Source organism: Mustela lutreola, chromosome 4, assembly GCF_030435805.1.
Source record: "Mustela lutreola isolate mMusLut2 chromosome 4, mMusLut2.pri, whole genome shotgun sequence".
Lineage (NCBI taxonomy): Eukaryota > Metazoa > Chordata > Mammalia > Carnivora > Mustelidae > Mustela > Mustela lutreola.
Window position 1 is genome coordinate 16,092,929 of NC_081293.1, and position 144,179 is coordinate 16,237,107.

At 41.9% G+C, this 144,179-nt stretch overlaps 2 protein-coding genes and 1 long non-coding RNA gene across 8 annotated transcripts; 2 read left to right on the forward strand and 1 right to left on the reverse strand.

Moving 5' to 3' along the window:
- The first annotated feature begins 2,148 nt into the window (after positions 1 to 2,148).
- CCDC186 (coiled-coil domain containing 186) lies at positions 2,149 to 55,240 on the forward strand. The gene is made up of 16 exons (XM_059173121.1): positions 2,149 to 2,378; positions 13,484 to 14,170; positions 18,096 to 18,222; positions 22,624 to 22,752; positions 28,313 to 28,525; positions 29,552 to 29,671; positions 38,148 to 38,252; positions 38,700 to 38,798; positions 38,967 to 39,053; positions 40,106 to 40,248; positions 43,194 to 43,449; positions 44,310 to 44,499; positions 45,888 to 45,968; positions 47,649 to 47,859; positions 50,172 to 50,391; positions 51,011 to 55,240. The coding sequence occupies exons 2-16, from the start codon at positions 13,518 to 13,520 to the stop codon at positions 51,092 to 51,094; spliced, it is 2,718 nt and encodes a 905-aa protein (XP_059029104.1). The 5' UTR covers positions 2,149 to 2,378; positions 13,484 to 13,517; the 3' UTR covers positions 51,095 to 55,240.
- A 6,554-nt stretch (positions 55,241 to 61,794) lies between these two features.
- LOC131830668 (uncharacterized) lies at positions 61,795 to 73,361 on the forward strand. Of its 6 annotated transcripts, none has more exons than XR_009353266.1 (6): positions 61,795 to 62,084; positions 66,238 to 66,335; positions 67,347 to 68,275; positions 68,703 to 68,832; positions 72,142 to 72,419; positions 72,577 to 73,361. It is a non-coding gene; the product is annotated as an uncharacterized LOC131830668 (long non-coding RNA). The 6 variants fall into 6 exon arrangements; XR_009353267.1 differs by having other exon boundaries at positions 67,347 to 68,044; positions 68,146 to 68,275; positions 72,142 to 73,361; XR_009353265.1 differs by having other exon boundaries at positions 61,796 to 62,084; positions 72,142 to 72,827; positions 72,928 to 73,361.
- A 41,827-nt stretch (positions 73,362 to 115,188) lies between these two features.
- On the reverse strand, positions 115,189 to 118,271 carry ADRB1 (adrenoceptor beta 1). Its single transcript, XM_059173126.1, has one exon. The coding sequence runs from the start codon at positions 118,069 to 118,071 to the stop codon at positions 116,524 to 116,526; it is 1,548 nt and encodes a 515-aa protein (XP_059029109.1). The 5' UTR covers positions 118,072 to 118,271; the 3' UTR covers positions 115,189 to 116,523.
- Positions 118,272 to 144,179: the final 25,908 nt, after the last annotated feature.

Consider the following 144,179-nt stretch of genomic DNA (forward strand, 5'->3'; position numbering starts at 1 on the left):
AATTGATCTCACAGTTTCAAGTGTTGTCGGCCCCATCCATTCACTGGCTTTTTGTCTAATGATTCTAGACTTGCTGATTGTTACCCAGATCCCTTATTTCATTAGGGCTTGCAAAATGCTGATATCTATTTTCTGCATTTATTTATTATCGTTAAAGAACGTTCCCACATTTACTATTTGATTGAAAGTTAGTTTGTAACAGGAAAGTTAGGATGCTTGACTCTTGTGTCAGTTTTCAGACTGTGATGATTCTTTGGCATCTTCAAAGGTGACCAGTGATGTTTTAAAAAAATCAGCACACATTAATTTTAAATAGTAGAGGAGTCGCAAATGTTATATTTTTTAATGCTAAATTGTCCTTTGACCAGTAGGCACACTTTTGAATTGGCTCCTGAGTTTTTGACACAACTCCTACGATTTTTCTTCTTTGCTTTCTGATACATGTATCTTAGACTTCCTTGTACCTTTCCTGTTCCAGACTTAGAATCAGTCCTTGATTTCCTAGGGGAGCTCTTAAGTGATATTTTGTGGGAAATTATATTTAGAAATGATGGAGAATAAGGGTATGTATTGTGCTGATTGTTAATCCAGGCCTTTTCAGTGGACAGACTTTTAATGAAAACAAACAAACGAACAAACCATGAGCTCATACTGATATTTCTAAGTTCAAATTTAGGATTGCAGAATTTTTACTTAATTCCTTTTTGTATTTGTATTTCCTTTCTCCAACAATGAAAATCTTCGTATCCAGAAATAAATTACTTATATGCTTTGAAACTAGTATATATTTCAGAAATAACACTATGAAGGTTATTACTAACCATATGAGCTATGAAAAAGGCTTAGATTTTTCTCCGCTGGAAAAATATATCTCACTAGGAACGTTTGGTCGATTGTTTTTTTTTTTTTTAAAGATTTTATTTATTTATTTGACAGAGAGAGATGACAAGTAGGCAGAGAGGCAGGCAGAGAGAGAGAGAGGAGGAAGCAGGCTCCCCGCTGAGCAGAGAGCCCGACGCGGGACTCGATCCCAGGACCCCGAGATCATGACCTGAGCCGAAGGCAGCGGCCTAAATCACTGAGCCACCCAGGCGCCCTGGTCGATTGTTTTAAAGTCGATTTATTTCTTCGCTATCAGAAACACTTTAACTGCAAAGTGTGTTTCACTGCAGTATTTTCATTTACGGATGGAGGTGCCATTTCCTGTTGAAAAGGAAAGAGGAACAAAGTGACACAATGTTGAATTTTTTTAGCGGTTTGTCCCCCTAGCAGTTAGTATCAAAGAAGCTTTAACAGAACAGGAACAAGCTTTGCTGTGCAAACTCTCACGCTGACAACTTGTCAGAATTAGGTACTTTCACTCATGAGTTGTGAGTGGGAAGTCCTAAACCAAAGAACATCAATGGACGGCGTAGATTTGCAAACTGTTCCCCTTACTTATCTGGATCGGATTAGGCGACTTGTATTCAACACACTTTCTCCTCTAATACACTTTTTGTTGCTAATTACTGAGCAGCTCCTGCATGTCAACCCCCACAGTGCGGTCTGGGACAACCAGCCGGGAGAGGACACTTCCTGCGCTCGAGGCGCTCACAGACTGGTGCCAGGGACGAACGCACGAAGAGTTCATTATTAAACAATGGCAGTGGGTGCCAGGCTGAAGATGCGAACGCGGCGTTATGGAAAACCCCAGAATCTCTCCCAGGGACGTATTGTCAGACGCACAGGTAGGCTCCTCCTGCTACCTGCGTCTACGTCAGGTGCAAGGTTTGCGCGTCAGAGCTGAGAAGTCACAATTTGGAATTCTTTTATTGCTTTATGCCCCTGACTAATATGAGATGGGTCAAAGGGTAAGGTGGGCTTGTATCCAATGAGAGCGTCCTACAGAAAGAACACGCTTGGGGTGGGAATGGCGTGAGAGGCTGGACAGGACCAGCAGGATGGCTGGCTAGCCGAGTCAGTCCGGGCGTGGGTGCCCAGCGAGTCTGAGCGAGGGGCTGGGCGCTGTGTGGGCAGGAGGCGGTGCGGCCCCGGCCCCGCCCACTGCAGACAGGTTACACCCGCCCCGACGTGCGTCGCGTCACACCGCCTGCCCCTCGCTGACTGGCTCCTCCAGGGAGCCCCGCCCCCTCAGCTGTAGTGGGGCCGGCTACGGCGTCGCCGCCATCTTTGTTGATGTGTCAGCTCCGCGGGGGATTGGGGAAGCCAAGGAGGAGGGAGCGCGGTGTCGGCCCTGTCCCTGGTCGCTGTTTCCACCCCCGCCCACCCCCCGCCCACCCCCGACCTGGTCTGCCGGACCCAGCTATGGAGAAATTAGGCCCTGAGCCTGAGCTTCAGCGGCCTCGTTAGGGGTGCGGCCTGAGGCTCGGAGAAGTGGGGTGAGTGCTCGACGGGCGTCCGGAGCCGACTGCAGTCGCTGTGGCGGCGCTGAGGGACTGCCCACCTCCCCCGCGGTGCTGCGGGTCCCGGGTCGGCTCTCCGCCTGGCTTTTCTCCCGGGCAGGGGAGGCTGGCGAGCGCTGGGGGGACAGACTTAGGAACCCCTCTCTCTCCCTCCCTTGTTCCCTGGGTCCCGGGCCGGCTGGCGAGGCGGCGGCCGAGAGGTCGGCGGGGGTCGGGGGCCGCGCCTCGGGAGCGGTGCTTGGAGAGCTGCCTAATTTGGGCCGATGGCCTGGTCTCCCAGCGCGAGCTGCGGTTAAACCCCACCTGCTCGGCTGTTTCTCCGACTCAATCGCCTATGTCTCTTTCCGTTTTCAAGTTGACTGTGTGTGTGTTTTATGTTTACGGTTGTGCTGACTTTTTGCCGTCTTACGAACTCTTCCGTTACTGGGATTTTAATGTGATTTTAAGTAACTTGAAGGCGTTTGTTTGGGATTTTGGTTATGAGAGATACTGTTACTGGTTTTTATGTTGCCTTTCTTCCAAGGACATCGGGCATTGATAAACCTTGGCGGGCAAGGATATTTCAAATTTGTGCAGACTTGTAACATGGGAAAGCCTCTTGTGCCTGTCCTCCAGCCGCAAGCGGGGGGGGGGGGGGGGTAGCGCAGGTGTAATTGATGCTTAGATGTTAGCAGTTGAACCACTGTAGCTAATAGTCCCATCTTGGTTTTGTTTAAAGAGGTCTGGATTTGGAGTCGGAGCGTCTGGATTAGAATGTGTTTCACTTGATAGTTTTGTTACCTGTGGGGATTAGTATAGTAAAAATAATGATGTGCAGGCATTTGGCAGTTTTCTCCGTGTGTGTTTGTGATGTTCCTTGATGCCTGGTGGTTTTACTTCTCCCTAAATGATAGGCTGGAAGTTTTGTTTTTTTTTTTTTTTTTTTTTTTTTAGGAAAAGTGTGCAGTAAATCAGTGGAACAGTATTTCAAAAGGTGTACCGGTAGGCTTTAAAAAAAAAAAAAGATTGCTCAGATATGCTAATTGAGGGTGTAGTTTTCCTAACTACAAACTACACCTTCAGATTCGCGGAGTTAATCTTGTGTGGAAGATTAAGGTTCAAGAGACATTGAGGGCGAAACTGAACTGTCTCCTTGTGAATAAAGTCTCTTCTCTGTACAGATACTTTTCAGCTTTTATTCATCATTACAAAAATAGAAAAGTGATGATTGGCCTCATTCCTTTTTTCATTTTTGGTCTTTTCATTTGATTTAAAATTAGTAAAGGTGTTGAGTAATTCACAAATCTTAAAAAGAGTTAAAACTTTGCTTTGTAGTAGGCAAACATATATAAATACTCCATCTTCTTGGAAATGCCTGGCTTGTGTTTATGTTTTTTCCTGAAAATGCATGGATTGTGTTTATGTTGATGTTATTATTTTGAATCCTTGTCAAATTTAGGATGCCAGCATATAAACCTAGAGATTTCTTTAAACAGTGAAGGTTTCAGAGAGTGTCTCTCGTATTTCAGAGTCTCGTTGCTAACATGAAAGGAGTGGTATAACAGTAACTACTCTGACCTTTTAGTTCCTTCACCCGTAAATGCAAGAGTTGTCCTTTAGGGCTGTTCAATGACAGCGAAGCTGATGTCAGTTGCTTAGTATATTCAGTTTAAAAATGCCTGTTTGCAGCTACATGCTGACATCACTAAGTGCAGAATACTCAATACTGTTTGAAGCAGCCTCATTTAGAAATTTATAAAAATTGTCTTTCTCTTTGAAGAATGACTAGAAATCTGTACTTTCCAAATTTATCTAACAATTTCATATTAAAAGTAAGAATTTGTGACCTCAAATTCTGTGTTTTTTTTTTCCAATAAAATTCAGGGTTCTGTTTTTTGTTTTTTTAATCCCATATTTTTGGCTTTAAACAAAGCTAAGTGTCTGATTTATGCTCACGACATGATCCTCAGGGTTCTGAGATTGAGGCAGCCTGGGGCTCCCTACTCAGCCAGAAGTCTGCTTCCCCCTCTTCTCCCTCTGCCCCTCCCCCAGCTTGTGCTCATGCTCTCTCTCTCTCTCAAATAAAATCTTGAAACAAAGCTGATTCTTGAACTTCTCATAAACATTCACTGGGCTTGGGGTATTGTAAATCTTATATTTAGTATTTCAGGGCAACAGTGGGAGTATAGATCATTTAAATTTACAAATAACCCTCTATTAGTTTTTCAGACTTCTTTTTTTTTTTTTTTAAGATTTTATTTATTTATTTGACAGAGTTTACAAGTAAGCAGAGAGGCAGGCAGAGAGAGAGAGAGAGAGAGGAGGAGGAGGAAGCAGGCTCCCTGCTGAGCAGAGAGCCCGATGCAGAGCTGGATCCCAGGATCCTGGATCATGACCTGAGCCGAAGGTAGAGGCTTTAACCCACTGAGCCACCCAGACGCCCCAGTTTTTCAGACTTCTTGAGAGTTATTATTTAGCTACTTAGATTATAAAAATCTACTTGGACCAAGTAAACAAGGAGAAATATTGGCATGAAGGGGCAATACACACAAAAGTCAAAATTAAACCCACCAAGGAAAGTATTGATTAGATTGTGAGTATATTTGTCTGTCAGTAAGACACATGAACTGATAGTCTGCTTTGGGGATGATTATGTAGTCAGTACTAATGAATAATGTTTTTAGTAAACTGTATCATATGAATATTAACTGAATGCAGGCCAAAGTTGGTTTCAAAATTTAAACATTAACCAGAACCCCTTGATAAAAGAAAGACTTAAAACTTACTTTTATAGGGGTGCCTGGGTGGCTCAGGGGGTTAAGCCTCTGCCTTTGGCTCGGGTCATGATCTCAGGGTCCTGGAATCGAGCCCCACATCAGGCTCTCTGCTTGGCGGGGAGCCTGCTTCTCCCTCTCTCTCTGCCTGCCTCTGCCTACTTTTGATCTCCCTCTCTCTGTCAAATAAATAAATAAGAAAAAGTCTTTAAAACTTACCATTAATTTTTTGTATTAGTCTCCCTTTTTGAAAAGGGAACTATAGGTTAGACTTTTTTAAAAAAAGTTTTTAATTTGGGAAAATAATAGCCAAAAATACTTTTCTTTTTTTTTCTTTTTTTTTTTTTTTAAAGATTTTATTTATTTATTTGACAGAGAGAAATTACAAGTACACTGAGAGGCAGGCAGAGAGAGAGAGAAGGAAGCAGGCTCCCTGCTGAGCAGAGAGCCCGATGTGGGACTCAATCCCAGGACCCTGAGATCATGACCCGAGCCGAAGGCAGCGGCCCAACCCACTGAGCCACCCAGGCGCCCCCAAAAATACTTTTTATATTTCCTGAGACTCATTAAAGTTTATATAGTGAGTGCTCTACAGATACATTCAAAATAAAATTTCTGTATTAATAACTTTTTGCTTTAAAACTTGTTAGAGTTCGGGCGCCTGGGTGGTTCAGTGGGTTAAAGCCTCTACCTTCCGCTCAGGTCATGATCCCAGGGTCCTGAGATGGAGCCCCACATCAGGCTCTCTGCTCTGTGGGGAGCCTGCTTCCTCCTCTCTCTGCCTGTCTCTCTGCCTACTTGTGATCTCTGTCTGTCAAATAAATAAATAAAATCTTAAAAACAAAATAAAATAAAAAACTTGTTAGAGTCATAAAATTACATTGTCTAAGAGGGGCGCCTGGCTGGCTCAGTGGGTTGAGCCACTGCCTTCGGCTCAGGTCACGATATCAAGGTTCTGGAATTGAGCCCCTCATGGGGCTCTCTGCTCATCGGGGAGCCTGGCGCCCCGCCCCCGCCTCTGCCTGCCTCTTTTCCTACTTGTGATCTATCGAATAAATAAATGAAATCTTTTTTAAAAATTGCATTGTCTAAAAGTAAACATAATATGGAAGATGACTTGATAATTTGATAGATGGAATGGCCATTTACCTCTTTTTCCTGCAATCCCGATGGATCATAATTTCTCTTTCTCCTGTTATCCTGTCATAGGATTTGGTACTATTTGAGGGGCACTCCTGCTGCATCTGTTGCCCTGAGGTTTTTTGTTTTTTTTGTTTTTTTTGGTTTCTTTTAGATCGATTGGTTGGTTGATTATTTATTTAGAAGGGAGAGCGAGTGTGAGCAAGCAAGCGAGCATAGGAATGCTCAGACTCCATTACTCCATTACATAGGAATGCTCAGACTCCATTACTGAGTGCGGAGCCCTATTCAGGGCTTGATCTCAGGACTGTGAGATTACAACCTGAGCTGAAACCGAGTGTCAGCCGTGTCAGCCGCTCAACCAGCTGCACAACCCAGGCACTCCCTGAGTTTATCTTTCTAACATCTTTTCTTGTAATGTAATGCACATAACTGTGAAATTTACTCTGCCCTGAGGCTTAGGTGCAAAGCTAAACAAACCCCCAAGGGGATGATTGACTTTGACTTCATACTCTTTAAACTGGTAGGATAAAGGCAAAAATTGACTGATACGTTTTACGTAAAGAAAATTCATTAAAGTTAAATTTTACCTACAAACTTAGAATATAAGTACCATAAAGAATATTTCTCCCTTTTGAAAGAACTTAGAGTTCTTTGAAATAGCTAGCTTAGTTTTTAGTCTTTTTTTTTTTTTTAGGTTTTAATCTGATTTGCATGAATTCACCTTCTTTGAACTTAAGTGTCTGGTATTTTCATCATGTGAAACAAGGTTTTCATGTTATTTACACAGGTTCCTTTTTGTTCTGTTAGTTTATTCCACTTAAAAACGTTATCCAGGAACGTGTTTGTATTTTAAAGGTGACATCCATCAAAAATTACTTATTGGAAAATAAAATTACTTATTGGGGTTTGTGGTCAGATTATGTTGGACTGTGGATGCATTTTTGATGTAATTTATTGCTTCTGATTTTAATTGCCATGTCACAGCCTTGTTAGGCTTGGCCATATAAATTATTCTTTTGTTCATGCTGCTTTTAAAGTATGTGGGGAATATGTGAAAAAGTGTTTAGAGTAATTGGCCTAAAAGGACAGGGAACCATTATAGTGAAGAACAGGAGTGCTCTCACAGACTCAACTTGTTTATCTTAGTGGACATGATTTTGAGAAATACACAGGTGGTGTTTGAGATTCATATGGTATAGTTTGTAATTTAAAAATTTGTTGTTGTAAATAATATTTAATGCTGCACTGAGCCAGATTTTTCTGTTGGATTTAAAACATTTATGTATATCTTACATAGCTTCTGAGGGAACTTTGACAGATGTTCATATTAAAATGCTGTAAACACAAAGAGTAAAAGATTTAAGAGAGAGCCTTTTTAAATTTTTTTTTTAAACATAGAGCTTTTAAATATATTGGTCCACTATACCCAAATGTAAACTCCCTAGCGGATGCATGTTTTCTTCACTGCCGTGTTCCCAACACATAGAATAGTGCCTGCACATGCTCAGTACATGTTTAGTGAATGAATTAATAGTTCCCAACACATAGAATAGTGCCTGCACATGCTCAGTACATGTTTGGTGAATGAATTAATAGTTCGGAAATGTATTTAAGGCTTGGTACTTTTGTATGAGGCGTGTTTGATAAGCTGTTGTCAAATATCTGTGGATTAGATTCATTCGTATTTGCAGTTTATCGAGTAAGCTTAAGCTTTTTATTTATACTGCTAATTACTGAGAAAACAAGTAACTGTACTAAGAGCTGTTAAAGACTGTTTTTATTTGTAAGGCTCTTAATATGGAAATAATTTTGTAGAAACGTGAGTTCTTGCATTAAGAAATGAAACAGGTGGATAATGGTTGGCCTTAAGGCAAGTAAAAAATGTTTCTTGACCAGTTGCCTACAGCTGATGAGCTCCAGTAAGAGCGAAACCAATTCTCACTTCACTGAAACAGTATGAAGTGTGAATTGGTCCTGTAGTACTGTGTCAGAAACAACTTTGGAAAAAAGTGCTTAAACTGAGAGGAGTTTTGTGACTGTTAGGTTTTAAATACAGTATTTTCTCCTAATGAGTAAGAGATGCTAAAAAGTCAGATAACCTGTGTTATTTTTTTTTTAACCTCAAAAAAGGAATAGATATTGTAATTTGTATAATCACTATATCTTTATACATGAGTGGGGATTTGATTTATACAAGCACTTCTTATTTAAAACAGTCTTATAAACAAATGTCTAGTTTTATATCCTTTCCCTTTAAACTACCCTGAGGTTATTGGGTCCTCAGGAATCTTGATGACAATTACCCCTGTCCCCCAAAGAAAAAACCTGGACAACAGCCAGACTGGCCCACATCTGTATGGACAACTGGAGTCCCACAAAAGGACTCAGCTGTTCCCTCCCTCCACAATTACCTGGTTAATTGAGGATATAATCAAGCTCATTGTGGTGCCCCTCCCCCCCACCAATCTTTTACAGTTGAGCTACTTAATCTTTGGTGATGGCTTTGTTGCATATATATATATGTCATATATACACGTAAATTTTCCTTAATCCCTCTACCTTTCCTTTTGTGTCCAATTAGTATTCATTTGAGCATCAGAAAGCTCAGTTTGCAAGCTCAGTGGTTACCAGGTGTCTTTTTATTTGAAGACTTTTTCAGAGGTCAGGGACTTTTAATGATCAACAGTATAGAAAGTACTTGTCTTTTGAAGTTAAATTTAGCTATCTTTAATTTACGGAAGGATAATATGTAAGACAGTCTAAGCTGAGGTAATCATAAACACAGGTTTATTTGTTTTTGTTTTTTTAATCTAAGTGAATATTCAGTGGAATGAGACAAACTTTTATTCTTCACATTACAAGTCTCAAATCATTGTATAAACCCAGTGGACCCCACCTCACTGAGAACTGAACAGCATTTAACATTTGCAAGAATGAATGCAAATGTAGTGGAGAATATATTTGTAAATATATATTTGAGAATATATTTATAAATAATGATTTATTATCATTATTGCTGGAGATTTAAGAGTCTTATTCAGAGTCAGTTCAGAGTCATGTTCCTCCTTGCTGATACAGAGATCATTTAAAAAACTGAAGACTGTTCAAAAGTGTTCCAAGGAAGGCTGTGACTGTGTGCTTAATGAGTGTAAATGCAGTATGTTTTCATTTACTGGGGGTATTTTTGTACTTAAATGAGAGAAAATTTGAAGGAAGATGAGGTGTTAAAATTGGACCTTTAAATATAATTAGACTCTGGATAGACAGAAGAGAAGGACATTCTAGATGGGAGCAAAGCCATGGAAATGTTAATGTGAAAATTGGAGGATTCTTGAGTAGACTGGTCAGGGACTGGTAGGTTATATTGAAGTCCTAGGTTTTAGGAATGTGTTGAGAGAGAAGATTGGGAAAGTAGTATGATTGGTTTACCCAGGTATTGCATCTCTGAGGTGTAAACAAAATGGTTTTAGTTTTTCTGTAGTAGGTCTCTCATCCTTTCCACTTCCTTCTGGAATATAGTCCCCTAATAGTATATTAATTTGATGTCTTATCTTTCTGCCACTTTTGATTACGAGAGAAAATTTATTCCAGAAATTAAGAAAGATTTCAATCATTAAAAAAAATAAAACAAAACTAAGCAACCAAAAACATTAATCACAAACTCCTTGTTCTACTTAAAGAAAGATTGAAGGTGTTAGTTCCCAGCTGCTTCGATTAATGAAGAGGTAACTTAGCTCAAAATATGTCCCTTCTTTTTTTCTCTAGCTAGCCCTTTTGGAGTTGGGGGAAGAAGACCAGCCAGGGGAAGTAGAATTCTTATTATAGGAACCTCTAAAGAGGCAAGAGATAGCCCTGGTCTCGTTCTCATTTGTCTGTTTGCATTTGGTGGTGGTCTCTGTGGAGGTATTGTGTGGCTTTTTTAGGAGCTTTTTTAGCTTTTTTAGGAGCTTTTTTAGGAGCTTTTTTAGCTGCCCCTTCTGCCATCGAGGGGCAGCCCACTTCATAGGGCAGCTCCTGTTCCCTGTTGGCAGAGCCATTGTAGTACACACTTCAACCCCTTCTCTGGATTGGGTGGCACTTGGGCTGGTTCTGTCTCAAGACACATGCCCATTTCATGGAGTAAAATTGAGAAACCAACATTTCAAGTGTTACAAGTATGAAGTGATTACACGTGGATTGGGTTGTAAGTCGGGGACAATGGCAGTAGAAAAGAGTTGTATAATTGGAGACATGAAATTGGTAAAAGACTATGAGGGCAAAGGAAAGAAAGGATTCATGACTAGGAAAAATGATACCATTGTGGTGCCTGGGTGGCTCAGTCAGTTAAGCGTCTGCCTTGGGCTCAGGTCATGATACTAGAGTCCTGGAATCAGCCCCACATTGGGTGCTCTGCTCACTGGGGAGCCTGCTGCTCCCTGTTTACCACTCTGCCTACTTGTGCTCTCTGTCAAGTAAATAAAATCTTAAAATAAAAATAAAAATAAAAATGATACTGTTGACAGAAATAGAAAGGATTAACTGGAATTGCTCAATTATGGGAGCTATAATTTTGATTTGGGATTTATGCCATTTTGAGTTTGAGGTTTTCGTGGAACATCCATTTGAAATGTCTTTATTCAGGTGAAGATTTTAATATGGACATAGAGTGAAAGCAAACAGGTAATTTGTTATTTGTAACTCAAGAATGTCAGACTGAAAGTAACTAATGTGGATATCAGCTAGGAGTTGTTGGTTCAAATTATCAAAGTGATTGAATTCTAGAAGGGAAAATAAAGTTGACAATTGAATTGTGGAAAATATGAATGCTGGATAAAAGGATAAGTCTTGACAAAGCATGACCTACGTTATCTAATGATAAAGTTTCTTCTTTATGCTGGAGAGTCATAATCCCTTTATATATTCTAATTTAAATAGATTCTTTGTTCTCTGTTTTGGTCAGCTGCTATAACATTGGTTATGATGTTTAAAACCATTCATTTTTAGATTTCTAAATAAAGATTTCAAATTCAGCAACACATTCACAAGTTATATCTTAAAGTGACTTACTTTATGAGGAACTATATAGAGTAATACCCCTATTTGAAAATTATTTTACTTTGTCCTAGATTTTGGAATACAGCATGCTTATGAGGCCTATTATTAACTTACTACATTAATTTGTATTGTCTATACCAAGCCTTTAATACTAGTGTGGGCTTTGTCTTGTATATAGGATTACATATGCGGCAAGATAATGGTAATTTCTGTTTTGTTGTTTAGAAATATGTTATACAGATAAGTAATTTGTATTATTAAGGCTAATGACTATACTAGTTGATGCCCCAAAGGAAGAGAGAGGAGGAGGAAGTCTATACTACCTTTCTTAGAATAACTCCTCCCCATTTTCTGCATTCCTAGAATAATGTTTCCCAAACACTAGTTTTATCCTATCACTTCTGTACTTTAATTCAATACTTGAGAATCTACTATGTGCTAGAAACTGTGGTATAATAAAGTATACAAATCTATCATGATTAATTGTCATAAAATTCACTTGTACATATCATTCTGAAGACCTGACAGTCTTCTCTTACCCTTTTTCACCACCCCTCGACTAGGACTTCATCACATACCAATGAAAACATGTATGTTTCTGTTGTTAAAAAATTTTATATTTGTTTTGTTTTCCAGAAGTACACCTTCCATCTGAAATTCTTTCTTTTCTAGTTTGTCAAAACTCTGATCTGCCCCCCCCCCTTTAAAAAGATTTTATTTATTTATTTGACAGAGAGATAGCACAAGTAGGCAGAATGGCAGGGAGAGGGAGAAGCAGGTTTTCCGCAGATCGGGGAGCCCAATGTGGGACTAGATCCCAGGACGTTGGGATCATGACCTGAGCTGAAGGTAGCCGCTTAATCAGCTGAGCCACCCAGGTGCCCTTGATCTGCCCCTTTATTAATCCAACCTTATAAGACACTGGTAACTCATCGACCTTATATGTGGTTTGTTGATATGATGAAAGAAGTTGACAATTTTTCATCAAGATTGCTGTAACATTTTATTTTTATTTCTTAGGATAATTTTTGAAGTTGACCAATTTTCAGAACATGGTTACTTCTACATAGTATATACTATATACTACTATACTATATATGTAGTAAGTACAGTGTATATAATACATATATATATACTACTATAGTATATATATATAAATATACACAACTATATAGTAGCCATCATAAACAGTCTAAAAATGTATTCTGGTTGTTGAATTAGTTTGTCAGTGTTTCCGGTATGTCCAGGGCAGTGCAAATTGGCTCCATTTGAGTTGCACTGAACATTGTTTATTCTTGATGAGAATGTTTGGAGATACCATGGTACTTCCTGGATTTTTGCCTGGATGAAAAACAAATTCCTGTCAGGGATCCAGACTTCTTTTAGCTCAGCTTTAGGTGCCCGGGCTATAGATAGTTTTATTATTATTTATTTTATTTATAGATAGTTTTATTATTTAGTTTACCTTCTTTTTTTTTTTTTTTTAAAGATTTTATTTATTTATTTGAGAGAGAGCATGAGAAGAGAGAGGTCAGCAGGAGAAGCAGACTCCCCACTGAGCAGGGAGCCCAATGTGGGACTTGATCCCAGGACCTGAACCGGAGGCAGTCGCTCAACCAACTGAGCCACCCAGGCGCCCCTTAGTTTACCTTCTTAGTAAATTTTTATCATCATTAATTTGTATTGTTTTATAATCTTACTCTTCTAGTGTTTCCACTACCGTCTTATTTCCCCAGTATTTTATTATAGATTCTTGAAATTGTCTTTTTCCCCCTCATGGAGCTGAAGGTATTCTAAACAATTCAGTTGAAGTCTAACAATTTAAACTGTAGATATTTCATACCCAACATCTTGTGGGGGTGATTAAGGAATGCCAAATTGTAGTTGAAGTGAAGTTGTATGAATGAATTAAAGGAGGGAAGAGTAGGACTTTTGCACCCTGCTGATTGTGGCACACTTGGATTGTCTGTCCTCTTCAGTTTTTGGGTCTCACCCACGCCCCCCAACAAAAGAAAGTCTTTTAAAAGAGTTACTAGTGGTAAAATTCATGGCCTTAGTTATTCTGCGTCATGGAGTTTGTGCTAATACATATAATGTCTTGGTTTAAAAAACTTTATTTTTAAAAATTTTGATGTTTTGACTTTGTTTTAGATGTAAAACGAAGATCAGGAGCAGATTTGAAGAAATGCAGAGAGAAGTGGTGTCAATCAGCATGTCAGAGACAGAGCACATAGCCTCCATTTCTTCTGATGAAAATCTTGGGAAAACATATGAATTAAAGGAAGACTCCTGCAACTCGTTTTCTGTTGGTGAAAGCAGCAGCTTAGAAAATGAGTCTAAACTGTCATCATTAAACTTTGATAAAACTTCTTGTCAGCCTAATGAACATAATCAAATTGAAGCGCAGGAAAATTGTACTCAGGATCATGGTGGAGATGAGGATTCTTGTGCTAAAATATGCCCAGAAAATTCTGAACAATTAGGTAATTTTCCTGGTGGAGATTTTACAAAGCAAATTTTAAAAACAAATGAAACAGAACAGACAGTAACACAAATACTGGCGGAATTAAGGTCACCTACATTTACAGAAGCAGCGAATCAAAAGACTTATTCAGAAAGTCTCTATGATACAGACTGCACCAAAAAACTTATTTCAAAAATAAAGAATGTTTCAGCATCAGAGGATTTGTTGGAAGAAATAGAATCTGAGCTCTTATCTACAAAGTTTGCAGAAGAACACCGAGTACCAAATGGAATGAATAAGGGAGAACACGCATTAGTTATGTTTGAAAAGTGTGTGCAAGAGAAGTATTTACAACAAGAGCACACCATAAAGAAGTAAGTTTTTAATTTTGGGGGGATTTTCTCCCCCTGCTGTGGTTAAAGATTGAATTCTTTAAGGGAAGGTATCATCTTGGCCATTTTTAATTCCACAACAGACATGCATGTTGTAGTTGATCAACAAATAATGCATTTAAATAATTGAGCAAATATCAGGTTTGTCTAGTTATTCAATATGTGCCTAAAGGAATAAATACTAATGTGAGTTCATTACAGATCTAGAAATATTTATAAAGACAACTCCAGTTTCTCAGTTTCAAAAGAATATAGAGCATAATGTCAAAACTATGGGAAATTCAAAAGAAAATAAGTCATGCGATTCAGAATTTCTTAAAATTCCCATTTTAAATTCATTGGTTTTTTTAAGAATGAAAATTTAGAGAAGAGTTGGTTGGTTATCAGTAATTAATATATTTTTAGACTTCCCTTGGATTTGGGGGTTAATTTCTGTTTCAACGATAGTTTAGTTTTATTTTATCTTTTCTTGATAGTATTATATCATCCTGTATTTTAGTCTGGATTTTTATATCTAAGTGTAACAAATGTTTAGTCTTTTTTTTTCTTTTTTTAAAGATTTTATTTATTTATTTGAAAGAGAGCGCATAAGCAGGGAGGGGAGGGAGAAACAGGTTTCCCACTGAGCAGGGAGTGGAGCAGATCTCAGACTCCGGGATCATGACCTGAGGCAAAGGCAGATGTTTAACTGAGCCCCCCAGACATCCCTAGGTAGTCTTTTATAACCTTTAAGAAAGGAAAGTAAAACATGCTACCCTTTATTAAAATACAGACTGATTCTCTTTTTTTTTTTTTTTGAATAATACTTAAGAGATTTGGAATGGGACGTACATATACAGAGAAAGTGGAGGAGGAAGTCTATATAGTACAGGAGGCTGACAGAAAAAAATATACCATAATCCAGCTATTACTAGATATGTAACTGGCTTTTTTTTTTTTTTTTTTTTGGAATAGTTCATTTATTTATTTGATAGAGAGGGAGAGCATGTTCACAAGCAGGGCAAGTGGCTGGCAGAGGGAGAAGCAGGCTTCCTGAAGAACAGGGAACCTGTAGGGCTTGATCCCAGGACCCTGGGATCATGACATGAGCTAAAGACAGATGCTTAACCAACTGAGCCACCTAAGTACCCCATGTAACTGGCTTTTAATCATCTCCTTGCTTCTAGTGTTTTCTCTTCTAGACTTTCTTACTTAGTTGATCAGTCTTCCCCAAACCATCTTTGGTTTATTCAGTGAACTGTAATCTCTCAAGCATTCAGAACCCCTCTTTTTTTCTAGTTTTTGTTTTTGATTGTGACAAAATACACATAAATTTTACCATCTTAACTATTTTTAAGTGTACAGTTCAGTAATGTTAGGTTAATTCATATTTTTGTGCAGCGAATCTGTGTAGCTTTTTCATCTTGCAAATCTGAAACTCCATACCGTTGGCTTAAATTTTCCTGAATGCATCTATTTCCAGATGTCTTTGTATACACATCCATTGTTCTATTTTCTAACATCAGTGTGTTGTCCAGGGTCCTAACCGGAATTCTTAATTAAGAGTGATTAGTTGTGCATTGGATGTAACAGTTTGATTACTTGTGAACTGCAGCCAGGATCCTTGTGCTACAGGTAGTTTTCTGCAACAACTTGAGTGTACACCAAATCAAATAATCTAAGTTAATCCACTGTGCCAAAGAGCTTGAATAAACTTGCATGTTACATTTTTCTCCTTCCCAAACATTTTCATGATTTGCTTCCTCGCTGTGGTCCTTTGCCCACCCTGACTACCTTATCTGAGTGCACCGCTCAAAGGGCACCTGCGTGGCTCAGTTGGGTGAGCATCTGACTCTCGGCTTTTGTTCCACTGGTGGTCTCAGGGTGGTGAGATCTACCTCATTGCCAGGCTCTGTGCCCAGTGGGGAGTCTGCTGGAGACTGGAGAGAATCTGGTGGGTAGCACCCACCCCTCTACTCCCCCCACCCTTCCACCCCAGACCATGTTCGTAATTGCTCTGTCTCAAATAAATTTAGTAAATCTTTAAAAAAATAAAATCAGGGATGCCTGGGTGGCTCAGTTGGTTAAGCGGCTGCCTTCAGCTCAGGTCATGATCCCAGCGTCCTGGGATCCAGTCTCACATCGGGCTCCTTGCTCAGCAGGGAGCCTGCTTCTCCCTCTGCCTCTGTCTGCCACTCTGTCTGCCTATGCTCACTCTCTCTGACAAATAAATAAATAAAATCTTGAAAAATAAAATAAAATCACTGCTCAAGTAACTCTCTGTCCTCTTGCCCTCCTTTAGTTTTTTTTTTTTAATAGGATGTGATCACTGTCTGATATTTTACTGTGTTTGTTTTTATTTTCTCCCTTTGAATATAAGCACCATGGGGGGGGGATGGTTTGCTGACCTACTTCACACAGAAGAGTATAGGAACATAGTACGTACCCAGTAAGCATTTGTCCAGTGAATGAATGATCCTCAAAGTAGGAGAAAGATGTAGGCTATGGAGCTAGACTTAGGTCCAAATCTCAGTTGAAGCACTTACTAACTCTGTGACCTGAAATAAGTAGCGGGCTTCAGGGTTTTTGTTTTTCTTTTTCTTTTTTTTTTTAATTCATAAAACAGTTAATTTCATAGGCTTATTTCATAAACCTGAATATTAAATAATGCACTTAAATTTAGTAGGGGTGCCTGGGGTTGCTCTTTTGGTTAAGCAACTGCCTTCGGCTCAGGTCATGATCCCAGATTCCCAGATTGAGTTGCGTCTGCTTCTCCCTCTGACCTCCCCTCTCATGCTCTCTCTCACTCTCTCTGTGTCTCTATCTCAAATTAATAAATAAAATATTTTTTAAAAAAGATAAACTTAGTTGGGGCGCCTGGGTGGCTAAGTGGGGTAGGCCTCTGCCTTCAGCCCAGGTCATAATCCCAGGGTCCTGGGATCAAGCCCCGCATGGGGCTCTCTGCTCAGCAGGGAGTCTGCTTCCTCCTCTCTCTCTGCCTGCCTCTCTGCCTACTTGTGAGCTCTATCTGTCAAATAAATAAATAAAATCTTTAAAAAAAAGATAAACAGTAAATATAATTGTGCAATAAGTGTTAACTAATAGCTATTGCTATTAATAATTCCAAAGTATTAGCTGTTAGCCTCTTTAGATGTCTTATTTATATTTTTCTAGGGGACACAAAATGAAATTTCTGCTCAAACTTTTATATTTTTTATGTTTTTTTTTTAATGTTATTTTGGTTTCTTTATTATTAGAATGTTAATTGAATATTCTTAAAATCTCCCATCCAAGTACTAACCAGGCCCGACCGACCCTGCTTAGCTTCCGAGATCAGACGAGATCGGGTGTGTTCAGGGTGGTATGGCCGTAGACAGAATATTCTTAAAGTCTAAAGCAAGGAAAAAAAAAATCTAAAGCAAGGTTTTTCACCCTTAGCACTGTTGGCATTGGAGCAGATCATTCTTTGGTGCTGGTGGGACTGTCTGTACTGTGCATTGTAAAATGTTTAACATCCCCAACCTCCACCCAAAAGAATCCAGTAGCAACCCCCCAGCCCTGTTGTGGCAACCAAAAATGTTCCCAGGCAAATGCCTGGAAGGGCTTTGCCTCAGACTGAGAACTACTGATCTGGAGGAGTTCAGATCCTGAAGGGATAAAGTACATAGCTGAGATACCCAAAGTGGTAAATTTAAGAGAGTGTGGTTTTCTTTATCTGATTATAATTCACTTGATTTGAAATACACAGCTTCATAGAGGAAGTTAATAGCCTGACTGCCAGAAAATGTTTTGTAAAGTATAATATATGATTACAAAAGGACTGCTTAGGAATGTTAATATATTAATCATAAGTATCTATAATCTGCAAACATATTTCACATCTCCATTTTTAATTATGCATTACTTATACTGCTCTTTTTATATTTAGGTTAATTAAAGAAAATAAGAAGCATCAGGAACTCATCTTAGACATTTGTTCAGAAAAAGACAATTTAAGAGAAGAACTGAAAAAAAGAACAGAAACAGAGAAGCAGCATATGAGCACAATTAAACAGGTAAAAAGACAAAAATCTTTAAATACTACACTTCAATTTCTAAAATAAATACATTCTTGAAAATTTGTATATAAATTGAAGTTCTGTAACCTAAATTGTATTTTAATTGCAGAGGATTGTTTGGTGTGTAAAGCATTCTTTTTTTATGAAATGGGAATCATAGCCTGATTTTTATTCTCTTATGAAAATTTGTATTTTTATAGGATACATGTGGTGTATTTTTCTATATATAATAGAAGTCTGAGGAAAAAGATTTGATTTGGCAGTCAGACTTCCGACCCCTTAAAGGAAGAAGAAGCAATATGTACCTTAAAGGTTATATCTAGCATTAGAATATTTATAAGCTTATAGTTTAAGGTGATTCCATTCTCAGTATTATTGTGAACTCTTTATTTTTCTGAGTTGCCTTTTTTTCCTTCTGTGGACAGGATTAGAAGCATTTTAATCTTAAGAAGACTTTTGTCTCACCCTTCACCAAAAACTAGGTAATGGGGAAAAAAACCAGTAAACAATTGATAATAAAAATTAAATCAAGTTTTAGTTGCTTATGTCTTGGTATACTTAACACACCATTGCATGGTTGGAAGGTGATTGTATTTGGAAATTTTACTTAATCCTGATTTTTATGTGCTTTAGACCTATACCACAATAAATCAAACTTAGAATTTTAAAATGTGAGGGAAGCTTAATAATGGACGGAAGCCACATTTTGGTAGGTGGGTCTCTGCTGATGACCAGAAACTTCAGAGCAAGTATATGGCAGAGAACCAGAGCTGTTCTTTTCATAAGGTTGTTAGTGGTTGTGCCTGTTCAAAGGAGAAAATAGGATTCTTCTTTCTTCTGCTAGCCAGTATAGCAGGATTTTTTTTCTTAATTTTATCTCTAGATCTCTACCTTTCAGTATGGCAACTACTAGATAGCCTTTGAGCCCTTGAAAGGTGGCTAGTCCAAATTAAGAAACACTGTAAGTATGAAATACGCACTTATTTTGAAGACTTAATATAAAAATATAATATAAAAAAAGTAAAATTATCAATTTTTCAAGTTGATTATGTGTCAAAAATAATATTTTGGATATATTAAGTTTAGTATTCATTCCATGTTTTGCTTCTTTTAAAATGTGTCTAGTAGAGGGGCGCCTGGGTGGCTCAGTGGGTTAAAGCCTCTGCCTTCGGCTCGGGTCGTGGTCCCAGGGTCCTGGGATCGAGCCCCATGTCGGGCTCTCTGCTCTGCAGGGAGCCTGCTTCCTCCCCTCTCTCTCTCTGCCTGCCTCTCTGCCTACTTGTGATTTCTCTCTCTGTCAAATAAATAAAAATCTTTAAAAAAAAAATGTGTCTAGTAGAAAATATAAATTACACATATGGCTTTTATCTTATTGGACAGTGTCATTCTAGGTAATCCTTTCACAAGGAAAATTAGTACCCATATTCTATAAGCTAACATTTAGGGTTTTTTTTTTTCCATTTGCTTTATTGAGATATAATTTAAATACCATGCAATTCACCCATTTCAAAGTTTACTGTTCAGTGGTTTTTAGTTGTACAACCTTTACTACCATCTTAGACCATTCTATCACTTCTGCCCCTGCAAAGAAACCCCATATCCATTAGTTATCAGTCCATAGGATTTTACGTATACAAGATCATGACATCTGCAAATAGGGAGTTTTACGTATCCCTTTCCAATCCAAGTGCCTTTTATTTCATTTCTTGCCTGATTGCCTGGTCTTGACCTTCCAGTAGGGTGTTGAGTAAAAGTGGCAAGAATGGATATCCTTCTCTCGTTCTTGATCTTAGGGGGAAAGCATTCAGCCTGTTATGATTAAGTTGTGGGTTTTTCACAGATGCTGTCAGTTGTGAAGAAGTACCTTTTTATTCCTACTCTGCTTTTATCATGAAGGAGTTGAATTTTATTAAATGCATTTTCTGAATTTATTGTAATGATTACGTTTGTTCTGTTGATATGGTGCATTATATTAAATGATTTCTGGATGTTAAGCCAGCCTTGCATTGCTAGGATAAATAGCTTTGGGTCATGGTGTATATTTCTATTTATATATTACAGGATTGTTTTGCTGGTACTGTAATTTCCATTGATCAAAAACTTGTCTGTATTCATAAGAGATATGGGTCTTATAGCTCTTTTTCTTGTGATTTCTTGGTTTTGATGTCACGGTAATATTGACCTCATAGAATGAGTTGGGGAGTGTTTCTTCTTTCTTGGGGAAGAGTTTGTGAAAAATCAATTTGGTATTAATTCAGGGCGCCTGGCTGCCTCAGTCTGAGGAGTGTGTGACTATTGATCTTGGGATCATGAGTTTGAGTCCTGTGTTAGGTATAGAGATTACTTAAAAATAAAGTCTTAAAAAAAGAATTGGTATTCTTTAAATGTGTGGTAGAATTTATCTGTGGCGTCTCCTGGGCTTGACTGTTTCTTGGTAGTTTTTTTGTTTTGTTTTGTTTTGTTTTACTAATTAAATCTCTCTCTCTCTTTTTTTAAGATTTTATTTATTTATTTGACAGACAGGGATCACAAGTAGGCAGAGAGAGGAAGGGAAGCAGGCTCCCTGCTGAGCAGAGCCCTACGTGGGGCTTGATCCCAGGACCCTGGGATCATGACCTGCGCAGAAGTCAGAGGCCCAACCAACTGAGCCACCCAGGCAACCCACTAATTAAATCTCTTTACTTAACAGGTCTGCTCAGATTTTCTGTCTCTTCTTGAGCCATTTCGGTAGTTTTGTCCTTCTAGGAATTGTCCTTTTATTTTATCCAGGTTAAATTGGCTGTAGTATTCATTTATACTGTTTTTATTTCTGTAAGGTCAGTATGTCCCTCTTTTATTTCCATTCTAGAAATTTGAGTCTTCCCCCACCCCCTTTTTTACCTAAAGTCTTGTCAATTTTGTCAGTCTTTTCAAAGAACCATTTTGTTGAATTTTCCATTTTTCTATTTTCTATTTAATTTTCATTCTAGTATTTATTATTTTTCCTTCCTCTTGCTGACTTTAGGTTTAGTTTGCTTTTCTTTTTCCAGTACCTTAAGAGGAAAGTTTGAGTTACTGATTTGAGAGCTTTCTTCTTTTTAATATAGGTGTTTTTAGCTATAAATTTCCCTCTAAGCACTGCTTTAGATACATCCCCTAAGTTTCAGTATGTTGTATCTTTCTATTTCTAATTTCTTCATATTTTCTAATTTTCCTTATGATTTCTCCCATTTATTGAAGTGTTGTTTGATTTTTACATATTTGTGAATTTCTCATATTTCTTGCTGCTTCTGATTCTAGTTTCATTTCATTGTGGTTAAAGAACATACATTATAAAGTTTCAGTCTTTTTTTTTTTTTGATTAACATATAATGTATTATTTGCCCCAGGGGTACAGGCCTATTAATCATCAGTCTTACACAGTTCACATCACTCACCATAGCACATACCCTCCCCAGAGTCCATAGATATCAATCTTTTGGGTTTATTGAGGTTTATTTTATGACCTAGCATATGTTTGGTCCTAGAGAATATTCCACGTGTACTTGATGAGCATGTGTATTCTCCCACTTGTTGGGTGTAATGTTGCACGTGTTAGGTCAGTTGTTTCATAGTTTTGCCTCAAGTTTCCTCTATTTGCTTGTCAATCTTCTGTCTAGTTCTGTTCATTATTGAAAGATTCCCAACTATGAATCACCTCCTTCATTTCTGTCACTTTTTGGTTCATGTATTTTAGTGCTGTATTATTAGGTACATATATACTTAGAATTATTATAAGTTAACCATTTAATCATTAAGAAATATTCCTCTCTCTGGTAACATTTTTTTTGTGGTTTATTTTGTATATTAGTAGAGCCACTCCTATTTTTTTATGGTGGTTACTTGCTTGCTGTATCTTTTTCCATCCTTTTTCTTTGATCTGTATCTTTGAAGCTAAGGCATGTCTTACAAATAGATGGTGTATTGTTGGATCTTGTTTTTTTTACTCTAGTCTGACAATCTCTGCCTTTGATATGGTTATTTAATACAATCTAATGTTGTTACTGACAGTACATTTATGTTTGCCTTTTTTTCTATGTCTCATGTCTGTTTTGCTCCTCTGTCCCTCCCTTACTGCTTTCTTTTGTATTAAGTAAATATGTAACATTTGAATTTCTTTCATATTTTCACTATATTTTTTTGAGTTATATCCGTAGTGATTGTTCTAGAGCTTACCATGTCCATCTTATCAGAATCTGCATCAGCTTTATACTGCCTTAGTTCTGATGAGATTCAGAAGCATTATACTACCATTTACTTTTGATTTCTGTTTGAGGTGTATGTTCTCTGTGTTCTCTTTCTTTGTTTATATTTATTTGAAGTATTGGTGGTCTGTTTGGTATAGCTATAAAAATAATATGGAAATAATTTTCTCTACAGTTAGAATCAAGAATAGAAGAACTTAGTAAAGAAGTTAAAATTTCCAAAGATAAACTAATAGCTCAAGACATCGCAGCTAAAAATGCAGTTCAGCAGTTGCATAAAGAGATGGCCCATCGGATGGAACAGGTATTTTTCAAATTATTACCATTATTAACTTTATATTCTGGTGATTTTTTTCTTGTTTAATATAAACTAATCTGTTAGACTGTTTTGGGTATCAGTGGTATAGAATAGGTAATTAATCTTTCTTAAAATGCTAAAGCAATACATAAATATGTGCTAATTACAAAAATATTTTTAATAAATTAAGGAAGCATTCAGAGGTGCTGGGTGGCTCAGTCAGTTAAGCATCTGCCTTCAGATCAGATCATGATCCCAGGGTCCTGGGATCCAGTCCCGCATCAGGCTCCCTGCTCAGCGGAGAGCCTGCTTTCTCCTCTCTCTCTGCTGTTCCCCCTGCTTGTGCACATTCTCTCTCTCTCTCTCTTTTCTGTGTCAAAATAAAATCTTCAAAAGATAAAAAAATAAGGAAGTATACAGAACAAAAAGTGAAAATCCTCCTTCATTTGTACTTCTCTCTTCCTACACCCAAATCCTTGCTATTCCATTCCTTGTTCCGGGGCCAATTATTGGTATTTTGTTTATGTATTTTAGTACATATACATGTATAAGTCCCACAAGCTTTTGTGTATGTATTCATATACTTACTCTCCTCCTACTTGATTGGAATCTTACTTTGCATCTTTTCGGGGTTTTTTTCCCTCTACTTAATACACCTTGATCATCTTTTTGAGTTGGTATATATGGATTTCAGAAGAGATCATTTTTTTAAAAATTAACATATAATGTATTATTAGGCCCCAGGGGTACAGGTCTGTGAATTGCCAGGTTTACACACTTCACAGCACTCACCATAGCACATACCGTCCCCAGTGTGCATAACCCCACCACCCTCTCTTATGGTTTGTCTCCCTCCTGATCCCATCTTGTTGCATTTATTCTTTTCCAACCCCCCATGTTGCATCTCCACGTCCCCATATCAGGGAGATCATATGATCATTGTCTTTCTCCAATTGACTTATTTCGCTAAGCATAATACCCTCTAGTTCCATCCACGTCATCGCAAATGGCAAGATTTTATTTCTTTTGATGGCTGCATCAGAAGAGATCATTTAAACACTGTTTTTGTTACTATTATTACCTGAGAGCCTCCTTTTTTCTTCCCCCCTAAGATTTTAAGACAGCGCCTCATGTGGAAGCAGGAGCTGGAGGGGGCAGGGGCAGTACAGAGGGAAGAATCAGACTCCCAGCTGAGCAGGGAGCCGGAGGCCAAGGCCCCAATCTCAGGATCCTGAGGTCATGCCTTGAGCCAAAGGCAGATGCTCAACGACAGAGCTTCCCCTGAACACCTCCTTAAGTGTGTAATCTTAGTCATCTTCATTTCCTAGCACCATGCCTGACAACTGTTCGTCTTTATGGTGAATTGAATCAGAAAGTATTAACTGACTGCTAACACTGTTAATGAGATGGATCCTGTCCTCTCTACCCTGAAGCTACTATCATAGGTAGCTTTCTTTCCTTTTTTTTTTTTTTTTTAAAGATTTTATTTATTTATTTGATGGAGAGATAGCACAAGAAGGCAGAGCAGCAGAGGGAAAAGGAGAAGCAGGCTCTCCCATGAGCAGGGAGCCTAATGTGGGACTCAATCCCAGGACCCTGGGATTATGACCTGACCTCAAGGCAGACATTTAACCGACTGAGCCACCCTGGTGCCCCATAAGTAGCTTTCTGGAAGGACTTTAGGAAACAGATGAACCTCAACCTTTATTTCAGTGATTCTTTTCAATATGATTATTTCAAACCTATGCTATTAGTTCTCAAACTTTTTGTACTAACTGAAGAGAAATAAGATGAGACCTTACGATGTCAGTAAACTCAAAAATAGCCGCTAACTAGAACCAATTGGTAAGCTTTTTAAACAGTATATTCTTTGAAGTTTGTTTTAGAATAAAAACAGAATAGTAGTTGGATATACACCGTAACAACTCAAAGAGTTAAAAAATGAGTCTTCTTCCAAACCTTTTCTTCCATTTTCCCCCTTCCCAGAGGTATCCATTGCTGCCACTTTCCTGTGTGTTCTTCCCCAAATGTTTGTTGCGTAGACAAGCATGTATGTATTCCCGGATTTACTCCTTCATTCCACTCCTTTTAAAAAAATGGCCTACATGTTGCATTCACCACTATGTAACTGTTGCTTCTATAATGATGAAGAATTTAGGTGAAGTTACTAATAGAGGCTAATATTTTGAGATTTAGCTATGTGCCAGGCCTTGTTTAAAAAACACTTTGCAATTTATTTCATCTTCACAATGATGCTAAGAGGTGGGTATTATTATGTAGATTTTCGAGATTATTTCATTTAAATATTTCTACATCTCCTTCCTTCTTTTTTACCCCTACCTTTTCCTCTCAACTTTTTGAGTTTTCAAGCCCATAAAAAGGTAAAGGAATAGCAAAATGAACACTAGTTTATCCTTCACGTAGAGTCACCAAACCTTATAAATTTTACTTAGAAATAGATTCCAAGTATGAGTGTGCATATTTACACACACACACACACACACACACACACACACAGTACATTCCCCAGTTTAATTTTCCAGCTTGAAGTTTTTCCATTTCTCAGACTAGATAGGTAGAATGAATTTGAACCTCAGACTTACAAGGGTATAAATTTATAAATTCTCAGGGAATTTATGGCATGTTCCCTTTATCTCCCCATGGCCTGGTATTGAGAAATGTCTGCAGGGCAATGAAGAGTTCAGGCGCGTAGCATTCCATTCTGGATTCCTGGTTCCTCTAGCTTCTTTGGCCCTGGGGAGTTTCTCATACTTTCTTGAGAGCTCAACTGTTTATTAAAAGGATGTTTGTGGGGCGCCTGGGTGGTTCAGTCAGTTGAGTGTCCTACTCTTGGTTTCATCTCACATTGTAGTCTCACGGATGTGAGATTGTGGGATGGAGCCTCCAGTGGGTTCCAGGCTCAGTGGGGAGTGCTTCTCTCCCTCTCCATCTGCCCCTCCCCCGCACGTGTGTGCATGGTCTCCCTGTCTCTCAAATAAATGAATCTTAAAAAAAACCAAAAGGATGTTTCTTATATTTCATCTAAAACTTTTGGTGTTTTGATGGGGATAGTTTATCTGCCATATTTCATTATTTTAATTTTAACCGGCTGTTGAATCCTGTTGATTATCTTATTATGCTTTCTTTATGTTCTTCCAAATCAATGGTATATGTCTTAAGCTGGTCAAATCCAAAGATTTACTGGCTCTTCTTCCTTTATCTGTATGGTAAATGGACTGACTTTCTGTGGAAGCTTAAGTAGTAGTTACTGTATCGTCAGTACTCCAGCAGTTCTGGGAGGCAGGTGCTGCCATTGTTTGAGTTGAAACCTAGAAACATGAACTTTTACTCCAGGTTATTCCTTTGCAGCTGATCCATGGATGACTGAGTAACAGGACATCCCTGCTATAGTCAAGAACCTTGTGATATTTTACTTTATCTGTCCCTTTTCTGGTTTTTCTGCCTCTCAATTTCAGTGATGCCTCCATCCTGCCCCCAGTTATCTTACTAAAACATACATTTAATAAAAGTTTCCATTTTATAAATCTTTTGGCTTCCCGTTGCCTATTGGATAAAATTTCAACTCATTAGCACAATAAGAGGAGCCCTTCTTCCTTTGAAGATTTAATCTGTACTAGTCTATTTCAAACTACTTCCTCCCCAGTCCCAACTAACAGGCCAAAATTAAATCCTACAGAATGTCTTGGTATCCTCTAGAAAGTCATGCTATTTTATACCTTTAGGCATTTTCGCATTTCTTTGTACATTTTATGTATATATGTTGTGCATGTAATGTGTAGATGTTTTGTTTATATGTTGTTAACACTGGGGAGTGAGCCCTTCTGGGACAGAAACCACAACTTACCTTATTTCTAAAAGCCAGTATGTTTCTGAGCATCAGCCTATGAATCCAGACTTCTTTTTAATTTGATGTTATAATTAATTACCTTTTCTAAAGATAGCTATTCAGTTATCTAAAAAACATAGCTAATTCTTTAAACCAGTTCCAGTACAGTTTTCTCAGTCCTTGCTCACAATTACATTGTGAAATCCTCAGGGATCTCTGACGTTCCTATTCCAGTGTTTCCCTTAATTTCTCTAGAAAATTAGTAAGCTATTTCAGTGGGGGGAAAATCCCAATTGTACAATTTAAAAAGGTACTTCTATGTATAGTATTCTGTGTTGACTGGATATGCTCATCAGCTTTATAGGAAACTTCCTGAGACATTATTTTCAGTTTTCATCAGAGCATGGGAGCTTTTCCTACATTCTCTTAACATTTTACCATCTTCAATTCAGTTATAGCATCAGTTGGCATTTATTACTAGATACCATTGAAAATCCCTAAAGTTTAAGGTTCTATCTTTTATAATGTAAATATGTGCTCCATCATATTTGCAAATTGTGAATTTAAATGTAGTTAAATGAAGGGTTTTCTGTAAAAGTTTCATTGCATAGAACTTCAGAATATGGAGTATCAGCTTATATTAAAACAGAATTTTAAGTGTATAGATGTCACATTTAGAAAACAGAATTTTAAGAGTATATAGATGTCACATTTAGTCCAATTAGATATTTTTTTATTAAGTGAAATACTTTTTATTTTTTCTTTTTTAGAGATTTTATTTATTTGAGCGAGAGAGCACATGAGGGAGGAAGAGACAGAGAGGAAGAAGCAGACCCCCTGCTGAGCAGGGAGCCCGCCTATGTGGGCTCAGTCCCAGAACCCTGAGATCATGAACCTACACTTAACCAGTGAGCCTCCCAGGCACCCCATTAAGTAAAATACTTTAGAAAGTTTTTCATATACATGAAGTCAAATGGTTAATTAGCATATAGTTACTTACTTTTTGCAAGGGAGCTAAGATTTTTTAGATTTTAGGAGTTGTCAGCCATACAGTCAGGGTCCTGACAGAAAACAGAAACTGCTGATTTGAAAATTTAATTAAAGGACTCTTTACAAAAGGTATAGATAAGGTATAGGGGGCCCAAAGGGAAAAATGCAGGGTCCTGTGGTGCTTGAGAAGCCATTGTTACTCTTTGAGCTAAAGGAATAAGGAGAGGGAACAGGTAGTGCTACTCAGAGTGGCTAATTGTATGGTAAAGGCACCTGACTTCATCAGTGGCCTTGAGCCAACCTGTTGTGATTTTGGAGGAGCCAGATCTCACTCTTGGTCTGTACTGGTGCCTTCTTTTTGACTGGCTGGAAGTTACAGGGGCAAGGAACCTTATTGATACAGTCCATGGTAGCCATCTTCCCAAAGCATAGTGTGGGATAGGAAGAGTAGAAAAGTAGATCTGGAGGAGTAAACAGAAAGTACCAACTATGTCAGCCAAAGTAAAAAAAAAAAGAAAAAAAAAAAAGTAAAAACAAGTATTAGTGATACTAATTTGTTCACTGTATCATTTTCCTGTGATTTTTAATCTTTCCTTTCATTAAAAAATTTCATGACACACGTCCTAGGAATGTTGTGCAAAAAACAGAAAATACATTGGTAATATTACAAAAAATATTTTTTATTTTGGTTTCTAAAAAATTTTTATTAATGCTGGATATTTTTCAAAGGCCAACAAAAAATGTGAAGAGGCACGCCAGGAAAAAGAAGCAATGGTAATGAAGTACGTAAGAGGGGAGAAGGAATCTTTAGATCTTCGAAAGGAAAAAGAGATACTTGAAAGAAAACTCAGAGATGCGAATAAAGAATCTGAGAAAAACACTAACAAAATTAAGCAGCTTTCTCAGGAGAAAGGACGGTTGCACCAGCTGTATGAGACAAAGGTATAAATTGTGGTGGTGTACTGAGTTGAAATTTATTCTTTTTGCTTTTCCTTATCATAACTATGTGGTTAAATTCACTATTACACATAAAGTTGTTTTTGTTAATTTACCTTCTGAGAACATGAATGCTTTAGGGTCTTATTATTTATATTATATTACATATTTATATTTTATGTTTGATATATTTGATATATTTTTATATTTTTAATATATATTTATATTATAATTTATATTATTTAGCATCTAATTTAGTATCTTGTTACATGTTTTGAAAAGGTTTTTGCTGGGAAAAATGAGATATCGATACATGTTGTTTATTAAATAACTTTTTCTTGATAGTTTTTAAAAACTTTCTTTTAATATCTATCTATTGAAGAAATGAGTTTCTGCTCCAAAAGAACATTTTATTTTGGTAAAATACATACATAGTAGGATCAAGATATGAAGAGTTTTTCAGTGAGAACCGTGTATTTTGATTGGAATCTTAATGTAACACTTATTTATCATAGAATAGAATTTTTTTTTTTTTTTTAAGGAAAAACATGTTCTCTTTAAATGCTTCCCAAAGAAATTTAATTACTGAGCATTCCAGAGTCCTTGCTCTTAACTAGCAGCCTCATGGCATGGTCTTATTTCTAGTCAATTATCATTTCTTGATAATGTTATTTTTTTTATTAATTAACTTTTAGTCCAGGAATGTTGTCATTGTTCTCAGGAATTCTAGAAAAATTTAATTTGTATTTCACCTTAATGCCAGCCAGTGAGAAGAATCATAAAGGTGTACTTGTTCTTGCAACATATCTAGTTGTTTGAAATAAATGTTAACCATCTTATGTCTATTGATTGGATTTAGGGTTTTGCTACTCTCCTATCATTTGAACTTTGAATTAGGTTTATGGTGGTCATAGTATGCTAACCCTCAAATGTAGTGTTATTAAACTGATTATTTTGAGGAGGTATAAAAGATAAACAAGTAATTGATTGATGGTTTAAATGAAAAAACATGACCTAGTGATATTGTTTTAGGAAAGTGAAGCTACTAGACTCACCAGAGAAATTGACAAATTAAAGGAAGATATCAACTCTCATGTCATTAAAGTAAAATGGGCACAAAACAAATTAAAAGCAGAAATGGATTCACACAAGGTAAGTATTGTAATGCAGTGGAAAAATTATCAGAACCAGTTTTAAGAGCAAATGCAGGGGCACCTGGGGGGCTCAGTCAGTTAAGTGATGGACTCTTGATTTCATCTCAGGCTGTGATCCTCAGGGTCAGGAGGTAGAACCCCATATCAGGCTTCATGCTCAGCTCGAAGTCTGCGTGAGACTCTCTCTCCCTCTCCCTCTGCCTGACCCCTGCGTGCGTGGACATGCACTTTCTCTCTAAAATGAATAAATCTTTTAAAAAGCAAATGCAGGGGCGCCTGGGTGGCTCAGTGGGTTGGGCCGCTGCCTTCGGCTCAGGTCATGGTCTCGGGGTCCTGGGATCGAGTCCCGCATCGGGCTCTCTGCTCGGCGGGGTGCTTGCTTCCTCCTCTCTCTCTCTCTGCCTGCCTGTCTGCCTACTTGTGGTCTCTCTCTGTCAAATAAATAAATAAAATCTTTAAAAAAAAATTAAAAAAAGCAAATGCAGTAAAGATAATAAGGCATAAAGCTTAATTTAGTGACTTCTATGGGATAGATTGGGCTTAAATGTTTGGTGATTGTGAAAAGATATTTCCTTGTGTGATTTACATCTTAAATTAGAATGTTATATTTTGTCATAAATTGTAAAAAAAAATACTAAATTTTATCATTCATTATTTACAATTCCAAAACTGACTTTGTTCTTTAAGCAATTCTTGGTATCTGTATTTTATATTACACATTGTCAGAAATTTGGGGGAAAGAGGAGAGTCTGTAGGTTGTCAAAATAGAAAGCAAACTCTGGAAATTTAAAAAATATCAGTGATGCTAAAAGAGTGTTTCCATATCTGTTTATTATAAATATAATTCTATTGGTATTATGCCTAATGAATATCATTAAAAAAAAGTAATGTAATGAAAAATGATCATAAAGGCTGGTACCTTGTGCCATTTTAAGCACTAACTGAACTTGTATAAGAATTAATAAAAATCTGAAGATGATAGAATGTGAAGGAAAAGAACAACTCTGAAATATTTAAGTAGAAGAGCAATGTTATAACAGCTCCCAAGTTTTCAAAAATAGGGCTAATGGTATTGTTTCAAATCATAATCATAGATTATCTCAGTAAATACTTTTTTTTAATGTTTCCTTCAACCTAATCTTTTTTTTTTTTTTTAAGATTTTTATTTATTTATTTGACAGAGAGAGATCACAAGTAAGCAGAACAGAAGTCAGAGAGAGGGGGAGAAGCAGGCTCTCCGCTGAGCAGGGAGCCCGATGTGGGGCTTGATCCCAGGACCCTGAGATCGTGACCCGAGCCAAAGGCAGAGGCTCAACCCACTGTACTACCCAAATGCCCCTCATTAAATACTTCTAAGTCAGCAGAATTGTTAATAACATTTGGACATTTTTGCATATAATATTATCAGATATTATCACAGAAAACTATAGGGAGAAATGTCTGTGTTGACAGTAATCAAAGAATAGAGAACAGTAGCTCTCCTCAAGTTCTGGACTGACTGCTGATCTCTACCAAATATTGGGGAAGGAATTGTCAGAAGGGAGTAAAGGCAAAAATCCTTGCAGTTCCCATAGGGCTATAAATCATTTAAAATTTTCCTTTACTTTCAGTTACACAATGAAGAACTAAAACTCCCAGTTCTGCAGTATGATAATAATTTCTAAACTACCTGATTTCCTTCAAGATCAGAACATAATACTGGGTCATATCTAATATCTGTGGCACTTTTCTCCTCATCATCTATAGCCCTAAGAGACAGGATCCTGAAACCTATTAGAATGCTAGCATTGGAGAGTGAAAGACTAAAATTTGGTCTTCTGTGACCATATGTATTAATAAATGGGTGATAATAGATATTTAATAACGACTTTCAGGTCAGATGAAACCAGATACTCTGTAAGTAGGTTAAGACAAATGTCTTAAGACTGACATACTAAAAAAAAAAAAAAAAGACTGACATACTAAGGTTACATTGTATGGATTGCTAGAAAGTGAAAATAGCAAGCATATTGCCCTAGTATGTGAAAATTAGAAATTTACCAGTTCTTTTTTTGTTTGCACGTTTACATTTTTTAAAAAGATTTCTTTTATTTTAGAGAAAGTGTGCATTCAGTGGGGAGGGGCAGAGAGAGAGGGAGAGAGAATCCTCAAGCAGACTCTCTTTCAAGTATTGAGCCCAAATTAGATCTTGATCCCAGGACCCTGAGTCCATGACCTGAGCTGAAATCAAGAGTTAGCTGCTGGGGCGCCTGGGTGGCTCAGTGGTTAAGCCGCTGCCTTCGGCTCAGGTCATGATCTCAGGGTCCTGGGATCAAGTCCCGCATCGGGCTCTCTGCTTAGCAGGGAGCCTGCTTCCCTCTCTCTCTCTCTGCCTGCCTCTCCGACTACTTGTGATCTCTCTCTGTCAAATAAATAAATAAAATCTTAAAAAAAAAAAAAAAAAAAGAGAGTTAGCTGCTTAACCAACTGAACCACCCAGGCATGCCTTTACCAATTCTTTTTAAAGGCATTTATTAACCAGCAAGTGTTTTATTGGGTTTTCTCCTGTGAACAGCACTGTATTAAATAGTATGGACACTCTAAAAGTCATAGAGGACAGAGTAATCGCTTTCAGAGAGTATCTGGAATGAGATCCTGGCTATCTGTTTTATGTATTTACCTAATAGATGTGAGAAGGAGTCTCTGGATCAAAGAATACAAGATTTAATGACTAAGCAGTGTTGGCTACCTGTTAAAATGTGGACAAGAGCCAAGACTCCTCTTCTTAAATTTTTCTCCAGGTATCCTCTAGTTTCTAGTCCCTACACACCCAGTCGTAGGTGTTTATACTGAGACTCTGGAGGCTACTGGATTTATTGTGATCATTAACGTCTGATCAGGCCTCCAGGTCTGATTACCAGAATTAAAGTCTTAGACTAAGTAGATTGGATAGCTCTGTCATTAGTAGAATCATCAGTTGGGTCAAACAATAGAAACAATTTCAATTATTCCCCTTCCTAAATTCCCTTGGAAGTTAAACTAAAATGTGTTTTTAACACCTAGCCCATAAAAATAAAGCCTTTCAGGGCACCTGGGTGGCTCAGTGGGTTAAAGCCTCTGCCTTCAGTTCAGGTCATGATCCCAGGGTCCTGGGATCGAGCCCCGGGTTGGGCTCTCTGGTCAGTGGGGAGCCTGCTTCCCCCTCTCTCTTTCTGTCTGCCTATCTGCCTACTTGTGATCTCTCTCTCTGTCAAATAAATAAATAAAATATTGAAAAAAAAAACCCCAAAACTTTCATTTTGAGTGTGGTAAAGAACTTCCCCCAGTGTGCCTCTATACTTGCTCACCTAGTGGTTGCTACCTATTTACCTACTTGGTCCCAGGATAAAATAATCTCACTGGATCATAGATAACAGCCAGAAAGAGATGTGGTAGTAAACAGTGGTTTGACTGAGCTGGGTGCTTGCCAGTCATTTCTGCTTCAGAGAAAGCTTGAGGAATAGAGTCTGGGATATTAAGACAGTATCCAGACCGGTAGGATGTAAGAGACTGTAATATGCTGTAGACCAAATGGGCAACTAGGGGTTGGTATATTTTATGATATATTCCTTCAACAAGGCACTTCTACTTATTATTTATGCTGTTCTCTGAAAGTTATCACGTTGTCAACAATAGCTTCATTCTTAAATGGTTAACTCATAAATCCCACTTATTAGAAGCTAGGGCTCCCTTTAACTATGCTATTATTTCACTTAGTAAAACTGTATTCTATGTTCAGTTCTATAACTCTCCCATGACTCGTGTTTGCATTATGGAATAGCAGGGTCTAGGTTTACCCTCCCACCTTAAAAAACCTAAAAAAAAAAAAAAAAAGAAGAAGAAGAAGAAAATAAATGAAGATTTTTAGGCTTGGGGCAACAAAGGCAGGACAGGGCAGTGATCTCTGAATGAAGGAAAGCAAGCAAGATGTAATGCTTGGAGAGTTTCCAGGTTGCAGCAAAAGAAGAGGAACCCAGACAGATCCCAGCAATCTCCAGGAATTGAGGAGACAGAGTCGGAAGTATAGAAAGTCGGGCAGAAGAGTACCACAGAAGGGGAAGATTTGGAGAGCTGCAGTATGTTCCCTTCAGTTCTTTATTTAGCTCACTACTTACTGATCAGTATATATGTGTGAGAAAGTTAGAGGTGGAAAAAAAACGATCAGAAAGGAGTAGGGACAACAGTCCCGTAGGGGGTCACAGAGGCCTGGTAGGAACTGTTCCTGTTTCCCCAGCCAAGAGAAAGCCCTCTTAAAATATGGGGCATCCAGTGACCCTCAGAAGGGTGTTGTTTCAGCAATGAGTACTAATTAGCCTGAGACTACAGTCTGTTATGGACCCATCTTGCAAAGCTTTGAAAGAAAGCCTCAAATCAGATTGTTTCAAATAATGATCTTATTTGCATAATAGCCCAAAGAGTAGCTGGAAGAAAGCCCAAAATACTCAGGTGCGTGCAGAAATCTCCAGGACCGACGAACATAAAATTCACAATGTCTGATATCCAATAAAAAATTACCAGACATGGAAAGAGACAGGAAAATATAGCCTATAATGAGAAGTAAAGAAAAATCAACTGATAGAAACAAAGCCAGAAATGACATAGATGAAAGAAGTCGGTAAAGATGTTAAAACAGGTATAAAAAATATACTCCAGGGGCACCTGGGTGGCTCAGTGGGTTGATCCTCTGCCTTCGGCTCAGGTCATGATCTCAGGGTCCTGGGATCGAGCCCCCGCATCGGGCTTTCTGCTCAGTGGGGAGCCTGCTTCCCCCCTCTCTCTGCCTGCTTCTCTGTCTACTTGTGATCCTCTCTCTGTCTGTCAAATAAATAAATAATAAATAAAATATTAAAAAAATATATATATACTCCAGATATTCAAGAAGATAGATAAAGGTATGACTTTGTTACAGAGAAACATTGAAGATTTTAAAAAGGCCTGATTGATACACTGAGTGAGATGAAAAACATATTAGAATTAACTGAAGATTAGATGCTGCAGAAGACAAGATTAGTGAACTTGAAAAACATGTAACTTTAAACATAGGAAAACATAGCATAGAAAACTGTGCTAGTGATTCCTAGATTTATAACTTCTACACAGAATTCCAGATTCTTACATTCAGGTGACTACTTGACATCTGGTGTCTGGGTGACTCACAGGCATCTTGAACGGAGCATGTGTAAAACAGAGTGGGTAATGTGCCTGCCCTCCATCGCTCCCACATCTCAATAAATGGTAGTTCATCCTTTTAGTTGCCTGGGCCAGAAACCTTAGGTTTATCCTTCAGTTCTCAGTCACCATATCTAGTCCCTTAGCAAATCTTCTTGCTCATTTCTTTTTTTTTCCTTTAAGATTTTTAAAAAATTTTATTTATTTGATAGATCACAAGTAGGCAGAGAGGCAGGCAGAGAGAGATGGAGAAGCAGGCTCCGTGCTGAGCAGAGAGCCTGATACAGGGCTCAATCCCAGGTTCCCTGAGACCATAACCTGAGCCGAAGGCTGAGGCTTAACCTACTGAGCCACCCAGGTGCCCTTTCTTGCTCATTTCGTTCAGGTCTTTACACATCTCTCACCTCTCAGTGACACTTGCGCTGGCTCTCTAAATTTGCGTACCTTCCCTCAAACCCTCTTGTGCCCTTACTTTGTTTTTACTCCTTAGCACTTGTCATTATCTAATGTAACATATTTTTACTTACGTGTTTTATGTATTATCTATGATCATTAGAATACCAGCTTTCTGAGAGTAGAGATTTTATCTGTCTTACAGTTAAATATTTCCTCAAAGCTTAGAACAGTGCCTTATATGGCAGGTGCTTAGTAAATAAATGAAACATAGTCCCTTAACCAAAACTTTTCTTTTATTCAATCATTTACTTATTAATTATTCTGCATTATAGGAATCTCTCAGTTGCTATTTTTTGAGTGAATGAAGTGAGTACCTACTGTGTGTCAAGCTGTTTTAATTATTGATGATACAGAAGTGGGGGGAAAAAACCCATATAAATTTGGAGCACCTGGGTGGCTCAGTCGTTAAGCAGCTGCCTTCAGCTCAGGTCATGATCTCAGGGTCCTATGATTGAGCACCACCTTGGGATCCCTGCTCAGCAGGGTGTCTGCTTCTCCCTCTCCCACTCCCCCTGCTCGTTTGGATGCACTGACTCACACATAAATACAATCTTAAGAGAAAATAAAAACCCACAAGTTCTGATTAAAGGATCAGCAATTGGAAGTACTTAATTGTATGATAGACTTTCCAAAAAATGACATAAAAGAAGTAGTGTGTGAATATGGATGCAATTTAGCTGGTTCAAAAGATGAAGAGAAACATTCCAAGTGGAGGAACATTAAGAAAAAAGGAAAAATGGGAGATGAGTATTGATGTTTAGGAAGACCAGCCTCCCTAGACCAAAGGCTTGTATTAGTGATTCTTTCATAGAGTCAGCAAATACCACATGAACAACGAGTATGTGGCAAGTGCTAAGCTAGATGCTGTCCAGAAGCTGTGTCCTCAGTGGGGGAAACATGTAAGCTGCAGAACAGAGTATCAATTATTCTGATCCAGGACTGCCCTGGACTCTGTCTGTGGAAGGCAGTATAGCAGCTTCTACCCTTTTCTGAAGGGCAGCTACTAGGAGGTGGTACCTAAACCCTCATTTCAAATCCACATGAGAGCCCAGGACCTGGGACTGGGGGGTGATCTGAAGAACTGTGGAAAAAGAGCTGCAGAGCAGGGCTTTATTTGGAAAATTGCCACAGGAATCAGAAAGCCAGTTGAGGCAGAAAAGACAACAATGGAAAGGGGAAAAACAGTAGTATGTGGTCTTGTAATAGAAACAGAGGAAGAATATCCAGCAAGTCAGGTGTGGTCAGAACTGCAGCAAGTAAGTCAAGAATAGAAAATGAGAGAGAGTAATTGAACTTGATGAGAAAGTAATCCCTAGAAAATCTTCAAATTTGATATTTTAGGGGAGTGTTGAAGAATAGAAACCAAATTGCAGCATGGATCTAGAAGACGGTTTTGAATAGGGTGCCTGGGTGGCTCCATTGTTAAGCATCTACCTTTGGCTCAGGTCATGATCCCAGGGTCCTGGGATTGAGCCCTGAGTGGTCAGCAAGAAGCCTGCCTCTCCCTCTCCCACTGCTTGTGTTCCCTCTCTATCCCCCCCCCCCAAAAAAAGACATCTTCGAATAGATACCATGGCTGTAAAGCAAAGAATTATATTTTATGTGTGAGCCGTTATCACTCACACATGGCTTTATGGAAGATCTATTAACAGTTTGTTCTTCTTGTCTTACCAGCTTAATTACTTCTAGTGATTTACTGAAAACTATCAAATTTAACTTAATGGCTATCGGTTAACTGCACAATCCACTTCGGTTTTTTGTCAGAAGCATTGTTATTTCTGGAATACAATCCAACCCTTCAGTAGCAGTGCCAGGACTACTCTGGTCGTTGTTCTTACCATCATCACATTACTGGGCTTAACCTTGTCACTGTCTATGACGGAGGAGGACAGACTGTTTTCCCTCTCCAGTGTAGGGAAGAACCCAGTTCTCCCTACTGTGTGTTTCTTCCCTGTGAATCTCGTTTACTTTTACAAGGAACACTTCATTTCTGACACTTCTGGTCACCAGTCGTGTGGAGGTTTTCCCCTACCACAAGGAATTCTCTGCAATACCGCCTGGCTGTCCTACAGTTTCACTTGACTCTGACACATCCACCTGGAGATAGCATTGGATCCCACAGATTAAGGCTCATTCGTACAAGAAGGTCCCCCCAGACCCCTGCCACGCACATACTTCAGATGCCAGCCACAAGGCCAGGCACCTGTAGCCAGCTATAGAACAGAAGTTCTAGCAACCCCCCTCTTTGGGTTTGAAGACTTACTTAAAGAACTCGGAAGCATTTATATTTATCATGTTATTAAAGGGTATGATAAAGGATACAGATGAACAACCAAATGAAGAGCTATGTATAGAGCAAGGTCTGGGAGGGTCCCAAGCGTAGGTTCTTCTGTCCCTGTGGAGTTGAGGGTACATCACGCTCTCAACGTGGTTGTACTTGGCAGCCTGGAAGCTCTCTGAACCCCATACTTTGGGATTTTATGGAGGGTTTATTATGAAGGAATGATCAATGATCAATCATCAACTCCTTCGGGAGCTGGATTCCAGACTGCTAATCATGAGTTGGTCTTTCTGGTGACCAGCCTGCATGCGGGAGCCTACCCACAGGCACCTCATTAGAACAAAAGACACTCTTGCCACCCAGGAAATCACAAGGTTTTCAAGAACCCTGTGTCAGGAACAGAGGTAAAAACCAGTACTGCAATAAGAGATGGTCTTAGTGTTCTTACAACTTAGGAAATGACAAGGGGTTTAGGAACTTTGTGTAAGGGACTGGGGTAGAGACCAATATGTATCTTTTCTTATCTCACACTATCTTTTTATCAATGCAGGAAACCAAAGATAAACTCAAAGAAACAACAACAAAGCTAACTCAAGCAAAGGAAGAAGCTGATCAGATAAGAAAAAATTGTCAGGATATGATAAAAACATATCAGGTATGCTTAACTTTTCAAATAGATTAGTAACAAAATTGCACCAAATGTCAGTACTCTTGCTTCATTAATGTTTTGTATCTGTAATATTTGAAGTGTGGAATGGATTTGCTAGGGCAGTTAAATAAATGGCAGGTTATTTCCTGTGGTAAAGTACTTGCAGCTTAACTAGAGATCTTATTAGAGAAGTTTTTAACCAAATAAAAACACTAGAATATATCAGCAGAATGAAGAATACAAGGAAATGTGTAACCTAAAACCCATTCTGTATTATGTTATATATCTTAGGTGCTATTCTTGTTCATGAAGAATTGACATATTTAAAATCTTTTGAGTACTAGTAATTTTTAAATACCTAAGATATACATTTCACAATTTGCGAACGCCTTCACTTTCCAAAGTATAAAACTTTAAAAATCCAGCCCCACATTTTCATTTCCTTGCCATTAGGAGTCAGAAGAAATTAAATCCAATGAGCTTGATGCCAAGCTTAGAGTCACAAAAGGAGAACTTGAAAAACAAATGCAAGAAAAATCTGACCAGCTAGAGGTGAGTGGCTTTGTTCTTTACATACCCTGAATTGGGCAATAAATACAGAGGGAGAGAAAGAATGAGTGGTGTCACCCACTTTGAAGGCCTTTTTGAAGGAATAGGCAATAAATTTTAGGTCTTGTTTAGTACATAATGACTTGTGGTTTCTTTTAAACCTTTTAAAAGATGCATCACGCCAAAATAAAAGAACTGGAAGATCTGAAGAGGACGTTTAAGGAGGGTATGGATGAACTACGAACACTGAGAACAAAGGTAAGGAAATCTCCAGTCTTGGTTTCAGAGGAAGGGTAAATATCTTTAATTTTAGATTCCTTCTGATTTTTTTAAGTGTTGGGGAAACACTTTCATTCTGAAAGAAAGAACTCAGAGAGTAGAATACCAATTTCCTAACAGTAAAATGGACTCTTTGTTGAAATGAAAATGTCTTTCACTTTGGTCCCTTTGAAGTATTTGCCAGACATTCCTGTTTTATAGCACATTTTCTGTTTTTTGTCACTTATCCTGGGCCCCTACTGCAAGGCAGTCTTCCGGCAAATTAATTGGTGAGGTAGTTGGACTTTAGAAATGTTATGTGACAGAAAATAATAGACTTTATATTTCTCCTGTATAGTCTTGTACAGTTTTAATTTCTAACAATCTAGTATAGTGTTCATTGTAAAAATAGCATTCCTTTTCATATGAATGTGAAATATTATTGTATATCATGTATTTCTTTAGAAATAGGCTTTTAAGTTTCCACCTTGAATTTACCATCATTTAATAATTTTCAGAGTGTCCTTCATGTGCCTTTCCATTTGTTCTCTGTGCCAGTTCTTTGAGGTAGATGGGGAAGGTATATCTTGTTTTCAGGTGAGGATATGGAGATTCAGCAAAAATAATGTGACACGCTGAAACTCCTGTGACTAAATCACAAGAAATCAGGGACTGTTAATCAGGACTGTTAACGTCCCATTACATTTTCTTCACATTAATTAATCCTGTTCCAGAATTTAGCTTAGTTGTTTTTTGTTTTGTTTTTTTAAGCAAGAGCCAGAACGAGTGCACAGGCATGGGAGTGGTGGGGGAGGGTAGAGGGAAAGAAAAGGAAAGAATCTCAAGCTGCTGCTCACACAGTATGGATCCCCATGTGAGGCGCAGTTTCACAACCCTGAGATCAGGACCAGAGCCAAAATCAAGAGTCTGATGCTTAACTTACCGAGCCACCCGGAGCCCCTAGCTTGGATTATTAATATATAATCACTAATGAAGTAATTAAGGAACAAGAAAATACTGTTGATAATCTACTTTGGTTATGATATTGATAGGTGAAATGTCTAGAAGATGAACGATTAAGAACAGAAGATGAGTTATCCAAATATAAGGAAATTATTAATCGCCAAAAAGCTGAAATTCAGAATTTATTGGACAAAGTGAAAATTGTGGATCAGATACAGGAGCAGCATCAAAGGTATAAACCAAGCAACTTGTGTTTTATGCTAATCAATAGGCTTTTTAATTCTATCTCAAGATTCTGTTATTAAATGTAATTATTACATTAAACAAGAATAATTTTATAATTTTACTAGCTAAAAAATTTAAAATCCCTTAAAAAAAATTTAAAATTCCTGTTTTCATTTGAACTTTTTGGGTTATCTTTGAAGTTCCTATTATTTATGGCTTCTAAAAATCAAAGTTTATATTCACTAAGTATTTGAAGTAGCGATTTATAAAACAATGGATTTTAGTTTCTTAATCCATTCTTTAATGTTCAAATTATGCTACTTACAGTACTTATTTCTAAAAAGATATATATGTATATGTGTATCTTTGTGTGTATCGTAGCGCTAGGTCAGGAGCTGACATTATTCCTTGGCTTCTTGTAGAGCCATTTAGCTAAACTCTACTCATGACATCACCTGGCAGAGCCTGGATTGAGCCTGAATCCAAATACCTTCTTTTTCATATCGTACCAAAGGCTGCTGCTCAATATTCCTAAAAATCCTCACCATATTCAGGTTGGTGCTGTGATACATCCATGGTTAGCAACCTCAACTGGAAGTGTTAAATGACCTCTAATCCTATCGTATTTTCTAGTCACAGCCTCTCCCCCACCTTGAAGCATCTATTCCAGACATTCCTTCATTGTTCACACTTCTGGTCTCCCTCTCCTCAGTATTTACTCTTGGCAGGAGGTTACCTCTTTTTTATTTCACAGGAGAAATGGGAGCTGCAGGTAATTGTTCATACAACCTCCTTCTGTCTGTTTTATGAACTTGCATCTGCAACCATTCTTCTTTCTCTTCTGTTGTTACAGAATAAATGTTCCCGTTCCCTGTGAACGGAACTGCTCTCTCTACTTCTGTGGATCCCAAGCTCTTTTGCCTTCTCGGGGGCTTCCTGGATTATTTCTTCTTTATCCTTTATCTTTTACTTCTCTCTACTTTTTGTTTTTCTACCTTTTGTTATTAGAAATGTCAAAACTGCTGTGATGTTTCCCCACTTTTTTCTGTCCTTCAGAGCCAAACATTGTTGTAAAATCTATACCCCTCCTCCATGCTTTCACTTCCTTTGTCTCTCTTTCCCCCTTCACTTCAGCCTAGCTTCTAACCAAGATCCCATTAAAAACTGCTAATGCCTCCTTAAATCTAGCAGATGCTTCTCGGACTAAGCCTTGCTTGAATATTCAGTATTAAAACCATTAAGCCCATTATCTTTCTTAACTTTGTCTGTTCCTTTGACTTCATATCATGCTTTCCTGGTGTTCCTCCCCACTTTCTGGCCACTCCTTTTCTCAGTCTCCTTGGCAGCCTTCTCTTTGTCATATACCTATTTTGTTACTATTTTGTCATACCCTGAGTGGTCCTAACTATTCCTGTAGTGTGCTACAGGATCTTCAAGTCATTATCTTCAGCCCTTTTGGCTCAGCCCCAGACATACAAGTGTCAAAAGCACTTCAGACTTTAATATGTTCCAAACTGATTCATCCGTCCCACCCATAAATACACTCCTCTGAGGTTCCCAAGGTGAGTGATGAGTGCAGCATCCACATGGTTTTCCAGCCCAGGAACCTGCGCATCCTCCTTGGTTCTCCTCTCCTTCCCCTCATACATCTAACCAGTCACAGAGTAGTATTGGTGCTAACTCTTCAGTATCTTTCAAGTTCATTTCTTTTTCACACCCCCACCGCTGCTGCCATTATCTGTTCATCTGGAAAACTACCACAGCTTCTAGGTTTTATTGAGGTTTTTTGTTTTGTTTTGTTTTTTGCTTCCCTTGTAATCCATTTCCTACACTGCAGTTAGCATAATCTTTTTTCTTAAGATTTTATTTATTTATTTGACAGAGATCACAAGTAGGCAGAGAGGCAGGCAGAGGGACGGGGGAAGCAGGCTCCCCGCTGAGCAGAGAGCCCGATGTGGGGCTCGATCCCAGGACCCTGGGATCATGACCTGAGCCAAAGACAGAGGCTTTAACCCACTGAGCCACCCAGACGCCCCAACATAATTTTTTTAAAAAGAAATCTTAAAACCTTTCAGTGCTTTCCCATTGCCTCAGGGACTGTCCAGTAAGTTCAGATGCCACGGCATGATTTTGAAAGAGCATCAGTGACCTTGCTTCTCCCTCTGTGCCTTCCCTTTTTGCACTCTTGGGTTTCAGCAATAGTTGTTTCCAAATGTGGATTGGTTGTCTTCTGTGAGCATGTGCTGTATTAAGTGCTGGGAATATAGTGCCATCCTAATCTTCATCAGCGTAGAACATGTATTTGTTAGTGCCAACAAGAAAGTCATTCTCGTTCTCTCCTAGATCTAGCACATCCTGTTTCTTCTACCTGGAACATATTTTGTTGTTCCACTCACTCCTACTTTTTCTTCAGATCAGGAAGTAACAAACTGTGGCCCATGAGCCAAATCCAGCCCACTGCCTTTTTTTGTAAATAATTTTTTTTTTGGAACACAGCTACTCTCATTCCTTCATGAATTATCTGTGGCTCCTTTCACACTGCAGCAGCAGGGTTTGAACGCTTGCCGCAAAGACGATATGCTGTAGAAACTTAAATTGTTTACTGTCTGGGCCTTTTACAGGAGAAGTTTGCTAGCCCCTACTTTATTTGTTTAAACATCACTTATACTAGGTTAGGCAACCCACTCTGTGCTTTCATCTTCAAAAATGTTTTATCACCTATGTAATTTCCTTACTTGACTAAAAGCTCTTTGAAAGCAGGGCCCATGTCAGTCCTACTTATCTCGCAGCTCTTAGTTTCTAGCGTGTATTATTAGGTAGTCCTACAAATCCAAATAAATTGGATGAATAAAACTATCTTTATAAAGTATTTTATTAGATGGAAATCCCAAGCCATTAATGTAATGTCTTTTAGTAGTTTATTTTTTCTTAAGTATAAACTTTGTTTTTTAGAGGTAAACAAGAAATTGAAAATTTGAAGGAAGAAGTGGAAAGTCTTAATTCTTTGATTAATGACCTACAAAAAGACATCGAAGGCAGTAGGAAAAGAGAATCTGAGTTGCTACTATTTACAGAAAAGCTCACTAGTAAGAATGCACAACTCCAATCTGAATCCAATTCTTTGCAGTCACAATTCGATAAGCTTTCCTATAGTGAAAGTCAGTTACAAAGTCAATGTGAACAAATGAAACAGACAAATACTAATTTGGTAAGTATACATTTACATTTAACTTCTAAAGCAACCTACAAGAAGCACAAATTAAATTTTCCTGTTAGCATTAACCAACTGGTAGTTAAGTTGAACTCTTTTTTTAATTTTTTTTAATTGGTCTGATTTTCTGGAAATTTCAAATGCTGTAAGAAGTGTCAGTTTTTCCTTCCAACTGGTTTAGAGTGTCCTTTTTCCCTCCTATTTATAGAATTTATAACCAAATACCTCCTTAAAATGCTTGAAAAAGTGTTTCACTTTTGAATATAAGAAAAACATGGTTTTTGTCTTTAGTAACTGGAATTACTACATATGTGTGTGTATAAAAAAAGATTTATTCATTTATTTTAGAGAGTATGCATGTAAGAGGGGAGGGGCAGAGGGAAAGAATCTCAAGCAGACTCCCGCTGAGTACAGAGTCTGACACAGAGCCCGATCTCCTGACCCCGAGATCGTGACCTGAGCCAAATCAAGAGTTGGACATTCAACTGATTGAGCCACATAGGCACCCCTGGAATTACTATATATTTTTTAAAGTATTTCAAATTTCTATATTTTTATAGTTTAAAACAGTTTAATATTTCTCAGTTATCAAAGTATCTTCAAGTTACTCATGAAAATAATTTGAGATGTTAGTCCAAAATAGAGACCTCTGACATAGACTGTTTTGCATGTATAAAGTGGCAGATGTGTTAATATGCCCGCTCCGTTCCTATATAAGGAATTTGAGGAGGGTGGGAAACAAAACCTGGTAAGGAGCAATTCTGAAAGAATCTACCATCCTATTTTCAGGTTCTGAACTAGGAGTGGTAATGGAAACAAACAGGTTTTAAAATTGGTGTTTTTTGTTTGATACTTAGGAAAGTAGATTGTCAAAAGAGGAAGAACTGCGAAAAGAGGAGGTCCAGACTCTGCAAGCAGAACTCACCTGTAGACAAACAGAGGTTAAAGCATTGAGTACCCAGGTCGAAGAACTAAAAGATGAATTAGTAACCCAAAGACGTAAACATGCCTCCAGTGTCAAAGATCTTACCAAACAACTCCAGCAAGGTATAATATTCTCGAATACTTAGACCGTAATGTTGCACCATTTAGTCATTAAGGATTTATAGAAAAAATATATTTTACACCAGGTTCTATCACACTGATTAGTGCTGTATGTTCTTAATGTATTAATGTTTATAAACCAAATCGTTAAACCTCTTAGAGTTCCATGAATAGTTTATAACATAATCTTCTTTAAAGGACATTTATTCACAAAATCCCAAAATGTGAAAGTTGGGAATATACTTGAGGGCAGTAGTGTCTAAACTTTTTTGATCCCATACTTCAATCTGTAAAAAGTATTTAAGCATTTGTTCTCAGATTTATATATATTTATTTATAAATCTTAAATGTATCTCTCTACCTTAAAAAACCATGAAAAATAGAATGTGATTAAAATAAATGTAATAAAAATAAATAAAAATTTTAAAAAACAGAATCTTTTCAAAGATCAGATGAAATGCAAGTGGAAGTGGAAGTTCAATACCTTCTCCCCATACATGCATCGAGTTGTTTTGTGCAGCACCTTGGGTACCTGCACCCACCTTATCGACCTCTACCTTGGAGATCGTTGAGCCCTAACCTACTTCATCTCAGAGGAAACTAAGACCCAGACAGATTATGAATGACCCAAACACAAGGATTAACAGCTGGGACTGGAACCCAGATTTCTTTCATTTAAAAATTTAAACTGTGCTGTGTGCTTGATACAAAGATGCCTAAGATACGTATTCTAACTTCCTAATCTCTACTATTCTCACTACTTTGTGTTAAAATAGGGTGAAATATAATATTAAGAGATTTAGTATTTACTTAATATGAATATATTCAGATGTTTGCCATAAGGGTTCAGTTTGTTTTTATAGCTATAATAGAAGGGAAATTGCAGGTATCATAGAGATCATTTAAATCCATCAGGACTCTGAACATTAGATTGCTGTGCCTAAGTGATGTCATCCTGGTGTTTCTGTGTATGTTGTATGTGACCTGTACATTTCTAAATATCATTTTATATGAGTGACAGCTACAACCTCCTGTCTAAAGTATGTATTCCACAAATTTCTCTTGTGTTTAAGCCATTTTTAACCCACTGAGCCACCCAGGCGCCCCAAAGATTTTATTTATTTGACAGAGAGAGATCACAAGTAGTCAGAGAGGCAGTCAGAGAGAGAGGAGGAAGCAGGCTCCCCGCTGAGCAGAGAGCCCGATGCGGGACTCAATCCCAGGACCCTGAGATCATGACCCAAGCCGAAAGCAGCAGCTTAACCCACTGAGCCACCCAGGCGACCCTCCTGTTTAAGCCATTTTTGCCTGAATGATTTTAGCAATTGAAATCAGAAATGGTGGGGCAAATGGTCATAATTATCACAATAATTTGTTTCTTTTTTCTGTAGCACGAAAGAAATTAGATCAGGTGGAGAATGGAAGCTATGATAAAGAAGTCAGCAGCATGGGGAGTCGTTCTAGTTCATCAGGTAAAAAACTTCTGGTTTCAGTTGTCATCTAGTGACTGATTGTAAAAAGTAGTAGCATTTTTTGTGTTAGGAAGTATTGATATGCTTTTTTTTTTCCATTTTGAGTTATAAAAAGTATTATTTCTAGTTAAATAAGTTCTCATCATTATCTGGGGTTTCATATTTGCCAACGGGTTCTAGATGATCTGTGTCCCTACCTCCTCTTATCTTACCCACTGCTTCTTTAAAATTCTTTCTGACAATTTCCTTTTCCATTTTTAAATTTAAATTTGTATCCATCCGTATAGAGAGATTTGTTATAATATGGTCTTTCTCTTTTTTTACTTTTGTATTTTTTTTTTTTAAGATTTTATTTATTTGATGGAGACAGTGGGGAAGGGAATACAAGCAGAGGGAGTGGGAGAGGGAGAAGCAGGCTCCCCACTGAGCAGGAAGCCCAATGTGGGTCTCCATCCCAGGACCGTGGGATCATGACCTGAGCCGACGCTTAATGACTGAGCCACCCAAGCACCCCTTTTGTATTACTTTTTAACACCTGAAAACTAATGAGATGATCAATATAGATCAAGATTTTTTTATATATACATGTATGTTTACATCTTTTGGCTTTTCCCATGGTAGATATGTCTGTGCTCAGAAGTGAAAATGAATGGAGTCCATAAAATTATGATTCATATCATTGTGGAAATGGTAATTAGCAAAATATTAGTGTATTTGTCATTTTGGAATGCCAGGAATCATGCCAAGCACTTTAAACATATTATTTACTCTACAGAATAGTCCTGTGAAGTGTTACAGTTTGCATTTTAGTGATGAGGAAACAAAGGTTCAGAGTGGTTCCATGACTTGCCCCAAATCCACAGTGACAGAGCTCTCAGACTCTGGAGTCCTTGCGTGCCATGACACTACACTTTCTCCCAGGAGTTGCACACTGGGGAGAAACATCAACTGTTAGAGTAGTGGGAAAATCGCATAGTAGAAAGAACATGGGTTGAAGCTCCACATAAGTGCGTAGAACCCAGGTCTGTCATTTATTAGTGTGTGACGTTGGATAGGGTATATCACTGTCTTAAATCTACAAAATGGAGTTGAAAAAAGACTTAATGCTTGTAGGATAAAGAGGATCAGAAATTCTTCTCAACTGATGTTGATGAAAGTAATAGTAGCTAACATTTACTGAGTGCTTATATGCACTGTTCTAAGCACTTCATATATAAGGATCCTAGGAGGTAAATAATAATATTCCCATTTTAAGATGAAGTGACCAAGGCACAGACAGTTAAATAAGTTGTCTGATGTCACATAGCTAGAAAGTAGAGGAGTGGGATTCGAGCCTAGGGAGACTAGTTTCAGAACTTAACCCGCTGGCTGTGTTCTGTCTTCTCTGTCCGTCTTTGGCTCTCAGTTTCACTTCAGACTTCTTGTTTTTACTTTTGCTTGAGTTTCTTCTTTCTTTCGCTGCTTCCTCATCCTGTTCCTGAGAGACATAATAGGCCCTTTTGGTACTTCTGTCATTCATTTATTCAGAAATAAGAACTCAGGCCAGGTATGACTTGTGTTCTGTGCCCGACTCTGTCAGATCGCGTATTTGTAGGTTATACTAGAAGAAATAGTATGTGACATTAGCAGATGACTCTAGACTGAGTACAATATCTAAACTGATTTTTTTTTTTTCTTCAGGGTCCCTCAATGCTCGAAGCAGTGCAGAAGATCGATCTCCAGAAAATACTGGGTCATCAGTAGCTGTGGATAACTTCCCAGAAGTGGACAAGGCCATGTTGATTGAGAGGATCGTTAGGCTGCAAAAAGCACATGCCCGGAAAAATGAAAAGATAGAATTTATGGAGGATCATATCAAACAGTTGGTGGAAGAAATTAGGAAAAAAACTAAGTATGTATTATTATAACACAATCTGTGTTTGAAATACCATTACTTATATAAATTTGCTATTTTCAAAATTAATCATATCAAGAGCCAGTCTTTCAAAAAATAATTCTAAATTTAGTCATTCAGTTCCTAGTCTATTATTGTTCACTTACTATGTTCTAGGTTTTGGGAATACAGAGATGAAAGAAAACACAGATCTTTAAGGTGATCTGTAGTTCAACAGATCTTAGTTTTGTGTTGTTTTTTTTTTTTTTTTTTAAAGATTTATTTATTTGACAGAGAGAGAGCGAGAGCACGTGGGTGCAAAGGAACATAACCATGGGGCATGGGAGAGGGAAAGGCAGGCTCCCTGCTGAGCAGGGAGCCTGATGTGGGAGTCAATCCCAGAACCCTGAGATCATGACCTGAGCTGAAGCCAGACGGTTAACCAACTAAGCCACCCAGGCGCTCCGATCTTTGGCTTTAATAAGAGCACAGGTTTAGCTTCTGATTTTCATGACTGTGGCTCTAAGAGAGATATGGGGTTGTGGATTATCTTTCCTTTCGGGTAGGACATAGTGGGTAATTTATTGGGCACCTGGCAAGTACAAGATACTGTGCCTGTGACTTAACAAAATTTCATTGATTTCTTAAAACTCAGGGACAAATAAATAAACTGGTGGTGTTCAGGTCAAGTCATTAAATGTTCAGAGTCGCCATTAATCCAGTAGGTGACAGACCAAGAGCTGGGGATTTGGACCCAACTGGGACCAGGTCAGTGTGACCTAAAATCAAAAGCTGGATTCTCAAGCTCCCAGTAGTTGGGCACCAGGAGCCTCAAGCTAATAACTGGCCTTTTGAACGGTGACCTTCTGGACCTGGGGCACCCTGGCCCCTGAGAGGGATGGTGCTGGTCTCCTGTGGGGTGGGCGGGATGCCTGGTCAGCACAGCCTGGAATCTGCTGTGCGGAGTGTCCTGTGCAGGTTTAATTTGCTCCACTGTTCTTTGTTCTGGTGCCATGCATGAAACCTTACTTCTTCTCAGTTACATTTATGAGATGCATTTTCATGCAGTTTTGTTTTCTGTTTTGTCCCCCTGCTAACTGGCCTCTGACATGGTTTTTTTGTTCATCTCACCTGCGGGTTCTCCATCCTGACCCTGTGGCCTGTAACCTTTCTTCCTCATCCCTCCAGTAGCTTGTTCTTCCCTCCTGAGAGCTGGGCTTTCTGGGCCTTGGGACTTCTTTCCTTACCTGGTAAAAAGAAAAAAACAAGCAAAACAAAATTGCTGTGCAAAATTCCTTTTACAAATACCGTATTCTTTTAAGAGGTATTTTTTATATATTGCAACTTTTTACCCATAATTTTTATTTTGAAATCATTTTAAGCTTAAAGAAAAGTTGGCCCATGACTTTTAAAAGAAAAAGAGGGGGTGCGTGGGTGGCTCAGTCAGTTAAGTGTCTGACTGGTGATTTCAGCTCAGGTCATGATCTCAGTGTCCTGAGATCGAGCCCTGTGCCGCCTCCCCCTCTCCTACATCTCCTGCTCGCACACACATGCGTGTGCATGTGCTCTGTCTCTAAAATAAATAAATCTTCTAGGAAAATGAATGAAGTTCTAAGTTTAGTAACAAGAAAGTAGAAAATATTAACAAATGGAATAAAGAAATAATAAATAAAGAAAAATTACTCAAAAATATTTTGATTAGGAGCGCCTGGGTAACTCAGTCGGTTGGGTGTCTGCTCTTGGCTGGGGGATGGTGGTCTTGGGATCTGCCCCGCTTCAGGCTCCATGCTCTGTGGGGAGCTTGCTTCTCCCTCTCCCTCTGCCTGCAGCTCCCCCTGGCTTGTGCTCTGTCAAATAAATAAAATCTTTAAAAAATTTTTTAAAAAATATTTTGATTAATAAGGAAAGAACTAGAAAATCAGTGTTTGTATATCTTTAATGTAAATACTATGTTGAACAAAAATGAGATTAAGACATCATCTGGGAGCACCTAGGTGGCTCAGTTAAGTGCCTGCCTTCACCTCAGGTCATGATCCCAGAGTCCTGAGATAGAGCCCCGAGTGGGGCTCCCTGCACACCAGCGAGTCTGCTTCTTCCTTTCCCTCTGCCCCTCCCCTCTGCTTATGGGCGTGCACTCTCTCAAATAAAATCTTAAAAAAAAAAACAAACCATGTGAATAAGAAAAATTATTTTCTAACATATTACTGTTATTAACCTAATAGATGCTTGTTTTATGCTAATCATCTTCATGCTTATGATTCGTTGACTCGTAAATTTTAACGTTTTTAATTCTGCAAGTATATAACTGACAGTGTCATTTTATTTTTCAGAATAATTCAGAGCTACATTTTACGGGAAGAATCAGGCACACTTTCTTCAGAGGCATCTGATTTTAACAAAGTCCATTTAAGTAGACGGGGTGGAATTATGGCATCCTTATATACATCCCATCCAGCAGATAGTGGATTAACCCTGGACCTCTCTTTGGAGATCAACAGAAAATTACAGGCTGTTCTGGAGGATATGTTACTAAAAAATATTACTCTGAAGGTATCTATATTTCTCATTCACTTACCAGCCAGTAGATAAGCATGGCATAATGGTGCCTTTCCTAGTGTGAGCCAGCCCGTAAATGGACTGGTTCTGTTACGCAAGGTAGCCTTTTTACCTGGAGATAAGATTTTTGTGTTTTTCTTTAGCTAGTAAGGAAAGGAAAAAGCAAAAAAGCAGCTTAGCTATTGGACAGTTATTTATTTTGCAGCGGGTGGCCTTTGATGTGTATAGTTAGTTATAATTGATTGCTGAGACTCTATTTTAAGATTAAGACATTCATTTTCTAATGTATTTTCCAGCTTGACTTCTTGCAGCTTTTACCCAACCCGACTATTCTATTTGTGCTATGTTTGGGCCTTGACGGTTAGAAATAAAGTTGTAAATCTAGTAACAAATCTGTGCACTAAAATTTGCCATAGCTTCGATAAAGAGATTCCAGAATGGGCAGGTCTTACTACTGAAAACTGCTGTGCACCCGGTTTATGCCACAGAACGTTGAAGACTAATCCTCACCCCTTCAGTGTCAAAATTTAAGCAAAAACAGTTCAAACTGAATCCATAGACTTACGATACTTAATAGTTCTGTTTCCTTTTCCTCTTTTTCTAATTGGTAAAGGAAAATCTGCAAACACTTGGAACAGAAATAGAACGTCTTATTAAACACCAGCGTGAACTAGAACAGAGGATGAAGAAAACCTAACACACAGCTCTTGGTCACTAAACAGACAAGCCACATAAGGAACAGGTGCCACTGCCCAGTATTGTTGGAAACTTTTCCCTGCTTTGTGTGTCAGCCAGTAAAAAATTGTTTTGCTTCATCTGTATAAAAAAAAGTATCCTTTTAATACGAATGCATTGCTGTGTATACTGTAAGAGAATAAGCTTTGATGGAATTTGTGTTTGTATAGGGACAGCCTGTCACTGAATCAGAACAGCTGAAATCGCTGATAGTCCTGCGAAGTGCTCAACAGGACTACAAGGGCTTTTGAAAACCCCTTCTCCATATTTCTTCCTTTGAAAATATATGATGTCAAAAATGATTCAGCTTTTTAAAATTATGCATGAAAGGACACACGTTAATTATTCAGCAGTAATGCTGTTTTTCCAACATGAATAAAACTTGAAGTGATTAAAATTTTGTTTTACATTCCAGGATAACATTTGGTTGTATTTTAGGGATGCCAGTGAGTCCTTAAATCTCTTAATTTTCATGGAAGCTAATAGAAGAGCCAGCTCTTGGTAGCTAGCAGTGATCAGACATTGTATGCCTCTGTCAGGTTTCTTTATCCGTGCTAGGTACATTTTTTTTCCGATTCAAACTGCTTGAATTAATGTTGAGGTTTTTTTTTTTTTTTTTTTTTTTTTTCAGTTACACAAAATATGATTTTAAATAACATGCTCACTTAGATTTGTGGACTTCAGTTGTATTTTAAAATGTGAAAGAGATTAGTCATTTGAATAGAAAGATGAATGATGAATTCTTTTGAAACTGAAATACTTTAGTTTTAGTGACATCAAGTATAAAGATAAATGTTTAAGATATTTATGAAGACCCAGTTCCTGAGAGAATCCAGCATATGGCTCTGTTAATCATTTCATTTGAATACCATTCTTTACCATTGATACAATTATATATTCCAATGGAGGGATCTTACAGTTCCCAAAGTGATATGTTTCAGTACATTTTGTTTAAATTATTTTGTTTAAAATATAAAATAATTATATCCCTGTAACCAAAGGAATTTTAGAGCCAAATTTGTGTATCCTTGTGGATTTTTACAATAATTACTTAAGATATGCACTTAAGTGTTGCCAGTCATAGTATCAGTATTTCTACATCATTGGATTTTGTTCCTTCCTCTTGTAATTTATCACTTACCATCATTTCTGAGTGTGGTTTTTCACATTTCATTACATTCAGATCATTTCTGTAATAGGATACCTTGGCTAATATGCAGATGTTGCCCCAATTGTCACTTTTGTTTTAGGTTTTTGCATCCTTTTTTCTCTCAAGAGAAGTAAGCTTTAGGATGATGGTTTAAAAACCTTTAAGGAATTGTATGGCTCATGGTGGCAATATCCCTTTAATGTGTTTTAACATTTTTTAAAATCATTGTTTAAAATGATCATTTACAAAATTTTTACTAAGGATTCAATGCAGCATCTTATCTTTTCTGTATATCGAGTTATGTCTTGCCATTCAAAACCAAAATCTTTTCAGAATGAAGGTCTAAGTCCAAAAACATCTTTTTAAAATAACTGTAAGAAGTGTTAGTCTTACCATAAGGTGTCTTGTTCTTTTTACCAACAATTTATCAAAGTAAGAGGGTAAGTGCAATAAAATTTGAATTACCTTCCCATTTTTCTAGACATACCACTGATATTCATAAAGACTACTTAGAGTAGCCAACATAACTAAATTTCTTAACTTCTGTGATAGAGGTTCATACACTACAATATTTGTTTTTTTCCTCCAAGACACAAAAATGTGTGAGTGGAGACCAAATAGGGATCAGATCTATAGTGTCCTATGTCTATACACTTTTCAAAAAATAAATACATTTTATTACATACAAAAGTGAAACATTCCAATATTAACATTTGTGCCACCACCGTTCATTTGGAGAAGTCAAATGGTGGCACTACTTTAGAGGAAAGCTATTATAAAAAATATTCTGACTTGCTGTTATTTTTCAAGCTGTGGAAATTTTTGAAGAAAATGTTTTTATTTTCCTTTTGTTCTTCAGTTTCTACCATATCTTTTTGTGTATGGATTAGAATTGAGCAAAGTAATGTGCAAAGATGTGCATATATCAGATCTTTATACCAGTTCACAAAAAGCTCCTAATGTAAGGATTTAGAGATCTTCTACTCTTAATATATTGAATATATGGAGAGAAGAGTGGGTGTCTGGAAGAGGAAAATGGTCTGGATAAACCTGAGATCTGGGGCAAATTTTATTTTATATGTTCATTGTTAGTTGTACAACTCAGAGGTTGTTTTGGTTAGCACTATTTTGGTTTCTGTGAGCAGGAAATTATTATTTGTGTGTGTACATCTCTATATGCTTTTCTAGGTTTTAATTTTGAAGTGAATTCTTACTGTGACTCCCTTTTTTCCCATACACTTCAAACTTTAGCCTGCTAAGTGTTAAGGAATGAAAATAGTGGGTTTGAGCAAAGAAATGGGTTTGAACTTTGGTGTTTTGCTTTCTTTATTCACTTTCTGTCGTCATCACCATTTAAAGTGATTTGTCTTGAATTAAGTTCTCTCAGGCTACCACCATGTAATTTATTCACTTAAAAAACACGTGTATTGAAAACCTGCTATTGTGAGGCAGCATCTGAGTACTGTGATTTTCTTGGTGAGCAAATCAGAGCAGTTGCTGTCCTCCTGGTGCTGTGGTCTAGTGACAGTGGTGGAGAGGCAGTAGGAGCAGCTCTTGGAGCCTCTGTAGCTCAAAGCCAGCTGCTGGGGGAAGAAGGCCAATCCACTTGTGCAGGTGATGGCCCAGAAATCTCACTGTGGCATGAACTCTGGGAAATGAATCCTTGCTCTGGGGTATGCTGAGAGCAGACCACTGTTTTCACGATGGTCTACACATTCCCTAACTGTCAGAGTTTGATGTTTAATTATTCTTTAAGAAAAAAGAAAAAAAATCCAAAGACTGTCAAAAGGTATTTGATTTTTGCCATTTTAGTAAACTGTTAATGCCTACTTGATGCTCACAGAGATTAATCATGTTTTGGTGTGTATTCCTAAACTTTGTTTTACCAGTATATTATTTTCTAAAGAGTTTTTTCATACAGAGTTAGACCAAGACTTACTGGTAGAAAGAAACCAAAACATTAAAAACCATTAATATGGTTTTTATGCTACTGTGGTGAAAATATTTTTTATCTATCATGTTGCTACTCAGTATGGTAAATTTGCCTTATGAATGTTGACTCTAGTAGGCTGTTTTTCAATATCCTTTTTTTAAAACAAAACAATCCTTTTTTGACACTAAGATTGTTAATTTTTAACACCAGTTGGTGGCACTAGAAACCTGAAATTTTTCAAGGCTCTGAACCAGAGAAAATAATTGAAAAAGTATCCAAACATGAAGAATTTTCAGGAAGATAAATGAAAAATATAATTGTATAATAAAGATGTATTTTCTGGGATGGAATCCTTTTTTAAAATGCATATGGCTGTCCATTTTGACTACAATGATGAAACTTGTTTATCTTCCAAAAGTCCATATACACACAGACACACACACATGTGTGCATGTGTGTTGTACAGATAATCTTTAATTTGATTACACTGTTCATTTTGTAAATATGTTTCTGTATAAAATGAAGCTTTTCAAGAGAATTCTATGTATATATTGTACTTATTAAATAGGTAATGCCTGTTTACCAAGTTGTATTTTAGTAGCATCTTTGATTATTTATTTACATACACCACTTGCTAAACAGACTGATTCTCCAGACTGTTGGCAAGGCTGCCTCAGATTGCTTGAATTTTCTTTTTTAAACCACAGTAGGAATTTTTGCTTTCCACGGTTATCTTTATTATACCAATTATTATTAGAAGTCCTTGAACAATAGTAAGCAGATTAAATTGAATGCCACATTCTATTTTAAATTTGTGTTTTAATTATTGGTAACAAAATTTGGCCTTTTACAAAAGGCAGATTTTCACATGCCTGTTTTCACATAGACATTTTCACATGCCCATGTGAAAATTTGCCATTGAACTTGATAAGCCAGTTATATATTCACGTGTTCCACAAACCTATGTACTCACTTGCCCAAATTATCTAGCCATAATAATAAAGATCTAATATGTTCAATAAAAAGGTATCGGAATGGCATTAATTTCATGAAGTTTAACATGTGTAGATATTTCACATCACGCTGTGTTGTTTTCCATTTCTCTCCCAGTTCGGGTACACTTAAATTATGCCACGTACCTTCATGACTTCACTACTGGGAAGAATCTCCTAAAATAGGAACCTTAGAATAAGGGTAGAAAAAATAGAATGGGGGAAGCTTCTGTGAGGTCCTCAAGAGTCTGCTTCCCGGTAGCCTACGGGTTTATCTGCAAGGAAAGGAGTACATGCAGGAAGAGAGTGAGTGAGGGAAAGAGATACTGGCTGTGGTGATTTTTTTTTTTTTTAATTTTTTTGTTTTGGTTTGTTGTTCTTAACTGGTCAGTAGGACCCTCAGGCATGAGATTAGAAAGACCATTCCACTGAATTTACATCCATATCTGTTTTTTTTTTTTTCTTTTTTTTTTTTTTTTTCTTAAAAACTCTGCTCAAATGAATGTAGAAGGAGTACATACTTCGTTAGGACCAGGAGCTTAAGAGGATGCCTGTGGCAGATGAGGGCCAATGTGGTTTTTAATGATTCTCTTTGAGAACAATGTGACCAGGCTTGATGTTCCTGCCTCTGTAGAGATGCAACATTCATTCCTACACTCTACGTAAGAGACTTGATTCTTGTTTTTTGTTTTTAAGCATGGATTTAAGAAGTACGCTATTTCTGAGGAATTTTCAGCCTTCTTTTCTTTTTTGATTGCCCAAAGGCTACGCTGTTTGCCAGATAGACTATCAGCCCCTACCCTAGCTGCACTTCCGGAAGAAGGATAGGATGTTATACTCCAGAGAGAACTCTCTGCCATTAACACATTGCAGAAATAGTTCAATTGTCCATTTAGGGTCCACTGAAATAAAAAACTTAAGTTACTGATAGTTGACTGCTAGTTGTATTAACTTGGGGAAGATATTAAATACAGGAGTGGTTTTCCACAGCATTTCACTATATGGTCTTTGTCTTTAATAATGGCCCGAGGGCAGAAGTAGTGTCTATGTTTTTAGCACCCTCTCAGTTTGCTTGTCCCAGGAAATACCAGTTAAACTTGCCACACGACCTGTTATTTCTTGGGCTGTTTTTATAAGCTCTAACATAGGTGAGACACCGGCTGCCCTTGCTGCAGGTTTGAGCTGTTCCGCCCTCGCCATGGGAGAAACACTCTCCGTGTCTGTTCTTCCACCAGAGCCCCCTCAGATCCCATCTGCCCCAAAACCAGGTCCCCAGGAGCCTGTGCCAGTGGAGGGTGCTGCTGGATTTTGTGTATTGTTACTGTGTGAATTTGGGACCAGGTTGGAGGGAGACCCTACGGGGGAAGCAGGCCAAAGGGACAGTTTCCAGTATCCTGATTGGGATTCAGAACTCACTTTGTCTTAGAAATCTTATTTTAGGGGCACATGGATGGCTCAGCTGGGAAAGCATCTGACTTGATTTTTGGCTCGGGTCGTGATCTTAGGGTTGTGAGATCAAACCCCATGGCGGGCTGTGCACTGGGCGTGGAGCCTGCTTGGGATTCTCTCTCCCTCTGTACGTACCTCCCCGCTCACACAGGCTTGCTCTCTCAAAATATAAATAAATAAATACCCGACTTTAAATAAAGAATACTTTGTTCAAAATTTATGAGTAAAAGGGGCTTTGAGTACTTGCCAGAAATGTTTACCTTCTTTCTTTACTTTTACATTTATGAGGTTCAGTGTCTTCTAAGCTCCAAGGCACCAACTTTCAAACACTGCTGAGGCAGAAGCCCCGCGGCCGGGCTCTGTGCTGGGAAGACGTTGCCTGTGCTACAGCTCCCGGCGCCTCCCTGAGAAACCAGGAGATCCAGTTTCACAGTGTTCGACCTCCTAGCCAGTACTGGGACCTCGTGCGCCCAAAGCCCAAGATGTCAAGTGCAAAAGCCAAAAAATGGATTTTATTTCATCATTTTATTTTTATAAGAGAGAGGGAGAAGCAGGGGGAGAGAGAAAAACTTTAGCAGACCCCCCGCTGGCCATGGAGTCTGACCTTCCACTGGATCCCGGGTCTCCTGGGATCATGACCCGAACCGGAGGCAGACGCTGAACCGACTGAGCCATCCAGGCGCCCCCAGAAGTCACTCTTGTTGAGGTTTTGTGGTGCTTTCAAAGCAGGCTAGCTAGCTCAAATACTCCCAAAGCAAGTGATCTGTGTTTTGATAGAACTCAGGCCGTTTGGCGACACTAAGACTAGGCCGTGATGCTCAGCAAGACACAGGCAAAGTCATTTCTTTTCATTCTTTCCTAGGTGTTCTGCCTGTCTTTGATTTAACTGCATGTTTTGTATGATGCAATTATATCTCTGCAGTTGGCTTCTGAGTTATGCCTCATTTTAAAATGTTTTCACGGTTGCCTTACAGTTTACGAAATATCTGTAAAATAGGAAATGCTTCGTATATTCATCAGTCCTTGTTGTGCAGGGACCGTGCTAATAATCTGGGATGGGCCCAGATTTGCTACTGATGAAGGGAACCCCTTTCCACTTTCTTCTGCCTTTCCATGTAGGCAATGAGCAGGAAAAACGGGCAGGCCTTTCAGAAGCACAGATTCTAGAGACAAAAGAGGGTTTCAAGATAGAACATCCAGTCCCAGACTGACCAGACTCTCAGGTTCCATGGACTAGTAAAATTTCCAAAACAAAATTCTGACCATGGTGGTTTTTATTTTTGCTAAGTGAGGATCAAAAATCATGAGCACTTATCAGCACAATATCATAAAAGATAAGACGTTTTATCAGTTTAAAAAAAGTGGTTGAAAAGTTCAAACTTTTAAAATAAATGAGTGTAGCTCTTTGAAACACACTGTCTTTGTTTTTCTCAGCTCGCTGTAGCCTGGGTGGCAAACCACCCACCCCATGCGGCCCCTCCTACAAAAATCAGGGAAAAGGCCCGACAGTAGAATGTGATTTACCCGAGGTCGCCTCCTTGCTGTTCCGGGCACTGCTGCCCTGATGGTGCCTCAGCCCCAGGGAATTGAATCCACACACCCCTCCTGCTCCAGGACATCTTTGGAACCAAATGCATTCAGGAAGTCTGAGGTGGAAGATGTGTGGATTATTTTTTATTATTATTTATTGCCTCTCGGATCAATGCATTCAATACCTGACCTGAGAGAATCCCTTTACCCTTTGTCCTTTTGACTGAACATAGTGACAGGCTTCCTCAGGAGAGAACGATGGAGGCACGTTACAGGAGAAAGAGTCTTCTGGAAGTTTCGGGCAGGGGCTGGGTTTCAGACTTGGGAGAACGCCCAGGGGAGATGGCCCCAGCCATCCCTCTGCAGTCTTGCAGCACTTGGTGATAACCTTTCCGTGGCCTTCTCCACCCCACATGGCTGCACACAGTCCCTTGTCCAGAGAGTCCCACAGCGTGGTCCGTGCCCGTGCCCACCACTGACCGCTGGCTGCGGAGATTACCGTAAATACGGCTGGTGCAGGACTGCAGACCAGCTCCTGGCGGGCCAAACCACTGAACATCTCTGCTAGCCGGTGGGCTGAACACAGCTTCCCCAACAAGGTCTCAACCCCTCCCAGGGTTGTGCTTCCTCAGTTACTCTCCCTCAGTCCCAGTGTACCGCCTAGAATTTTCTTTAATTGCTTTTATCACGGGTAATAATTCTTTGTCTTAAACTCTGGCCGAAACTACTGTGCTTCTCTCTCCTGACTGGACCCGGCCTGAAGGTAAGAGTGAAGTACAACTTAGAATCTCCTGAACAAGCCCAATGGCGAGAGGTTGACCTTTGATACTCAGAAACTTAATGTTTAACAGAGCAAAGATAGCACTTCTCCTTCTGTCATCTAACAATACATCCAGTACCATTATGTATGGGCAAAGCTCCATGGGAGTGTAAATACCATACTTGGAAGGAGGTGGCAATAGACCGGCATCTGAGACCGCACAGAGGCTGGTGCAAGAGGACCCGCTTCGTGCTGGAAAGGACGGCATCGTTCGAGAAGGGCCTTCATGGATAGGTCGCAGCATCTGGAAGGAAAGCTAGAGAATCTGGATGGAAGAAGGCACCAAGCCTTTCTGATCGGGGACACTAGGTGTCTCAGAGATGATAACAGAAAACGTGTAGAAGGAATAGCTCGTGGTTCTGTTATGCTAGAACTCGATCTGGACCATGTGCTTGGCACAGAAAGATGGAGTCTATTTTGCATTGCCAACCTTTATCATGCTAAACAGTTATCAAGCAATGGTAAGAATGGAATGGAAGGGACCTTAGGAAGGTCTGTGAATGGCCTTGAATGCCACACACAATAAACAGAACTGAGTTTGCCAGAAAAGTTGCTTCAGTGGAAGGCCACCGGTTGGGGTCCCATCCATATTAATATATTGACTAGTCATCATATTAACAACAACAGGAATCTCTTTTCTTGTGCTTTAGTAATGATACTTTCAGATACGTGCTTGTAGCCTAAGTACACAACTTGATAAATTGCTAGAAACCAAACACAGCTGTGTAGTCAACACCCAGTGTTTGCTTTGCCCTGATTGGATCAGGACTGATTCACCCCAAACCCCTCCTCATACCCCAGTGATTAGCCATCCTGGAAGAATGGCAGTCCTAACTTCTAATAGCATCGATTTCCTTTACCTCACTTTTCGGGACTTAACACAGAGGCACTGCGGTAGGAGGTATTGAGTCAACATCCTGTTTAAAGGATCATCAGAGTTGTTGGGTGTTGGTCTAAGTCATTTATTCTCTTTGCTGTATAGTATTTCATTGTGTGGGTTAGTCACAATGTATCCAGTCTAATATTGATGAGCTTTGGGGAAGTTTCCAGTCTGGGGCTCCTAGGAACAAAGCTGCAATGATAAGCTTGTATACGTCTATGGCAAAGCAAATGGATGTATATTTAGTGCACATATGCCGGGCACTAGAATAATTGAGTCACAAGATACACACATGGCTATTTTTAGTAGAAACTATCCAACTTTCCCAATGTGGTTGTACCATTTGTACACCCACTAGCTATGCACGAGTCCCACTTGCTCTACATTCTAGCAAACGTTTATTTTGCACAGGCTTAGTTTTTTAAAAAGATTTTATTTGAGGCAGAGCGAGTACGAGTTGGGGGAAGGGGAGACTCCATGCAGAGCAGGGAGCCTGACACAGGGGGCTGGATCCCAGGACCCTGAGATCATGACCTGAGCCGAAGGCAGACGATTAACCGACTGAGCTACCCAGGCACCCCTGCCAAGCACTTTTATAGGTGATTTATACATAGTAACTAATGTAGCCAATACTTCCTTTCTTTAGGGCCGAATAATCAGATCTTAGGAATTGAAATGAAGTTTGAAAAACAAGAGGTATATAGATCTCTGCGGGTATGTGGGAAGAAATGTGTAACATTTATTTCATAGGGTTTTTTTTTTTTTTCTGTTTGTTTTTAAAGATTTTATTTATTTGACAGAGATCACAAGTAGGCACAGAGGCAGGCAGAGGGGAGGGGGAAGCAGGCTCCCTGCTGAGCAGAGAGCCCGATGCAGGACTCGATCCCAGGACCCTGAGATCATGACCTGAGCCGAAGGCAGAGGCTTAACCTACTGAGCCACCCAGGAGCCCCTCATAGTTTTTTTTTTTTTAAGATTTTATTTATTTATTTGACAGAGCACAGCAAGAGCAGGATTAAAGTAAGTACCGTATGTGTTTATTAAATGAATACATGTGTGATCAGAGTGAGTGAGTAAACTCTGTGGCTCGAGTTCAGCGAACCCTCTTTGTATCAGGGGATCTTGATGCCATTTTTCATCTCTTTTCAAACAACCTCATATTTCCAACCTTATGTAATCGTGCCCACTGCACTTCAATTCATTCAACAAATATTTGTCAAGTGCACCCGGCACTGTTCTAGATACCGGGCACACCAACAGTGGACATTTTTAGTGAAGATTAAAACATGAGCATGAAGCAATACATTCAGGCTAAGGGTAGTTTCAAAACAAGTTGAGGAATTATTTCAAAATATTTTTACCCCAAAGAGAGGAATTGTTTTTTTCTTAGTTGGAAACCGGTTGTCACCTGATGTCAAACAGAGTGCTGGCTTGGGTGGCTTTCAGCTACGGAGACGGCATGCCAGGGAGCCGTGAGCTGTCCTGCTCTGTGTTTTCCGCAGCCTCAGTGGCACTGGAGTAGGGAGTGGAAAAAAGGAGGTTAGAATGTGAATAAGATAAGACACAAGACGACACTAAAGTGACTTGGGTCTAGACTGCGGGGACCTAGGGAACCGTGTAAGGCAACACAGGGCCCCGTTAGGAAATCCGGTCTCTGACAACCTGCCCCCAAGCATCCTCCCACCACACCGCTATTTTAATGACCACGAGGGAAAGGACCGGAGTCTGGGTAAACCTAGGAAGCATGGAAGCCCAATGGAAACGTGTTGCGAGAAATCTTGGTGCTTAGCAGGGGTGACGTCTCCAAGAAATGGCCTAGACTGGAGTCTGACCAAACTCGGCACATTGAGAAGACACGGATCAGGCAGATCAAACAAGCCGATCCCACGGGCGCCTTACAGAGCCCAGGGCTCCTACGCTACCCTAGAGATCAGAGCTTCGGAGGTATTGATCGTGGCCTTGAACAGGTCAATTTAGGTTTTGTTTTTGTTTTTGTTTTTGTTTTTGTTTTTGTTTTTAGAGAGAGAGCAGGTGTGAGAGAGGTTGGAGGGGACAGAGGGAGAAGGAGAGAGAGAATCCCAAGCAGGCTCCAGTGCCAGCTAGACACAGGACTGGATCTCACAACTTGGAGATCACCACCTGAGCTGAAATCAGGAGTCCGACACCCGTCGACTGAGCCACCCAGGTGCCCTGAACAGGTCAGTTTTAATAAAATCAATAAATATGACAACACTAGCAACCGAACACCCCCGACAATGGACGAGGAACAATTTCACACTTACCTATGTTTTCCGAGGGTTTACACCAGGGCAGAACCAAATGCTTCCCCTCCAACGTGCTAATTCTTGGCTGTATTCATGAGAGTAGCAGACACTACTCCTAAATCAGTTACTGTTTTAGATAACTTGTGTTTGTTAACTTATTTCATTCATGCAAAAAAACAAAACAAAATAACAACCAAAAAAAAAAAAACCTATTTTAGAGAGGAACAAGCTAAGTAAGTTTAAGCAACCGTCTTGAGGTCACCGAGCTAACCAGCGGCAGAGTCAGAATTTGCACCCAGGCCCCCTGCCGGAGTGCGTGCTCGCAGTCTGGACGCCACACTCCCCCCTCAACAAGATCCTCTGTCCCAGCACAGTGAGGAAACAGAAAAGAACACACCACCACCACTTGTCGAGCAAGTGAGTGAGTTATAAATTATTCAGTGTTCTCTTAGCTACTACTCGTCTAAGCAGTTGGAAGACCCAACTACACAATGCCAAGGAAAAAGTAACACAGGCCCATAAACAAGATCACAATAAATCTCTGTACTGGTCACATTTGCTCTGGGTAGTTCAGATCAAATTGTGCAGCCTAAGGTACAATTTACTCTATAGGTGACTGAAAAAGAAAACCACATCTAGATTATTATACAAAAATGGCATGTATTTCTTGCATGTATTAGAGTCTCTAGGAAAGCTTTCCACTCCTTGCCAGTTTCTTAGCTAGGAGGATATGGAAGTAGACGCTGGCTTCCACAAAGACAAAGACTTGTCCTGGTAGCGGACTGCCTTTTGATAATTGGCTACATTTTAACTGAAAGGAAGCAGAGTTTTATTACCACATTTATTTTTTTAGAAGATTTTATTTATTTATTTGACAGACAGAGATCACAAGCAGGCAGAGAGGCAGGCAGGCAGAGAGAGAGGAGGGAGGCAGGCTCCCTGGTGAGCAGAGAGCCTCATGTGGGGCTTGATCCCAGGACCCTGTGATCATGGCCTGAGCTGAAGGCAGAGGCTTTAATCCACTGAGCCACCTAGGCACCCCTTGCATCACATTTTAATACACAGTAGAAAACCACACTGTCTTAGGACTGCTTCAAGTTATATTTTTTAAGTTATATATTCTACTTATAAATATATTTTTATATTTGAAAATTTTTTGTTTCCTCCCTTGGCAGATATTCTGCTAAAAATCATGATGACACACAAAAGATTTTTGTGTTGACTGCTTTGGTTGATTGATTTGCCAGCACCCATTTTATAATAGCTCTCTGGGCTTTAATGTTCATTGGGTAGGACAGGAGTATGGTTTATCATTTCTAAATTTCATTCCATTTTGTAAAATAAAAATATTGCCCAGGTAGACCCAAGATTTCAAGGCCAAGTACAGTTGCTGACATATTAACATTTCATACTCTAACCTAATTAGTGGACATGGATCAATTATCTGTTGAAAGTGATGCATAGAAAGTACAAAAAATATTCAAGTAGAGAGATCTATAGATTAATCACATGAATGCACTAAATTACTGCCTGATACCTAATCATTAAAGAGGAAAATGGGGGAAAAATGAAAATCCTTTAAACAAACTCACGTGATGAAAGTACAAGTTTTTCTGGAGTGTGTTCCCCTTAATATTATTAATTTTGACCATTCTCATTACTTTCTCTAAATACAAATGAATTTCAGATGATTTAAGGAGCACCCTGAATGACAAGAACATCTAACAGAATTAGTGACACTTAACATCAAAACTTCAAGTGGCTTTAAAAAATTGAAAAGCACAAAACTGAATCATTTTGTTTATATCAAATCATTAAGAAACCACCCTCTGTGCACATGAAAATGTTTAAATTGAAGTATTATTTTTATGCTGTCACATTTTGCTTAAGGTTTAGAGTTTTGATGTTTGTTTTGTTTTGTTTTCTAGTTTCTAGTTACTAAAACCCATTCTTTGGGTTTTAGTAATCAGTGAAGTTAAGTTCCTAATTTGCTCGTTTACATACAAGGGGCTCAGTGTTTGTCTTCAGATCTGGGCTTGTTTTCAGGTCCTCACACCATTTCCCACTGACAAGTGTTTTGCCTGGAATGGTTCTGGGAAATCTTAAGCCAGAGCTGCTTTTCAGAAATGTGCAACAGGTCTTTCCATGTGTTGTTTATTTCCAGGCCACTGATTTTGTGCTAGGAAGTTCTTGACATCATGTGATATGCAATGCAAATAGGACAGCCATCTCCTGGAATAAAGCTGGCATTCTTCTGGTGCAAGAACTTGTATTTGTGGGGAGTGACACACTTGGACAAACTGACCAACATGAAAAATGAAAGAAGTTTTGCACCATCAAAAACTCAACAGCAGAGATCCGATATGAACTTGAAGGAAGCTGTGGTGAAATGAGTAGAGTGTACATTCTGGAATCAGACCTCCTGGGTTGGATCACTTGATCCAACTGCTTGATCTAATTGCCTCAGTTTCCTTATATGCAAAATGAAGATGACAGAGAGATTGTCATGAGATTCAAATGAGATAATGAGCACAGGGTGCTCCATGCACTGTCCCAGAGTGTGAGCACTGAACAAATGTTAGCTGTTGTAACATAGAGAATTCAGGACACCAGCATTGAATATGGCTCTTCCAAGCTTGGGAACTTTGCAAGGTCATAGGCTGTAGGCGAAAGGCTGCAATCATGCAAATGGCATGATGTAATTAAAGACTTGGCCTTATCCTTAGAAAAGAATTCCCAAAGTAGTACAAATCATAAAGGCATAGTCACAGAGTTCTTGTAGAACTCCTTGCGTCTATTTATAAAGATAACAAGAAGAGTGTGGGGTGTGTGTGTGTGTGTGTGTGTGTGTGTGTGTGTGTGTGTAGTCTTTGTGCTGTGGATCATGTTATCACGAAAGAACAAGCTGTTACCCGCTACAAGATATCAGGCACAGAATCCTTGCAAAGTGGTTTGGGTTCATCACCCAACACACCAGCACAGGCTCAGAGTCCATTCTCATTGATCTTCTCTCTGATGAGCCTCACGAGGTATTTTTTGAAATTGCTTAGGTAAAAATAAAGACAATCCATCAAAGCCTTGCAGATTGGTTCTCATAGAAGCTCCTAGAAAGTTCAGTGGGACTGAAGTGTATGCTCTATACGCCACTAGGTGGCAGAGGAATGTTCTGAAACCAGCTAATCTCAGAGGACTTGGGTGCATCCTGCTTTCCTTCTCATAGCTGGGTGGGTGGCCTGTCTGCAGGGTCCTGACAGGACCTTCCTGTAATGTGGACTTTTAGTCCTTGCCCTTCCACATACTCAGCCTCCAGAGAGTCTGTGACTTTGGACGGCAGGCCCTAGCCTCACCTAATAGATCAGGATTGTAATTCTACTGTTACCCAAATCCCTAAACCAAAAATATCAAAAACTTTCCAACTTTTGAAAACTTTATTTTCAAGTTCAGAAGAAATGGCAACATTTTTTTAGGCACGTTGCCGGACACTTGTTAACAAGGATGAGCCCAACACACTGGGATGCCATCTTTCCTCCTGACATTGGGCAGATCCACTTCTTATGCCCCCCCCCCAACTCTATTTCTATACAAATCTTAACTTTTTAACCTCAGAAATCATTCTTTTGGGATATTGAGCAATGTTTCTAGTGCTCCAAAATTTGGGAGGCTAGATTGAACTAAACTTGAGAGATTTAATCAGTTGGTCTTATTTTCATTTTTGAAAAGATAAGGTCCCGAGTCTGAGCTGGAATGCATTCTTTTCATTCCTGGGGTCTAGCTCTGCTGTACTCTATCTGGAGAGAGTTCAGGATGGGTTTGATCAAGCAGCCTGTATAAGCAGAAAGGAACAATCCTTCTGGAAAAAGAGCTGCTGTAGTGTCAGGTCACCACCACATGAAGCAGAAATCCAGCAAGTTCTGCCTTATGATGTGTAATTTTATTATATCCAATATAATTTGCTAATAGTAACAATACTTTCCCTCTATTATTTGTAACCATCTAATTAATTGTTCTCATTTATGGAGAGAAACCAAAGATAGCTAGTTGAGGCCCTTGGCTTAAGAATCATGTCTTCCCCCCTCTCTTTCCACAGGGCAGAGGTTGACTGGAGATTGGAGCATGTGGCCTGAAAAAGATTCATGTAAAGAGACATGATCAGGCCCTCACAGTCTCCAAGGACACGTTCTCGAGGTAACAGGGATTTGGGTTCAGAGGTGGCAGATAAGAATATGTTCTCCCACTGGACCCCCTTCCTCCCACCTCTGTCCAAAGACCTCAGTGTGTTTCAGATCTGTCCAAGGCCTTTGTCGACAAAGGCATGTTCTCTTACTGACCAGCCACTAGCCTCTGATGTTAGCTGAAATGCTGGCAAACCATTTTCTGTCCATCCAGCCCCATCTGCATGTGATTGCCTCAGTGGCCATTTGCTCCCTCTGTGAGTGGAGATTCCCAGCAAAGGATCTGTTTCTTGGCTTTGGGGAGAAAACCCAACTTTCTAATAAAGGACAAATTAAATTCAGGGGCTTCCAAATTAAGTCCATACACACTTTCTTCTTTATTATCATTGTTGTTATTATTATTATTATTATTTTAAATTTAAATTTAACTAGCCGACATGTCGAATACTCATTTCCTTCCTTAAAGAACCCTTCTGCCTTGGTAAGCCGGGGGCTGGGTCCTGGGTTCCTCCTGCTTCCCATAAGGCGTTCCTGAAAATGCAGCCCAGTCAAGGGCAGCACGGGCGGAGAGTGAAGACTGGAAAGCTAGAAGGTAGGGGAACAGCCATACCCTCCTTTCTGAGCCTCCCATCTCTGTGACCAGGTGTCCAGGCCCTGCTTTGAAAAGGTGCCGTGAAGTGGAGAGCGAGCTGGGAACAGCTCGCCCTAGGAGCCTACTTCATTCTGGTCCGGACGGCCGGCTGCAAGTCCTTGTTCCCTCCCAGGTTGTCACTCGAAGATTCCCCGCAGCTGGAACCACTGCCCTGCCTCCTTTCCTCTTCTAGAGCCCCAGCTCCCCCTGGCTGCACTGGGAGCCAGTGTCCACCTCTGGCTGGAGTCCCTTGCGGTTCCTTTCCTCCCTGGGGCGAAAGTCGTACTCATTTCAGTGCTTCCCGTGCTGGCTGGTTTCTTGCTTGTTAGTGGCGGAAATTTTCTCAAGGAGCCATTGCCATTTCATGTATATAATATTTGCTTTTGTGGCTAGGTGCATATCTGAAGCTTTGAGAATAATATTGGGGCTTACCCAGAAATTTGCAAGCTTGTTCTCAATGGTGACTGAAGAATAAGGTTTTTCCTTTTAAGGACTTAGTTGTGCTGCATTGGGAAGGGGTAAGCGTACCCTTCTGTGGGGGCTTTTTAGAAGATGGACACTCGCTCCCCACTCCAGGTCTCCATACCTCATTTCAGGGTGCTTGGGGACCCACAGACTTAAACTGGCTGCTGGAAGACAGAAAGAGCCCCCCACGTCACAGTTGGTACAGGCTGCTGACTTCACTTGGCATGAAGCTCAGAGGTTTGAGGTTAGTCTTTATGGGCACGATTGGAATCTTTGCCAATTGGGCATGTGTTGACAAAGACCCAGTAATCATCCTGGAAACTACCAAGATGATCCCAAAGAAGACACCAAGGCATACTTTTGATAAATCCAGCTAGCACGTGGCACGTACATTAGTGAACAGAAACCCACATTCTCAGAACACTCAGGTTTGGGTTCTAGAACTGCACAGGGTACAAAAATCATCATGGAGGCCCACCCGTAGCCAGAGTGGAGATGGAGAACCCAGAATGTGATTCCACCACTACCGACACCCCCCACCACGCCCCCGGCCGCCGCCGCCCCTGGCTGTGACCGCACACATGGATTATGTCACCGCCACTTCCAGCAGTTACTATTTTAACCAGGTAGTGCCTGAGCTCTGCCTGCTGGAAAGTCATGGAGCGACCTTCCTCCTGTCTCCCTCTCCCTCCAGCAGTGACATGACAGAGTCTAGCCCTTTCTGCAGGAGACGTGTTCTGCCCAGAATAGACCTTGGCTCCTGGGCCACCAGTTGCAAACCTGTCTTCATGATCGAGGGGCTCTTGTTCCCTCTGCTTTAAGAAGTGTCCCCGGAGGTCAGGCCCAGTGGGAACTCGGTGAGTGTCCCCTCCCGAGGCAGGGAGGAAAGGGGAAATGAGCTTGTCGAGCAAAACGTTGCTCCTACCCAGATTTCACTTCCGTTTCAGAATGCAAAGTGACAGAGGGTGCTCCAGGCTCTCAGAGGAGGGTAAGGGGGAGGCGGGGAGAGCATGAAGAAGTAAAAAGGTGGCCCCCTCCTTGAGCAGTGGGAGGGATGCCCTTCAGTTACCCTTGAAGGTGGTGATTCCTAGTCAAGGGTCTGTTTTAAATGGAATTTGGTCCACCTGAAGAAGTCGAGTTTTTCTCAGAATGTCATTCTTCGTGTGTGTCTCAAATAGGAAATGTGAATATTGGGTAAATCAAGGCAGATAAGGAGGGATGTTTTAGCTTTCCTCTGGGATGAGTAGAGAGTGGCTCTACAGGGGACCCTGAATCATTTTCCAGTGCTGCCTAGGATCAAAGGAACCTTTTGCTGTAAATACGAATGGAACCAAAAGGCACCTGAAATGAAGGGAACATTCTTTGTGTCTGTGTGCGTGCATAACCCCTCAGGCGATTCAACAGAGAAGAAATAGTAAGTAAATCAGAGCCCCATTACACATTAACAGCTCTGAAGCAGGGGCTTTTTCAAAACCCTTAAGTAAATCATTTTATTTGTTAAAGGATTTTCACATTGGGGCATGGGGACTAAAGTTCACTCTGCTTCTTGACTGGGTTTTCACCACCTTGAGCCTGTCTCCATCTGCTCGGGCTGCCATTAACAAAATGCTGCAGACTGGGTGGGCGGTAAAATGACAGAATTTATTTGCTCACAGTCTTGGATGCTAAAGTCCAAGATCAAGGTGCTGGTAAGTTAGTTTCTTTTGTGAGATCTCACTCCTTGCCTTGCAGATGGCCACCTTCTTGCTGGGCCCTCCCATTGCTGTCTCTGTGAGCACATGCCTGATGTCTTCCTTGCTCTCTGTGTCCTGATGTCCTCTACTTTTAAGGACACCGATCATATTGGTTTAGGGCCACCCTAACAACCCCCTTTTTATGTAATCATTTACTCCATTGGGTATGGGGTCAGTGTAATCCATTATCTACAGATCATGCAAAATAGCAAGTTGGCCTGATGAATTTTATAGGAAATTTCGTTAAGCAGGAGAAGACTCCCTAATTTGTCTTCCTATGTAGTTTCTGGGGAGCTTCGCTGAAAATATCTCTTGCCTTCAACAACTTCCCCATGACTCTTCCTTCCGCAATCACAGACGGCTGTTCGGGATCTGAAGGTTCAGAAGTAGGAGGTCATCCTGGGTTTGAGCCTGGGGCCACACAGGCTACACGGAGTCTGGAAAAAAAAAGCAGATTCTGTCAGTTTTAGAGGCTGAACATCTGATACAGTGAGGCAAACCTGAGTTCAATGAGAAGCCAGTTACACACACCATTTATCCACACCAGTTACACACATCAGTTACACACACACCACACACACATACACACCATGCACGCACACACACACACACGAGTGTACAGAGACCAGAAAAGTTTGTACCTGTCCTTGCATAAAGAAAGTAACATTGGGGGGCGCCTGGGTGGCTCAGTGGGTTAAGCCGCTGCCTTCGGCTCAGGTCATGATCTCAGGGTCCTGGGATCGAGTCCCGCATCGGGCTCTCTGCTCAGCAGGGAGCCTGCTTCCTCCTCTCTCTCTGCCTGCCTCTCTGCCTACTTGTGATCTCTCTCTGTCAAATAAATAAATAAAATCTTTAAAAAAAAAAAGAAAGTAACATTGGTATTTGTTACTGGTAGGGATTCCCAGCCTGTGCTGAAGAATGCCCTTTGTCCATAGAGGGTAAAATAATACTGTCACCACCCTTGATCGATCTCTCTCTCTCTCTCTCTCAAATTTTGAAACTTCAGAACTGAATGGGGAGCACAATACCCAAGTCTGCTATGTCAGCCATGGGAACCCCTTGTCTGTTGGCTTCAATGTCATGTGATGGGGTGTGGGCGAGATGGGAAATGGAACGACATCATCCTTGGGTGTCCGAGAGCTGAGTGGCAACACCTTGATTTCTTTCTGGTGCCTAGTCCCCATTCTGAAGTACCAGAGGTCCAGAAAGGAATAGGAAGTCAAGAGCTCAAGAGCACAGAACAAAACCTGGTGATAAACTGAGGCAGATACTGGCCTCTGGCACCAAGGCGGGAAGGAAAAACAAGAGAACCACAGGAAAGTACAGCTTGCTGCACGAAAAAAGCCAAATCCAAAGAATGGGAAAAAGAGGGACCTCCGGAATTTAATTTTTTACTTTGGACCAACAGAGTATCTTGTAGCCCAGAAACACTTTTCCTTTGGACTCCAACCTTGCTTTATGTCCAAAACGGGACTGGACATGGACATTATGAAGCCAAAAATATCAAACAACTCCAGATCCTTGGTTAAAAACATTAGCAGCGGGGCACCTGGGTGGCTCAGTGGGTTAAGCCGCTGCCTTTGGCTCAGGTCATGATTTCAGGGTCCTGGGATCGAGTCCCGCGTCGGGCTCTCTGCTCAGCGGGAAGCCTGCTTCCCTCTCTCTCTCTCTGCCTGCCTCTCTGACTACTTGTGATTTCTCTCTGTCAAATAAATAAAAATAAAAAAAAAATCTTAAAAAAAAAAAAAAAAAAAAAAAAAAACAAAAAAACATTAGCAGCAACACACGACAGAACTCACCTCCCCCATTCTTCACATTTCATTTTGAGAGGAAAACCACAGGCCGAACTTAGCAAATGGTTTTATAATGAACTCACAAACCTTCTTCATGTGCTTGCGAGTGGTTTCTGAGTCTCTGAGGCTCCGAAGTAATGTAAGATGGTCTTATTTAATATGCGTTGTGGAAGGAGGAAACAAAACCACATTTTTAGTCTCTTTTTGCTAAAGTCCCTTTCGTTTACTGTTTCTAGGTTCAAAGGAATCGTTTTCTGGTGATTTATCTATGTAAATTTGGGATGAAAGGAGTTAACATGTGTCAGTCGGGGTTCTTAATGGCAAGTAACAGAGGCCAAGTCTGGCCCCTTAGAGCAGAAAGAAATTTATCCAAGTGTGTTAGATCCTTCTAGAATCCCAGGAGGGCTAGACAATGAAGCCTGGAGGCTATGCAGTCAACAACAATCCCCAACATCAATCCTTGAGCTGTTCCTAGGGGTTGTTCTACTGCCTTCTCCCAGAGCAAAGGGATTGTTGCTTGTACCGTGACCCCTCTCAGACCAGACCAACTTCTGAATCATCTATGACCTGATTGCAGTGCCCACCACCCTAGGCAACATGCCCCCAAATTCTAACCAGCTCCTCTGGTTCTCAGGTTGTTCCTCCTTCTCCAGAGATTCCTATGCAAATCTTCCCCAGCCCCAGTCTTTTTTGGGAAACCCAACCTTGTCCAGTGGAAGGGGGCTCATGCTCTAGAACTATCTGCCCCAATGCACCCTCGTTGCTTTTGCTCAGGTTGGTGTTGTTCTGTCTGGAGTAGCACCTGGGTGGTCCAGACCCCATGATCTCTGAATCCTTGAGGCTGGACCCCTTTTTCCCAGTTCTGCCATGAGCATGGCAGGCACTCTGGATTCTGTGACTACCTGGCCCTTAGAGCGAGCTCATGCATAGCTCCAAAGGAGGGACAAGAAGCCTCACAGGGTAGTCTAGTGTAGACTCATATCGAGGGAGACAATTCTCATGTACATTTTAAGATTCTCTTCCGACACAGCGAGCCTTATTTCTATGCGGAGTGGTCCCACCTTGGAGTAGTCCAAGCTAGTAAAGAACCCATGGTGCTTCCTGTTGGCTAGTCCCACTGACATCCTGGGAAGCTCTCCTGGCTGACCATTTATGGAGAGGACTTATCCGTCTTTTTGTTCTCCATCTCCCTCTTAGGGGTGGAAGGCAGTACGGGACCTGGTGCCACTTCTTCCCATTAACATGTCATGCCATATACTGAACATCTAATGGAGCAGAATCACCAGCTTGAGAACGAACTATGTCTATTTTTCTCAGCTGTAAGCTCATCGGAAAGAGTGAGAGGTATTTTTTTTTTTTCCTTCTCCCAAAGAGGGACCAGGTTCTGTGTTCTGGATGTCTGGACTTCTGTCTCAGAGGAGCATTAGATGCCTTTGTTTTCAATCATCTAGGAGACAGGACTCAACCCAGCTAGGGTAAGGAGGGCTCCATGGGTTGAAGGGGAGGGGAAGAGAGTGGTCGGGGTGGAGCTCTAAGGCTGGTTGGAGGGAAGGAGGGGAGATCTTGAAATAGTGAAGACCCAACCCAGTCGGCAGGCACTATCTGATGAACGGTGACACTTTGGACCACCAGGGCTGGTCACCTGGAGGACAGAGAATGATCAGGTACTGCTGTGCGTGACTCTTACAGCCCAGGCAAGTGACCCCCCACTACTAAGCCTGGCATGCAAGGAGGGGTGCACAGGGCATTAACTGCCTGCCAGCACCTGGACCGGTTGGCCTAGACTCATGCAGCTAGCCAGGCTCACTTCCGATGGAACTGCAGCCCGGGGCAGATGGCTGGGGACCATACCCACACGTCCAGTTGATCCTGGAACAACACAGGTTTGAATTGCTCGGGCCCGTTGATTCGTTATACCAACTAAACCCCCAACTTTATTTGGATGTCTCCAGTTTTTCCACTAATGCCCTCTTTCTGTTCCAGGATCCAATCAAAGGGGCCACATAGCATTTAATCAGCCTCTCCAGTCTCCTCCAGTCTAGGACAGCGTTTCTGTCTTCCCTAGTTTTCCATGACCTTGACTGTCCTAAGGAGTAGTGGCCAACTATCCTGTAGAATGTCTCCCAAACTGAGTTTGTCAGATATTTTTCTCATGCTTGGACTGGGGTTGTGGGATCTGGGGAAAAAAATCCCACAAGGGTGAAGTGCTCTTCTCATCACATCCTGTCATCAGACGGTCCGTGACACCCACATGGCATCACTGATCATGTCAGCCTTCATCGCTCAGTGGACGTGATGTCTGCCAGCTTTCACTGCTGTCAAGTTACGAATCCCAGTTCCCTAGTCTCTTCTTCTAAAACCACCCAGCCCTTTTTTATTTGCAATAGAAAAATAAAGAAATAGGATGCTGCTTGCAACTGAGTGTCACGGAAGCGTTCTTGACTGTTATATTTATATTTGAGCAAGGGTTTTCTTGAAGCCCTCTGCCTCGACCAAAAGTAGCAACTCTAATGGTAGGAATTTCAGGCTCTGTGACAGTTGGGTGTGGGCGTGTGGGCCTGGGTGATAAATGCGAGCAGCGTTCTCCATCCTCCCGCTCAGGCGGGGCCCCGCGCCTCGGCCTATATATAGGACCAGAGCATAGAGTAGCCTGTTCATAAAATCTTGGTACAGATTTGAACACTCAACACACCCACGCACATTCAAGGGACTATCCTACCACTTATTTGCTAACACGGGGTAGAAGTGCAGATTCAGAAGGGGTGATGATTGTTTACCCAGGACAAATTAAGCATCTTTGGTGGAGAGCGTCACTGGAGAGGAATATGGCCCCCTTTCTATTTCCAGTTTGACTTGTTCCCAACGAGACAGTCACTCCATTTTGAGAGTAAGCCCCTCCCTCCATCCTTGAAATTGGAAGCTACGTGGAGATAGATATGAAAATAAGCATACAGCCCCCTCCCTCAGTGTTCATGCTCCCCGCACAGAGAGATGCTGTTGCAATTATTTGATCTTAAGGCTGCCTATTTCCGCTCCGGATATGACTTCAAGCATCTCTTCTTTTCTTAAATGCCTCCGATGACCCTAAAAGGTATGGACAGACTTTCAGGTTTAATGCTTTAGACGGAAAGTATATTCCTGGGGTTGGGGTTGGGATCAGGAGAAAGACTACGGATCATTCAGAACCTCCGGGATGACAAAGTGTTTGTTGGAACCTTGCAGAAGTTGTTTATTGGGCTTCTGACTCATACAGAAACAAGGAATTCAGCAACAGATTTGGAGCAATAAAGCATGGTAATGTTTGTTCACACTTCGTGCTGTCAGAATTAAGATTCAGTTCCATAAGCCCTCGACTTGGGTCCTTCACAGAAACCATCTCATAATATCCCTTCACGTGGGCTGTGTTACAGCAGTTCTGCGGGAGGTGAGAGCAAGGCATGGATTTGATGGAAGGCTTTTCAAGTGACTGGAGATTAGGAAGTGGCCTCGGGGGGGTTCTGAGTTCAGAAAGGCACTCTAGCGTCCGCTCAAGATCAAGGGTGAAGTGAGCCTCCCACATCCACCTCATTTTATTTTTTTTTTTATTTTTTATTTTATTTTTTATTTTTATTTTTTTTTAAAGATTTTATTTATTTATTTGACAGAGAGAAATCACAAGTAGATGGAGAGGCAGGCAGAGAGAGAGAGGGAAGCAGGCTCCCTGCTGAGCAGAGAGCCCGATGCGGGACTCGATCCCAGGACCCTGAGATCACGACCCGAGCCGAAGGCAGCAGCTTAACCCACTGAGCCACCCAGGCGCCCCTCCACCTCATTTTAAACCTTCTCTTTTATTCAGCCCTTTTGCTGGAAGTTGGACTGCAGGGCAGAGGATTAGGACAAGATTCTGCCTCTGCTCCTAAGAGGCTCACAGTTTGGAGGGGGTGACCACAGGGAAAGGAGGATGGGAGACAGAAGGATGAACAGTGGCCAGAGTTACCCAGGTGATAAGGTGGGGGGGGGGGGGAAGAGAAGGGCATTCTGGGCAAGGGGAGAGGCAGGGACACCGAAAAGCCCCAGAGGCAGGCTGGGAGAACTCCAGGTAGTGAAAACTAACCAGCCTCCATGGAAACAATGGGATTTTGCTTCTCTCTCTTTCTTTTTTTCTTTTCTTTTTTTTTTTTTTAAGATTATATTTATTTATTTGACACAGAGAGAAATCACAAGTAGGCAGAGAGGCAGGCAGAGAGAGGGGAGAAGCAGGCTCCCTTCTGAGCAGAGAGCCTGATGGTGGGACTCCATCCCAGGATTCTGAGATCATGACCTGAGCCAAAGTCAGAGGCTTAACCCACTGAGCCACCCAGGTGCCTGTATTTTGCTTCTCTTAAAACAAATGGCATAACACATTAAACTTCTTTTGAAATTAACATGCCAACAGAGGTAAGGAAATCTGGGGAAAAGATAACGGGAAGAGAAAGGAGCCTTAAATGTTAAAGGAGATCCGGAAGCTGCTTTCAAATGTTATGCTCTGGGTATAAGAATTGATAAATGGATAGACAGAACAGAACACTTAACCTTAAAGAGACCCCAGGACATTTCTGTATTTAATAGATCATAAGGAACTAATGGAGGAAGGTGTGAGTTATTCAAAAAGTGGTAGAGAAATTGGTTATTTGTAAGAGATTGAAGTTACAGCCTCATTGGAGATATTAAAATACATTACAGATGGATTAGCACAAAAGTAAAACATGAAGCCTTTTAAACGAAGAAGAAAATGTCACAATTGAACATTTTCTAAGTACCACATCAATGGAAGTAATTGTTCTGAAAAAGAATGAGATTTTTCCACAAAATAAAAGAAATTCTCCTGTATCTAAAGAAACACTAAATAATAAAAAGGCAAATGATAAACTGGCAAAAATATTTTGACACTAAGATAAAGGGTTAATAGTTTTCTTTTACAAGCAGACTTTATAAAATATTAAGAAAAAGTACACCAGAAAAACAGGCAAAGGACATGAACAGAAGTGCACACACCCAATAAAAGTTAACGAATGTTCAACCTTGGAGGTAACGAAAGAATGCACAATAGGGGCGCCTGGGTGGGGGCTTGGTGGGTTAAAGCCTCTGCCTTTGGCTCAGGTCATGATCTCAGGGTCCTGGATCAAGTCCCGTATCGGGCTCTCTGCTCAGCAGGAAGCCTGCTTCCCCTCTCTCTCTCTCTCTCTGCCTGCCTCTCTACCTATGATCTCTGTCTGTCAAATAAATAAATAAAATCTTTTTAAAAAATGCACAATAAAATGAAAAGACAGTAGGGTGCCTGGGTGGCTCAGTGGTTAAGCCTCTGCCTTTGGCTCAGGTCATGATCTCAGGGTCCTGGGATCGAGCCGCACATCGGGCTCATCAGCAGGAAGCCTGCTTCCCTCTCCTCCTCTGCCTGCCTCTCTGCCTACTTGTGATCTCAATCTCTCTCTCTGTGTGTCAAATAAATAAATAAATAAATAAATATTTTAAAAAAAGATGAAAAGATAGCATATCTTCACCTTTCCAAGTGGAAAAACATTTCAAAAGAAGGGACTCTGGCAATATGTACTGTGAGCCGCGAAAATGTGCTCATTACCTTTGACCCCATATTCTACCTTTAGAGATCTACCTGAAGGCTAGAATTTTGAAAATAACAACTACCCCTCCCTTTTTAAAGATTTATTCATTTATTTTAGGAAGAGAGAGAGCAGGAGGGAGGAGCAGAGGGAGAGAATCTCAAGCAGACTCCCATGTGGGGCTCGATCCCAAGACCCCGAGATCATGACCCAAGCCAAAATCAAGAGTGGGAAGCTCAGTTGGCTGAGCTACCCAGGTGCCCCCAACAACCCTGTTTTTAAAAGCAAACTCCCCTTCCATGAATGTATGTAGGACCTAAACCTACACGTTACAGCTCTTCTCTTTCACATCATTTTATAATATTGTAAAGAGAAAGGGCTTGTAGTCAGATTATTGAGTCCCTCGGAGAGAAACAACAGGGAAGTTACTTAACTTTTCTGAACTTCAGTTTCTTAATCTTTAAAATGGGATTTTGAAGTTAGAGCAATTCTTGTAGTTGAGGGAGGACACCTACGAATCACTAACTACCATTATGCATTTAGGATTCTGGTAGAGAATGGGAATCTGGCAGAGGAGGAGAAAGGGAAGGAATTTGAAGGAAATCCTAAGGATCTTAGTATATGATGGAGAAAAGTGGGCACCGTGAAGCACAAAGTAGTCCAAGTGCTCACATGGGAAATGGAAGCCTCTAGGAGCTAAGTATTGATCAGCCTAGGCAAATAAATAAATAAATAAATAAATATTTGACCATCCAAGCTTTTGGGACACATCTATAGTGAAGGAAGCACCTAAACTTTTGCTCCGCCTTTGCCTGAAATATCTGACATGCCAGTGAGCAATGCCCACCTTCCTGTGTGAGACACATAGCACTTGTGTCAACCTAAAGGCTCGTGGTATCTCTGCCTACTGGAGGAAACTCAAAATGGGCATAGAGACTTGGCTGGCAGGACAACGCCCAGGTGGGGTGATGTTAGCCTCTCCCAGATTCCCACTGAAGAAACACGAACCGCCTGCCTTAGAGCTGGAAACTACGGAGGACTGGCGGCCATGTGCCAGGAACACGGAGGAAATTCTGTCATCTATAGCTCAGACTCCAGCAGATTAAAGAAGGGATGATTCCGTGTGGGGCTGACTGTGTAAGGCAGACCGTGGGCAAACTCCCTGCCCCGGAGAACCCAGTCTGAAACACTTCAAAGCCTGACCTGCCATATCTGTGAATTCTTGGGGTTTATGTTCTCACGATCCCTCTGTCTCTCCCCCCTGGGGCCCCACACCACCCCTGCTTGGCCCCATATCAGTCTGGCCAGAAACTCCAACTCTTCAACACTTTCCACAGAGTATTCCCTCAGAACAGGCATGTCATGAGCTCAATGGTCTTAAGTCGGTTGGTTCCCTCCTGCCCCTGTGTCTGGGACAGCTTTGCCTTCCAGGGGACATCTGTGAGTGTCTGGAGACATTTTTGGTTGTCACAACTGGGGGAGGGATGCTAGTGGCTTCTAGAGGGTAAGAGCCCAGGGATGCAACAGCCCACCACGACAAAGAATGATCTGGTCTGGGGCGCCTGGGTGGCTCAGTGGGTTAAGCCACTGCCTTCGGCTCAGGTCATGATCCCAGTGTCCTGGGATCGAGCCCCACATCAGGCTCTCTGCTCGGCGGGGAGACTGCTGCCTCCTCTCTCTCTGCCTGCCTCTCTGCCTACTTGTGATCTCTCTGTCAAAAAAAAAAAAAAAAAAGAAAGAAAGAATGATCTGGTCCTATGTGTCAATAATATTGATATCAAGAAACCGTGCCTGAACTAAAGATGTGAGTGAAGGCGATGAGGCTGGTGTTGGCGCCCAGTGCATGGGTGTCTTACCATTTCTGTGTCTTCCCTTCCTCCTTGTATTTTCTCTGCTCCCCCTCCGCCCCTGCCCTCTTACTTCTCAGGAGCAAAACCAATTCCTCTCCCTGCCTCATGGTCCCCAGCGAAGCCATCCCCTTCAGTGCTGAGAGTATGTCTCTGGCGTTTCATCCACTCTGCCAAGCAGCTCGTCAAATTCTTTCCTCTAAACACAGTGCTCTCCCTAAGAATACTGGTTAGTGTGACCTCTCCCACCCGCATCTTACTACACACTCAAGTAAAGGGGCCACTTCTTTGGGAAATGGAAGAGGCATAGACCCTTCCCAGCCTTTGGGGAACAGCACATTCCTGCACCAGCACTTGGGGTGGACAGCGGTGCCAGGCAGGGTCAGGGACCCTGGGGTGGCTGCTCAGAGGATGGCGGTGTCAGGCAAAGCGTGTGTGTGGCTATACTCATGGACAGGGTCTCTGGCCCGAAGGTGAAGTCTTCTCCCCAGCCCCCACCGGGCTCTCTGCCGAAGCTGCTGGATTATGGAGAAACCAGAGAGAACCTCTTGTGTAAGAAATCCAACAGGTGGGGGCCGCCTGGGTGTCTCAGTCTGTTAAGCATCTGCCTTCGGTTCAGGTCCTGATCCCAGGGGTCCTGGGATCTAGCCCTGCACTGAGCTCCCTGATCAGTGGGGAGCCTGCTTCTCTCTCCCTCTCCCACTCCCACTGCTTGTGTTCCCTCTCTAGCTCTCTGTCAAATAAATAAAATCTTAAAAAAAAAAAAAAGAAATCAAACAGGTGGCCCCATCATGTTAGAAAGACTGTACCTCCACTCCCACTGGCACATCCACCTGTCTCTGGAAGGCTTGACTCAGGATACATGTGACACAGACGACTCCAAGTTCTAAAGAAAAGAGCTCTTGGGAGGAATCAAGCAAACATGCAAAACAAACAATGAAATAAACTCAGTGCAAAAAAAAAGGTTTAACTTGAGTTCGAATAAGGTCCAAGAAGACACATCTGCTGGGACAACGGCCAAGGTGATCTTGGAGAGGAGGTGTCCAAGAGCAGGTGGGGAGATCTCTAGGTGGGAACTGCGATTGCTACATTGCAACCCCCGGGGGTAGGAGGAAGGGTGGTGCTGGATAGGAATTTCAACTCAGGGGCCCCTGGGTGGCTCAGTGGGTTAAGGCCTCTGCCTTCCGCTCAGGTCATGATCCCAGGACCCTGGGATGGAGCTCCCTATCGGGCTCTCTGCTCGGCAGGGAGCCTGCTTCTCCTTCTCTCTATCTGCCTGCCTCTCTGCTTACTTGTGACCTCTTCTATCAAATAAATAAAGTCTTTAAAAAAAGAAAAAGAATTTCAATTCAGCGAAGGAGAAGATAAAATTGAGAAATTCTCCCAGAACCCAGAGGAAAAATAAAAAAGAGATCATGGGACAAGTTTAATAACAAAAAAGTATTATTTTAAAAAATAGGTCGGGGAATAGAAGGGAGTGAAATGGAAGCAGAAAGGGGCAGGGAAAGACACTCAGAACTGCTATAGTTAATAAAATAAAAAAAGGTGGTGAGGGAATGAGGATCTTCCTAGAAAGGGTGAATTCAGACCTAATGAGGAAGTACAGTATGTCCTGAGAACAGGCGGAAATAAACCTATTAAAGCAAGATTCAAGCAAAGAGTGAGGCCTGCCCGGGCCCAACCCACTCTGGCCAGCAGCACCTTGCTGACACTATTTGGAGAGCATCTGCATAGCGACCGCCCCGCATCCCCCCAACCCCCACACTACCTGCAGGAGTTCTCTAATCTGCAGCTGTAAGAAAACAATAAAAAAGATCCCATAAGAATAACTGGAAACCATCCTGATTAATGGAGAATTGTGGTTTATTGCAATTAATGGAAGAAAAATATAGATTGCACACATGCATCTTATGTACATGTGTACCTGCACTCCTGACCTAGATGATCATTATATTAATTTCCTGAGCACAGGGAACTGGTGAAAATCCTCTGGTGTAGCTGAGGAAAAAAAAAGTACCTGTTTTGCTCTAGTCTGGATCCTTTTCTGCCTGGGTCCAGGGTATGCGGCTGCTCCCTTTTTGTAGGTCTCATGCTGGTCTGAGAGGTCACGGTCATCGGTCATCGTCTGTGGTTTTGGCCCATGTCCTTGTTCACGGTGATTTGTTTTTGTTTTGTTTTGTTTTTTTTACATTTCAAGGAATTGTTTTATTCAAGCTTTTGAGATGCAAGTTGTCATTAGGAGCTTTGCTCCCACCAGAGTCTCATTTGCATTATATTAGCTATTGTTAGTTGTGTGTTGAGATACAGCAATATTTTTCTTTTTTAATTGAGGCAAAATGGACACACAGCATTATATTAGTTCCAGGTGCACAACATCATGATTCAGCATTTGTGTCCATTATGAGATGATCATCATCACAATAGGTCTGGCTAAGTATCTGTCATCTTACATAGTTACAACATATTCTTTTTTCTTGTGATGAAAACTTTCGAGATCGATTCTCTTTGTAACTTCCAAGTATGGGCGAAATAGGTGAAAATGATTAAGAGGGGGGCGCCTGGGTGGCTCAGTGGGTTGAGCCGCTGCCTTCGGCTCAGGTCATGATCTCAGGGTCCTGGGATCGAGTCCCGCATCGGGCTCTCTGCTCAGCGGGGAGCCTGCTTCCTTCTCTCTCTCTCTCTCTCTGCCTGCCTCTCAGTGTACTTGTAATTTCTCTCTGTCAAATAAATAAATAAAATCTTTAAAAAAAAAAAAAAAAAAAAAAAAAAAAGAAAATGATTAAGAGGAATAGACTTCCAGTTATAAATCAATCCCACCCCCCCACCCCACCTCCCCGCCCAGGACAGTCTTCTCACCACCAGCCTGTCTGTCCCTGCTGTCTCCCACCCCTGGGAGCATGAGCTCCTGGGGCTCTGTCCCACGCTGGCTTGCTCTAAGATGCATTGTCGAGCTCTTTACCACCCTGCATATATTATGCCAAAAGGAGGAGTTAACTCTGCAGCATTCGGTGGGGGAAATAAATTCCTAATTGGAATCTGAGAGGAAGACGTTTCCCTAGGTTGTAGAGACCTGGTCTCCATCAGGCTCCCCATGTAGTGCCTTAAAACACCCTTCCGGCTGCTACAGCTCGGGGGTTTCCTACGGGAAACTCATGCCCGATCCCATGTGGATGCAGCAGCATCACTCAGTGCTGTGTCAGCCCTCAAAATCTGTCCCCAGCCTCCTGAGAATGAGCTCCAGAGGGATGGAAGTGACTCCCTGCTCAGGCGTTCTGAGTTAAACAAATGTGGACTTAGTAGCCAGTTGGGAGGGAGTCACCAGAAGATTGAGAACATCTGCAGAAGCTGGAAAACCCACTCGATCCCTTGCCTGCTTTTGCAAACCCGGAGAATTCCTGTAGCTCCGAAGTCTTAAGGCAGAAATGAGAAGCAGTTGTGAGCTCAGATAATGCTGGAATGTCTTCCGAAGAAAAATCTAGAAGAGTCGATTATGTAGAAAGGGTTGAGGTACTCTCTTTCATTTTTATTCTTATATATTATTTAGATTTTTAATAATCAGCTACATCTTTTATTCTTCTATGTTTTTAAGCCTGTTAAAACAGAACAACAACAACAACAACAACAACAAAAGGGGGATTCTTGGCCAGGAACACAGGGGTGCTAGGCTCGGACACTCGGTCTCTAAGTCTTGCAGATCGTTGAGTAGCCGAGCCTGACAGGACACATTAATCAGGACAGGGGACTAGCGTGTGAGGTGGAGGAAGAGTCCTGGCCTCGGGCAGGGAGAAGCCCAGGGGAAGCCTTGAACTCTGGTTTTGATGTGAACTCGTACAGCGGATTCCCTTACAAGACCAGCGGTGGTAGAGTACCCTAGTAACTGTCCTTAGCAACTCCTCCCACAGAGGGGGGCGGGGCTCTGGGTTTGGTCATATGACTTGCTTTGGCCAATGGGCTGTCAGCAAATATGGCGCGCAGTCCCAGAAGCCTGGCTGTTTGTGGCCCGGCTGACGGTCAATACCAGCTTCCAGACACGCGATGTGAGGCCGCGTTAGGCCACCCAGCCCCCCTGAACCACCTGATAGATGAATTTCACGGCTTGAGTGACTCCGGTCGGGCCTGCAGATGAAGCCCTAGGTAGGTCCAGCCCAAACGGCTGACCCACACGATCCTAAGAAAACAAACAGCGTCGTTGTTTTAAGCCACCAAGTGTCCGAATGTCTATTGCGTGGCGGGATCCAGCTGGTTACACCGTGTCACAGGTCTGGTTACACTGTGTCACAGGTCTGGTTACATTTGCGTGTAGCACCTTGCTCTGCCCACATTCCGGGGTTGATAAATGAATCCTTTTATGGGTTTTATTTATTTATTTTAATATTTTATTTATTTATTTGACAGACAGAGATCACAAGTGGGCAGAGAGGCAGGCAGAGAGAGAGGAAGAAGCAGGCTCCCCGCCGAGCAGAGAGCCCGATGCGGGACTCGATTCCAGGACCCTGAGATCATGACCTGAGCCGAAGGTAGCAGCTTAACCCACTGAGCCACCCAGGGTCCCCTCTTATGGGTTTTTTTGAAGGAGGCCCGGAATACGAGGATGAAAAGTGGTATGGCACAGTTAGGGTTAAGCACTTAATCTCCCTGTGACTCAAGTTTATTTCTGGATTGGAGGTCTTCTGTCACCAGGTGTAGGTAAGGATGGGTGATGTCCGCGAGTTCTCTTTTCCTTCCACGGGCACCAAGAGGTCAGAAATGAATTTTCAACCAAAGGAGAGAACTTTACCCAGTTCCCTATGTGCGTTCTTCTCTCCAATGAGAGAGTTCGAGGGCTTTAGGAAGAGGCCTGGGTCCCATCTGAACTACCGAAGGGTTCATGTTGTGGAGCCCCAAGGCTCCTGGGTTGAGTCCCTCCCTGGGAACCCACCATACAGGGCTGCCAGAGGCCACCGATGACTTTGCATGTGTTTTCCCCCTTCCGGTGGAGAGGGAAGGAGGAAGGTTATGTGTAGGGGTGGACATGCATCTGAATTTCGTGGGGGGTGGGAAAGAGCTTTGCAACTTCGAAGTATAGCCTCCGCGAGCTCTCAAACAGGCCTTTTGTCTTTGGACCCTGTGCTTGCACATTATAGCCAATCACTTAATTGATTTGTTAATGTTTACATTTATAACGATTAAAAAGCATAATTTAAAAATGAAACAGACCCTTTATTATTTTTTTTTATTTTTTTTTTAAAGATTTTTATTTATTTATTTGACAGAGAGAGATCACAAGCAGACAGAGAGGCAGGCAGAGAGAGAGAGAGGAGGAAGCAGGCTCCTGCTGAGCAGAGAGCCCGATGCGGGACTCGATCCCAGGACCCCGAGATCATGACCTGAGCTGAAGGCAGCGGCCTAACCCACTGAGCCACCCAGGCGCCCCTGAAACAGACCCTTTAAACTAGAGCCTTTTTTCTCAAGTGATTTGTTTAATGAAGCATATTATTCTTATCTCTTCTCCATGGAGAGGCCAATCCAGCTACAGTTCAGTTGTCAGGTTTCTCAAAAATGGGTGCCCTGTTTGCCCCCAACATGGGCAGTGCATGCACGGATCTGTCTTCACCTCTCGCAGAGGTCTTAACCTTTTCTTCTTTCCTGCAGCCTTGCCCACAGTAGGAGAAATAGCAGTCAGCTGAGGTAGTTTGATGTGCCGGTGCCCCTTCTAAAAATCTTTCAACAGCTGCTTAGGACATTGGGAGAGATCCTGGGACATGTTTCCCCAGGGGAACACCTAATGGCACCCCAAATGGAGTACCTTCCTTTGGGACATCCTAGGGCTGCCCTCTGGGAGTGCACCCTTGGTTTGCTTGAGGCCTTTTGGACATTCCAGGCTTTGCCATGAAGGGATGTCAAAGGCTTGGGTTTATAGGACCTCTGGAGGTTCACCATCAGAACCCCTCAAGAATGAGTGTCTTATTCACAATTTTCAGCTATCTATTTATTCAATAAGAAGTCAATCAAAAACTACAGCCTATTACGAATGATCTGGTTTACTCAGTGTAGAAGCTGTTAAAGAAACACGAGATAAGAGTCTCTGGTTCAGAACATGAATGTTCTATATATTAAGAGAAAAAAAGTCAAGAATGATAAGAGGGAAGAAACGGAAGGCAAGTGTAAATAAAAACAAATAAGCCCAACAGTATTTCAAAGGAATAACAACCATTGCTGAGTAGAGGTAAGGGAGGGAGAGAATGAACCCAAATCATTTTCAAACACCATACTTTGACTACATACCCTCAGTCCAGGAGGGGAGAAACAGCTGCCTACAAGTCTCGAACCGCTTTTAGTAGATTTATTTTGTGTAGTGACACAGGTTGGAATGGGACACGTGAGTAAATAGGTCAGTATCTTAGGAGCCAGAGTCTGCGTGGTAAAGAAAGGGCCGCGCAAATATAGAATGGAGGAATGCAAGGAAGCACTGAGATTGGTCTGGGGTATCAGTGAAGCTCATGATTTCTATTCTAGACCTTTGACCTTTGGTTTCTGTCCTTTGATCACTTTCATCTATACCTCTTCCCATCCTGTTCCAGTCCCAGAGAATTTCCTTCCCATCACTTCAGTGTATTCAAACCCTACCTCTTCTCCACAAAGTCTTCTATCTTCTTTCCCCCTGGATGGGAGCCATTTCTTCTCCAAGTGTACATGATTCCATAACAGAAATTCATTGAAAACACGTGAACATTTACCTTAGAATAAAGTTACTTATGAGAGTCTTACCTTACTGACTATACGCACTTTTTGATGAAGGACTAGCGTCAGATCCTTCTTTCTTTCTCACAGGGTACCCAGGAATTTAATAATGACTTATTCAGTGAAGAAGGAAGGGCTTATTTGAATAAGAATAACCAAAGCATTCTACAAAAATCTAACACACACCAAGGAGCGAAGATGTTCCCTGATAATGAATCTTGGTTTTATTAAGCTCCCTGTGGATCTGTAGGATGATAATGTCCTTCAGAAAGTTAAGTTGCAGGACATGCTAAAAGAGGTATAATATTTAGAACAAGGGAGGTGATTAGGCCAATCTATTTGCCTTCAGCAAACTATTTTCTGATGTTTGACTTTTGGGGATTCAGTTATTTTTGACCAAAATTTAAGAGCCTTGCAATGTGCATGCTCAAAACCATGCCATGAGCAGAATGGAATGAATGGGATTGGTTGGACAGAGAGAGAGAGAGACTTCTGGGGAATGGAAGGGGCCAAGAGAAGGGAAGATGCACTAAAGTTGACTTTAAGCATCTGAAAAGATGCTATATGGAAGAAGGATTAGATTTACTTTGTGTCATCCCAAGGAACTTTTGGTGGAGATGGGTGGGAGGGAGATTTTTGCTTCAGCATAAGGAAGGGCTTTCTGACAAATAGTTATCTAACTGGGAATGGTCTTTTGGGGTTGGTATTATCTTCTCAACAGTGAGCTGTGAGAGCTGGTCCACTCCGTGGTATAGGACAGTCCTGTCATGGGATTAAATTGTATGACTTCCAGATATCTTCCACCTCGAATTTCCTATGACTCTATGATGCTATTTAAGAAGACAAGACCCAAGAAACACTTAATGAACAACAGCATATGTGATGAAATACAGCCAACGAGTCCCAAGAGCCAGGTAAGAAGCAGTAGTCCTGGAGTCGGGCTTCACAGGGAAGTGGGTGGAATAAACACGGGACGGGGCGGGGTTGGGGGAGATAGGAAACTTTTGGCGGAATGCCCGCCAAGGGGAAGGTCTGTGCATAGCAGTGAGGCAAGGGGAAGGTCTGTGCATAGCAGTGAGGCAGAGATGGGAACATGAGCCAAGAAATGATGTTCTGTAGGAATGTGGGATCGGGTTGTGCTTTGAAAGTTTATCAGAGGAATTAATTCAAACAAACAAAACAACCATGCCCTGCATTTGAAGTTCTAGTTCTTATTTCTGTCCATTACTAGCTGAGTGAGTGTGAGCAGATCATGTTTTCTGGACCCTCACTTCACCACTTTGCAAATCAGTAGACTGTGTGGAATGGTGGAGATTCCTTCTGCTCTATCAGGCAGTGGCTTCTCGAGATAAATGATTGGCTGCCCCTGTAGCAGATTCATGAGCAAAAGAGGGACAGGAGAGGAGTATTGGGGGAAGATTAATATAATATGCAAGGTAGATTGAAGTTGGAAGGGACCAAAGTTGGGAAGAACCACCAAGAGGCAATTCCAGTAACAGTTTCTCAAAATAATATCATTCAACTTTAATATTGTTTACTCAGAGTTTTCTGCCACCTTGTCAGGAAGGATGAAGTTTGGTCCCCCTCTATGACAATTTTCTTTCTAGGTCAAATGAATTTCCTGTCTTCTTGAGGAATTAAAAAAAAAAAAAAATGCCATACAGATAATACCATCACTCTATCCACTGCACCAGGGACCGAAGTCTGATTTTTACATTCTGTCATAAGAATGCTTCCCATGAGGGCTCCCTTAGCAGCATTTCTCTGCTGCCATGTCCTGCAAAATATTCAGCACCATCCAAACAAGTACTGAGACAGAGAAACTTTTACACATCATTTTTTCTCAGCCATCATGAAGAGATGGCCCGATCCAAACCTGGCTGGCCAGAAAATTCAGAATACTGATCTCTTAGAGCTGCCAGGCAATTTGTTTTGTGATGAAGTTTCATCCTGAATTGCAGAAGAGTTCTTGCCATGACAGCGTACTCTGGTTCTTAAAATAAAGTGCTCTCCACGCAGAGCTGACTGCCCAGGCCTGCTCACAGGAGGCGGTGACTCCTGTCCAGGTCACCGATTTGCAGCTGGCCAGACTGAGAAGGAAGGAGAGTCACAGCTGCCTTAGGGTACCCATGGCTGGCAAAGGCCGGGGGTGAGATGGAAGGGGAGGAGAGGGGTTTCTGATCACTGTAATTGGCTGCTTCAGTGAGCTAGAAACACTAATTAGAGAGCCAGTAGGTTGTAGGTCAGTGGCTGCATGTCTTCAGAGAGCGGCCTGACGGTGATATTTTATGACAGATACTGCCTGGTGACTAGTCAGGGAAGCATGAGATGTGTCAGTCTACAAGTTCAGCAGGCGGTGGGGTGATGAGAGCTCACACACGGAGTATGAACAAGGTGACTAGAACACATTAAGATGGGGAGAGCCAGGGTGTGCCTCTGGGAACACCTCTTTGGCAGTTCCCTCGGAATGGGTGTCAGCCACCCCAGAACCCCACACCTGCTTTTCTTCCATTTCTGCCTTTCTTCCTTCCCTCCTATGCCCAAACAGAATACAGACTCTGGAGAAGGAGGATTTGGGAAGCAAGATCAAATCTGGGTGAAGGTTGAGGATGGGGAGTCATTTCAGTCTCTTCACTCCTAGGTCATCAAGCCCAACGTGAGAAGCGGAATCGATGTGAATTGTGGGCTCACAGCCTGGATCACCTCAGGTACGGCGGCCCCTCTTCTCTCTTTCCCTCGTACTCCTGAAGCGCCGTCTGTGGACCAGTGCTGGTCTGCGGGGGCTTTTCCATCTTGTTTCTTTATTTTACGACCTACAATGAGATAACCACAGAAATGAGGATAAAGCCTGGGAAAACTTGCTTAATAATCTGGCATTGTTGTGACATCCAAGCACATTGTAACTGTTTTACCAACAGTCTCTAGGGGATCAGAAGCTTAAAAACTGGTCCCTTTTCACAAGTAGTTTGAGAAGCCCTGCTTGTGCTCCCTCATGTCCTGAACACAATGTTGACTTAGGCCCGATTGCCTGAGAGTGTCCGTTCTTGGGACACAAACCTCGCAGGAGTTGGCAGTCTGGGCTTTGTTTGGCTAGCTGATGATTCGAGGGTGGTGGTCTGGCTTTCCCTCGTGTCAAGGCAGATTCCAGAAAGGAAGAGCCCATTTCTCCATCTTCTTTGGTGTCTACCTAAGCCTTTGGCACAGGGCCGAGAACAGAGTAGACACACAATACGTATGAGTTGAAAAAGTTATTACTGTGCAGTCATGGTTGGAAAATTGAGGTAAGAATTGGATAGCTATGTGTGGCTGTAGCAAGTAGGTGACTTCTTGCCTTTCTGTCTCCCTGCTCTTTCTTTGCCCATTCTGAAGATAAACTTCTGGGACCACAGATAGGGACTGGAAAGAACTCTCCTTCTGAATTTGAAAAAAAAAGCCCGAATCTAAAAACAACAGGATTCTGTAAGGACTCTTCAAAGGAAGCCAAACTCTTGCTAGGCAAATCGTGTGGTCTGGTTTATCTGTGAATTATCTTAAAATTTTTCCTGGGGGCTCATGATTGGAGGCAAGGGTTCTCAAGAGTAAATATATACCTTGGGTGCCAGCAGTTGGCAGGGGAACGATTTCACTGTGCTGCTGGACAGTGGTAACCCCTAATAGTCTCCGATAGGAACCAAAGCCTCAGTGTGGCCTCAGCAATCAACCTGCCTCTCTTGATTCCCAGATTGCAGGGCAGAGGAACTGAGATGCAGAGAGAGTAAATGAGTTGCCTTTTTAGTCACAAATTGTAACCTTTTTCAAGGATTTATGATGCAAATATAACTTTCTTTGGGCCAAAGTTTAATAATACAAAATCTGACCACCAAAATGAATGCAAAGGATTAACCACAGCATTTGACGTTTATTTGGGTCAGAGGAAGGCCAAAAACATAAGTTGGCAAGAGTGTGTGTCTCAACCTGGGAGAGAATGCGTATTATAAGAAGTAACAAGCTAAGGGCCAGGAATCTTGGACCCTGAGGGTATGCTGGCAGTTAAAGGTTCATATCCACTGGAAAATTCTTTTCTTTTCCCCTCCTCTCTCTCCCTCTCCCTTTCCTTCCTTCCTTTCTTTTAAAGATTTACTTATTTATTTTAGAGAGAAGGAGGGGAGAGAATCCCAAGCAGAGATTGGAGCATGATGTGGAGCTTGACCTCACAACCCTGAGATCACCATCTGAGCCCAAACTAAGAGTCAGATGCTTAGCTGCCACCCAGCACCCCTGGAAAATTATTTTCTAAGTCCCATTTTATATAGTATAATATAATATAACTTGATGAGCTCCCATAACCTTCAGGGTGGCCTGTAACCCCTAAGTGCGGAGTTTCTCAGCCTTGGCACTACTGACATTTTGGAATGGGTGACTCTTTGGAGTTGTGGGGGACGGTCCTATACATTGTAGGGTATTCAGCAACATCCCTGGCCTCTACCCTCCAGAAGCCAGCAGCCTACCCCCAGTGGAAAATGTCTTTCGATATTGCCAAATGTTGCCCCCCAGTTGAGAACTACTGCTGGGTGGGACGGTTAGAACTAAAAATGTTGTAGTGTGATGATGCACAACACCGTTGTCGTTAGGGAAATGCACACTGAGCCTGCAATGACATTATCCCAGACCTATAAAAAATAGCTAGTGTTTAAAAAAAAATGACAATACGACATGTTGGCAAGGATATCCAGAAACTGGAAGTCTTTTTTTTTTTTTTTTTTTAAGATTTTATTATTTTTTAAGTAATCTCTGAACCCAGTGTGGGGCTTGAACTCATGACCTTGAGAGCATCAGTTGTATGTTCTTCCAACTGAGTTGCCCAGGCACCCTGAGAAACTGGAGTCTTTTTTTTTTTTTTTAAGTAATTGTCATTCTACTTTTCAAAAGATTTTATTTATTTATTTGAGAGAGAGAGAGAGAGTGAGAGGGCATGAGCGAGTGGGGGGGGGAGCGGAAGGAGAGGGAGAGAGAGAATCTGAAGCAGACGCCACACAGCATGGAGTGGGATGCGGGGCTCGATCCCATGACTGTGAGATCATGACCTGAGTCGAAATGGTGGGAATGCAAAATGGCTGTACCAGCCACTTTGGAAAACAGTTTGGCAGTTTCTTTTTTTTTTTTTTTTTTTTTAAAGATTTTATTTATTTATTTGACAGAGAAGGAGATCACAAGTAGGCAGAGAGGCAGAGAGAGAGAGAGGAGGAAGCAGGCTCCCCACTGAGCAGAGAGCCTGATGCGGGACTCGATCCCAGGACCCTAGGACCATGACCTGAGCCGAAGGCAGAGGCTTTAACCCACTGAGCCACCCAGGCGCCCAGTTTGGCAGTTTCTTAAAAAACTAAGCATATGGGACTCCTGGGTGGCTCAGTCCATTAAGCCTGTGGCTCAGGTCATGATCTCAGGGACCTGGGATCGAGCCCCACATCGGGCTCTCCACTCGGAGGCAAGTCTGCTTCTCCCTCTCCTTCTGCCTACCACTCCCCCTGCTTATGCACTCTGGAGTGCTCTCTCTATGAAAAAAAAAAAATCTTAAAAAAAAAATTAACCATACACTTATTATGTGACCCAGTAGTCTCACTCCTAAGTATTTATAAAAGTGAAACGAAAACTTATATTTGCACAAAAACCTGTGTGTCAGTGTTTACAGCAGTTTCATTTATAATTGCCAAAAAAGTAGAAACAACCAAAATATCCTTCAACCTTTGTATGGATAAACACTATTGGGTTCGTCCATACAACAGAACACTAATTTACAATAAAAAATATTCAGTTACCGATACGTACAACCACAAGGGCAAATCTCACATCCACGGCTTCCCATAAAGGAAGCCAGTCCCCAAAAGATGGGTGATTCCGTTTATATGACATCCTGGGAAAGGCAAAATTGTAGGGACAGGAAGTAGATCTGAGCTGGAGGTGGGGGGAAGGGTTGTCCACAAAGACACAGAGGAATCTTTTGGGTGACGGAACTGTTGGATATGTTGTTTATGCTTTGTGATTACATGGGCTCTATGCCTTTGTCAAACTCCCAAGACGGTGTGCCTAAAGGGGTGAAATTTTTTACATGTGATCCATAGATACTATCATGTGCATTAATTTGAAAACATGAAAAATATGTGCCATATTATCAGAATTAAGTTAGCTAAAATAACTATAGTTCTCAATCTTTTCCAAGCTGAAAATTCACACTGTTCTTAGCCAAATGGGCAGAAGACAAGTGGTAAAATATTGTTTCCATAGCAAAGGCCCAGACGTTGTGATTTAATATTCCTTAGGTATTCCTTAAGTACAGTAAATGGCCTGGACACCATCTAGCCTCTATAGAAAGCAGACAGTCCTTGCCTTACATATAAAAACAAACCTTCAGCATCAAGCTCTAGCCCATTAACTGGCCTCAGACAGGTCAGGCTCCTATTTTTAAATGCAAATATATGTGGTCTGGGGGTCAGATGTTATCAGAGACACATCTTGGGCAGGACCCACATCTTACACTTCTTTGTATTCTAGGGCTTCTCCTAAGAGCAAGTGTTTAACAAGTGTTTGATGGTGATGGTGGTGGTGGTGGTGATGTTGGGAACAAGGCACAGGACAGTGTAACCCTGCTGTGGTTTAAGGGTTTACCTTCACCTACATCGAGCCTTTTAAAAAGGCCAGCTTTGGATGGAAGAAGAGTGGAAAGTGGATCTAGAAGGACAGAAGGGAATATCCAGCATTCTTCCCGATCACCTCAGTGTGAGAAAGTTCTCTGGATGAGAAATCAAGAATTTTAATTGGTAAGCTTTCTCATCTTGAGATAAGAGTATGTCTTGGGTCCCACTGAGCCATCTTCAGGGCTGGGATTACAGCTCCCCAGAGGGAGTATTTTAGCCTGAATCCCCTACTGAGCTGCCAAGAATAATGATCTTAGGTGTGAGACTTAGAACTCTCCCAGAAGGCTGTCTTCAAGGTCAAGGGGACCATCTGGAACTGAAATGAGAGATCCGCTGACAGGCGGGCAGGGCTGAGTGAGGGAGAGCTCATGGGGCGGGGCGAAATTGGCATTTCGCCCCCTCATTTGAAATTCTTCCCTTATCCTTACTATTCTCCATTTTATTTTTTTAAAACACTTTTTAAAAACATCAGTGAAACAAACTGTAATAAGAGAAGCTATAGGAAAAGGTAACATTTAAAACATAATTTCAGTATAGTAGACCAGAAAGTCACCAAGAATCAAAAGAAGACCCTTCTGCCAGATAGGCAAGCTGGGAGTATATGATCTCCACTGTTGAAGTGAAAGATACAACTGGTTCTTCTTGGGAGACACTTAGAGAGGGCCGGGTAACAGGTCCAGTCAAGGCCTCATAGAGGGTTTGGACCAAAGGGTGTTTGGATGTCCGTGTTCTTTGATTTCAGCCGTAGGTGCATACCTGAGGCTGGAGATACCACTGACATTACGTCCACGAGCTCTCCCCACCAAGCCAAAGGGAAGCAAAACTCACCAAAATTATAATCAGTCTTCTTCTCTTTCTGAGCTCTTCTGCTCTAAACCAGGGCAGGTTAAGCCCATGGGAAGAGATTCAAATACAAGGAACACCCCCCCCCCCACACACACACACATTTCCAAGGGGCAGTGTGTGCTGTCTTAGCTGACTTGCACTGAAATCTCCATGTCCTCGGCCAGAAGTTAGGGGGCAAGATAAGAAAAGTGGACCCTAGATGGAATTGCTGAGTGTTACCTGGAAGGACAACTTGAAAGTTCAATGCCTCCAGACATTCCTTTCACGTCAGTTTCCTCTGGTGTGGTTCCACGGAGGCCAAATTTATCAAAACGCTCGAATCCTCTTCCCTCCTTAAGTAGATGGCATGCCAAAAGATGTTTTCTGGAAGCCAGATGGGCTAAGTCCACCCTCTGAGCTCCAGCTCTCACAGAATTCGAAAATGACAGAGTGACGTGCTGGGGTCCAAGCTTGCAGATCCCACATTTACTAGTTACTGAGAGATAACGGGGAAGGGATTGAGGCTTCAAAGTGCATGTTTTGGAAGTTATGTAAATGTGTATATTTATACAATGGATGATGAAAACCTTTTAAAAACAAACTTGGGCATTTACATCACAGACCTTCAGACTCCAAAAAGGTTGTTGTGCTCTATTTCAGCTTGCATGAGATTTTTTTTTTTTTTAAGATTTTATTTATTTATTTGACAGACAGAGATTCCAAGTAGATAGAGAGGCAGACAGAGAGAGAGAGAGGGAGGGGGAAGCGGGCTCACCGCTGAACAGAGAGCCCGATGCGGGGCTCGATCCCAGGACCCTGAGATCATGACCTGAGCCGAAGGCAGAGGCTTTAACCCACTGAGCCACCCAGGCGCCCTAAGATTTTTTTTAAAAAAGATTGTCTTGCAATGAAATAGTGAAAGAAAACCCACACACAAAAATAAGGTTAATGAGGCCTCCTTCCAGACCACTACTCTGCTTAATTTGAGGGATGGAAAAAGACTCTCAGAGCAGGGAAGTGAAAAACTGTGACAAGACATAAGGAGAGAAAATGGAGGCAAAAGCCATAACAGAAGGAAAGTAGAGAGTCCATAAAAAGGGGAGAACTTAAGTCTTTCTTTTTCTACTTTAATGAACTTTGTGGGGTGACAGGTGAAATAATTCTGGGAGGAAAAAAATGTTCTTTCATTTGCAAAGCACTTGATTTGAATAAAAGAGCTTCCTGAAATAAAAACACAAGTATTTTGACTGGTCAGTACTCATTGCAATTCATTAACATGTTGTGCTTTCTCATTGAAAGATCAGAGATCTGCATGATACCCTCCAAGGTGCAGTTGGGTGCCTTTTGAAAAGACTTTAATGTCTTTCTCTTATGCATAAATATCATCACTTTTGGGGCGTCTGGGTGGCTCAGTCGGTTGGATGTCTGATTCTTGATTTCAGCTCAGGTCATGGTCTCAGGGTCCTGGGATTGAGTCTAGCCTTGGGCTCATGCTCAGCGTGGAGTCTGCTTGATATTCTCTGTCTCTGCCCCCCTACTCCCGCTCACCTACATTCTTTCTCTCTCTAAAATAATAAATAAATAAATCTTTAAAAAATATTTCATCACTTTAATCTTTCACTATCTAACAGGAACATTTTCCCTACGTGAATCATCCTTTATAAAAATAGTTCTCCCGACTAGTAGCCACAGAGACTCTGTAAGATGTAGAATGCCAGATCTCAAAACATACTGGCTGGAAAATCGTAGAATAATACCTACAAATTAGCAAATTGTGGAACAATGCCTATAATATAATGTCTATGACATTTTCAAAGTAACAAGACAATAGGCTGTGCTCTATGTGTTTATATATAGTACAGGTAGAAAACCTGGGAGAAGATACCTCATCAATACAGCACAGAGGTCGCTTCTGGGGAAGGAGAACAGACAGTGGTACTGGGCAGGAAGCCAAGAAGCTCCAGCTCTATTTTTTTTTTTTAATTTACATTTTTAAATTTTTAAATAATCTCTATACCCAACATAACACTCGAATTCATAACCCTGAGACAAAGAGTTCCATGCTCCACGGACTGAGCCAGCCAGGCGCCCCTGTCTTTTTCTTTTAAAAGATTTTGGGGTCCCGGGGCGCCTGGGTGGCTCAGTGGGTTAAAGCCTCTGCATTCAGCTCAGGTCATGATTCCAGGATCCTGGGATCAAGCCCTGCATTGGGCTCTCTGCTCAGCAGGGAGCCTGCTTCCCTTCCCCTCTCTCTGCCTGTCTCTCTTACTACTTGTGATCTCTGTCAAATAAATAAATAAAATCTTAAAAAAAAAAAAGATTTTGGTGTCCAGATACTAATATTAATCAATTCTAGTAGGTGGTGGTATGTAGACACCCAATCCTAGTAATCTTTACTTTTTTAAGTGTCTTTATCTTCCTGTTGAATAAAATGTAAAATTTTATGGACAAGGAAAAGCCTGTTGAGCTCAGTATAAGTCAATTCCAGTGTGCCAACCGTGGACGGAGCAGTTATAATCAGAAAAAAACAAATACAAACTTGAATGATAGAAAATCACGTCTGACCCTTTTTGTAAGGTCCCTTTGCTGAATTCTTAGATGAGAATGAATCGGACCCCCTCAAATACAAACTTGGTGTGGCTATTGATAACCTGTAGTTGTCGCCCAATGTGGACTGGATTTTCCCTTTCTTTCTTTTTTTTTTTTTTTTTTGAAGATTTTATTTATTTGTCAGAGAGACAGACAGAATATACAAGCAGGGTAAGGGTAGAGGCAGTGGGAGAAGCAGGTTCCCCGCTGAGCAGAGAGCCGAATATAGGACTCGATCCCAGGACCCTGGGATCATGACCTGAGCTCAAGGCAGATGCTTAACCCACTGAGGCACCCAGGTATCCCTGGATGTTCCCTTTCATTGCTGTGTGCTTGCTTTCCCTCTCTGGAATCCCTCCTCCCTGTATTTTCTGCATAATTGACATAACAGCTCATAGTAAAAAGATATATATGTATATTCTTTTTTTCCTGCACTCTGACTTGGGATTTGGGAATACAGACTAAATACAGAAAAGTAATTACAAGTAAGTCTCTACCCTATTAGTCAATTCATCTAGATTCAGTTGCATGGGCTTATCAGGCCTTTATTCGGACATCAGATGCCTCTCCCCTGCTTCTGTCTGCGTTCCAAGCCAGGGCTCTCTCTATGCCCTTGGTCGCTGCCCAGGTCAGAAACCTCACCCCGGTCAGGAATTAGACACTCTGCTGTCCTACTCAGAGCCCTTGATTCGCACCATGTTGTCTGAGCACGTCTGCAAGGATACACTCTGCCAACCACTGCCCTGGATTTTTGAGCTTTTGTCTTGTTGTGCCTCTCTCTGCCAGGTCATGTAAGTCATTCTCTTCCCGTCAGTTTTCCAGCCCCTCGATTTGAAAATACACATCCTAGTTTGTGAGTGGTTGGCTCGCAGTGGAATTTTTCAAACCTTTGAATATTTAGGTGAGGTTTATAATAAAATGACACACATGCTGGGAACTTTCAGAAGTTTCTTTTTATCATTGTTGTTTTTAATGGATAAAAGATAAATTGAAACACGGAGAAACAGATACCTGGGACTATTGGGTGAGCACAAATAAACTGGTTTCTGGTTCATCCTATTAACAAACCGTCTTAATCTCTCTCTCTCTCTCTCTTTTTTTTTTTTTTTTAAGATTTTATTCATTTCTTTGACAGACAGAGATCACAAGTAGGCTGAGAGGCAGGCAAAGAGAGAGAGAGGAGGAAGCAGGCTCCCTGCTAAGCAGAGAGCCCAATGCGGGGCTCGATCCCAGGACCCTGGGATCATGACCTGAGCAGAAGGCAGAGGCTTTAACCCACTGAACCACCCAGGCGCCCCCGTCTTAATCTCTTTTTAAAAGGCATTTTTTTTCCTCCTATTTTTTCCTTGGGTTTGTCCAAATATTCTGGTAGTGTGTTATGGTACAACAAATGCAGAAGGAATACAGGTGTTGGAACCTAACTGTCCTGGATCCAAGCTCACCTCCCTTAGTCTCTGGGTCTCAGTCTTCTCGTATGGAAGATGGGACTAGTAATACTGGTATCTTTTTTAATACAAAGGATTAAAAGAAAAGCCTCTGTCCTCACAATCTCCCAAACCTAGCACTCACTACCCACACTACCCAGCAGGAGTGATCACCATTGAGATGACGTCTGAAATGGTCTGCTCAGAGGGGACAGGGACATGCAAAATATCTAGCTCTGGGGCCTCAGCTCAGCAGCTCTGGAAAACAGACTTCTTTCGAAACGAGCAATCCAAGCGTGAGATCACTGTTTGGACTGGGTAACTGTTAAGGTGGTTGTCACTCTGGGACTCCATGATTCTCTGAATATAAATTGTTTTCTAGAAAGAAATGAATGTGTCGAGTTAAAGTTGCACCCATTTATACAGAGTCACCAGACTGGACAGAAGTTCTAGTTAGTTTACCGACTTGTTTTTAAAAAAAAAAAAAACAAAAAACAAAAAAAACAGGTCTTGCGGCAATGGGTTGGACTGCTTCATGGAAAAACTCAGCAGCACTACAAGCCGGAGAAGGAATTTAGAAGGCCTCCCTGCGGCCAGCTGCACTTGCCTTCTTTTCTTCAAATTGGAGGTTGGCTGTCAAGTTTATGAAGTCTTTTCTCTAGGATATCTTGAGAATCCTTACTGTGGCATGTGGGCTCCCAGCAGACGCATTTCAGGGGATGGAGGGGAGCGGGCTATCACTATTTGGATTCCAAAAGTAAAATCTTAAGAACAGCATCATCCTCGAAAATGCGTTTTTGAAAAAACTTCCAAGGAGCAAGTAGGTAATGAGATAACAATTTTTATTTGCACTGGAAAGTACTATTTGTGGCCATTATGACTGCACCTCTTATTAAATAGGTCAAAGATGTTAAAATGGATTTCAAATAAGAGGAAAACCTAAATGCCAGAAAGAAAAATCCTGATTTATGTCATAGCTTTCTAAAAGAAATGATGGGGCTGTTTATTGGGTTTTTAACCAAGGAAACAGTAACTCTCTTGTACTGTAGGTGTGTATCTAAAACATGGTTATCTAATGGCCTTTGATTGGTTGAATCACATTCTGCACATTTTAACACTTGGGTGCATACAGGGTCACATTTTCTGCTAATTATTCCTTTGAGTGCTAAGTTCTTCGGAAATATTTTTGTATTCTAGTTTTCAGCACAGGCATATGGGTAAGCTTTAATAAATACTTCACAATTAGCTTTTCAGGGATGCTTTATATTCATATCTGGGTGATTATCAATTAGCCAGGACTCTATCCCCCTCCCTGTGTGCGCACAGTTGTTAATGACAAGTAATCCAATGAACCTGGGGCTGCTTTTTAATTCTCTTCTGCTCAATTGCATTAAATAGTTTACATCTTAGGGTTCTGAGGATGTGGAAATTTGAATTTTCCTAAATCAGGGGAAATTGTGGAAAAACACTGGGGGCCATGGAAATGAGTTATGTAGAGTCCAGATCAGAAAAAAAAATACATATTTCATCATGCATAAGAAAGGAAAAAATCTTTTTGCGTAAAACAGAAGCTGCCACTGATGTTAAAAGTGTGATCTTCAGTCGACAAATGCAGGTGTATTCTTGGATCTTGTGCCTCTGGACGTTACCCAGGGCATCATGGTTTGGTGCTGAGGCAGGAAGAACGGGGCCGACCGATTAGTTGTAATATTCATTCCCCAGCTCCAGGGTCATTTGGAAGATCCATCCATCCTTCCTTCCTTCCTTCCTTCCTTCCTTCCTTCCTTCCTTCCTTCCTCCCTTGCTTTCTTTCTTTTTAAGATTTTATTTGAGAGAGAGAGTGAGAAAGAACACGAGAGGGGAGAGGGTCAGAGGGAGAAGTGGAATCCCTACTGAGCAGGGAGCCTGATGAGGGACTCAATCCCAGGACCCTGGGATCATGACCTGAGCTTAACCCTCTGAACCACCCAGGCACCCTGAAGAGTTACTTTCTTAACCAAAACTAAGCTGCCACCACCCACCTGACAAAGCAGGGGGAGAATCAGAGAATCCTGTGGGGTGGTGGGAAGTGGTGCTCCCACTTCTGTGTCCATTAAAGGGCACTTGGTGTCGTGTATGGGAGACTATCTGGAGCATTGAATGCGGGAAGCGAGAGGGGGAGCTTGGGAGGACGGGGCAGGGGTTCCTAAAGCCCTGTACAGCCACCGTCCAAGTCCACACCCGGGGCAAGTTATTTGACCTCACTAAGCCTTAGTTTCTTCATCCGTGAAATGGGATAACATTCATCTCACAGGGCTCTCTCGGATCAAGTGACATCGTTTGTGAGGGCAGTTAGTGTTGTGCTAAATAAAAACACTAAAGAAAGATGAGCGATGCTTTTTAAAGCATGCTCTCGTATTTGTGCATCATTCCTGAAGTATTCCTCTTTTCCTAATTTCCATTCTCGAACAGGTCCAAAACACAAGGAGCATAACTTGTTATTAATGTGATGTGTCATGTGGGTCAGAACTGCTTCTGTTAAGGGCAAACCCCCCTCCGTTTCCTAATGATTTGCTGTTGGTTCTGGATCCCTCTTCCCCAGCTCAGATGGAGTCATGAATTCCGATGTAATTAACGTCTGCTGTCACTTGCTCCCCTGATTGTTTACGGTTTTCTTTTGTCTAATGACTACATGTCTGGGACTCCTATTTTTAACAAACATCTAAAACCTGTCAGATAACAGCTCCTAAGTTACCATTGTTCATTAGAAATAGGATTCTGAACAGGTAGGTATTAAAAACAGAAGGGAGATGGACTTATTAGGGAAGGTCACCTTAATATAAGATTATTTTGACATGGCTGGAAAACAGTATAACAGAGAGGAACAGAAAATGCCCGGTCAACACCAGCGCTCTCGGTCAAGGGAACTAAGAGCCATAAGTTATGCAACGGACAGACACAGCAGTGGTGGATGCCAAGAATCTGCTTCAATCTGCCTGCACCCTGTTCTGAAACTGAGTGACCTTCTTGGAAGTGGGTGAATTTACCCTGGTATTTCTGGCAGCAGTTCCGGTTCTCAGGCTCTTTATTCTACCAGTGGCACTTCTAAAGTAAGAAATATGTTGTCTGCCTGATACCAAGTCCTTGGTGCCAAACACATTCTTTTAATGATGTAGGGGAAAGTCCTCCATAAATTGGACAATAAACAAACTATAAGGAAGAGAATATAACTTTTTCCTTGTTCTTCATGGGCAGCTCACCTGGTTCAGAGCTGATGCACCAGCTTTTCCTAGAATGAGGAAGGATATATACATGTATATACACATGTAGAAAGAAGATACACATACACACACACACATGCATGGACATGTGCATAGATATACACATCATGTTCATACTTGCATTATATTTAATAATTCTGGAACCTATATTTTTCTACCTGCTCCTATATAATGTCTGCATTGGTTATAAAGGAGAAACATTTATCGGTCATGATATAAGAAATATTGTCATTTGGAAAACAATCTAAGGAAACCAGAAATGACTGTTTCCTTCCCCAACATTTGTCTCCTCCCCATCATGATTCTTTTGCTTGTTTTGTTGTGTTTTTGTTGGTGCTATGAGAGTGTTTTCACTTTTAACACCTCCTTGGAGGCAGGTCAACAATCCCCACATCTCTCTGCCTGACCCAATGCTGAGCCATGAGTCTGTTCTCTTAACTGCTTGGTGGCTATCTCTCCCTGGGTATCTACATCAAACTCAAGAACCTCAAACCACACATCTCTCTTTACCCGAACTTCCTCCCCTGTCCAGAAAGCCTGGAAATAGGCTTTTCTTCCTTTCTGCAGTTATGGCCTTGTCTCATCACTGACGCTCACTGAACTCATGTCCCTTCCTCTAGTTCTTTCTCCACCAGTTCAGTCTTCTGTGTTCTGGTGGACTGTACGTAATAGAACTCAAGTCTGAGTTGTTCTTTTACTTGAAACCTTCAGTGACTCTCTCTACTCTTCAGAATGAAGTTCGGAATTCTTGGTAAGATGTATTAGCCTCTGCCTGTGTGCCATGGATCCTCTCCCATGCGCTAGCCTTGGTGGCCTTATGCCCCAGCCATGGAAAGTTTCCTGCCATCTCTGGCCTCCAGCTTATTCTTCCTTGCCTCCATGCCTTTGGAAAGTTCTCTCCACTGCTTGGAATGTCCTTTTCATCTTGGCAAAATCCATTCATCAGCCAAGTTCCAGCTAACTTAAAACCTTGTGGCGATGGTTTCTTTGACCGTCTCTGCCCATTTGGGGATCTATTTCCTCTTGGGGAGGGTGGGGGTCTCATGGTAAACCCTGCATAATTCAGTTGGAGACTAACATTGTCCATTTCTTCCACCAGGGGCCAGGATTGGCAACTGTGTGTTTTTATTACCTACGATAGTACCCATCTTCTAGTTGGAGTTCATGTTTCTGGATAGAAAAACAAGTTAATATAATTAACTCTTTTAAAATTGAGTTTTCCTTCAAGGAGAACTTGAACTTTCAGGAACATATCCATGGTTAAATGTAAGGTAGTTACAATTAATTAGAGCTAGGAAAGGATCTTCACTGCTACCTGTTGAACCAGTAGTCTTTTTACAAATTCAGTATTGTGGTTAAGATACTCACTGTGCAGGGGGCAGCTGGCTGGCTCAGTGGGTTAAGCCTCTGCCTTCGGCTCGGGTCATGATCTCAGGGTCCTGGGATCGAGCCCCGCATCAGGCTCTCTGCTCAGCAGGGAGCCTGCTTCCCCCTCTCTCTCTCTGCCTCTCTATCTACTTGGAATCTCTGTCTGTCAAATAAATAAATAAAATCTTAAAAAAAAAAAAAAAAAGATACTCACTGGAGTGGGAGGGGTACCCACTCTATGCCATGCCAGTCCCAGTCCCTGGTTCAGGAGCCTTTTTTCCTGATGCCTTCATTGGAAGTGCCTAGAATAGGAATTATTCATAATACTCTCATGTTAAGATTTAGCCTGCCATATGAATGTGGGTAATTCTACAGGTCAGACATACTGCTAGTTTATATAAATAAATACTGAAACAAAAACAGTTGTACTTGACCCCTAGGCAATAAATCAGGTTCAAATGGAGCCATTCAAAATGTCAACAGCTCTGCCCAGGAGAGGTAATGGAAATCACCTTAGAAAGGAGAAGAAACAAGCAGTAAAAGTGAATTTAGGCTTGACTAAGTTCAGGTCATCAAACCAAACTCTGGGTTGCCTGAAAAATCTAAAAATCTGTCTTTTAGCCCCAAAATCTGTTTGTGGGTCCCTCGGGACCAGTCTGTCCTTTGAGATTCCATATTTTTCTTCTGAGCAGGTCACGCTCAGGAGTCCACAGGAAAGGCTCTCTCAGTATCCTGAGAACCACTCCCAGGTCCTCCTAGAAGATAAGGGGTGAGTGAAAACAAAACAAAGGAACTTCATCTTTGTTCAACCCTAGAAACAAAATTGAATTAGAATCTGGGCCTATGGATTTACTCATTTTTAACATGGGCTGATATGTATTGAGTGCCAAGTGTGGTCATCCTCATTTAACAGACGAGGAAGCGAGGTTTGAAGAGGTAAATCACTGGCCTCCCGTCACAGATCAAGTGACAGCAAACTTAGGACCTCAGTCTCTTGCCCTGGTAACCACTCAACTCTGCTGCTGCTTTGTTCTGAGTGGTGAAAAGATTTGGGAGTTTTACTGGGGCTGGATTAATTAGGATGAGTGGTACCCTATCCAGTCATGGCTGGCAGGAAGGAGTCTGGAATGCAATGTGGAAGACTTGGTTGGTTCTGGTTCTGGCTGAGATTCACTATCTAGAACTGAGTTTTTAGTGGGAATGATGGTGAGCATCTGGGAGAAAATCAAAACACTGGGTGGGCTTATGCTTGACGAATGACCATCGTAGCTTCGAGAACTATGACTCTGACATCAAACATAACAGAACTCTTAGAACCTGGAACTGAGACCAGCCATGTCCACGTGACTTAGCTGTTTGTTCCAGGAAGTCTTCCGTCAGGAATGGTAAGATTGTAAACCAATAAATAACTGCACAGTTTGCTTCCAAATCCCACAGATCAGTTTACCAGAGGCAACAGGCAAACAGCTTGCTATTCAAACAGCAGTTTACTTGTTAAGACTTGTTTCAGTCCCCTTGCTCTGCTGTGCCCATCAACCGTACACGCGGTACTATAACTCTGCCCAGCTCAGTCAGCCCCACCTTCAAAGACCTGCTGGAGATCACTGGAACCAGATCCTAAAACCCTATAAATATCCATCTTCACTTCCCCTTTTGAGACGCTGCTAAGATTTGTCAAGATGGTGTTCTCCCTGACCGCAGTACATTCTAATAAATGTGGCTTTGCTGTGTCAACAAATGCTCTGGGGACTTTCAGGGAAGTACAGTACCAAGTACTTTCAATCTCATTTTATGGATGTGGAGCCTGAGGTTCAGAGACACTAAGTAAGTGCATTTAAATCACACAGCTAATACATCTACAGAATCAGATTCAAATCTCGATGTCTGCTTTCCAAGGCCAGGTTACCATGGAAGCCTCAACTTCCTTATCTGTGAAATGAGGGAATCGCATTTGCTCGTGAAGATTAAGATTCTTTGTTACTTGCTCTCAACTTTGATAAAAATAAATTTAACTATTTTTAAAGCCAGAATAAATTTCCTTCCCTTCTCATTCTCTTTTGTTAGACTATTTCCCCAATGTTTGTTTTACATGGTTTTGTCTAACTAAATAAATTGCAAACCTAGTAGAAAAGGACCCCATCAAATTATTACTATGGTAAAAGACACATAACCTTACATTCACCATTTTAGCCATTCTCAGATGCTCAAATCAGTGGCATATAATACATTTAAAAAGGCTGTGTACGGGGGATATCTGGCTGGCTCAGCTGGTAGAGTGTGTAACTCCTGATCTCAGAGTTATGAGTCTGAGTTCCATGTTGGTTGTGGAGATGACTTGAAAAAAATTACAAAACATGGGACTCCGGGGTGGCTCAGTCAGTTGAGTGCCCCACTCTTGGTTCAGGCTTAGGTTCAGATCTCAGGGTCAAGAGATCCACCGTGGATCTCAGTGGAGATTCTGCTTGGGATTCACCTTCCTTTGCTCCTCCCTCCCCTGCTCTCTCTCTCTCAAGTTAATCAATAAATCTTTAAAAATATTACAAATCACTGCTGAGAGAAATTAAATTAGAGGAAAAAGGTTGTGCAACCATTTCTTTTCTCCAGCGTCAGAATAGTTTCATCACCCTAAAAGGAGAACCCCCCCTACCCATGAAGGATTCTCCATTCCCCCCTCCTCCCAGCCTCTGGCAGCTACTACTTCTGTTCTGTCTCTGTGGATTTACCTACTCTGGATATTTTGTATGAATGGAAACAAGCAATATGTGGCTTTTGTGTCTGTTTTTGTTCACTTAGCATCATGTTTTCGAGCTCCTATCATGTTTCGTGTATTTTAACAGCCATGGCATGTTTTTGACATGGAAGAGCCACAAAGGAACGGTGACATTAATTTTGATTTGAGAGTTTTTGCCCTACTGGGAGTGGAGAAGTGGTCCTTGAGGTTAGCGATGTGAAGGAAAATGCTCCACATCCTGTGGCCACTTGACCTAAGGAGAGCGCTCTGTCATTCTCCCCAAGCTCAGGGCCAAGCCTGATAAGGAGAATACGTGCAGGAAGGGTGAGGAACCAGTCACCTGGCCTTCTGGTGCCTTTGTTGACCTACCTGGTCTTTTCCCTGCATCGTCTTTCTATGCTCATGAAGACAGTGTGTTGAGCTGCTGGACGGAGCCTAGCAACAGGGTGAGATTTCAGCTGGGATCCAGCTTGCCCTTAGGACAGTTCATATTTAATTTCACCAGACTAAATGGAGAGAGGCTGTAGGGAAGTTTTTCTGCACACACCTGGCAGGAACCATTGCTCGCTTAACTTCCCGTGAAAAAGGAAGTTAGCCTTTGCAGTGGGATCGCGAGGCTAGTTCATGCGTGCCTTCTGCAGGTGTGCCAACGTGCTGGTGTTAGGGAGCGAGGCTCTTTGAGACCCTTAGATTGAAAAGGATGTTTTTCGTGAACTGTTCAGATAAGTGTGTGGAAGGAAGTGTATATGGCAGCACACCCCGAGTTCTCTTCTATCAGACTTCTAAAATCATCAGAAAGGAGAAATGGCGTGACTGCTACTGACAAATCTAAATCATGATTTGAAGCCAGAGACTAATATAAATCTTTTCTCCAGGGACAGCGCAACACTTAGAAAATTTACTTCATCATTTCCTTTCCTAGTTAATGTCACATTGAAAATTGATGCCTGATGCATGCACTAGTAGAAAATTTTATGTTTTTCCGTAGAGGACCTCTTTTTCTGTTTTTCTCCCGTCTGAATTATGGGTGATAAGGATGTAAAAATACACAAAGGAAAGCTAAAAATGCCATTAGTTTTTTCAACATTTAAGATAAAGAGAAAGGGTCACAATGAGTTCAAAAGATTTAATCTTATAAATATTGTATCGAGAGTCATAAGTTGAGATAGATGTCACAGAAGCCACCAAAACATATGACCACAGTCAGTTTATGAGGGAACGAAGCCCTCCAGGGTACTGATTGCTGTGAAATGATAAAACATTAGCTTTCTTTTTAAATATGGTTTGCATCTAAGGCAGAAATGCTTAACCTTGGTCAGGAGACCAAGGTCAGGAGACCTTGACAATGACTGTGACATTTTTCACTTTTTATGTATGTGCATCTTTCTGGGTAAAAATCACAACTTTTTTTTTCTTTTCTCTTTATAATCTCAGAGGGGCTCAAGGATAAGAAGCTTCTTTGTTCTAACAGGTAGTTGGACTACAGTGATTTAAAGGTCTCTTCCAATTCTGAGATTTTTTGGGAATCAGCTGTGTATTCATCAAGAACACTATCTTTCTTTTTTTTTTTTTTTAAGATTTTATTTATTTATTTGACAGACAGAGATCACAAATAGGCAGAGAGGCAGGCAGAGAGAGGTGGGGGAAGCAGGCTCCCTGCTGAGCAGAGAGTCCAATGTGGGACTCGATCCCAGGACCCTGAGATCATGACCTGAGCGGAAGGCAGAGGCTCAACCCACTGAGCCAACCAGGCGCCCGATCAAGAACACTTTCTTAGCAGGTAGATGTAGACATGTAGATAAGCAGACAAGCACAAGATTGGCTATATATATATTGTTATTATTTCCAAAAAATTTGCCAATAGCTGCCAAGAAACTGCCCATCAATCACCATCATGCCTTTGGCCATTTTTTTTTTTTTTTTAAGTAGTTTCCATGCTGAATGTGGGGCCAAACTTGTGATCTTGAGATCAAAAGTCACATGCCCTCCTGACTAACCGGGCCAGGTGCCCCTGCCCTTGACCATTCTTAATATCTGCTAATAGGATGCAGCCTTAGTTATTTAAAATCTCTCTGCAGGAGTCAGGACTCTTGATTTCAGCTCAGGTCAGGATCTCAGAGTCCTGAGATGGAGCCCTGAGTCAGGCTCTGCTCTCAGTGGGGGGTCAGCTTTTCTCTCCCCCTCCCACTTGTGGGCCCACATGTGCTATTTCTCTAAAATGAATGAATGAATAAATAATTAAAATATTTAAAATCTCCCCGAAATTGCCACTGTCTCAGTAACTGTGTTTCTTACCCCTTTTGCAAGTATTTATTGAATACTCTTACTCATAAATTAATCAATTTGTCATATTTAGTAGGTTTTAATATGTTTCACTGCCTTCCCTGAAAATTAGATGCCATTTTACAAGGGAACATTCCATATTACAGGTCCATAGTTTCTCATTCTCAATTCCATGATCCAGAAAGCTCTGAGGATAGTTTTTCCATAAATCATTTGAGAGTAAATGTGACCTGACTTGGACTCCTTTGGCAGCAAAACCTGACCTGAACTAGCGAGAGGCTATTTATAGTCATTATTTGCCCACTTAGTATGAATGATCAAACATTTCACTGCAGAAACATTAGTGTTTGATTTAAAAATTCTGACCTGGACCCTGTTTAGGGTATTGTGTAATATACAGTGTATGCATATGCACCATACTCTCTTCCTAAAACAAAAAATGCTCAAGAGTTGCAAAGCACCTCGGGCCCCACAGTGCCTCCAATAAGTGTTTGTGGACTTACCCCATATATTTTGCCTAATCTCTTTCTTTAGAGCAAGATACATAGATACGTATCTATCTATATCTCTGTATCATTGAATGAAATGGAAACAATGCTATTTCTTTTCGCAAGACTAGTAGAATCAAACACCTGGGTTCTCATAATGGAGAAACAGAAACAAGAGCTTTTCTAGTGGGGAATATGCCTCCATCTCAGTGCTTTAGGGGAGCCATCAAAATGTCCTCCCCACTCGCACCTTCCACGAATTCAGGAATAATGGGTGAGAGTAGAGGTAGACTGTCTTTGTAAAAAGACAGGTAGATCAGTAAGACTTGACAGTGACTTGCTTAAGTATCTTAACTTCTATGAAGGAAGAATGTATCCGTTGGAAGGTGGGGACCTTGGTGATAGAAAAAGGTGAGACAGAGTCACATGTAGGCAGGTGTCCATCCAAGCCCAGCTGAGGAAAGAAACAAGAGTAGATCTTAAAGCCAGCAGATTTCCAATATTCCAGCCCACCATAGAAATGGATGCATTGGTAAATTTTAGCCTAATGGCCTTAATATTAAGTTTTGCAACCAGCTTCCCTTGTTCTGACCCTCTGCTCACTAAGCAACCTTTTGATTATAATTATCTTCCCTGGGCATAATGAGAAAAGATTTCATCATACTCAGGGAGGTATAGGAGGCCTTGTGACAGTTGCATTGTAAATTATTAAACTGGCTTTTGGATTTTATATATCCATCTCAGGAGCTGATCTAGAGAAATGCATTCTTACCAAATAAGTTGCAGAGTGTTTAGGCCAAGGGTCTGTAAATGCCTTTCGTGGGGGTCGTCCTCTCTGCATTGCTGTCCACTTCCCCAGTCTTCCCCAGTCCAAACCTCAGCACTGAGTTTCACACAAGCAATCATCCTGGTATGGTAATGCAAATACAATGCTATTTAAATGAACTCTGCAATATTCAGTACATATATACATCAAGAACACCAGTTAAAGTCCCAATGCTTTGTCAAAAGGCAAGAATCCATATAATTTCCCTTAAATAGCTAACGGTTTGACAGGAGCTCTATTTCTTGTGTTAAGAATGGGAAGACAATGATTGTGAATCCCTTTCATGTGGAAAAGCCCTGAGAGGGAGATGCAGACTTGGAGAGGGCCATTCTGTTTGTTTGCTCCAAATATCCTTTCTTATGGATAGAAGGTGATTTCTTACAGGATAGATATGCAAATGTAAAATTAAAACAAATCTGTGTGTTGGTGAAGTGGCATCTGATTGGTTCTCTTAGCTCTGTTGGCTGTTGGGGTCCAGGGAGACCCCAGAGGCTAGGGAGAGGGGCTTTTTCTCTTGGAGTCCAGCAAGAAAAAGGGTTATAGACCTCTCAGTTAGAAAGGAGAAAATCCCATTTCGGATAGAATACAATACCCGACAAGTAAATCAACAATTTTACACGTTGACAACCGAACTTAGAGTCTAGACCCTGTCGTTCCGAGTCAACAGTTGTAGTGAAATGCCTATTTTTAAAGAATAGTAATATACAGTACACCACCTTCATGCTCATTGAATTTATGATGTCAAGGTCCATCATTCCAACAGTCTATGTGCCATTTCTAGAAATAAAGTCATTTCTTGGAAGTATTGGGGAAGAACCCCGTTGTTTCCTGTGATGCCTGGCAGAGTTGGCTTCATAGGCACACCAGCTGGAGGTTTGCACCTTTCTTAGCGATATTATTCTTTATGTCTGTAAGAAAAATCTGAATGTACAAAGGAAATAGAGGGTCATGTCAGATCTTCTTGCGGTGCACAGTGCTTTTCTCTCTAAGAAAAAAAAAACTATTTCAGGGTTGATCACAGAATCAACCACACATAATACTTTCCCTCTGTTCCTCCGGTGCTCTCGTGTGCACGTGCACACTCTCTCAAATAAATAAATAAACAAACAAATAAATAATTTTTAAAAAATAGAAAAATGTGGCTACTAGAAGACATAAAATTAAACATAGAGCTTGCATTGTATTTCTGTTGGATAGTGCCGGTTTAGAGCCTGGACTCTAGGCCCATGTGACTGGCACTCAGCCACGCCTGCCTCGAGGGCCTTTGTCATTTGCCACATGTGGAGGTCCAATCCCCCCAGCCAGAGTGAGTGCCTTGGGGACAGGCTCAGAGTCTTAGGCTGCTTGCTTCCCATACAGCACACTCACTCAGTGCATAGTACCCTTAATCTTTTTTTTTTTTTTTTTTAAAGATTTTATTTATTCATTTGAGAGAGACACAAAGACAGACAGAGCCCAGCAGGGGGAGAGGCAGAGGGAGAGAGAGAAGCAGACTCCCTGCCAAGCGGAGAGCCCAACATGGGGCTCGATCCCAGGACCTGGAGATCATGACCGGAGCCAAAGGCAGATGCTCAAACCATCTGAGTCCCCCAAGCGCCCCGCGCTCAATCTTTTAAGAACAGTCGAGAGCGTCTGAATCATCATATCTCACATCTGGAAGACTGATGACAGAAATCCTCTCAATAGCTCTGGTGTGTCCTGAGTACAACTAATGTAAAGAAACTTATTTAGCCATTTAGGTATATTCCTACTCAAAAGATTCCAAGAGAGCTGTAAACATTTGCCTTTTGGGGAGGGAGTTTTCCCGATTGCCTGTTTGAAGAAAAATTTATATTGCCTGTTTTGTCCTGTGTTCACAAAGATGCTTTATGCATGGACTGTAAGGACTTACTAATTTTCCTTCTACACTTTGTCGCTTTGTACAGTATTTTTTCAGATCTTCAGAATTTTGTGGCTCTGGTGACATTGAAAAAAAAAATTAGCTGTATGATTCTAGGAAGGACAGTACACTGATGTCCCCAGCCAGGAGCCACAAATAACACTTTACTGTGCTGTATTTCATTCTAGCCTCAAGTGAGGAGGAATCCCAGAGCTGAGATGAGTCCCATTTGAACAACAGGAAGAATGAAAGAATTTGAAGTTTGTAAGAGGGCATGGAAATAGTGCATAGAAAGCTGAGGAAGGGGGTCACTATTTTTCATATTTATCATCAGAAAGCTTTTTATACAGAAAAGAGTGGATGCATCATCATCCTTTGTGAAATTCCATGGGGATAGGTCGGGAGTCAACACAGCAGGAGGGATTTGTGTTAGCTACAAAGGAAATATTTGCTGATAGGACAGGCTATAAAATGGTGGGGCAAATCTTTAAATCTTAAGCTGAGTTCCATCAATTTCAGTGGTCTGCTCTTTGATGGAGGTGTAGTGATACTGTTTACTAGATATATCAAAGTCCTTCCTACATCAGAGAGTCTGGAATTTTTCTTAGTGGCTCAGTTTTTCTTAAGTATGCCTATTTTAAGAAAAAAAAATTATTTCAGGGTTGATCACAGAATCCTTTAAGCACAAGGAATTCTGTAAGAGGACTGTCTTACTAAAATGTTACCTTTAATGGCTTTAGAAAAATCCCTGGAGTGCAGAAAATGTCATTGGAACATCTATTAATGTTTACTCTTTAGAAGCGTTTTTAACAAGGACATCAAGATTGCAGGTGAATTCCTCCAGTTAATGTAACAGATATGTTAAGTCCGTAAAGTTCCCGTAGGTCTGTCACTGTTTATGAAGTTGGGAACAAAGAAACCCAATATTCTGTGAGCCACAAAAGAGATAAACAAAAAGACAAACTCCCCTTACTCTCAGCACTTTTCATCTCTGCATTGCTATGCCCAGAAAAAGAGAACAATCCAGAGTTGCTTTTAGCATTTACAACTCAATACAATACAAAATTGTGGAGGTGAACAACTTTTCAAATTGACTTACTTTTTTCTTCAAAGTGGCTGTGAGTGAAAAATCATTAAACAACCATTTTTGCTTTGCACATGGCAAACAGGTTTTTTTTAAGCTGGTGTTTGGTGAGGTTATTTTATTCAGCTGCTGTTTCTGGGTTTCTGTAGAACTTTAAATGTGATAAAAAGGGAAGGACCGTTTGTTTGGATGCATGGGGTACTGTATATTTATTTTGCTCTTCTTAGCCGTTCCTTTCACTTAAAAAGAAAAAAAAAAACAAACCACCAACAACCAGGGATTTTTGTGGGTGGAGTTGCAAGGAAAGGGAAAAGAAAGTTAGGAGGAAGTATTTGAAATGATAGACTTTGCAAAGCAATAAACTCCTATCTCAAAGGGTTTCACAAACAAAGGCTACTGATCTGGCTTTGTGGGAAGTGAACTTGAGTGGCAGGAAAACCAACCCACTTTCCCAAGGTCATTGGCCACAGTGGCCAGCCAGAGCAGCCAAAATCTTTGGGCCATCTATTTAAACAAGTTTTTGCTCTCCAAGAATAGAAATTTACTCATGCTAGCCTAACAAGGACTAGGAAAACTGATTTACACATAGTTAAAGGTAGAACTAATGTTATCCTTTGCAGTCAGGAGACTGAAAGACTGACAAGGTCCTGTGGTTAGAAACTGAAAAATAGGGGCGTGTGGGTGGCTTAGTTGTTAAGCGTCTGCCTTTGGCTCAGGTCATGATCCCAGGATTCTGGGATCAAGCCTCACATTGGGCTCCCTGCTGGATAGGAGGGCCGCTTCTCCCTCTCCCACTCCCCCTGCTTGGGTTCCCTCTCTCACTGTGTCTCTCTCTGTCAAATAAATAAAAAAAATCTTAAAAAGATAAAGTGAAAAATAAAGAAAAACAGAAAAACAAAGCCTAAGAAAGCCCCATACCTTACACTCAATGTGAAGACCTTTTATAGGAAATGTGCAAACAATAGTTAAAATGTTTTTTTCCCCACTCGTAATTATGAGCAATACTGAAATTCTCGGGAAGAAATCCAAACTTAAGACATTTAAAATGAATCAAAGGTAAGTTTTGTGGCATAAATTGGAAGAAAATTATAGCATGATCTTGCTAATACTAATTAATAGCTATGAGCAAGGGAATGTGGAGAGAGAAGAAAGAATTGTAATCAGTGTATTGAGATATATTGAAAACCAGAGCTGTAAGAAACTATTTATGAGAAATGAATACTTCCATGAAGACAATTTATCTAGAACTAGATGTTCTAGATATTTCAGGTTCATTCGAGAAGAACTGAAGAACTGCCCAAGAGAAGGACTAGTGAGTGTGCTGGGTCCCACATAAGAACTGGCTTCAGGTACAGAAGGTCGATGGATGTTGAGTGATCTTTGCGGGACATGCAAGTGAAGGCAAAGGTGTATAGGGTGTAGACGGTTATTTCCAATGCTGTCTTGGGCTCCGCTGGCATTACTGTAAAGGTCACGCTCTAACTATGACGTGATCGGGTAAACTTCTCTTTGGGGCTGCTGCTTCTCCAGTCTGTCTTTAGAGCAATTGGACTTGGAAGCCTATTCACTCCTCCATCAAATGACCAAATTTTTTTGATTCAGAATCTCTTCTCTTTCTCCTCCCACAAAAGGGTAAAAAGACTCTGCTGAAGGTAAATTAATCCACAAAGTATCTATTTATAGTATTGTCACCTCTTTGATTACCTTCTAAGGGCTATTTAATAGAGACTCTCCAAATGAAAGCAAGGTGAAAGCAGAGATTTCAGGAGAGGTGTATTTCTCAGAAAGAAGTCTAGTGGAGTTTGCTTAAAATCCTTGCAATGTAGCAGTGAAGTTTGGGACACACTGAATTACAAATTCTGAGATTCCGGAGCAAGATTTTGTTGGAAATTTAAATAATATAGAGGGTATGTGTGAAGGGGAAGAAAGAGAAATTAATTTAATCCCATTTGCTGATGTGACTGTAGCACAACTATTTTTAGGTATAATCCAAACAGTGCATATCTTCTCCATTTTGATTAGTAGGAAATTGGCAGGGATTCAAAAGAATTAGTATTTCTCAGCACAATATGCCAGAAACATACAAAATAAAACTAAATTATCTGTGCCAATGTGCTTAATTTGAATTACTGCTAAGGTTTTTTTTTTTTTTTTTAATGTTTTTCTTTCAAAAGAACTAATGGGTCCAACTTTGTTAAAAAAAAATTCTTTTAAAGCTTTTCACATATGGCAGCAAAACTTAATAATTTTCCTTTAGACCCTTGCTTAGAAGCTCTTGCTAAAAATTTAAATGGTTATATCATCCTGATACTGTGGGTGCAGAATTTCCGTCTGGCAATTTTACACATTGCCAGAGGAAGTTAGCATGTTCAAAATGCAAATTAAGAGAAGCTAGAAAAATGTGCTTCCCAAGGAAAGGCTTCACAATAGCCACTTAGAAGTTATTAGTAATTCCCAAAAAAGAAGTTATTAATAATTCCAGTTCCAAAGAAAGCATGGACTGAAAAAATAAACTCCATTTGCAAAGTTTTATCTAGGCAAGTTCACCAAGGGATTCAGCTATATTCTATACCAATTACATGTTTCTGCGCTGGAGGGAGCATTTATAGATGCTGGGATATCTTGTTACGCACTGGAGAACTTTGCACAATCTCAACATAATTTCCAATGTAGCGAATCAATGAATCTTGATCACACTGAAGGTCACTGTGTTAATTTTAAGGTTTATGCCTTTGGAATTTGTTGCACACAAACCTATGGCATAAGGTTGATTTTCTGCATATTCTTTGCTGTCCTCTGTCGTTGCTGGAGTGTATCATTTCATCAGATTAAACAGGATTGACAGTTCTCTCCTCCCATTGCCACAGTGGTTGGGATTGACAGCCCAAATTCCTGCATTTCTGTTATAAATCAATGTCTGTCGTCTTCAAAAATAACAAAAAGGAGTTATCACGGAGTCGGAAGTCACCCACTGGTCTGTTTCGGAATCCTTATAATGCTCAGAGTACCAGGGGACTCTAGAAAAATATTTTTCTATTTCCTACAAATACGTACCAACTGGTTTCAAGATTATAGTTGGTTCTTGTAATTCACTAAACAGTTTCGACCAAGTAGTTACATTATATATATTTGTTTACTAAAGTTTAAAGGAGTGTCACGATTTTAAGACCTGAGGTTTGATGGGCCTGGGAAATGGGGCTGGGAAGATGTCTTTTTATTTAGACGCAAGGACTTAAACAAAATAACAAGGAAGTCAGGAGAGGGAAGCATTACCCTGGCACTTGAGGGTTTTTCAGATGCCACTGTAGGTGTTGTCTGTTAATTTTTTAGTATAAATTAAAGTGAAGAACAACAAAACCCCTAACAAAATGCATCGTATATACTCATGGGGTAAGTGAGGATAGAAGTGGGCTCTATTTATTTCTTGGGGAACAAGTGAGATTTCATCCTGAGATAGATTTTATATTCTCCAAACTGTTTCTTTGTTCTTTGTATTTTTAAGTAAGTTTTGCCATCTTCCCCCTCCCAACACCTTTTTTTCTTTCCTTTCCTCTCCCTTTTTCCCTTTTTCTCTTTCCTTTCCTCTCCTTCTCTTTTTCCTGGAGAAGGGGGTTAAACTTCATAGCCACTTTTGTTCATACAACCTTCTGCTGGTCTAAAACATCTATTATCATTAACCTTTCTCAAAAGACTGTTTCCTGGTCTTTCGAATATTCTATTGCCAAAAAGAAAAAAAATAAAAAAGAATATTCAGTCTTCACTTTTCTTAGCCGAGATTCGTTTCTTCATGCTAAAGTTCAGTAGGGAGTCAAAACTTTATAATCCTCACTTTGGTTTCTTTGCTGTACGATCATGAAATATAATGCTTGGTTAAAAATAAACAGATAAAGATTTAAACTTTACAGGAGAATGCAGAATTAATCCCACGATGGGATTTCACTATCCTTTCTTTAGAAATCAATTTTACGAAAAGTAGCCCATACATTTGAATGTCACAGTTTTGCTGGGGGGGGGGTGTGTGTCAAACTTTTTCACATCTGCCTTTCCCTGTGACCTGCCCACCCCCAGATTCTGGAAAAATGGTCTAGATAATTATGTAAGAGAAAAAAAATGTTGGCTTAAAAAGCTGTTTTCATACATTTTTTGTGTTAAGCATACAAGCACTTTCCATTCTAAACGTTCACTGAAGGAATTTGCACACACTGATCGTCATCTGTAGACTGTGATTTTCTACTGGAAAACAAAAACAAGCTGTGGAAGCCACTTACCTCTTTTCCAGGCAGGCAACTCATTATTCAAGGAGTATTTTCTCCTACGTTTTCTGTGCAAAGTTGCAATTGATTTACCTGGCTCTATTGCCTTTTTTTTTTTTTTTTTTTTTAAAGATACACAATCCCACATATTACTTCTTAAGTCAAGTGCAGCAGATGGGATCTTGAAAACATCTATAAGTAGTCTAGAATACCTTGAATCCGGCTGTGAAAATTTAGGGCAAGTCTGCAGCTCTCAGTAGGTGCATTCCTTATTTGGTCTAGAGGCATTTTGCTATGTTACTGAGTCATGAAAAGCTATTAAAAGAGCTCTATGGGAAACCCAGCCTATATTTTGAACAAAACAAACTGTCTCTTCCATTATCACTGACCCCTCACAGACACACAGGTACATAACCTTGATTGTGCTTCATTGGTATTTATTGCACATGGACCAATCCCTCACACAGTAGTTAGTCGCACCAAAGTATAAATACTTGGTAAAACACACAGAGAAAATACCATTTACACACAAGTGCTAAACTTTACCAGCAGATTCACGTGGGCACTTGGACATAAAAAAATAATAGAAATCCTTAAGATAATTATATTTGTAATATGGATACAGTTACAGTACCATGATAAAAGAGTATAAAAATGTATTTTTCCAATAAATCATTAGCTCAATAACATACCGGACAACAGAAGTCGAGTTCGAATTTTATTTTTGTTTTTTAAGATCTGCCCCTGCCCCAGTTAAAAAATATTTAATTTCTTTTTGTGCAAGTAATATCTTGTGTGGACTTTACAATTCCTAACACTGTGCAAAAACGGTATTTGGAATCACTCCTTGTTTTGTGTTTTGATTTTTTTACCCATGTGTGCAGTAATCTGAACTGTTTCCTCTTGGGTTTTTTTTTTTTTCTTCTTCTGTCCTGTCTTCAATGGACAGGGTCACATGTCATAGAGGCTCAGCGCCTGGTCCTCTCAACTAATATTGATACATAAATAAGCTGTTTAATATAAACAAGTCTTTCTATCTTGCTGTGCAATGTGCACAGTGTGAGGTAGAAATCCCTCAGCCCGACCACCGAGGCGCGTTGGGGACAGCAGGTTTGCCCTACAGAAAGAAAGCAAGGTGAGGCTTGTTCCAAGAATAGCTTAAAATTTCTTGAAACGTGATTTTTGCATCCAGCCTTTCCCTTTGCTTTAAGGACAGGGAAAATCATTACTCAGGAAGTCAAATGAAATTTCTCTGGAAAGCAAAGGGAACATGTCCTGGCAACTGTCATTCCCCCTTCTCTCTCCCGTGGACCGCTCCTGTTCCCTGCAACGGGATGGAGGCCAAGTTGATAGCCTTTATGCTTCTCCCTTCCACCACCCAGTACTCAAAGCAAGTGTCAAAAACCTGGAGGGGGAAAAAAAAAAGGACACCCCAAAAAACTGAAGATGCATCACACGCACACACCAAAGGAGGCCAAAGCACACACAGGAAAAAAAGAACCCGACGAATCCGCAAGCCACTCTCCCAGCCCCCCCCCCCAAACTTTCCTTTCTGTGCAACGGTCCGTGGCTTTTGTGTTTGCCTTGGAGGAATCAGACGAGGTTTGCGGGCTTCGAGTTCACCTGCTCTGGGTCTTGAGTAAACACAGATCGCTTCCCGCTACCCCCCCCCACTCGCTCCCCGGGAAGCCATCAGGGGCGCCTGGGCGTTCTTGCTCCCGGGGCGCGCGGGGGGCCGCCAGCGGGCGCCGGGCGCTACACCTTGGATTCCGAGGCGCCCGCGGGGCGGCCCGGCTCGTCCAGGCTCGAGTCGCTGTCCGCCGCCGCCCCGCCGTTGCAGCCGGCCCAGGGCTCCAGCAGGCGCGCGGGCGGCGCGGCCCCGACGTCGTCGTCGTCGTCGTCGTCCGAGGCGGCCCCGGGCGACGGCGGCGGCCGGACCCGCGGCAGGCAGCCCGAGGCGCGCGGCCGGTCTCCGGCGGCCGCGTGGCTCCCGCGGGCGGCGCGGCGCGCGCAGCACAGCAGGCGCTGGAAGGCCTTGCGGAAGTCGGGGCTGCGGCAGTAGATGATGGGGTTGAAGGCCGAGTTGGCGTAGCCCAGCCAGTTGAAGAAGACGAAGAGGCGGTCGGGCACCAGGTCGCGGTGGAAGGCCTTGACCACGTTGGCCAGGAAGAAGGGCAGCCAGCAGAGCGTGAACACGCCCATGATGATGCCCAGCGTCTTGAGCGCCTTCTGCTCGCGCAGGGCCACGAGGCGCGACGGCCGCCGCTTGCTGACGCGCCCGTTGGCCAGCGGGGTGGTGGCGGCGGCGGCGGGGCGCGGGGAGCCCGGCGCGGGCGCGGGCGAGGGCGGCCGCGGCGGGCCGCTGAGGAAGCGGCGCTCGCAGCTGTCGATCTTCTTCACCTGCTTCTGGGCCTCGCGGAACACCCGCAGGTACACGAAGGCCATGATGCACAGGGGCACGTAGAAGGAGACGACGGACGAGGCGATGGCGTAGGCCCGGTTGGTGACGAAATCGCAGCACTTGGGGTCGTTGTAGCAGCGGCGCGCCTCGTCGCCCTCGGCCCGCCACCAGTGCATGAGAATGGGCAGGAAGGACACCAGGGCCGAGATGGCCCACACGGTGCACACGAGGGCCCGCGCCCGCGCGCGGGTCAGCAGGCTCTGGTAGCGGAAGGGCGACGTGATGGCGAGGTAGCGGTCCAGGGCGATGACACACAGGGTCTCGATGCTGGCCGTCACGCACAGCACGTCCACCGAGGTCCAGAGCTCGCAGAAGAAGGAGCCGTACTCCCAGCGGCCCCGCATGACGATGGTGGCCCCGAACGGCACCACCAGCAGCCCCATGACGAGGTCGGCGCTGGCCAGGGACATGATGAAGAGGTTGGTGAGCGTCTGCAGTCGCGGCGTCTTGGCGATGGCCACGATCACCAGCACGTTGCCCGCCACGATGAGCAGCACGATGAGCGCCATCAGCAGGCCTATGCCCGCCGTCCACTGCTGCGACAGCGGCGCGGGGCCCTCGCTGGTCGGGGTCAGCGGAGAGGCGGACGGCGACGCGGGCACCAGCAGCCGCGCCGCCGTGGCCGCGCCGTCGGGGAACGGCGCGGCCGACGACAGGTTGCAGGGCTCGGAGGCGCCCAGGGCGAGCGCCCCCGCGCCCATGCCGAGCTGCGGAGGCCGGGGGCGGGGGGTGTGGCGGGGTTGGGCCGTGGTGGGGGAACACCCCAGGGGCCCGGGGCGGCGGGGCGCGCGGAGGGAGGTCGCGGCCAGGTCAGGGCAGCCGCTGCGCGGGGCCGGAGGCATGGGCGCCGGGCGCCTTCCCCGCCCGAGCCGTGCGCTGTCGCCGCCGCCGCCGCCGCCGCTGCTGCTGGAGCCGCTGCCGCTGCTGGAACAGCCGCCGGGACCTCAGCATGGTTCTGAGCGCGCTGAGCCCGCGGCCCCGGCACCCAGCACCCACCCCACCCCGCTCCCACTCCCCCTAGCCAACCCCCGGGACCTCGCGTCAGGCTCCTGCAGCCAATCCGGGCAAAGGCACGCCCCTATCTAGTTCCCCCTACACCCCCTCCCAATCCCAGCTCCCCACACCCCCGCCCCCCTCCCACCGGCAGTTCAGCTGCTTGCGGGAGTCCGGGGCAGATCGCCGCACGAGCGCCGCCCCCGCCTCCGCTGGTTCTTGCAGGCGCGCCCCTTGCAGCGCCCTCGGGTTCCAGGGCCCTGTGTCCCCTACCCCACTACTGCGCCCGGCTGCCACCGCGTCCCCGCAGAGCCCCCGCTCTCTCCCGCAGTCCGCTCCCTCCCGCGCCCCTTTTGCCTCCCGCGCTGGGCTCCCTCCCGCGCCCCCCCACTCCTCAGTCCCCTCTACCTCCTGTGCCAGGTTCCCTGCGGAGCAGAGCGCGCGCTCCCCTTAGCGGGGAGGGGACCTCGGCGTTCTCCCCGCGCCCGGAGCGGCTTGGACAGTCTGTCCGCCGGGGCTGGAGGAGTTTGGCGGCGAGGTTGTTTCTCGAATCTCACAGCCCTGCAGAGTGTGTGTAAAACCCTTCCCCCGTCAAGAGGGGACCCAGCCAGCCTGCGCCCTGCCAGCTCGGGGGATCGGAGGCGGGTGTTAGTGCTTAGAGGAAACTTTCCAGCAGAGCGCCAAGCGCCTTGCCGGAGCAAGAGCCCCTCAGCTGTCACAGAACGCTCTCTGGGCGCTCTCGCAAGGAGCTTCTGTTGTTCCGGTGCAGTAGACGCAGAAAGGAAGCGAAGGTTTGTGCATCTGACAGCTAACGCTGAGGACCAGGTGGAAAATCACACACTCCTCAGCCCCGGCTAATGAATATGTGAGTATGATGCAACAGCGCGTGTGGATAGTCTAAAGAGAGGCTTAAGGAAACACAAATGTTAACGTAGAGCAAATGACACCGCCAAGAACAAAGAACACATTTAATTACGTCCCAGACTTTTCACATTCAGTTACAGCACCTGTATTCTGTGTTTTATTACTCACATGATTTTATATTTTGAGCTGGGTCAATACAAACAAGAAGGTACTGTTAGTTTTGATTCACGTAATGAGCTGACATTTCAGAGTCCTGGGGCTGCTCGGTTGCTTTCTCCTTTTGCCCAAGTTCCCAGATTCGGAAAACTCTAGGGTTAGTTTTGGAGGGATGAGAGGAGAAAATATGTAAATACTCAAGGGGGTGAATATCCTATAGCATTTCGAGTTCCATCAAGGGTTTTTGAGTTGGCGAATGAATCCGTGTGAAATTGGCGAGTTGTTAGCCCGGCTGTGGGCGGATTCTATGTAGGGAACAGCCTCCTTGGCAGCAGCGGGACTGCAAGCCCCCTCTCTAATCGGGGCATGGTGACGTCCTCAGCTCAGCCTTGAAAATGAAAAGCATTTAATGGAATCCTGGAGAAGTAAACAGCTTCTAATTATCCATGTAAGGGTGCACGAAAACGTTATACACCGCTCACATGCCTTTCTCGCATCGGAATAAAAAGAATAGGGTCTGGGGGGAGCATCGACATCTGGACCAAACCCATATTCTTACCTTCGGAGAGAGACTGATTGTCACAGCTACCCAAGTCAAGAGCTAAAAGCAAGGCTTATTCAGTTTATAAAACTAAGCAGTGTTAGCCACCTTCCCTTACTGAAATCCAAACATAAAATTTGCTTCAGGCCCAAACTGGATGATCAATCAGTGTTACAAGGCCGGTGGGAGTGGGTGTGGGTGATTTGTTTATTCACCCCTGCGCCAAGACTTGTCAGCCTAGTTCTGCCAACTTGGGGGAGGCTGAGAAGGGGGAGCAAGGAGAGGAGGGGGGCGGCTCGGAAGAGGGGGAGGAACAGGGACTGCACCCCGAGTTTATGGTAAGCTCCCAAGAGGCTTCATTACCTGTCACTGCAAACTTGTCTCCCCTTCAGGCTTCCTTCTGTTGCCACCCTCAAGAGGCAGACTCAAAATAGCCAAGGGCCTGGAAAGAGTTGAATTTGACACGGCCCAGAAAAGGGGTTCCGAGTGCTGGGCCCTGGAGTGAGGTGTAGGGAATGCGGGGAGGAGGCTTTCTGTCCTTCGCCATCTTTCTGTCAAGAGGTGTTACTGGAAGAGTGTGTGCCAAGCCTGAGTGCCCATCATGGGCCAAGGGATTGCATTTCTGTGAGCGATAAAGCCAGAATGTGGTTGCAGAGGTTCGGTGCAGAGGCCGGGATGCCAATAACATTACCACCAGTATACATGTCTGTGTATCTGTGGACATTATGTATAGATACATGTATTTGTGTACATAGGTATGTGTATAAACGTACCGTGCACGAGGGCATGGGATTAGAATTGTCACAAAACTCTCTTGAAACTCTTTCCCCCTACTCAATCAGAGGTACCTCAAACTCCCCCAAATTTCTGGATAATAAATACCTTAAATCACAAATATTCCAAACCAGAAGTTTATTTTTTTTAATTTTAAATTTTAAATTTTTTATAAACATATAATATATTTTTATCCCCAGGGGTACAGGTCTGTGAATTGCCAGGTTTACATACTTCACAGCACTCACCATAGCACATACCCTCCCCAATGTCTATAACCCCACCCCCCTTCTCCCAAACCCTCTCCCCCAAACAATCCTCAGTTTGTTTTGTGAGATTAAGAGTCACTTATGGTTTGTCTCCCTCCCAATCCCATCTTGTTTCATTTGTTCTTCTCCTACCCCCTTAACCTCCCATGTTGCATCACCACTTCCTCATATCAGGGAGATCATATGATAGCTGTCTTTCTCCTCTTGACTTATTTCGCTAAGCATGATACTCTCTAGTTCCATCCACGTTGTCGCAAATGGCAAGATTTCATTTCTTTTGATGGCTGCATAGTATTCCATTGCGTGTATATACCACATCTTCTTTATCCATTCATTTGTTGATGGACATCTAGGTTCTTTCCATAGTTTGGCTATTGTGGACATTGCTGCTATAAACATTCGGATGCACGTGCCCCTTCGGATCACTACGTTTGTATCTTTAGGGTAAATACCCAGTAGTGCAATTGCTGGGTCATAGGGCAGTTCTATTTTCAACATTTTGAGGAACCTCCATGCTGTTTTCCAGAGTGGTTGCACCAGCTTGCATTCCCACCACCAGTGTAGGAGGGTTCCCCTTTCTCCGCATCCTCGCCAGCATCTGTCATTTCCTGACTTGTTAATTTTAGCCATTCTGACTGGTGTGAGGTGATATCTCATTGTCAAACCAGAAGGTTATTTTATCAGGAGTTCCAACACAGGGCTGCAGGTATAAAGGGGGCGCTGGCATTCTTGGAGCTTTCTTTCACATGTATTTATGGAAAAGTCTGGAACAGCCCATGTTCAACTTGAGTTAGCTTTCTTTTAAAATAAAATGTTTTCAGATCTCCTTTAAATCCTACATGTCATGACACTTTTGGGGGGGACACTTTTGAGATATGCTTTTTGGTCTTTAGATGAGGATATAGATTAAGAAAAGGGTCACCATATCCACTCATACAGATGTTATGTGTTGCGGGTTCAAAATTAGTAAGTCCGCCATTTCCCCAATTCCTTCCTAGAAACTGTCAAAATGAATCAGTTCTTTGGAACCCACAGATTTGATGTACTTTATGAAACAACAGAAAGCTCCAACAACAAATGCTAATAAGCTCCTGGAGAGGGAGGGGCTTCTTCCTCCACAGTTCCCACCCCCACCTCCCTTTTCCATCTCACCACCATACTTCCGTGTTGGCACTTGCTGTGGTTTCTCTTTGATCTCCCAGCCTCCAAATCTCCCAGCTCCATTTAACCTGGCACCCCATCGTCAAATTAATATTTCTAAAACGCTGCTTTGAAGTAAGATGCTTTTGTGTTCAGAAACCTTCCCTCCCCAACCTGGCATTCAAGGTCCAGTTCCACATGGCCTTCCCAGCACTGTCTTGTTGTAGAACTGTTCTTGTCACCCTAACTTGCAGTTCTGCGTTCTTTTTCCTTTTTTGGATCGATACTCTTCTTTTTTTTTTTTTTTTTTTTTTGGTCTGTTCTCTTTCCCATTGGGTTCTTTCCACTAAGAATCCCTTCTTCCATTTCTGTTTCAGTGGATTCAGCCTTCAAGATTTGGTTGATAAGTTTTTTATTTTACAATTATCCCTGCCCACTGTTTCTGGAAATGATCTCTCCATCCTCTGCCTACAGTAGTTACTTTGCTAATTGCATTTCACAAGGTAATTAACAATATTTGCCTTTGACACCTCTTATATTGTTACTTAATTTTTAAAAAAGATTTTATTTATTTATTTGACAGAGATCACAAGTAGGCAGAGAGGCAGGCAGAGAGAGAGAGAGAGGGAGAAGCAGGCTCCCCACCGAGCAGAGAGCCCAATGTGTGGCTTGATCCCAGGACCCTGGGATCATGACCTGAGATTAAAGCAGAGGCTTTAACCCACTGAGCCACCCAGGTGCCCCTTGTTACTTAATTTTTATATGTTTTTCTTTTTTGTTGTCGGATTGTAAGCTCTCTGAGACCCAGGATCCTGTACATTTTTGTATCTCTCCTGTTTATTAATATTTACTTAACTTTAGCTTACCTTTATTAATATTTACTTAACATAAAGCTTTGAGTCATATATATTTCCTGTTTAATTTGTTAAAATCTCATTATTTACCAGTATGAGAAACAATTGTTTTTGGGAGTTACAATCTTCCCTCATGCTTAGAATGTATAGTAATATTTCATATTCCTGTAGTCCAGTCCATTTTTTCATGTGAGTACTTCAAAATACTTTGTAAATACAGGGTAGGCTCATGAGATAAATTTATATCATACCTACTCAGTAATGAATAAAGTCGGACATAGGTAATAAGTTTTCCAAACGGATCACACAAGTCCACATCAATAAAAAGCACGACCTAATTTTCATAAATATTTAAGGTGAATTACCTTTTCTCTTAGCCTTCATTTATGATTCTACATATCCAGGCATTTCGCTCTGGGAGAATAGCTAGCTGATGACTTGAATCTTGTTTCAAGTTCTAGATTGAATTCACATTCTCTAGAGCAGTGATTAATAGTAATTATGGCCACCTATGGTTGCAAGCCGTGAGCCTGGCCAACACATTTCCACTCTTGAGTTGATTTTGCTAGTAAATGAGATAAAAATAATAATGTATAACCTAACTAGGCAACTGCTGGAATGTGGGCCAAAGGAATTGGGGGGATTTCCAAGTAAAGCCCCAAGAAGTGTATCAAATCAGTAGTTAGCAAAATTTGCCTTGAGGCTGATCATGAGTGGTAGGGTTTGTTAATCAGAGCTCAAGAGGCTGCTTCAGAAGAAAGACACACAGCTCTTCCCATAAGGCAATGCTACTGCTGAAACTGTCACTCAGGGTAATTAACCAGAGCACAGCCTGCACCCGTGGCTGGCACTTAAGGTCACATACCGGTTTTGCAGCCACAATTTACACAGGGACAAGCAACTCCATCCACTGTGATAAGAATGAGGACAGTGTGTAATCATGGCAAAGCCTGGACTATTTGGAAAATTCAGAAGCTTTCCTCTCTCCCACTTCCTCCCTTTTTGCCGTCTCCTCCTCTTCCTGGTGTGTCTCATGACTACATTGAACAATGCTAGAGCCAGTAACAATATTTTTCAAAATCTGGATGTATTGGAAAGCATTCAGACCTGGGAGGCAGAAGATCCAGGTTTGTGTCCTGGCTTTGTCACTTTTCAGTTTGACCTTCCACAACGGCTTCGTCTTTAAAACAGACAGACCTTTCGTCCCCTCGCACGATTGTGCACGGATTAAATGAGTGAATGAACATGAAGGGTTCTTGAAGTTACATCCAGCTCCGTATATTTGCAACAAGTTCAGTCTTGCCCAATCCTCATGACCTTTCAAAGCACGAAAGGGGTCAGAATTTGCTCGTATGAAAAGTCCATTCACTTAAATCAGCTTCTCTTTTATCAGCTGAACTCTTCTCTCACACCCGATATTAATATGACTCAGAGGCTGGATAACAGTCGACTATTTTTAAATGCTTTTTACCTTTGGCATATCATCTTTTAAAAAAAAGTTTCCCCCTTTTTTTGTGTCCTTCCTTAGTATGAGCACTATTCTTTTTTATTTTTAAGTATTTGTTTATTTGAGTCTCTGAAATAAATTCCTTTAAAGTATTTCAGCTGTGAAATATTAGCTGTAAAGGATTTTTTCCCCCTCAGGTCAACTACTTAGGACCATGACTAGTAACCTGGGGGGGGGGGGGGAAGGAAGGCAATGTAATATAAAACTAGAGCTAAGTCTCAAAAATTTTGTTCTTATTCAGCTATATAATGAATAAAAATGGATCTCTGGCCAGCTGATAGCTTACATTTAGGTGCTGTGGCGGTAGGAATCTCATGGCAACACATGAATAGCATTTATTTAGCCAGGAGTCATCCTTCAGTGGACCCAAGTCCAGAGCTTGTGGTGACAGCAAGCAGTGCTAATGATGGAAAAGTCTAGGCTTTATTCTAGCAGAGTTTTACCGTCTTCCAGATAAAACAATTATGTCGTCACCAGCTGAGGAGTTTGTAACAACAAGAATCCCTGCATGTCCTTGTTTTACGTTTCTGAAGGGTAGGAATGATGCCTTTTAAACACTTTAGCTGCTGGGATACCTGGGTGGCTCAGTGGGTTAAGCCCCTGCCTTAGGCTCAGATCATGATCCCAAGGTCCTGGGATTGAGGCCCACATCGGCTCTCTGCTCAGCAGGGAGCCTGCCTCCTCCTCTCTCTCTGCCTGCCTCTCTGCCTACTTGTGATCTCTGTCAAATAAACATTTTAGCTCCCATTTATGCCGGCCATGTAGCTGATACTTCATAAATCCCCGTGGAATAGAGAAAGCACTGCAAAAGCTTATGTGCAGTAGATTGTTCCAGATAGAAGAAGACACTGTGTTTTCTGTTCATCCGTGGAACATAGCATCTGCGTCATCCAACGGAGCGGAACTGACAAAGGGAACCGGTGGAAGAAGCTAGTTGTCGGTTCTGCCTCCGTCCAGGTGATTGACCAAATCATTTACATTTCTTTTTCACTCGTTACTTTGAGACCCCAAACGAGGATCTTCTTTCACATGTTCTTCTACTTCTTGTGGAAGCTAGTGTATAGCTTTGTTGTATACTGTATCGTTTATATACACTATTGTATAGTGTATAGTTTGTATAGTTCTTCTAGTTAACTTACTCATTACTTATGTACTATATAAAAGCCCACCCAGACCCACTCAACATAGAGAGGCATGGCAGGTCTCTTGCCTTGCAAGGGCTGAGGCTGAAGACGCCAGTAAGACAGTATTGCTGCTACTTGGGTTTTGACAACCAGTATGGCCAGTCTTCTTGCTTTGAAAATAAATATCAACCCTTGGACGTGACATTTATTTTCCACAGTGTGTCAGCTTTGCAGCTCCTTGAATAAAACCTGTTAAAGACCTTTATCTCATAACAGATTTCTGTCTCCATCGCATTATCCCCTAATTAAATGCTGAGGGGGCAATGACCTTCTTAACAGGCCTCTTTGAAATAGAAGTTACTTTTTACACTGGTGGAGAAATGATGGGATTTTTTTCCCTCCCCATTTTAATATGGAGAAACTGAAGCATAAAGAGAGAGACGTGCTTAAGTTTTTGAGAAAAGGAAAAGGGAGTTCTTGACTTTCCTGCCTCCTGAGCTAATCTTCAATTACCAGAACCTGCATCCGTAACAGATTTTGGCTCACCTCTGATGACTTGTCAGCGTAATTCAATTGCATGATATATTTGGAGTCTGGAGCGGGTCATGGAGTAATTTTTTGAATACAAAGCCCTGAACAAGGGAAGAGATTCTATCATGCAATGTTTATTTGTGTTGTCCAATCGGCTTAAGCATAAGAGATTTACAAGAATAATCATATTTAGCCACACAAATGAAATTCTCATTGTTGGTACATTTCAGTTCGAATTTCCAAAAGTGCCACATGAATGCTAACTCTGAAGACAAAAAGAACACCAAAGAAAAGCCAAACAATTAAGCAATTTGTTTTTTTTTGTTTTGTTTGCTTTTTAATCTCTAACTGGAAAAAGATTTCACAGAAGACTCTTACTGAGAATGAAAGGCTCAAAAGTTGTGACAGCCTTGGGGATTTTATTTAAGAGTCTAAGTAAAGCTGCTTGGGAGTTTGGAACAGAAAAATGAAAAACCGATCTCTACTTGCTTTGCCATTCTACGTCCTAATACCTTTTCCAAACCAGGTAGTCATAGGCACACTGAGCTGCGAGGCTCTCTGAAATGCCGGGGTGAGGCACTGGTTGGTATTGGCATAGTTCTGAAAATATTTTTTTCTTACTCTGAAAATGTCTGACTCTGACTTGTCAACATTTTCATCCTACTGCCTACCTTTCCTCTCTCCTGCCAGTTACTCTGCAGCATGCATGTTTCACCCCCCCCCCCCATGACTAGTTAATAGAGACTATATGCCTTTTCATAGCTCTCTCTTGTGGATAACAATACGGTCTCGGCTTATAAAAATCCCACACATATATATTCATGTGTATGGTTTTCACAAGTCCTCATCTGGGAGGTGCCTCAGAATACAAACAATTTCTTAAGCAAGTTAAAAGCCCATGATTAGCCTTGCAAAAAATAATAATCAGTATTTTATAGAATAGCCAGTCTTGACGGCAGATTTTGAAAATATTTCTGGCCTCTGCAGTTTTGTTTTAGATGCTTTTTTATTACATCATTTCAAAATATGGCATTTAAGCAAGATTACACTCATTTTCATGATTAGTTTTGACATTTACCTCTCTATCTATACCATAATGATTAAGAATGCAGGCTCTGGAGTTAGACCACCTCGGTTAAAATCCAGGTTCTAGCACTCAGTAGCTGGGTGACTCAGAACAAGTTGTTTGAACACCTCAGGTCCCTGTTTCGTCATCTGTTAAATGGGATTAATAATATCCCACCTACTTGGGCACTGAGGTGTCAGTAAGATAGGGCATAGATGCATTTGTTATAGCGCTTTGCTTATCATACATGCTTAATAACTTCGACGTCTTCTTTTCTCCCCCTGGCACCACCAGCATCACTACAGATCATGGTGTAAAGCAGAAAAATCTTCATTCTGTGCAAAACCAAGGGTGGCAAAGAAGGCAGCTTCCAATCAGTGGAAATTGAATAACTGAGTAAATGTGTTCTTTTTTAAAAGCGAGAGGATGTAGTAAAAAATCTAATTTGGTCAGTACTCTTTTGGTTTCAAAGACAAGTTTATTCCTTTGTGGTCATTTAATCTGATTATCGTTCCGCTTGGGGAATTAGAATTTCCTAAACTAATTTTGCATCATGGAAAGGTCATTCCAGAGAGTTCCATCCTATGGTATAACCATATTCCAAGTGTAGAAACAACAATGACAAAAGAAAGCCTCACTGGGCTCTTGATAGAGGAGTCTGTTTCCCCAGATATAATTGATCCAAGCTGCTGCTTTTTATGGGGTAAATACTTAAGACCTCAAGGAGGCCAGAAGCTTCTCTTGTGACCCACTTTGTGTCCATTTATCACAGTCCTTCAATTCCCTTGAGTACAAGGGGTCTCACCACCTGATCCCCTGAGAATGGAGGGTAAAGAAGTAGGCAACAAAAGAAGCTTTTCCATGTCTCTGAGGTTCGACCCCTAGGAGACTCTTAGACCCTAACTTAGAACTATGAGTTTTATTTCAGAAACAGTTTCAATGCCTAATTTTCCTTGTTTCTGATCTTTCAAAGCAGACTAGAAGACACATATTGGAGCGAAGGAGTAAGGCTGGCGTAGAGGGCAAAGAGGAAATTCGGGAACTTTCTATTCGAACACAGGGAAACGAGGGATGCTGTGGACTGCAGAGACAGTGTTCTGTACCCACAGCCACTGATGACCCCACATCAATAAGAAAAGTTTAGATGGGGGCGCCTGGGTGGCTCAGTGGTTAAGCTGCTGGCTTTGGCTAAAGTCATGATCCCAGGCTCCTGGGATTGAGCCCCACATCAGGCTCCTTGCTGAGTGGGAGACTGCTTCTCCCCTGCCTGCCATTCCCCTTGCTTGTGCTGGCTCTCTCTCTCTCTCTCTCTGTCAAATAAATAAAAATCTTAAAAAAAAAAATAAAAGGTTTAGATGGTGTTTTTTAGTCATCCTCCGTGAAACAGAATGTGCATTGTAGAAATATCTTTATTAAGAGATAGTAGTATGAAAATTTCCAAACTTCATATTTTCCAGAACACTTCTGTTACCTAGAAAATGAATTTATATGGACTATTTCATTCTCCAGTGATGCTGGCACCATGAGGCGTGAGTTAGACTGCTAGAAGTCTAAAATCGAAGTGCCAGTCAGTTTCTTCTGAGGGCTGTGAGGAGACTGTCTCGGGTCTCTCCCTGTGGCTGGTAGTTGCCATCTTTCCTCTGTGCCTATCTGTGTCCAAATTTCTCCTTCCGATAAGTACACCTGTCCTATTAATCAGACCCACCATAATGACCTCACTTTATCTTCATTACCTCTGTAAAGATCATATTTGGAGATTCAAATAGGGTCACATTCTGAGGGATTGGGGGTTCTGGGGGGACACATTCAACCCAGAGCAAGATGCTACTTGTATGTAGGAAAGTTTGATGCCTTATGCACAAGCTCTAGTCACCTGTGTTCCAGAACGTTCTATTATGTCTTCTAGGACAGAGGGCATCAGAATGACTTCTCCTAGTTCACAGTAGAGATGGCTCCTGATTAAGTGGCGTCCAGACCCTGGTGAGAACAGTGACCTTTGTTGTAGGATTACAGCCGGCCACAGAGTCACGAGTGCCCGCAGCTGAATGTGGACAGATCAAGTTCCCCTGTGTGCTGAGTAAGTAGCCTGGGTCTTCATGTGGAGGGGGAAGGATACACGCGAGGCACATCCCTGTTTACTGTGTGCTTCCAGGTGGGGTTAAAGGCCCTGCTCTTTTATGGTTTGCATTACACACCAAGAAACTCAACTATTGTCTTGCTAGTGAAATAGAAAAATTCGGGGATATGTTAATAATTCGCATTTCAGGGGGGAAAATCGGCCAGTCCATTCAGCTGGTTGTGTGGACCACTTTTCAGCGGGTGGTTTTGACATTGTGTGGACACACAAACAGTTGTTCTCCACAGCTGCAGCAGGGGTGTTATTTTTCCTGAACCAGAATTAGGGTAACAGACAGCAAATAACTGGGTAGGAGAGACACAACAAACCTTTATGACTGAGGAACAGAGCTGGCCTTTGAGGCAAGATACACTCAGGTCCTCACTCAGTTAGAATCCATTGACTACCAGGATTTTTATGACCTTGAAGGAATGATTTTGATTGAGAGATCCTAAACGATTGGCAAGCAGGGGGTTGACTAAGAAATAACTCCCTTCAGTATATCAGCTTAGATTTATTACGGAAACTGAAGCTCGTGAATGTTCTAATCTTATCTACCCTTAAGTGGTATTGCTAATTGTCCTTTGTGGACGCTGATGACGGAGCTGATAATATTTTAACCTGTGTGTGGAGGTGGACCAAGTGAACCTGGCTTTATGCCCACAACACGAAACCCAAAAAAGCCCCACCTGATTAAGGTCCAAGAACTCACGCTGAGCATTCATCTTGCCATTCGATGTTCAGAAATGGCTCACAGCTGTCCTGGTCGCATCTGCGACAGGAGCTGAGTCTGGAACCCGACGCCTGAGTCTGACAATTCGAGGATCTCTCTAACACAGTGCGGCATTCGGTGTTGCAGGAACGCCAGCTCCTCCTTACAGATGAATCTGTTACGTGCGCGCTATGTAAACAGCATGAATTTAGATGTGTACGAAATGGTATTTTTTAAAATGTCACATCCGAGTGTTTGTAATGACGAGGTTAGTTCAGTAGAAGCATCTTGTGTAAGATGGCACTTAAAGAAAAGCTCGAATCTGTGCATCTGAGTATTATTCAGTCATCTGTTTGGGCAACTATATTTTTAACTGAATTTATGATGAACAAATAGTCTTTCTGAACTCCCAAGCTGTGTTTCCATACTTCAGTTTGGTTTATTTTCCTCTCAATTTCCTTCAGAACCCATTACAGAGAACTTTCTTTGGAAATTTCGTAAAGTTAGCAGCATCCGTCAGAAAGCACCAAACCAAACAACCAAAATTAAAAACTGAGAATAGAATCATAGGGCATATGCGTTTTTTTCCAAAGCAATGTAACAGATACAGATCTATGTTGCATTCTCTTTCTCTTTCTTTTTCCTGTTTCTTTTTCTCTTTATTGAAAACATCATCTGTGGCCATACAAAACGTCTGCCGACACTTCTGAGTGCCAAAGAGTCTTTATATTTTTGTTGATGGAAGTATCATAATTGTCACAGTATTAATGGTAATATACGGCTGTAAAAACCCACTTGCCATGGGATGTAGGACAGTAAGTCTGTATGAAAGACTTGGACCCTGTCTTAGAAGTTTACCTTTAGAGAGTTTCCCACTCATCCCTTCCAATCTCCCTCCCTTCTGTCCTTCCAACTTTATTGAGGAATAATTGACAAATACATATACGATGTGATGATTTGATATACATATAGGTTGTGGAATGATCACCAAGACCAAAATAGAGCATCTATCACCTTGAATAGTTAGCATAGGTAAGTCTTTCCTACTTTGCAGTATCAACATTCCTATTCTCTGTTTCTAAGAAATTTTGTTGTTATTTTGTTTTGCTTCAGATTCCACAGTATTTGACTTTCTCTGTCTAGCTTGTTTCACTGAGCATAATGCCTTCCAGATTTCTGTTGTCCAAACAGCAGGATTTCCTTCTTTTTCACGGCTGAATAATATTCCATTGTAGCTATCTACCACATTTTCTTTATCTCTCCATCTGTCAAAGGACATTTAAGTTGTTTCTGTGTCTTGGCTATTGTGAGAAATGTTGCAATGAACATGAGAGTACAGGTATCTCTTTGAGATCCTGATTTCAATTCTTTTGGATATGTACCCACAAGTGGGATTGTTGCACCACACGGTAGTTCTGTTTTTAATGTTGTGAGGAACCTCCATGCTTTTTTCCATAATGGCTCCGCCAATTTCCATTCCCACCAACGTTGTGCCAGGGTTCCCTTTTCTCCGTGTCCTCACCAACATTTGTCATTGCTTGTCTTTTTTATCAGAGCCAACCTAGCAGGTGTGAGGGGGTATCTCTTTGTGGTTCTGATTTTCATTTCCCTGATGATCAGTGACAGATGTCACTAGGGACTGGTCAGAGCCAGTGACTCAACTCCAGACACTATTGTAAGGGTGTCCTTTGCGATGTGTCATTTACTTCTGGTAATGGCCTTGTCTGGTATTATGTTTGTGTTGTAAGGGAGGAAACTGAGGCTCAGTGTAGTTGGTGATTTGCCCAAAGTTTCACAGCTGTAAATGGCAGAGGGGACTTCCAGCCCAGCTGTGGGACTCCAAGGCCAGAGCTCTTGACCACTCTAAAATAAAGCCTCATTTTATTTTTTTCCTGTTTTGAAACACCTTCATTTTTTGGAAACTAAAATCCAAATTCAATTGCTGTAAGAAAATCTTAAGTCAATACTATGCATAATGCCATGTGAATGTTTTCTGTGTTTAGCTTTTAGAAAAACTTTATTATTTGTAAGGATGTTTTCCATGAATGCATAGGGCCAGTTCCCCGCGAGTTACCAAATTCTGCCTGTTCAGCATTTCCTCTCTTCCACTGTTACCATGTCAGGTCTGCCTCTCAACTTCCTACATAGTCAATAGTCATGCCCTATCAACACTTTCAGAATTTTCTTCCAATTTCAGTGACCAACAAGGAGAAAATGACCATTAACTGGGGGCACCACAGCATTGGTGAGAATTGAACTTGTTCCCCAGGGGCCCAGGCAGCAAGCCAGCCTTTCACATGTAGAGCTTTTCTAGCATTAATCAGCTGATCCTGTATCCCCTCAATTTCATAAGGCATAAGCCAGGCTCTCCAGAAGATTCTCTTAATGCCTCCTGCTTGGTTTGAGGGTGGTGGGAAAGAGCCAGTCCTCTCCAAAGAGCCTAGGAGCAACACTCAAGCCTCTGGTTAAGACGGTCATGATGGGCTGGGCCCTTGTGCAGTATTTTGGGTCACCCCCTGCAGGGTCTTCATGGATGGCCTTGCCCCTCTCTTTAGAATGCATGGGTGCCTGACAGACTTTGTTCTCAGCCCACACTGAGCATCAGAAAAGTCCTCTGTTGACATCCTGTCACGCATAGTTTAGGGAGTTTTTGGCACACAGCTGTAATCAGAATGATGGGGGAGGCAGTGAGAGAAAGGGAGGGATGCCTTAGAAGGACATGTGGTGACATGAGGCTGCCAAAGATGGGGAGCTAACATGCCGCGGCACAGCGGGGATAAGTAAGCCACATACCCAGAGAAAAACATCCAGGATGCTGGGATGAGACCTTGGAGATGTGAGAAGACCTATAAGAGAATTCTGTTGAGGAAGCAAAGAGAACAGAGCTTCAAGAGAAGGCATGGTATAAAGGACTGGCTCCTAGAGACTCAAAGAGCTCCTAAAAATCAAGAATGAGCAGACTAAGGGTGCCTGGGTGGCTCACTGGGTTAAGCCTCTGCCTTTGGCTCAGGCCATGGTCCCAGGGTCCTGGGGTCGAGCCCTGCATTGGACTCTCTGCTTAGCGGGGAGCCTGTTTCCCCCCTCTCTCTCTGCCTCCCTCTCTGCCTACTTGTGATCTCTGTCTGTCAAATAAATAAATAAAATCTTTTAATAAATAAATAAAAGTTGGGAAAAAATAAAAGAATGAGCAGACTAACAGCTTAACAGAAAATGGACAATCAGATAGCTTTCAACAAAAGAGAGACAGGTGGCCCCCACCATCTGCAGAGATACTTGGCCTCACTCCCAATAAGGGGGTCCAGGTGAAAACTACCCTGGGATCCATTTCCCATGTTGGAGATGGGCAGACATTTGGACAAGACACCGTGTTGTCAACACTGGGGATAGGAGCACTCTGACGCAGTGCTGATCAGAGTGCAGGATGGTTCCATCTCAGAGCAGGTGACCGTGGCAGCAGCCCCCTGAACCACACATCGACACAGAGGGCCACCTGACTGTCCCAGAATCACAGCTCTGTTCTGGCTTCTAGGAGAGCTGCTTCTCCACTTTTCCTCCTGTGTCCCGGTTTGTACCTGTGAACATTCTTTGCTGGCTAGTCCTCTTCTGCCTGCCCTCTCAATGCTGGAATGCTTGGGGCTCGTTCCATTCTCCAGAGTGGAGACTTTCTCCTTAGGTCATCTCATCCAATCCCATGGCCTAGTTGTTGTTGTTGTTGTTTTTCTTTTTTTAGCATGGTAAAATATCCATTTATATAAATTTCACCATTTTAAAGTGTACCCTTTAGTGGCACTTAATACATTCACATTCTTGTGCAACTGCTATTCCATGTGGTCCCAAAACATCTCCCATCACCCCAAAAGAAACCTCTGTACCCATTTAGCATTCACTCCCCATTCCCTGGCTACTACTAATCTGCTTTCTGTTTCTGGATTTGCTTATTCTAGATGTTCCGTATAAAAGGAAGTATTCCCCTAGCACAGTACTTTCAAGGTTCATCAACTTTGTTGCAGTGTTAGGGCTTTCTTCCCCTTCATGACTGAATAGTATTTCATTGTGAGGTTATTCTGAATTTCATTTATCCCTTCAACTGTTGATGGCCACTTGAATTGTTTCTACCATTTGGCTGTTTTCAATAGTGTTGCTGTGAATATTTGTGTACAAGTTTATTTTCAATTCTTTGGGGTCTATACTTAAGAGTAGAATTGCTGGATCATATGGTAATTCTATTTTTTAAAAAAATATTTTATTTATTTATTTGATAGAGATCACAAGTAGGCAGAGAGGCAGGCAGAGAGAAAGGGAAGAAGCAGGCTCCCTGCCGAGCAGAGAGCCCGATGCGGGGCTCGATCCCAGGACCCTGAGATCATGACCTGAGCTGAAGGCAGAGGCTTTAACCCACTGAGCCACCCAGGCACCCTGGTAATTCTGTTTTTAATCCAACTATTTGTTTGTTTGTTTGTTTTAACATAGACTGACGACTCTAAAATCTGTAGGCCTTGCTGGATTCCTCCCAACTGTCTACCTCAAATCTTGCCTGACATACAGACGTCTCACAGCTGACTTATCCAACACTGAAGCTGGTACTCTCTGCTCCCTCTAGACTCCTCCTCCAGCCTTCCCAGCTGCCATGATGTAGTGACTCCAGTGGAGGCCCTAGGGCTCACCCTCACTTTTCCCTTTTCTAGCTCTCCCCACATCCAGTCCATTGGCAAGTGCCATGGACTCTGTATTTGCCATCTTGTCACCTTTTCCCTGCGCTCCCTTGGTCTAAGCCAGCAACTTCCACTCCTGGCCCTAGAGTTTATTCTCTGTTCTGTGGCTGAGAATGGCTTTTTAAAAAGATTCTGGGGCACCTGGGTGGCTCAGTGGGTTGGGACTCTGCCTTTGGCTCAGGTCATGATCTCAGGGTCCTGGGGCCAAGCCCCTCATCAGGCTCTCTGCTCGGCAGGGAGCCTGCTTCCCCCTCTGTGCTTGCCTCTCTGCCTACTTGTGATCTTTTTTTCTCTCTGTGTGTCAAATAAATAAAATCTTAAAAAAAAAAGATATATATGATCTTAAAAAAAACCAAAAAACAAAAAAACCCCTAAAAAGATCACTTAGCCCTCCAACTTCAAGCTCCCCAGTGGTTTCCCACTGCATTTAGAATTCACCCCAGACTTCTCTGTGCTGGCCTGTGGTAACCGGTTTGCTGCCTCCCCTTTCCTTCCTTCTCCCTTGCTGTTTTATCACACTGGCCCTTCTGTCGGTTGAATTGGGACCTGCCACAGGGACTCTGAGCTCACCCCCTCTGTCAGAAACTGCATGCCAGCTCCTCATCACTTGTGAAGCTTCAATTCCAGTGCTACCTCCTTAGGGATGCCTTATCTCACCGCCCCTTCCCCAGACTCCACTAATCTTGATCTTATTATACAGATATCTGTTTTTTCATTGATCTGTCATTGACATTTCACATCATAATCTGAAATTACCTTATTTATATTTACACATTTATTTCCATTATTGGTGTTTTTTCCCTCCTCCCCATCCTTTCCAACCCCCTTCCCCCAATATCAGCAGCATGAGGACAGGAATTTTGTCAGTATTCATGGGTGACTCTTCAGACTCTTGTACACTGCCTGGCATCTATGAGACAACAGAGAAAGCATTTGTTGGACACTGTTGAAGGACAAAGTTTCACATCTCGCTGGCCCTGAACAGATCTTCCTGATCCTACTACCACTTCTCATTTTCCTCCTCCTCCATGTGCTTCCAGGAGGAGTAGATCATACCCAGTGTATTAGTCATTACTCTTTCCCTCTGTAACCCTAAACAATCCAGCTTTTCCCACCACTGCCATCCAAAAGCACTTCCTCACAGATCTCCACAGAAGTCAAAACCATTTGCCCTGTGCACTATGCCCTTTCTGTAGCACTGGGCACTATTATCCCTGTTCACACCCATGGTTCTCCCTTTGACGTATTGTCCTCTCTTGGCATGACTCCTGCCCAGGGGCATGGCAACCTGGGGGTACATCCTAGATGTATTCAGGAAAGTATTGAAGTTCCAGCCATCATACCTGGTGAGCAGGCTGGCTCTTAGCCAGATAGTCCACAACAGTTTCGATAGGTCAGTGGCATGAACTCCCCACAAAGAGTGCAAAGGGGAGCTGCTCAAAGCACCAAATCCCCTGGTCTCATTCAGGTGGTGATTCGGCAGTGGTGTGTCATGCTGGGTACCTGGAAGCCATGGAAGGTACCCTCTGTCAAAGGGCCCTGCTGAACCACCTGCTATTTGTAGTTGACCTTGGCCTGTCCATGGGTCTTCTGTCTGTAAACGACGTAAGATCATTTTCTTGTGCCTGTGGAATCTTGTGATATATTCCACTGGGTCAAAGGTATATCTGCCACAATTGGACACGTGGTGTTCTAAATCACAGTCCTTGTCTTGCCCCACTCAATTCCCACTTGATGTGAGAGATGTGGAGGTTGGGAGTGCCCACCTGTCTCATCTACTGGCTACATGGCCTTCGACAAGTTACTGCAGACCTTAAATCCTCTAGCTCCACATCTGAAAATTGAGCAGAACCACTATGACCTCAGAGGTACCTTGACTCTGACATGAGGATGCCCTGAACATTCAGCCATCAATAGTTCCCCATTGCCCTCCTCCATAGGTCTGCCATTCGGGCCCCCACGCCATGATCCTTGGTGGCTTCTCAGGTTCTGCCTTCTCTAGCTTGCTAGGTCCTGGGATTTTGTCCTGACCTTCCACTGCTTATGGAGACCATTTTCCCCTTGGGCTTTCCTTTGAGTTTCCATATTAAAAAAAAAAAATCAAAAACAGAAACATGTATTAATTTTATAATTGGGGAAAAAATCTTACCATTAATATTGCTTTGAATTACCCATCCTTATTTCAAAAGCCATGTGTCCATAAACCCTTTCTGGATTACTCCATCATCTGTGGGTGCTCAGACCTTGGAATCCACTGGAATCATTCTTTTTAAATCCATCCTTTTTAAACCTCTCTGGAAACTCACAGAACTTAAAGTATACAAAGTCGAGTATGTATGGGGGTATAATACAAACACACAACAAATTGTTAGAGAACTCAAAATGTAAACCCAGGGGGCAGATCTTCACTTTTCACTCACTGGGTATTTTGACTGCAGTGTCCGGTGACTGTCTAGCTGCTCTGCCCAGGATTTCAATAAATATTTGTTTAATTGAATTGTTAACCAATGCATGTAAGAACAGGCAGGACCTACATGCCTTGTCTCTTATAAATAGAATAAAAATAACCCGTGTAATTCATCAGATTAGCTGATAAAAGGTTTTGTTCTTTTGTCTGGAGAGCGGGCCAGAAAGAGACCATTTAGAAGCTTGTCTTTTCCAAACCCAGCAGTTTAATGCCACTTGAATAGATGAAAAACAGCAGCAGTTATAATGATCTATGAGTTCATAGCTATCTTTTGCTTTTCCACCCATGGAAGATACTGGAAATACTTTATGAGGGCCAGAGCTCACGAGGGGCTGGGGTGCCGCCCTCATTCTCTGACTGACAGAACAGTAATTGCAAAGGAATGTTTATCCGGGCACCGACTCTCCACTCCGGGGCTCGCCATCACTCACACTGCTGTGCGTGGTTTCACTCCACCTGCCTCCTACCTTATTTTGTGGGAGCAGTCTAACTATGAGGGGACGAGTGCTTTCTTACACATTTTTAACAGATTTGTAATTCCTCTGGGCGGTTCATAGAAGAGGGCGGGAGATGGCCGTTTTCATCCTATCGATCAGAATGGGAGGTTGAACAAGACTATTCTCTCCACTGTTTACTTGATCATCTGTTAAAATTTTCCCTTTTCTTTAAACGTGAGCCCCAAATCCTTGTTCCATTTTTCGTGATTGTGATCATCATTAAACAGTCTCCTCTCCACACCTTCCTGTTGTGAAGTCCGTACAAATTGGGTTAGTTCCGGTCCAGAAGGAACTTGTCATTTAAAACAACATAAAGGCCAGTGTTTCTCAATCCCGGGGGGGGGGCAGTTTTTGTGTCCCTGGAGGACATGTGGCAATGTCTGGAGATATTTTCGGTTGTTGTAACTTGGGCTGGGGAGGGGGTGTGGTTCGGTATCAGTCTCTCATAGGTAGAGGCCAGGCAAGCTGCGAGCCATTCTGGATGCGTTAGCAGCTCCACAATGAGGAACAACCTGGCCCAGCGTTTCAGTAGCACTGAGCTTGAGAAACCCCGATATAAACGTATGGACTTAAAGGCACAAATAGTTTATAAATGGTGATAGACTGAGAAACGTCTACCTTCTGTTGAGAAGGTCTAGACAAGAGATGGGAAGGGCCTCGGACAACTTGATGCTCCGGAAACAGCCTGGGGTGGGGTGGGGGGCGGCGGTCGAGTCGAATTAATGAATCTTCCTCCTTCCAGATTGCAGGCAGCTCTGGGAAGGGGGTCAGGAGGAGGCAGGAGACCTTTTTCGAGGTGAGGGATCTTCACGAGGGTGTGTGATGACTTAAAATCCTTCTGATTTTTACCACCGGGGTCTACAGCTGACAAGAAAGCCAGTCATTTAGGAAACAATCACTGCTCGCCAACCCTTTGCGTTGGAAGCGGTGGACTTTATTCTGTGATTTCGAAAGTACTCACAAAGGCCAGAAACAACGGAAAGTTCAGGATCATGTTAATTCAAAGACCCAAAAAGAGGAACCATTCAGCCAGCTCAAAGAAATGATTGCATCATTTCCTTGTGTGTGGTTCAGGTTAAAAATAACCTTTAATCCCCATCAAGAGCAAACTGTCTTGTCAAAGAGAATTAGGAAATTACCTCAGAGCAGGTTAGAAGGTGGGGTGGAAAAGGGGCGATTCATCAAGGAAGAAATTACTTGCTGTGTTTTAGGATTAAACTGTCTGAGTGACTGCAGGAAAGGTACAGGGGGTGCCTTGAGGGGGTACAGACGTGAAGGGAGAGGCAAGGAAGGTGCCTGGGGCAGTCTTGGTAGGTTTTGTGTGGAGAGGCACAGGCGTGCTACCTGGGGAGGAGCGGGCTGGCTCGGGTGTCTTGCAGCATTGGGCAACGGGCTGTTCTCTTGTTCTCAGTCTTGGGCATTCTGCCTTGGCCTTGGGTGCTCACAGAGATAGATGGTAAACCACAAGCTCTATGCCCATTGGGCCAGTGATGAAACACGGGGAAGGTTGACCTTCTAGGAGCCCCAGAGCCATCTTGGTACCTTGGCATCACCACAACACAGCGGGGCCGCCATCGCACTGGCTGGAAAGGAGTGGGGGAGGGATGGCATGTGCTGAACAAAGGAGGCTTTTTGACCTTTCAGATTAACCGTAGATTTCAGCGAGCTGGCAGTCACCTCCTATTTACCTCTGTGTTAAAAACTCCCATTAAAAACAAAAAAAACCCCAAAATCCAGAGGCACTGTAAATGTGCCCTGAATTTACATTAAAGACACTCAAATATGAGCAGAGATTGTCAGGGCCTGTGATGTCCTGTCTCACTGTCCCTCCAGCCTTGTAGCTGGTGATAAGGCTTATTTCTCTGGAGGTAATCAACTAGACTCATTCTACCCAGTCATTTCAGAGCCTGTGTGAATATGCGTCTTGTGGAAACTGGCACTTGAAAGATTAAGGGTTGTTTTCTTTTCTTTTTTTTTTTGAGGTTGCACTGTACTGAGGTCGAAGTAAATCTTCACATCTGATCTTGTGTGTGTGTGTTTTTAAACTCAAAACCACAGTAACTCTGAGCGTGGTTTTTAGACATGAGTAATACCACGATATCCTGTGTAATAATAAGCCAAAGAAGGAAACAAGAGAAGTATGGTTTCCTTAGAACTGTGTAACCCAAGTGGCAGAGTAGAAAACGCACAGGCTGGACCCAGGTTTAAGCCCTACTAGTAATAGATCCTTGAGCAGTTCTTACTAGTTATAGATCCTTGAGGTTTGATTATGTCATCAGCAGGATGGAAATGGCAATGATTACTTCCTAGGACTCTAACCTGAAATGAACAAGTTCGTATGTGCAAGAGCCCTCCCTAGTGCCTGGTGTTGGGTGGGTGCTTAATGAATAGTAATTATCACCGTATTTTTTTTTTTCTGTTAGAGAAGTGCAATGTGTCTTTGAGACATTGTTCTGTTAGTGATTATACGTCATGATATATAATATACCACAAAACCGTGTAGTTACCAGTAGTCCGACCAATGCCAACACAGGTTTCATTAGTATTATCATCAAAACCCCACTGTGAAGCACTCATCCTGTAGAATTAAAACTTGCTCACCTGTTTGCCAGTAGCACTGGGAAATCAAAGATATGGGCACGTACGTAGATGTCAGCCCACTGTTAGAGAAAAATACATCAGAATGAATATGACATCATTTGATTTGAAGGCTACGGAGGTTTGGTCAGCAGAAGCAATAGCTCAAGGGAGATGCTGGGACTCTAGCCAATAACTTCTGACCTACAGACAGAGAAGAGACTCTGGGAACTGAAATGTTTCTTATCACATTTTAATTCAAAAAATAGAACCTTACACTCTGAGCCGAATCTATAAATGGAGTAAGATACCAGGAAGAGTGGTTTTCAGGTGATAAATAGTGCAGTTGGCAAAGAGCTTTCTACATGTGGCATCAGTGAAGCATGGGACTTTTTTCCTGCATATTCCCACCGTGTGTATCATCAAAACAGATGGATGTCTGGAACTTACTGATAATGCCATACATTTATATAACACTTGTATACCAGGGCACCTTGATATGTAGGACCTCAAAAGTGGGGAAACTTATTGACTGACGGTCTGTCTCTTCATCCGTCCATCTGTCCATCTGTCCACCGTCTAGCCACCCACTTACCCCCCATACCCCCCCCATCTGCCTATCCACCTATCTATCCCTTCTACCAACACTAATTGAATTCATACTTTCTGCCAGGGCCTGGGCTGGAGACCAAGGCAACAAAGATGGAAAGGCTCAATTCTACTCCTCAAGGACCATTTCAAAGCACTGAGAGCTGGACACAGTCAAAAGGGAGACATATTCAAACCTCAGTGTGTTACACAAGGGCTGCCCACATAGCAGACTTTCAGTAAATACCAAATAAAGGCGATAGAAATAAACCACAGGTGTGTGGAAAGAGATGCTGTTTGCAGCTCTCTCTGAATTATTTATTTTGAGAGCAAGGGATTTTGAGCCTGAGCTCCATCCATTGAGGGGGAAGAACTCCAATGAGTAGGTGGCTCCTTCCTCTCTTTCTAGCCCACATTCCTCATCTCCAGAGAGAATGTTTCTATGGCTCGAAGCCTTTAATGGAGAAAGTTCTCCCTAACAGGCTGTCTTCACTTCAAGCGAGGGAGGGCCCTTTGCTGCATGCTTGGTCACTGACGATCCTGGTGGAGAGAGCCCAGGGATCATTTTCACGTTCAGCCGCTGAGCGGGCTGGATGGGGACCATCTGTGTTACTCTCCCATTATCTAATACGGCTGTCCAGGGCAGCCAGGAATGGGTTTTTGAAAGAAATACGCAGAAAAGTTAAAAAATAGCACAAATGTCACCCCTGTTCACTATCAAGTTGCGATTTATTGGTCATCTTAGTTTGTCTTCTGTGCCTTTTGCCAAGGATTTAGCCATGTATGTTTTGGCTATTTTGAATTAGAATTTCAAACTGCACAGAAACTCTGGTGCCAGTTTTTTTTTTTTTTTAATAGACAAACAAAAAATTGAATTCTGCACTTGTCTGTTTTAACCATCAGCAAAACTGAAATTGATTGTCATATAATTCTAAGTTATAATAACTTTCACCTACTTGGATTCAGTCTGCCGTTTTGGCATGAACTAAAATATTGTGAAGCTTAAAAAAAAATTTATTTTCCTGGTTTGGATTTGAGAGGCTCTGGAGGTTTGAGATTTGAGAGGGATCATTATAAAACACATCACCATCAATCAAATTACTGAGACCACGGTGTACATGGCGTTCCATTCCAGCCTTGCGGAAATCGTCCCATCAATTCTAATCTGGCCATTGTCACTGAAGCAGACAAAGAATCAATCAAATCAACAAGTATTTATGCAGGACGTAGTGCCCACTTGGGGCTGTTTCAGGGTAAGAATTGGAAGAGGAGTGGGACAATGTGACAGATGTCTAAGATACATTCCTTCATTATGTCAACAGTACAAAGGAAAAATAGCAATTTTTTTTTCTTAAAATACCATCTGCCTTGATCATTAGCTTTGAATAGATGTATGATTTTAGGTTACAAGGTTGAAAGTATTATAACTGCTCTGTACTTTGAATGTCCAATGAGTTATTTGGGGAAGCAAAAGCCCACAAATTTTATTATACTGGTCTGGTGTTTTCTTTTAGACAACTGCCGCTGATTTGGGCAGCAGAGGAAGGACCCTCCATCCTGTCTGCCAAAGAGCACAACAGTACAGACACGGCTTCAAAGGAGTTATTCCCACCCCCCCCCCAAATCCTTGCTGCTCAGTGATCAGCAGGGCCCCGCATGTCGGGTGGTATTGTATGGTCTCTAAGGCCCATGGAGCTGACCAGCAGGCAGGGGGATGCTGATGTTCTGTCCAGAGTCCTGGAAAAGTGTTGCAAGTGGCCAGGCTATATAATAGTCTGACTTTAAGAGAAATCCAGACCCTTTTCCAATAAATAAAACCACATTTGAAAAGTACAAGGGGAGTTTTCTCTGTATTGTCCAGTTAGGGGGGCATTCAAAGCACCTGTGATTTTCCTAATAGCTGCATCACGATGTAATTTACATGGCATAAAACCCCACCCATTGTAAGTGCACAGATCGAGTTTTAGTAAATTCATACGGTTGTGCAGCCACCAATGTAATCCAGCTATAGAACACCCCCCGCCCAAAGTTCCCTCAGGCCCATTTGCAGTCAATCCCTGCTCCCATCCACAGGACCAGACAACCACTGATCTGTTTTTGGTCTAGGAATTTCACATAAATGGAATCATACAATATGTTGTCTTTTGTGTTTGGCTTCTTTCACTCAGCATCATGTTGTTAAGGTTCATTCATGTTGTTTCATGAATCAGCAAGTCACTCCTTTTTATTGTTGAGGAGTGCTCCTCTGTATGGCTAGGTCACTTTGTTCACCTCATCATCAACTGGTGAACATTTCGGTCTCTTCCAGTTTTTGCTATAATATGCATGCTGTCACTGGAAACTTGAAGCAAAACATGACATAGCAGTTTGGTCCACTCCTGATTTTGAGTTGTTCGTGTCACTGCCCAAGTTCTGAAATAGACTTGCATTAGGTCCACACGATATAAAGCACATCCGGAAGGGGGGAAGCTATTAAGTGGATAGTTTGTCCAATTAAGACTTCAGTTATGCCCCATGATCCAGATCTTAGAGACCTGAGATGAGCCAACTTTCCCTACAAGCCAGAGAAATTTGCCCAAAGACACTCTTCCTTTTTTCCTCTTACTGAGTTCTGGTTCCAGCTATCCCGTACTTCCTCATTCACTCGTGCACAAATATTTCATGGACCTTTCCTTGTGTTAAGGTAGGTGCAGTAGTAGGTAGGTGAAGGACTCAAACATGAAGAGTATAACCAGTTTTGCATAGATACCCAAGTCAGTTTTTGGAACATTTTCAACTGAGAACCACAGGAAGAAATACGACTTACTGTATATAAACAACGAAGACAAAAGTTTCATCGAATGGTACTTGACATTACCATGTGTGGTGCACTATGCTATTTCCTGTTTCATTAAAAAAGAAGTTGATTGCAATCCACCGAATGGATTTTGCCAACACTCATGGGTTGCATCTGGCAACTTTAAAAAAAAAGTTTCTCAAAATGTTAATACTTTGGGAGAAGAGAGGACAACGCCTTCCATCCAGGAGGACTAGGGCAGGGGAGAATCATAGAGGGGCTGAGCTGGGGGTAGATGGTGGTGGACAGGAGGGTGTGAGGACCTTCTTAGCAATGCAGAGCCCGCTCTGACCTTTGTTTGTCTAATTTCCACCAAGGCTTGGATGACAGTCGTCCGGGCAGGTCCTGTGTAACGAGGAAGCCAGGCCCCTGTGGTTTGGCAGAGTGGGTGGCTGAAGGGATGAGAGCGAGAGGAATTTCCCTTGCTTCCCAGTGAATAGAACAAGCCCAGCCTCATAAAGCAAATGGGCTCTCAGTTATTCGAAATTTACTGCCCTTGGATTTGATAATACTTCTCTTGGAGTAGCTGAAGTGCACAAACACCGAGCCAGTTTTATGATCTCCCTGGAAGACCAAACACCTGGGCTACGTCTCTAATTCTTTTTGGAATCAATAATTATCTTTGG

Coding starts and splice junctions, on each gene's coding strand:
- CCDC186 (XM_059173121.1), top strand. CDS start 13,518: ATGCAGAGAGAAGTGGTGTCAATCAGCATGTCAGAGACAGAGCACATA. Junction 22,753..28,312: donor TGGCCCATCGGATGGAACAG/GTATTTTTCAAA, acceptor TATTTTTCAAAG/GCCAACAAAAAATGTGAAGA. Junction 45,969..47,648: donor GAGTCGTTCTAGTTCATCAG/GTAAAAAACTTC, acceptor TTTTTTCTTCAG/GGTCCCTCAATGCTCGAAGC.
- ADRB1 (XM_059173126.1), bottom strand. CDS start 118,071: ATGCCTCCGGCCCCGCGCAGCGGCTGCCCTGACCTGGCCGCGACCTCC.